Source organism: Passer montanus, unplaced genomic scaffold, assembly GCF_014805655.1.
Source record: "Passer montanus isolate IOZ18808 unplaced genomic scaffold, ASM1480565v1 scaffold54, whole genome shotgun sequence".
Classification (NCBI taxonomy): Eukaryota; Metazoa; Chordata; class Aves; order Passeriformes; family Passeridae; genus Passer; species Passer montanus.
In genome coordinates this window covers 6992069-7125129 of record NW_024370374.1, presented here as the reverse complement: position 1 = coordinate 7125129, position 133061 = coordinate 6992069, and the positions used below count along the sequence as shown (strand labels likewise).

Here is a 133061-nt window from a genome sequence, read left to right as displayed (position 1 = left end):
GCCGCGCTCGACGCCGCGGTCCCGCCGCTCCCGGCCCCGCTCGCCGCCTCCTCCCGCCGCTCCCGGCGCGCTCCGCGGCCCCGCATAAATCAGTGCGGCGCCCACAATGCACCGCGCGGGGCGGCGCGGCCGCTCCTGCCCCGCTCCCCGCCGCGGGGGACCCGAGTTCGAGACCCGCTCGGTGCCGCCTGCCCTGTGAGCGATACCGCCGCCCACGCTGCCCGCCCCGGGGGAAAGCACGGGAGAGCCACAGCGGAGCCCCGGCGCTCGCTGAGCGACTGGGAACAGGGCAGGGCAGGGCTGGAGTGGCCCCGCAGTCGCAGCCCGGGCTGGGCCTGCGTGTGGCGAGGCCGCAGCCCCAGCCCGGCCCCAGCGCCTCGGCGAGCCCAGAGGCTGGAGCTGCTCTGGGCGCCTCGGTTCGGAAGGGCACTGAGGGGCTGGAGCGAGTCCAGAGCAGGGAATGGAGCTGGGGGAGGATCTAAAGCACCAGGAGGGGCTGAGGGAGCTGGAGGGGCTCAGCCTGCACAAAAGCGGTGGACATTCTCACTCCATACAGCTCCCTGAGAGGAGGTTGTGGCCAAGTTGGTCTCTTTTCCCAGACGAGTGACAGGACAAGAGGGCATAGTCTTGAGCTTCTATGGGATGCTTAGGATGGACATTAGGAAGAATTTTCTCCCAGAAAGGGAGATCAGACGTTGGAATGAGCTCCCAGGCAGGTGCTGGAGTCACCATCCCTGGATGTGCTGAAGGAAAGACTGGATGTGGCACTCACTGCCCTGTCCTGGTTGACACCGTGGTGTTTGGTCATTGACTGGACTCAATGACCCCAGAGGTCTTTTCCAAACTAACCCATCCTGTGATTCTCTGGAGCAGAGCTGCCAGGTCCCCAGCACAGCAAGGGCCAACTTCTCTGACATAGCCTGCTCTCCACAGGAAACTGGGTTTGGCTACGTTGACTATTATTTTTCCAAAACACCATAGAAATATTTTTCCACTTGCATTTCTCTAGCTTTTTCTCTCTTTCTGGAGCCTTCACCGTGCCCGTGAGTTGAAAGTTGAAGCCTGCCAGGCAAAGCTTAGAAAACTCTTTTGTCTCTTCACATTTGTGCTACCACCCTCAATAAAGTATCTGCATTTTGGACCTTATTGTTGCTTTTACACTGGAAAGCTCTAAAAGGCATCAAGGGCCAGTTAGGCAGACAGAGGCAAGTCATGCCAAAAAGTGGCAATCCCTGCACAGAAGGTTTTGCAGATTTGTGGCTGGATTATGTGGATTCATTTGTAAACACTACGTCAACACCTAGCACTGGATAGAAGGGATCACTAATGAGTCAATCTTCCTTTTCCACATCTGAAATTCTTTAGAAGTTTACTACACTGTGCGCTTTCCCTTTGGTATTTGAGCCTTTAGAGTGAATTCAAGACACATTTTTTAAGTTTTCCCTGTACAGCCATGAGGTCTAGGTTACTTTTTTGTTTTCCCTCCTGAAGTTTCTAATGTGATCCTATCATTCTGGGAACTGGAACTTTGAGGAAAAAGTCAGATATGATGAGGCACATTCAAGTCATGAGTTCTGCCAAAAGCATATCAGCACAGATTTAATACTGAATGTCTGAATAACTGAGGTCTAACTTTTCAATGTAGGAAGAGTAGCAAAAAGATTCCAAAATGAGCTGTTATGAATTAACCTGTACATGGGTAAATGCTTTTATTTATAAGCTTTGATCCAGATTTTCAGTGGATGAAGAAGACTTCAGGCTAAGCAGCTGCCAAGGGCAGCATCTTCAAAATAGGAATAATAGCTCCAGGAATAGCAAAACAAGGCTGGAAAATAAAGGGGAGTTCATGGCTGTGTGAACAAACACCATTCCACTTCAGCTCATCACACATAAAAAATGAAAATTAATGTTAGTAGAAAGACTGATTTGATTTGTGTTTAACATGTGAGTCAAATGGAGACTTTGTGGATGAAAGGGCAAAAGGTTAAAGACTGTAATGGGCACGGAGTTGATAATCTCTCTCAAACTGGACACTGCAATATATCCAGTCAGATTAACTGATCTCAGAGCCAGGTCATGTGGCATAAATTAATGAACCTCAGTATACATGTAGATCCTAAAACATGGAATAACATTTTCCCTCAGCCTGGGATGCCTTGGAACATGTGCTTTTCTTTTGAAACTAAGTTTTGTTTTGTCCTTATATAGTTAAAACCAAAAAATGAAGATTTCTACCATACTATAATCCTGCTTCATTATGAAAGCAAAGACCCTGGCACGCAGTCCTGAATTGAGAGTAAAAATGGATGAACTCTGTGTAATTTTCATTTTGCCCAGTTTGTTAACAAGACACAGACACTCACATTCAGCTTGCTCATCTCTTCATATCCGTGTTTGGATTTCCCATCTGAGAGGCAGGAGGTTTTAGCTGCAGACCCTCCTCAGCCTCAAGGAGTTGTCACCTTTATCTCTGTCACCTTCAAATCACTCTGTACACAAGTTTCAGAGGAGGGTGGAAATGCCAGTGGTTAGGCACTTTCTTGAGAAATGGGTTTCAGCCTCAGGTGGGAACAGAGTTCCCACAGCATATAAATGTCTGCTACATGAGAAGGAGGCACTGTAAAGAGCCAGGTAAACATTTATTCATGCCCAAAAGGATGGCTTAGTCCAGGAGGGAACCTACATCCAGAATATCCTAGCTAAGGAATATGCCTCCCGTGTGTCATACTGCAAATACCTTCCTTAGGCACCACACTGTGAATGCCACACCGAGCCCAGACTGTGGACACAGCAGAGTTTCTTAGGTGCCCCAAAAATATTTGAAAGGCCTGACTTTAAAGCTGATTGTTACTCCCATGTGCATTCCACCAAAGCTGCTACCAGATCAGTGGGGAAGGCCGCGACTTGAAATTCTGGAGAAAAAAGTGAATAACCAGACCTTTGCATAATGCTCCGTGCACGAAATACACATGGAATGATAAAGTCAGAAATCCCAGGCTCTGTAAATACCAAAGTATTTCTCAGTCCTATTTACTTTGTAGTACAAGGAAAACAGTTTCTTTTTCTTCTTTCTCCTGGGCATGTAACCCAGGACATACCATCCGACATGAAGAGCACCAGCAGCTCAGATCTTTTTAATTAAATGAGTGTGATGTCTCTTTTGTAAGTTCAGCAAGAGGTCTGGCTCCCTGTCCATGTCATTGACTGAGATGTAACACTTGTGGATGTGTCTGCAAAGAGCCCCACATGCATCAGCTGACAGCAAAGCAATCAGTCCAGAGACCCAGGTTAAATCTCTCTCCACTCTTTACACCTCAAAAACCACACACTGAAATTCAAACAACGGCTGTTAAAAACGGGGCGGGGGGTGGGGGGAGGAAGGTTTCCTTTCCTGTCACATGATAGATTAGATCCTAATGTTTACCCAAGCTCAGCAAGGCGGGCAGCTCTTCCTGGCAGCCCGTGCTCGGGCCGGGGCCGCGCTGCCCGCGGCTCTCAGGACAAACACCTGCTGCCCGCCGGGGGCTTCACGCTTCGTTCGTGCCCAAATTCCCTTCGTGAGCCTCGGAGCCACCCCACGCTAGCACAAAACCTCTGCTGAAAATAGTCCAAGATCGCCTACGCAGTCTTTTTTTCCCCTCCCGAGTCGAGCTGATGGTACCTTATTTAATCCTTGTCCTTTACAGACGACTTAGTGACTTAGCAGCAAAGGGCATTCTGAACACATTTCAGGCATTTCATACCGAAATGAATAGATGCAAGAACAGGATTTTTGCCAGCAGCACTGATTATCCTTTTGTCAGTAGATAGACGTGACCTGGACCATTCTGTTGCCATACAAAAAAAGTCTCCAGAGGTTGCTAGACAGAGGAGACACTTTGCCTGAGGGAGAAGGAATGAGAGGGAAGAGGCTGGAAGGTGGCCTGTGGAGAAGAGGACAGAGGTAATTAATGGTTATGCCCATGTATAAAGATAAGTGCACCAGTAAATGTGTCAGCCCTTGGGCAATGCAAGCCACGACTTGTACAAACCCCGACACAGCACAGTCCTTTACATTGACATTTTATTTATACCATGTGGGTCTACGCGGATCTGTGCCGGATTCAGGCAGGTGTAAATCAAAAGGGAATTGGCTGCTCTGAAACTGAAGAGGGATTTTGAACTGGACTTAGGAAGAAAAGTCTCTACAAAGCAACTGGAGACCTGGAGAGGACTCTTAAAAGAACAGATGAACTCACACAATTTATTTTAGTGGGAATTATACCTATGTCAAGACCATAAATGTTTTTCAAATATAGCTGTCACTCCTGCAACCAAAACCACGCATTCTCACTCAAGTACAAACCTGCTGAACTCAAAAGGGCTTTCAGCTTAGTTTCAGCTTCAGTTGTGCAATTTGCAGTACAGAATTATTGCACCTGCTGTCTTTTCTGTATGGATTTACAGCAGTAGAAATCCCCTTGAGCTAGAAAGTATTTCTAAAGCCAAGTGTCATTTATTTCAATCAGAAATTAAATACACCCCTAATATCCAATTCAAACATAGTACATTCCCTCAGTGTAGACTGATTTCAGCACGTCTTCAGATAGTTTATAGCTATAATGAAAGGTATCGAGCTAAAAGTGCATTCAGTTGCAAGTTCAGGGCAATAGAGGTGCACATTATTTAGTTAAACATTTTTAAAATGATAACGTTTTTTGGAAAAGCCATATTCATGTGATGTAGCTGTGAATAATATTGGAAGAAGAAACTGAAGGATTCAGAACCAGCTGTGATAATGCAGCTCCTGCCTAACTAGAACAGGTCTGGATACATTCCACCTGGCTGACCACCTACAGCATGAACCCATTTACCCTGGCTTGCCTCTGTAATCAGTGGAGCGAGAGAGCCACTCCATGGGAGGAGTGATTCAGAGCTTTGGTGTGGTCCATGAATCACCTGCTCCAGGTGCCTGTCTGTTCCCATTGGCTCCAGAGGGAGCCCAGGGCAGCTGGACTCTTGCCGTGGGAGCTGTGCTCGGATGTCTAAAGCAGCATGAGATGAATCTGGGTGTTGGATACGTGTGGGATCAACACAGCTTGTTGCTGTAGGAAAGCAAGGGAAATGGATGTGGTTGTCCACAGAAATGAGCAGGGCTGTTCCTGGCTTCATTGCTGCAGATTTAGCAGCCCACGGTTTGTCTGTCTCAGTAATTTTAACTGGTCTGCAATTCAATTACTGTATTTGCAAGACTGAAGCCTAGAGCTTCAGAGCCATGGCAGCCTCTCAGGGTAGAGAATCATAGAAACACAGAATGGTTTGGGTCAGAAGGGACCTTAAAGATGATCCAGTTCCAACCCCCTGCCATGGGCAGGGACACCTTCCACCATCCCAGGCTGCTCCAAGCCTTGTCCAGCCTGGTCTTGAACACCTCCAGGGGTGGGGAGTCCATAACCTCTCTGGGCAACCCATGGCAGTGCCTTATCACCAATTTATTTCTTATATCTAACTTAAACCCACCCTCCTCCAGTGGCCATTCCCCCTTGCCGCTCCATGCCCTTGCCCAAAGTCCCTCTCCATCTCCCTTGAAGGCCTTTTAGGTACTGTAAGGGGCTCTAAGGTCTCCCCAGAGCCTTTTCTTCTCCAGGCTGAGCAGTCCCAAATCCCTCAGCCTGTCTTCATTCCAGGAGAAAGAATGCTGTTATTTTTATTCCAAACCCCCTGTATACAGACAGGTCGATTGCAGAATGAAGTCTACAGACACTGAGCCTCTCTCCTCTCCTCTCCTCTCCTCTCCTCTCCTCTCCTCTCCTCTCTCTCCTCTCCTCTCCTCTCCTCTCCTCTCCTCTCCTCTCCTCTTGTTCTACCTGGATCACTTCAATATTGAGGCTTCAGCTTTTAGAATGTTTTGAGACCTGGTAAGAGAAAAAATAAAAAGATTGTATTCTTTTAATAATATATTTAATAACTTTATAAATAGTCCAACTACAGGAAAACAAAAAGGATTTGCATGTGAAGTAACATTTCTGTTCCTGTAAATCAGTATTTGGAGGAAAAAAAAGGAATTATTTTTCTGCTTTTTCTGTTATGCAAAGGCTCTTGCTGTTTCAAGTGGCTTTGGAGTAGGCACTAAGTAAAGTGGATCACAATTTCTATGTCCTCTACTATTAGTCCTTCATGCTGTAGTAAAGTAGATAAAAGCATTTGAAAAAATAAAGAGACCTCAAATAGTACTTAAGTCTATTTTTAATCCTTACCTGACGAGATTTCAAGTGATAACATACCTTTCATTACATGCACATTGCCTGCACGAAATTGTTTGCAGCAATCACCACTTTCATTATTCAGATGCACACTGAATTGAAGCATTAACTCTTGTGTGTGAAGATAATGTTGGAAAGGTATTAGTTCCAAATCATATGTGTGTGACAAGGCTGAAGGATTTTTTGTGCAACCAGCTTCAGCTTACAGGCAAATGAAAATGTAAATAACACTTTCAGTGAATCACCAGTTTATGCATGAGTTAAAATGTTTATTTTCACCATTTTAGAACTCCCCACTGTCTTCACAGTATTTACTGGGAATATTAATTTGCTAAAATGAATTGGCTGAGATGGTGACTGAAAAGCAAGATGGACTCAAAATGAAGTCATAAAGCAAACTACAACAGATAAAGATTATAAAAACTGTGGACACTTGCAATGGCAACAGTGTGTTTGGCAAAAAACCATTTCCAGTTTCAAGTTGAGCCTAAGGCTCATATCAAACTGTTTGCCAATAATGGTGTATTAAACTGCTGTAAAAGTTCAGTTCCCAATATTACTTCTTGTTCTGACTAGTAGCAATTGTACCTAGACAACCAGGTGATTTCAGACTAAATCTCACCTTTGACATTTGGAGAAGAAGGTTACTAGGTCAGGATGTGACACAGAAAATGAGTATAGGTACAAGCCAGCTAATGGCAACCATTCAGACCACCTACCGGCAGCCTAAAGCAGCAGAGTGACATTTAAAAGCAATCAGAGTCAGAAGAAAACCTTCAGGGAAAACAGACAATACTTCAGAAAAAGCAGCTCTACATTCGCCAGAGGAAAAAAAACCCAGGACCTTTGGGAATAGTGCTCAAGCCGACTTGAAACAAATATCAAGAAAAATAATGGAAATATAGAAATTGGGGCTTCCTTTTAAGTAAATTCCTTTCCCACTTGCTTCTATATTGGCCTGTCCTTATCCAGTATTATCCCTGTGTTGTGAGTGGTCTCAGCTTTTGAAGAAAACACCATAACTTTAAGCAAATTCCCTGCAAATCCATAAACCCAGAGCACACAGCACATGGACTGGGTGAGGTGCTGTGGAGAGGAGATCCCCACGGAGAAGGCAAGATCCTCTCTAATGCCAACAGGAGCAGGAGCTGCCTTTGCACTGCCTTGCTCATATGGGTTATCCCTACTGCTGGACTCACAGTGCCCTAAAGTAAGGGAGTTTTAGGATTTCTGTCTGAAATTTTAATTTTTGTTCTGCCATGATATCCTAGTTTTGAGATTAACGGTTTAAAGATGCTTAAGTCCTTACAGAACCATCTGTTATTTTAATGATGAATAAAAGCACAGTGAAGCCTTGCATCCCTTCTTGGCTGGCAGAGTGTCTGATACTAATCTGGCCCAATTTACCTTCCCTCCACACAGAAACATCATCTGTAAAATTTATGGTCAGCTCATATACTGCCTCCTCCAGCTGGAGTCAGGCTTTGTGTGTGCAGTTTGTGCTGCTCAACCCATCCCCATGGGTCACTCTGAGTTCAGGCTCCTTACAGGAATGTCTTTATCTGCACCTGAGGTTTCATCCACTGTGTCCTCAGCTGCCATTGAGGTCTCCACGTGTTTTTGACTCAGCTCCCAACAAAAGGTTTGTCCCTGCCTTGTGTGAGATAACACTCTTAGTCACTGTAGTGTTCCTTTCCCCTTTTTCTGTTTGCCTGAATGCTTTGTTCCTTTGCACAGAGGTATTTACACAGCTTTTGTCAAATTACAATTAATTAAGGCTGGCTGTTACTAAATAAAAAGTCATTTACTATCTAGCTGCTGCAGGTAAGGTGACATGATGTGTAACAGAAAAAAAAACAAAAGACAAGAAAAAGCTCTGAAAGGTTGTCCTCTCCCTGCTCTTGGTTAGGAATCATCATTTCTAGGAAGGTGGACAGCAGCTGAACAAACCTTGTCGTTGTCTTACACTAATCCTAAACAAAGTGAGAATAACATGTGTAAGATATAAAAGGGAATAACTCAGAAGAAACCAGCAGCCCTGATATTATTCATCTGTACCATGACAAGCAGGGAAACTGATTTATTTTGAAGCTAAATTCCCTGTTCTCCTGAACACAGTTCATATTAAAGACCCTTTGACCACAGCATCTGTTTGCATTGTAATCCACATCTAAAAGAGTCAACAGAAATATTGACTCATAGCTGGTTCTAGCTTAGGCCTGCGAGTTAAGCTCCCACAACACACTTAAGCTTTTGCACAAAGAGCTACAAGAACACTCCTCACCTTTTCCTTTCGTGTTACAATCAATCATCCAGCACTCCAAACAAAGGTCAGGTCCTCCCTCAAATGCAAAAAATACCTTCCCTTTGTCTCTCAAACAACTTTAAATAACAATGCCTAAAACTTCCAGGAATCATTAGCATTTATTTATGCACAAATGGGAAATAATAAGTCTAGCCAAGGTGAGATTAATCTGGCAGTTTCAGCCTGGTGAAATGCCTGTCCTCACCACAAAAGCCATCGAGGAACTTGGCACTAACTTGCTCTTTGTACTTTTTACCTGTGAAACCAAAGACTGAAGTGGCAGGGACTCAGCTGCCTGGCACTGGAAAAACACAAGCAGAACTCCTTTTACTCTGGCCATGTAAAATTTCTAAATTTTTTTCTCTTAGATAATTTCCTTAGTGCTTGCAGCTGCTGCCTGCAAAAGCAGAAGCAACAGGGAAGAGTACAGAAGCTTAATTTCAGCATCATGGGTTTTGTATTGACTCAAAACACTAGACTGAAGGAAAATGCTGAAAATCATAGAAACTGCTCGAGTGTACACCAGGATTTAAGCCAATTCTTGCATTTAAACCTGTAAGAATAACATAATGGCTCAAAATCACTCCTGCTCTGGCTGACCCTGGAGATGCAGCAGATGACTCTGGATTTGTACTTTTTGTTAATGACTTGGTCCAGAAATACCACCTTTGTTTCTACCAGAATTAGGCTGCTCTTGGAGATTGCCACAGGGATATATTTCCTTACAGATGCAGTACAGAGCATATAAGGGACAGACAGAAGTTGGAGAAGGAGTATTGAGAAATAGCCCTGTCAAGAAAGTCTTGTTTTCCAGATTATATCAAATAACTTCACTGAGGGGGGGTGTGTGTGTGTATGCATATGGAAACACATACTATACACACACAAATATGTGGATACACACACACACAAGCACATCAGGATTTGGGCGACACGTAATTTTCACATCCAATACTTTCTTTCTCTCCTATAATTAAATGTGCAGTTTTCTTTCACCAAAATAACATGGCACCAGTTTGATTTTAATATATCTTTAAGCCATGTACAAACAGTGAGGTTCTTTGCATGAACGTTCAGCATTTAGCTGCCACATGCCCATGGATATTCAGCAAATAAAGGAATATGAAGGCATAAGTGATACAACCAATAATTCTGCAGTACCAGATTTTTGCTGTAAACAGAATAATCAAATTTTATGCCAACAAAGACAGTGATAATTTAAATTTTTATCTGTCAAATCCAATAATGCTTTGCTGGATTGGGTTGTTTTATCCTGTCAAGGTCAGAATGTTTAGCAACAGCTAACGGGGATGGTTCCTGGCTCCCAGTTTTCAAAGCTCATGGAGATAGCATGTCTCAGTTACAGCCAAAATGCTGCAGAAAAGCCTCTGTATCCAGACACCGGCTAAGTCATAGCAAGTGCACAAAGGAAGGGTTTTTCAGCTTCCAGGGTTCACTTTGGTTGCATGATTTAGAGGCTTTTTTTGTCTGCCTTTAATAATGCCACCTTTGTAGTACAAAAATACACGACTGGGAGAAGCTGGCAGCTCCCTCTGGCCTGCAGCTCCCCCATTCCTTCTCTTTGCATGGGGAAAAAATCCCCAATAACCAAACCAGGAAGCTGCCCCTGCTGCTGTGACATCTGACGTGATAATGCTGCAGAACCAGGCTACTCCCTGACCTGCTTACAGGCACCATGGCAATTCCATCCATGCCCATTTTTCCCTAGCTGAGGGTGTTGTGTCCTGTTTGAATGCATGAAAAACCACTGGAACACGCTGTCTGAATAACCAGGGGTGATTCAAGAACTGTCAGAGTCCTCTTCAAACCACCAAGAAAATGAGGGTTTGTCCTCCCTCAGGCCTGAGTGTTGGAATTATTCAGCATTTAATGATGAGTTGGGGGATGAGTTTGTGGGAATGAGATAAGGGATGAAAGTAACCTTCTAAAGGAGAAAATAGGACAAGCCTATGGGGCACTCCAAGTACTCTTTAAATAAAAGAAACTGGGATCTGATTTCTCTGTAATTCCTTCTCTAATTCCTCTGAATTAGCCCGTGGGAACTTCTCAGCCCTCACAAAACAAATTGAGCTCCCCACAAGTCAGACCCGAGGAGCAGACATCAGACTTGCTGGTGAGGCCCCTTCTGGCAGAAGACCTACCTCAAGCCTATTTGAATCACCCATTAGTAAAGAAATCATCTTCAAAAAAAAGTCAGCTCAACCTAAATTCCATCAGCCCTGAAAGTAATAAGCCATAAACCAGTGAAAATACTAATCTAGGAAATAGACAAACATTGTGTGTAAAGCAAACTCTGGATTTTCAAAGGTGTTTGTTGACATTACATTTGGTTAAGTAGCTATGTGATGGCACTTTCCCTGAGACTGTTGGTCTAGACACCTCTGTAAACCTTAATTCACAGGAGTCAAATCTGCCTTTGGCTGACAAGCTGCAAAATGATCTGGTCCTTTCACACCACTCAGCATCTTACCCAGTGGAAGTGATTAGGGAAGAATCAGGAATTTCTAGAGCTGAGGATTTCCATCTCTGATGAGGATTCCCACCTCCATTCCCACTTAAGGCAAATTAGGTGGAAGGAGGAGCTATTCCTTGGGAGAAAATGATGATCAGGGTACCTTATGCCATGTTCCAGCTGCTTTTAGTTACCCCCAGAGGCTGGAGGGGGCACAGTTCCATATCCTGAGGAGCCCAGGGATTGTTTGGAACCTTGGCTAAGCACCTTTATTCCCCAGCATATTTATTTACTGGATGCAGGGTGGGGAAAAAAAGGGTCCCACCCACAGAATTACTGTTACAATCAAAGGCCAGGGTGTGGGGTTGCCTCTTGCTCAGCTCTGATGTGAAAATAAAGGGTTTAAATTCTTCCTTAGCCACTGAGTCATGTGAGAAAAAGTTCAGTCAGTCAGGGGCTGGAGACCTTTAACCATGACATTTCAGGAATTAAGGGAAAAGAATACTGCATGAGGTGAAGTGCCTTATAAACACAGTCCTCTAAAAGACAGTTCAACATTTAATACCCCTGAAAATTCACAGGCCAGATGTGGAATTTGACATTCTGATTTAAAGATTCAGACATAAGTTTTTTCACATGAAGATGGTTTTTTGGTTTTTTTTCTTCTTTTTTGTAAAAAGTAGAACATGGTTTACAGAAAATTGGATGAGCAGGTCCACAGTGAATAACTTAATGAGGTGCTGTGTAACAGAGCTGCACGGAGCCGTTAGCTAGAAATGTGCACTTTGCTGGCTTTAGCTCTAATTAGTTTTAATTCATCTGCATATATATTAGCTGCTTCATGCACAAACATGCAGTGACACGCACAAGCTGGAGCTTTAACATTCCGGCTGGAAACAGAAATGGAAGCACCATATGCTAAACCGGTGCTGAGGACAAAATTTAAAAAAATACATATTTTTTAATATTTAGCCCTGCTCTCTCTGGAACCCTGCTCTCTCATGTCTTGTTGCAGGGAGAAGTGGAGCTGAGAGAATTCCTCAAGAAGTTTCATTTCCATTCCTGCCCTCGGATATTGGATTCCTGACATGGTCGGAGTGGAGAGTGCAGCAAATCCCAGAATTAGTGAGAGCTCCCCAGCATGTGGGCTGGCCGGAGGCAGCGTGCTGCAGCCATGCCCCTGGACTGCCTGCACTCGCATTGCCATGGCAACCCTGGCTTTGGGGGGAATTCAGGCTATCCCGGCTTTCCCACGTTAGGGATTTCACAGCCAAGAAGCTGTGAATAAATTCTGCTTACGCTGAGCAGAACATAAATTAAACAATGTGCGATGTGAGGCACAGACCAGTGCTGCACCCTTTTAATTCACATTTTCTCGGCAATTTCTGTTCAAAATTTGGCAATATGCCTGGCAGCGACAGAAAGCACCTCTCAGGAGATGACTGGGAGGGAAACAAAGATAAGATTTAGCTCGGTTGTTCACATACAGACATTAATGGCAAGAACAGTTTTATAGTTTCATTTTTATGTCAAACCTTTCTCACACTTTATATGCTCACTGTCAATAAAATCTAGTACCAGGTTTGCATACAGAAATCACCAGCTTCTGTAAAGAAATTTAAACTTTGTACTTCCCTCTTGCCACAGGTGGTGTGTATGCTTGCAGAAAAGCTGCTACAACCCTTTTAGAAGTTAGATAAATAAAAATAAAAATAATAAAAATAAAAATAAAAATTCACAATAAAAACTGCTCAGATTAAATTCTGCAAATAATTTTTTACAAGTTAATATTCCTGCTGCGATCTGGGATTAATGGGATTAGCAGAATTAAGAAAAAGAGAAGAAATAATATTAGAAATTGTGAGGATTTTTAATGGCTAGATGGTTGCTTTCTGTAGAAATTCTCCAAAGCCAGGCTCACCTGTAAATGAAACCTACAGAAAATCCCATGTGGATGTTTTTTATATCTCCCATGACAATGATCCAGTTTTATGTCTGTGCAACTTCACGCAGCACCAGCGCCTGCTCTGAAGGATTGAACATTACGTAGTAAATAAAAAATACCAGTCTGGCAGCTTTTTGAAGCACTCAGCAGAGATACAAAGTTGACATTAAGCTGCTTTCCGTAGCAAAGGCACTTTTTTATTACATTGTATGGAGAGCCTCAAGACCTCCCTTGGAGTTGTTATTTTTTATCGAGTACAGAACACACACAAACCCCTCCACTCTGCTACAAGAGCTGGTTACTGCGAGAGCTGCCTGCAGTTCTGTGACCTGCACCAACACAGCACAGGAAACCAAAGGAAAGGAGAGCTCAGCTGCCATCCAGGCAGCAACTGGACAAGCACACAGAGCACTTGGAAAAGGCTTTCAGCTTCCAAACCCATCAGGTCAGGGAAACACTGAATTCCAACTCAACTAGGATGGCCAGCTCCAGGGGTTTTAATGGTGTCTGTTACATCATGTTGCACAAGAACGAGCCTGTTGTTTTCACTTCAGCCTGCTTTAAGAGAGGCATGTGTAATGCTTTCAGGAATGAGGCAGGAGCAGGAATGGTTCTGTGGACGGGACTATTTAATGATTAAGAGTTGGTTCCACGCAGATTCCCACGAGAGAGCTGCATGACTCTGCCTTTCCCAGCAGCTGAGTGAAGCCCTGCTTCCTTCTCTCCCTGAACCTACAGCACCCATTGCAACACACCCCTGTGAAGCAATCCTCAGCTGCGACAGTTTTTATTGAAACACAGATTCTCCAAAAGATCCTGAATCTGCGACAGTTTTTATTGAAACACAGATTCTCCAAAAGATCCTCAATCTGCGAGTTTTTATTGAAACACAGATTCTCCAAAAGATCCTCAATCTGCGAGTTTTTATTGAAACACAGATTCTCCAAAAGATCCTGAATCTCTCCTCACAACTCCTTCCCCTACCCTCAGCTCCCCACTATGATTCCTACTTTTATGGTAGAAACAGTGAGCTAATTTCTCTCAATTCCACCAGAGCACCAAAACACTGGCAGAGAAAAGCAATAAATCAAAGAGGAAAGACAACCTAGAAAAATATTTGTGCTAGAACACATTTTTAAGGATACAGGTGATTCATGCAGAAGAAGGGCACAAGGCATGATTGGAAATAAATTTGAATTGAAAAATACTCAGCCAAAAAGCCTGAATTAAGAACATGCTGAGCGCCAGAGAGAGCTCAGAGACACAGTCTGTTATTAAGCTTTCTTCATTAAACAATTAAATGAAGCAATTCGATTTCAGAAAGGAGATAATTATTTTAGGAATGAAACAAAGGCTGGAGGAAATGCAGCTGCCTGAGCGTGGAGAATGGAGAAAAGGAAACCAAAGCATTGTTTTTGAAATGTTCACAATAACCAATTTGTGTAAGAGGATTTTTAATTAATAGTCTACAAAACTTCTTTTAACTCAGTAATAAAAATAATGCAATTCAAAAAAAGATAACCACCTCAAAATGTGATTATAATTGATATCTTCAAAAATCATAGGTAACAGCAAGCAAGTGCTGAAAGGGACTGAGAAATGACATGGAAAAACAATCCTCCAAGATGAGAATTCTCACGAGATGGCACTTTTAACTCTCCACATGTTTTGATGTGCTGTTTTCTCAAGGCTGTGAGGAAAGATTACTCTCAGGAGACCAAAAGAAAAAAGGTTTGAGTAATTCCTCACAGGCAGATACTCTTGCAGGGCATCCTAAAGGATTTGATAAAATGGGCAATTAAGTTATTTGTCTTACTCACTCACAGCTTTAAGTGCAGGCTGAGACTCCACAGAGCACCCGACCCTCTGTCAATTCGTTCTGAGCACGTTCTCTAAAAGCCTGACCAAGCTTAGACTAAACCAGAAGCCAGGCTTTTAATTAATTATAGAACAAATATAATGTCCTTAGCACAGCACTTCTCCTAGCAGAGGAATAGAGAAGGAAGCCTGTCTCCCAGGCACACTGAGACTCGAGTTTGGGCTCCTGAGGGCTGGCAGGAAATCTTTTTTTGCTTACACCTCCCTGAGTGACAGCATTCAAACGCTGCTGCTGCTGGCAAACTGCAGCCTGTTTAGCACTTCTGAGAAGCTCAATGACAAAACACTTTGCTTTTTGTCTTTAATGTCCCAAGAAGGGCACAGGTAACACAATGCCTGTTTAGCACCACTCCTTAATTAAGTGTGTCCTTAATATCCACTTTCTCCCAGTCAGAGATCTTACTGCAGACAGCAATCCCATCAAACAAGAAAAAAAACCCATTCCATTTATTTTGGTTTTTTAAAGAATTATTTTAAATTAAATGTACACAGAATTATACAATATAAAATTTTAATTCAAGTTATAAAAAATATGCATATGAGTTTAAGGTGTTTAATTTGAAAAGATTGTCAACTGGATCAGAAAATATTCCCTTAAAAACTGCACTCTTTATCCCTCCTCCCAATAAAAAGATTTTGTTCCCTTCCTTTCAGTTGATTTTGCTTTCGCATAAACAACATTTTAATATCTCATAACAATAATCTTAATTGGCCCTAAGGTATGGCACAGATCGATGCAGTTTAGGTCACTGCTTTCAGACACAGTAAAAGGATGTATAAAATCCTTAGAGAAACAAGAGGTTTTACCTCCTGAGGCAGAATATTTCTTGTAGCTCATGAGTGCTTGGCTACAACCAACAGGTTATTCCAACTGGTTCCTAAAATATCCTGGCTGGATGCAGTGGGCAGTATTCCTATTCCACATAAATCTCCTCGGTGACACAGAAGACTCATTAAAAGTGGATAAGAAAAGCACTTCAGCAGAGATTGGACTTGGAGCTGTTTGAGCACTCACATAACATCCCGCTCACTTCCACTCCTCACCTCCCAGGGATTGCTCAGAGGGAGGAAGGAAGAGCTGTTGGAGCAAACCTTTTCTTTAGACACTGCAGAATGGATACTCCTGATGTCTAGGAAACAAAAATCTCCAAAACAACTGAGCTTGTCATTCAGCTGAAGCTCAGCATCTCCTCCAGGGAGCCTGGAATTGACAACTGATACAAGTAAAGGGAATAAGAACGCTGAGAACTCTGCCTGCCCAAAAGGCAGACAGGTGGCAACTCCTTTGCTTGGATACAACCAGTAATACTAAACATACCAAACTGGAAAGATACTGCAAATCAGCACACAATGGTTTGGGCAGGGGGGACCAAAAAGATCATCCAGTTCCAACTCCTTCCACTAGACCAGGTTGCTGCAAGTCCCATCCAGCCTGGCCTTGAGAACTTCTAGGAATGTGGACAGGAATCATTGAAGGGGAAAAACCTCTAACTGAAATGATTTTTCTATCACGTGAACTTACAGCAGTTTCCACTTACTACAATAAAGTATTCAAGCCTCACTGTTTGAGCAAGAGGCACCACATGCAATGAAAACTTGAAAATCATCAGTGTCATGATGTTTCTGCAGAGCAGTGACAAGTTATATACTAACACTTGGTCTTCACAGCAATGGCACCACATAAAAACAACTTGGAAAGAGCTGAAGTCCCACAGGTGCAGCAGCAATAAAACCTCTTCCAGTGTCTAGCCAGGCACCTGGGAGATGTTTGCAGAAACACAGGATCCCACGGCTGTTCAAGCAGTAATGATGTCATGGGATTCTTCCCCCTGAGGCCTCTACAGCCCTGCATGTCCTAGACTGTGCAACTGTGCAATTTCTCCAGCTGCAGGTGAGGTGTGAAGGCCACAGACTGAAGGCTGTTCCAGATGAAAGCTGAGAACTGCATGTGACACAGGCTCACGAATCCTGCTCCCTCTGTGAGTGGCTCACACCTTCCAGCACACACGAGCAGCCTCTGTGACAGAGGCCACAGGAGGATGCCCAGCACAGAGCCCCAAAGGAAAGAGGCTGCTGTAAACATCTGTGTGATCTTGGATAGTTTCAGGAGAACTTCAGGATGCTGAAGGCACTTGGTGCAGACATTTGACTTCGATTTCAAATCCAGGCACGTTTTTTCCAAGAAAGCCACCACAATATTTAATGTCCCTCTTGCACTGCAGTCTGAGGTTACAGTTGTCTTAATATACTTCAATGGAGAGCAAATATGTTTGACAAATTACCTAAGATACTATTTTTTGCTACTCCAAAAGAAAAGCCAGCACCCAGCTGAAAACTTTACTCCTTCTCCCTTTCACACTGTATTTATAACAGGCCATAAAAAAAAAACCAACGACCCCATGAAATTGTAAATTCCAGTTGTCTCAGAAGCGTCCCATGGATGTATTTCCAGTGGAGATGCACCTGAAAAGTGCCTGCAGCAAAGCAAATCTTTTCAGGTGAGTGGCAGAACAAAAGCGTGAAAATTTCTTCTATTAAAATATCTTGAAATAAGCATCAAACTACAGAGTGCTCTCTGAAAGGAATCTGTTTCCATGTCAATTTTCACCTGAGCACAAATTAACTTATTAAGGCACATAAATAAATGGCATGATAAGCAGCCAGTGATAATTATTTTGGTCCAGAAGAAAAGAAGGCACTCTGACTTTTCTCATTCATAGTTTTACACTGTTTTCATCTGGTTCCACTGTTCACCTGGGAGATCTTCTCTTCAACCCTGTCTGCCACCAATTTCAGGTTGCAGTCCTGGAGGGCTTTTATTAAGTCAGCCACCTTTGCATCCTTCCCCCTCCACTTCTGCCACTCCCGAAGTGCCTGAAAAACCTCTTCCTCCAAATCAAATCGGTAGGCTGCCTCTACCTTATCCAGCTTCACCTCTGGCAGCCCAAGTTCTCGCATCAGCTTCTTCCACTCTCTCCCAACATGGGCACGGATGACATCAAAGGCTGCCTTCAGGAGTCCTGAAACAGCAGAAACAGATCAAGTTAGCCACGCATTTATAAATTTATTCCTTATAAATGCATGGAACTCAAGAAAACGTTTGGAAGTTGTTGGTTTTATTTCAGCAAAATGCCAGTACTCCTGTTGCACTGTACACACTGAGAGTTCTACAGAAGCCACAGGACAGACTTGGAATCCCAAAAGATAAAAGAAAAGTAAGATAAAAAAGAGGGGGGGGGGAATTTCCACCCCGAAAGACGTTTGTGTACACATTTACTGGGGTTGCTGGGGAGCGATACAACTATATTAAAAAACCTCTCTCTGTATAAGAACCCACGTACGTTTTTCATGCTCATCCGGCTGATCATCGGGGGCACGAAGCTCTCCCTGCTCGAACTGCTCCACCAGTGACAGCAAATCGCTCCTACTGATGTGCCGCAGCAGCTCTCTCAGGAACCCCAGCTCGTCGTGCGCCACCACCTGCTGCTCCATCAGGATGCTGAAGAGCTCCAGGCCGCTCCGCACCGTCTCCAGCTTTCGCTTCCGAATTTTGTCGCGGCAGAGGAACTTCATGGCCTCGAGCTCCGCGGCCGACAGGCCCGAGGAGATGGAATGCTGCAGGCTCAGGAAGCGATCCACGGCGCCGGGGCCCGCGCCCGGCACGGGCCGCGCGTCCTGTCCCAACCCTCCGGTGAGGGAATGCATTCCTGTTTGCGCAGAGCGACTTCCCGGGAGCACGGAGGGACAGCGGACGGGGACACCGGGACGATTCCGGGACGGCACCGGCCCGAGCCGCGCCGGAACTGACGTGAGCCCGCGCCTTTCCCGCCCCGCGCCTTTCCCGCCCCGCGCCTGCCCGCCCCAAGATGGCGGCGCGCCGCCGCCCCTGAGGGGAGGGGTTGTTGTGTCGCTGCCGCCGCCGCCGCCGCCGCCTAACCGGGGCCTGGGGACCCTCTGCCCCGAACCCATCCCGAGGCGAACCGGCTTCTTTGGTGCTGCTGAATGCAGAGCGTGTGCTGGAGCTGAGCTCGGCGCGGCCGGTGTCCTGCTTCAGGAGAAGCCGCGGTGCCTCAGCGCCTCAGCCGTGGCCGGGTCACAGAATCACAGAATCAATCACAGAATCACGGAATCACAGAGTCACTTCGCTTGGGAAAAACCTCGGGGCTTATCGAGTCCAATCTGTCACCGGACACCACCACGTCAACCAGAGCATGGCACTGAGAGCCACATCCAGGCTTTTGTTAAACACTTCCAGGAACAGACTCCACCACCTCTCTGGGCAGGCCATTCCAATGTCTGATCACCCTTTCTGCGAAGGAATTCTTCCTAATATCCAGCCTAAACCTCTCCCGGTGCAGCTTAGACTATGTCTTCTTATCCTGTCACTTGTTCCCTGGAAGCAGAGCCTGGCCTTCCCTGGCTGCCCTCTCCTGCCAGGGAATTGTGCAGGGCCAGAAGATCCCAGCCAAGCCTCCTTTTCTCCAGGCTGAGCCCCTTTCCCAGCTCCCTCAGTCTCTCCCGGTACTCCCGACCCCTCCCCAGCTCCATTCCCTTCTCTGGACATGCTCCAGCCCCTCAATGGCCTTCCTGAATTGAGGATCCCAGACCAGGACACAAGACTCAAGGTGTGACCTCACCAGTCTAAGCCTGAAGTTGGGAGAACTGGAGATTTCCTGTTTAATATTGAATCATTGGACTTCTAGTGAACACCTACCCCTATAAGAGTTAATCCCAGTGTTTTTTTTTCCAAAAGGTGGAAGGAAAAGCAGCACAAGGATGAAAGGTTCAGCCTGGGGAGGTGGAGGCTCAGGGGGTTCCTTCTGGCTTGCCACAGCTCACTGAGCATGGAGACAGGAGAGGCTTGGTCTCTTTTCCCAAGGAAAAGGGGCTGGACAAGAAGAAAATCACCAGAAGAGGTTTAGATGGGATATTAGGAGACATTTCTTCACTGAAAGGTTGGACAGGCATTGGAACAGGCTGCCATGGGGAAGTCGTGGAGTCACCATCCCTGGGGAGATTTAAAAGATGTACAGATGTGGTGGACTTGGCAGTGATGGGTTAATGGCTGGACTCAATGATCTTAGCGGTCTTTTCCAACCTTAATTGTTCCATGATTCTATGATTCTATCAATGCCTTTCTCCACCAAGAGCAAGAAAGGCCCCAACAGAGCCCTGCTCCCAAAGAGATGCCATTCCCATGGCTTCCCTGCCTGACAGCTCCCAGGGAAGCAGGCTCTGCCCTCCCCGTGTGGCCCCTGCTGCCCCCAGAGACCCCCAGCCTTTCCCTGGAAGCACAGGGCATGCAGCCTGGCCTTTGTTCCTCACGAAGATTAATTGTGACACAAAGCACCTCCTGACCTTTAAAAGGCAAGAAATAGGGCAAATGTTAAGTCCCTGTATTTTAGAGGTGACCCTTACACAAGGTGGAAGGTTGTGAACTTTTCTTAAATGGGAAAGATCAAGTTCATCCCATTGTTTTGTAGGTGCCTTTTGGCTTTTCTTCTCAGAAAAGAAGAAAAGATAGTTCATGTAGATAGTTCAGAGATTTCCTTGTTCCTTCTGTGAGCACTGGCATGTTGATTCCCCAAGTTACCCCTTTCCTAAGTTGTTTCCAGCATACTTTCATTTATTATTCTTACAACACACTCACAGACCTATGTTCTCTCATCATAGAAAGGTTTCTGACTGCTAAATGGACTTAAACACTATCATCTTCCTTATCTCCATCTTCACTCTCACATTCCAACGTGAAGACCAACCCCCCAAAACATTTCTAAAACTCCCACAGGCACAAGCCCTCCTTAGATAAACCTACTAGATATTTTTGTTTATTCCCTAAATGCTGCATACTGGAGGGAATTAACTTGTTACAGGATCTAGTGGTAAAGAAAAGAGTGAGAAGAATTGCCACTGTGAATCTGAGCTGGGACAAGATGTGCCTGATTTAAGAGATGTAATTTTTTTTTTTTTGCAGCCCTGAATATACCTGGGACAAGATGTGCCTGATTTAAGAGGTGTATTTTTTTTTTTTTTTAGCCCTGAATATACTTTAAACTCAATGAAAGACATTAACAAAAAGGGTAGCATAGGAGAAATATATTTGCTCTGTGTGCATTAATTTAGGAAGCAGGAGTAAGCCTTGTAATGGTATCAGAAGTATAAAATCCAGTTAAATAAAATTTCTTTTAAATTTTGCCAGCGAAGGTGACTCTACAAAACAGCAGGGACCAAATCACATGGCGCCTGGTGGTGGCAACCAGCCAAATTCAGAGACAAATCCATGTGAGAGAAGTCCAAATCAGCACAATTTACACCTTTATTCTCTATACCCTGACATGCAATTGAAAACATAAATTTTAATCTGTTCATACAAACCTGGTGGCCAGATTCAGTGCTGAGGTACGAGGGGCGTGAAAGTGATGCTACACATTTATGTAATTCCAAAGGTGTCTAAATTAGTAGCAAATGTGAAACTGAAAGACACAAATCAATATTTAATTAAGATTCTTAAATGCTTTTAAACTCACTCCTATTGGAAGGCAGAGTGATTGAGCAGGGTCTTTTATTCTGTCTGAACCTGACTTGGATGCATCCACTGATGAAAATACCCCAAGCAATAAATTGCTTCATTCCAGTGATTTCCTTTGGAAGCAATTTGTGGGGCTTTGGCAAAGAAAGCATTAGGCGAGCCTAACAGATTGTAAGCGCTTCTGTGTCAGAATAAAACTTAATAGAAATTATTTATTGGAGTAGCTGAGATTTCAGTGGAAGTTTCCCAGAAGTTTAAGTGCTGTGAATGATCCGGTTCCTAACCAAATAATCCTCCGGTTTCCCGAGGCAAGATGAATCCTTGCAAAATACTGCAGAGGGAGCTCGAAGCCTGGGAGTGCCTCAGACTCAGCTTTGACCTCACGGTCCCTGCTGGAGGAGCAGGGCAAGGAGAGCGTGAAAAGATTAATTTCGGCAGAGCCCTCGGGGAGGTGTCAGTCACCAGGACATTCGGGCAAAACCACTCATTTGGGGACTGCAAAAATGGCAAAGTGTGGGGCTGTCCTGAGCTGTGGGTGACTGAGGTGTGTTTGTGTGGAAACTCGGCAAGATCCTTCATTATTTCCAGCCAAGGCAAGCGACATTCTGCTGGTGCAGAGAAACTGGAGTGTTGAGGAGCTGCCGTGTTTTTAAGTGAAGCAGCTTTGATAATTTCTTTAATTTCCCATGCAATTCAATAGCACATATCCCAGGTGGGATTTAAAATCCTTATCCTGACAGTTCTGACAGACAGCTTGGGCAAACACCTTGGCACAGACAGTGCTGAGGAACTGTTTCTCTTTTGAGGCCCAGGTGATTGCACACTTCTTTTAACAGTACTCTTGTCTTCCCAGGGAATTAATGACATCTCCTTTTATTTTTTTTCTGTCTTCAAGATAAGAGGAGATTTTGCATAAAAAACTCCCACCCTCTCCCTAGCAGAATTAGGCTGCAAGAGGTTTTTGCTTTGCTTGCTTGTTTTTTACTCCTACACTGAATAAACTGATTTCCATAACATTTCTTAATGTACTTATCCAATGCCTCTCACCCATTTTTTGCAAAACCCTAAAAGGCACATTTTCAGCAAAGAGAAGACTGTTTCTGTATTTTCTTTTGTGAATTAATTATCTGTAGATGTTTATTTTGTCACCCCAGCTATCACCCCTCTGTTGCTATAACATCCAGTCTAGAAAGAAGTGCTCTGGTAAAGAAACTCATTTGTGAAGAGACTGAGGACCTTAGGAGAAAATTGTCCCTGACAAAAGGGCCCATAAGAAATGTCAAATTATTGTGGGTTGAGAGAGAAAATTAGAAGCAGAGTGTGGGAAAAGTAAATAAGTACTGAAAAGAGAGTGAACTCTGGCATGACTAGGTTGTATACAGATAAAAGATCTGGCCAAGTAGCAACAACAACAAGCAATAAGTTGTTAGCAGATGCTTGAACTTCATATTGAAACAGCAGAAGTGTTGATATAATTCTGTTGATACAGTTCTGTTGTGTTATTGTTGGCAGAAGTTAGTTTAACTTTAGGGAAAGGGTAAATTGTAGACTTTTGTTTATTTGCTCCGGCTAAAAACCTCTGACTTGACTTTTTACCTATTTTTGTAATGAATTTTCATCATACCATGGAAGTATGAAATCATTCAAACAAACATTTCACATGTCAATAAAGCTGTGTGTATATATTAGCCCAGCACACCTCATTCCTCTAAACCATATTTATTACTTAAGCTCTGCAACATCAATTTTGCACTTGGAAAAACAGAAGAACAGAGAAGACAGAGAGCAAGGGTTGTTTGTAGAGGAATGTCATTGTGAAATGACAAAATGTCCCTGAATAACAGTGTATGATCATTAGATCTCTTTTGGGGCCCTTTCTATTTCTATTCAGTTCAGTTCCTGCTCTGTGACTGGCTGAGGGCAAAGCAAAGCAAGTTGAGATCCAAACTGGAAGTTGCTATTCATGCAGGGAAACAATCCAGCAGCTCTGATTGCCAGGCTTGGAAGCTAATGCTAATTAATTTCTGCAGAGTATGTATAATTTATTCTTTATTTTCCTGAGCTGCTGTATTGCCAGTTCCTAAACCAGATAAAACCATGGAAAGGTAAATGCTTATTACAATAACATTTATTTTCTGTAAATTGAGGTGGTTTTCTTCATACAATATTCCGAGCAGCTAAAAAATAAAGATAACAAAAATAATTGTTTTGCAAAAAATTGGTCCATTTTGCACCGTTTTGGAGTTTTTCCTACAAGCATGTAGTTAGTTCTGCACCAGAGGACTTCATCCTCCCACCCAAGGAAATTCTTACCCTTTCCTTACTGAGGAGCAGCACCACATTGCCTGCTGCAGAGCATTGCAGTTGAAATAATGGCAGCAGGGATTTATCCCTTTTTTATTTTTTTGGTGTCTGTGCATATTCAGCTCTTAACTCTTCTGCACCAACAGACTCTGCTTTGGACCTGGTGAAAAGTGGAAACTTTTTCCCAACTGTGTCCCTGCATCCAGCCTGCAGAGTGGCCTCTTCAAAGATGAGAAAACATCTAAATGTCTCTCAGCGGTACTGAAATTTTGCTTTAATAAATAAAAATGAGTGAGCCTGGTCACACTTACTTGATTTTTGAGTTAAACTCAGGTATTGTGAATTCAGTGCTGTGACTGGAGATGGTGACAAGCCAAGAAGTGGAGGTTATTTCCTAGAAACAAGCATTGCCTTAGATTTCTGTGATTTCCATTCTTTTCTGGACATGCCAATGCAGTATTTTCCATCTGAGTCACTGTCCTGGAGGTTGGAAGGTGCAAGTTTTTTACTCAGTTCTGATTAGAGAGGGAGTGCCTCATCTGCTCAGACACAGTGCAGTTATTATCCAGTTATTTCCTTTTAAACCATGAATAGTTTTACGTGGTCACTAAGTGACACAGGATATGACTGGGTGAATTACTCACAGGGATTTAGATATAATAAATAAGAAAGCAAATCTGATTTCATCATCCCTCTCCCTTGATTCTTTGGGGAGGAAGTATTATTTTCTGCTTTCTGAAGAAATGCTGTAATTTGAGCTAGTCCCCAGTGCTGTGGTCAGAACCAGATACAAACTAGTCCTAAACCACAATTTGGAGTCCATTTTCATACACAAACATGTGGGAAACTTGTTACATTTGTTCCCAGAGATGAAAAGTCTAGGAAGGGAGCGTGACTTCCTGAGAGAAGGCTGGATTAATCTAATACAATATATAGCATTTATTTATTTTCCTTACTGTCTGTATACTTCAAAGAAGTGAGGAAGTTACAAACGCCACAGCTTGGTGCCTGAAAAGCTGCAGGGTTTTCTTTTTTTTTTTTTCCTCGTGTAGATACAAGTCAAAATTAAATGACTTGTAGCACAGGATTAGCCCCAAGCTCCCCCTCCCTGATCACTCACATCTAACCATACTTTGCTGTTCTTCACCAGTTTTGGAGTGAGGCTTTTGAAAAGGAGCCTGTACCACATCTTTGCCAAGCACCTAAACTGGGCAGTGGTTAATTAATTGACACTTCTTATCCCCAAAAAGTCCCAGAGCCAATTATTAGCTTAGCTCAGCAGCTCTAAAAGGCAAGCCTTGTAAAGAGGTGGAGGAACTTGGTTTCAGAAGCCAAAGGCAGAGAGGCAAAAGGGAAGAGGTTCAGTAGAAGCTCAGAACTGCCTCCCACTTTTACTTCTTTCTCTCTTTGAAGACAGGATGAAGATGGAGCTGAAGTTCATATTGATTTGCCTGCAGGAGTGTCACTGTTCCTTCCCGCTCACAACTCCCCTTTTCCACTCCCAGCAGTGCCTGAGGAGAGCAAAATGCCCAAACAGTTCCAGGAGTCAGAGCCCACCAGCCTGCAGACACACAGGGCACACACACCACCTCTTGCAGGAAAGCCAGAGCAGTCTGGCCTGCTGGGATTTATTGCTTCCCCACTTGCTGGCTAATTACCTGCAATTACCTTCCTTCTTTACCTGGAGATGTATTTCAGAGATTAATACGTTGAGAAATGTGAGCTGCCCCTGTAATTACACACTGCTGCCAGGACAGATGGGAATTCCAGGCTTATGAACTCCATTCTTCCCACAGGACCAAACCTTCCAGCTTCCATCTCCACATGAGACCCATGTCTGGCTTGGTGTGGTTGGGATGGCACGTGGGAACACTGGCAAAGGCTGGCCCATCACCCACCTACAAGGGGAATCTATCCTTTTTCCAGAAAAAAACACTCCGTGGCTGTCAGTTAACTTGGGTCTGGAAACAGCAGGCAAAAGCTTTTTCTTCCTCTCTTCCCTGCTTTGCATCTTTTCCTCAGCTCCATCTTGTAGTTCAGCTGGAGAAGATAACCACTGTGCTCTCATTTAGCAGTAAAAATAGGGAATAACCTTTTGTTCTCTTTTAAGATTGCTTAACCACACTTAGCCTCTTGCCCTGAAAAATGGACTTTATTACACTTAAGCTTGTTCAGCACAAACACTCTGCTAAATATTTTATATTTTGATTCTTGCTTCTCATGGCCATCTGAACAGATACGTTTCCTGTTTTGGCATGAATTTTTTTCCAGAGATGGTATTAAACCCGATGAAAGCTATGGCCTCAAAATCTTCAATTTTCTTGGATTTTTCAAGGCCTCTGCCTATGGCAACCAGCACAATGGGGCACCCAGCTCTTTACTTCTCTCACAATGCATCTGCATCAATTTATTTTGGCTTTAGCTGATGCTGAGGGTTAGAAAAGTAACCTACAAAAACTGTCAGGAGTTTTTATTTTAACCAAAATGAAACCTATCACTCAATAAGTACTGCTTAACCTCATGCAAAGCACATTGAAGGGAATCAATGGGAATATTTTCTTTGGCTTCAGGTGGCCAACACAGCCTTAAAAGTTAGGATAGAGTTAAAATTCAAAACAAGCCACATTCATAGTTAGTTTTTTCTTTAGAAAGGCCTGTTGGGCTAAAAAAAGAAGGTTAAAAAAAGAACTTTGGTTTTTCTCTGCTATACTAAAAATGGCATGTTGTGTTTTGTTATGGAATAAATAGTGCTCGAATGTGCAAAGAATTGAACCAGAGTTTGAATGGAATTCATATAAATTTTGAGACGGGCTTTTTTCAGTGGTAAGAGGAAGAGAACTTGTGTACTCTGAAAGCCTCATAGGAAAATAGAAATGCACTCAAGTGATGTACGGAACTCTGGGAGAGGTCAGACTCCGGAGGTATGAGGATGAAAACTAAATTATTATTGCTTATTGGAAATCACAACAGCCAAAAAGATCATTAACAGCTCGGGTCCAGAGAGCGTAGGGGGGTTAAAAATAGAAATGTGTCTGTGCCTTGGTGTGAGACTTATTCACCCTTAAGCTATTTAAGACTGCAAAATATTTGTAGGACAGTATCTTGGAAACACAATGACATGGAAATCCAGGAGATTCAGACTCACACTGGCAGCACTTGGGGTGGGAACAGCTTCCTCCTCAGATGCACCGACTGGTGTCATCTTTTTGCTACCAACCTCGCATGGCAAACAGCAAACAGTGGCTCAGAAATGGTTCAGAAATGGCCCCTGCAGCCACTTCCAGCAGGAATCTTCCCCATGGTCTGCATTTTCTCTTGGACCAAGCAAATGGATGCCATGACTTTCCTCTTCAATACATTAAGATGTTGGGTTGGAGACTTTTTTTTTCTTTGATCAAATCTGGGCTGGGAAATGGTTTTGTGCTTATGGTTTTGGGGCAGAAGCACGCCAAGAATGGGGTGACTGCATGTCATGGACATGGTGTCATACCAACACAGAATTCAGCTCTGTACTTGCACAGATGAAGTATTTGGTTTGCTATCTTTCATCAAACCTGGTCACTGTAAGTCACATCAAGGCATGTGCAGGTATTCTTTGATCACTTCCAGATCCCTGCTTCCCTCTTCTAAGTTTCTTTTTCCCCCCCCTCTATTCCAGGAAATCCTTTCTAGCACAATCCTGCCTCAAATTTGCTATTGTTAAAAGCAAACTTTTTTTTTTTTTTTTTTGTAACCCAAATATGAAAAAGCTTTAAGGAAAAGTACCACAGTACCACAACTGCAGTGCAAATGGTTTTTTTGGAAGGCATTATCTTACATCTAATGAGCTCATATGTACTATTTTATCTTTAATAACTGACAACCCCACATGGTTACCAGCTAGACTGTGGTTTACCTGCTTCTGGTGTCCATATTAATTCTCCCAGGACACAATTCCCACCTTCTAAACTAAATTTCCTGACTTGGAGCATTAATATTTTCCATCAAGGAAAGGAGGGCTGGTGTGAAGCCTTGTGCTTTGCCTTCTCACATGACAGTTAAGTGGGAAAGGGGAAAAAAATTGCAATCAGCAAGTGAGGTGCTGAGGGCAGCTCTGCTCGGGCAGGTCCCTCAGGGCAGTGGAAGTGTGACAGCCACAGTGGAGCCATTCTGAACCCAAAACCTCCCTTTGTACTCCTGGAGATTTCAGGTGGGATTCACTCATCTCCAAGTGGGTCTCTAAAGTAGCTGAAACACCAGACCTACCTGGGATATTTTTAGGGAGATGTCTGTACACTCAGAGCACAAGGAGGGTTGGGAACAGAACCTGTCCCACAGGAGAAACTCTTGGATATTTAAGTTTATTTCAAATAAGTGTTCAAAGAAAAAGAAAAAAAAAAGCCAAAATAAAACAGATTTAGTATATATTTGCTTTTCTTAAAAAATGATTCCATGAAAGAATTTTATAGATATCTAAGTAGTAATACAGATTTTTATATACAAAATTCCATTTGAAACAATTTACTGTAGAAAAGAAAGTATAAGCAACTGTTACTATTCCATGATTTCAGCAAATAATGAAAAATTCAGATAAGTATGTGTTCAGGATATAGTTCCACCATTTACAGGAATGTCAGTATTAAGCTGGGAACACTTTCAGGTCAGTATTTACAGATTAAATCCCCTTCGAGGACGATCCCTAAGATTTCTCCTCAGAATAGGTAGTTTGGCTTTCTCCTGGATCTTTTGGGCTACCAAGGAATGAGAGGAAAAATAGGTTTTCAACAAAATGTGTGGACAGAATTCTACTTGATTTCTCCCCAGTCCTATTGCAGTCAGTGGGCCTGATCTGGTAAACATTTACTAACCAGGCATTACATTTATGTGGGAATAAATCAGGCAGGATTTGGCCCTACAGCAACAAGCTATCATAAGTTACAAATTTTAAAAATAGTGACATTCCTGCAAGTCAAAATACAACAGAAACAAGAGTTAACAAAATATAAGCCCTTTATTAATAAAAATCTTTGGTTGGATCAATATTTTAAATAAGCTTCAAGAATATTTGGTTAATACCATTTTCTTTCTTCCACATAATTTCTCTTTTGGTACCTTCTTTGGACAGACTACAGAAAAATATCAAGTTTATCACATACTTTAAAACAAATAAATATATCAAAAGCTATATATGGCATTCTTTATAGAGTTCTAGCATTAATCTTTAAATTAGTTTGGCAAAGAAAAAATGAAAGAAAAAAAGAAATAACTAACCTCTTCAAAATAGTTTGGTTTTGTAACAAACCATACAGTAGTTAGACTTTAAAGAAATCTTTCTTTTTTATTTTCTTTTTCAATTTCATAATGCAAGTGCCATGGACAAGACAAAGCAATAAAAGAGATAAGGTTAATTGCACCAATATTATTTGGAAGTGCAGTTTATCGGTCGACAAAGCAAAACAAAAACGTATTATGCTTAAAAAGAGCTGTATTGATGGGGTTTAGCTAGTCATGGTAAGTAAGGATTTCAGACTTATACTTCAGGGAAAAGCTTCTTGTACAAAAGACAGAGGATTTTAAGACAAAAGAAAAGTCCTGTAACTAGCTGAAGGTCTGGTCCTGTAGCCCCAGCGCAGGCAAAGCTTCCACTGAAGACAGTAAGTGGGATGCATTTGGGATTTACTCCTCTGGCACAGCCTCTGGGAAGTGCCAGCCAACAGCAGAAAGTCTGTGGGAAAAGCTGGCTGTGAAACACACTCCCTTCTGTGCAAGCATCCCTTCTCCTGCTCCAGAGGGCTACAGGGAAAAGCCAGGCTGGGACAGGGATGTGCTGAAACATCTGGGAAAAGGGAATTTCCTCGGTGGCAGCAGCAGCGTGTGAGTGCTTGGCAGGGCAGTGAGAGTCACTGGAGTTCTCTGTGTGCTCATTAACTCAGGGCATTTAACAAATGCTCCATGACCATGGACCTGCTGGGAGGATCTCTGGAATTGTGCTGCTGCTGCTGCTGCTTTTGCTGCTGCCAAGAAAGCACTGCCCAGAATCCCTGTGCTGATGTTTCCAGAGGCAGTGGTGCCCCGGGGAGGGTCTGAGGGACACAGCAGGTTGCAACAAGTCCCCCCCACACCTTTGAGACTCCAAAGATCAGACTCATAGAGCTAAACTCAGTCTTGGGAAGCAAGTCAGTCTGGCAGGCTTAATGGAATACTAGGGAATACCGATTTTGCATATCATTTAGCGAATTACCCCCTGGACCTTCAAACCCGGCTTTCCAAAAATAGTTGAAATTATTATTATCATTATTATTACTTCAAATTTACCTTTATTTCATTAGCTGACTGATAAGCTAAGATCAGATTCTCAGAGAATATCTCTAGCAAGATTGTCCTAAGTACCTGCATTTCTTAATGCACCTCAGCGTCGATAGTGCTACCTAAGGATGAAGTATAAAAACTCCCTGCATTACTGCTTGTGCAAAAGAAAAGAAAAGAAAACAAAACGCCAACATTGTCAGAAATAGAACGTGGTCCTCCATGCTTGCAAGAAGGGCATTTCTCACAAAGATGGGAGCGAAATGGCAGCACAACCTTCAACATGCACCGGGGTGTCCGTTACCGGAGTCCTGCCCTTGGCGCCATGGCTTTTGTCTCTGGAATGCCCTGACAGACTCAGCTCCCTCCTCTCCTAAACGTCCAGAGGATAGGAATGGCAGGAGGACAAGCTCCCACTGCGGCTCCTCGAGAGCCTGGGGCTGTGGTTGTTACAGTTTTCCCCTTTTCTCTTGTCCTTGTCTTTCCATGTTTCCAGCATCTGCAGCTTTCCTTGCTCCTCCCTCATGAAGACCTCCACCATGAGAACTTTCTCCTTGTGAATCTGCTGACTAATGTCCTTGGGAATGTCTGGGATAATCCAGTCAACAAATTCACTCATGAACATGACCAAGTTCTGAAAATGAAGTTGTGAGAAAGTGTCAGCGGGGCCAAATCAAAGGGTGGCTGTAGGGAAAGGAGAGGGCACTTAGGAAGGAAAATGAAGAGAGGACAATATTTGAGTTGGACTACGGAACCAAATTCCCCTCAGCTGCTTTGTGCATGCTAGAAGTAGAGAAATACATCTATGATTAATGTACCAATCCTGACACTGTAGCCACTTAGAAATCCAAAGGAATTTGCAGTTGGTGAGTGGCTGATGAGATTTACATCAGGAAGGCAGAAGTAAATACAAGAGGTAAAATGGTAGAAGTTGGTAAAATACATTCCAATTGAATTTTTCTCGTTGAAACCCTTGATTCAAGGAAGGGGTGGTCTTACCCATAAAGATAATTTTTAGTCAAAAAACCCACTAGAAGTTTTGAAACAAGTTATTCAGATAAGGCAGACTTAAAACATTTGTGTCACAATAAGTAGCATCACTGTTGTGATTAAATAATATCTTTTAAGGACAAATTACAAGATTTTACCTTCTTGTTCAGAGGCAAATTAAACTTGAACTTGGAAAATTTTGAAAATTTAATTTCTTGGCTAGCTCTAAAAATGATTTTGGGTTAAATTTATGCTGCTTCAGTGAAATTGTTGATGTGCTATGGGAGAAATTGGTGGGACCTAATTGGTAGCAGCCTTGTGCTTTGCTGGTCTCTAAGATCATTAAGTTAAGTTTGCTCTGCATCAAACCAATTCAGGGAATCCCTGAGGATGAATTTTTGAGGATATACCAATGCCTGGGTGGGGGGGACAAAGGGGGTGATGAAGATGGGCAAATTTCTCTGGCTTTTCTATGAAACTACTGAGAAAGAAGATATTTCTTTGGCCCAATAACTTATTTCCAAGTGCCTGCAGTGTCACCTACCTGGAAAACTATCACAAATGCCAATCGTGCTGCTAGGACAGCCCAGAAATCCTTTGAAATGTCATATTTGTTTTCAGACCAGGGGGGTTCTCTATAATCTTTGTACCTGCAAAACAAGACTCAGTAAATAAGGGGTGCAATTCAGAAATGTTGGCACCAGAAGGAGTTATTAACAAACAGTCAAACAATAAATGGAAATGTTTAAAAGAAAGTTCACTGTATTAATCTCTCAGAAACAAGACATAGCTAAAACTCTCCCATAGCCTTCAAGTTAGCCTTAAAATTTAAGGTTAATTCATCTTAATACCCTCTGATTACTACATATAATATCAATTCTGCATAAGACTGAGTAAACGACGCAGCTCAGGTGATTTATTTTAGGATAGGTAAAAAGGCAACATATATTTTTTAAACTAATTTTAAAGACAAAAATACTGATCTCAGATTCATAGAACATGTTTGACATGTGATTAGCAAAAGGTTGAAGCTAAATTTTGCCATGTGGAGAGAAGAGAATTTTTCCTTAGCTATGGCTTACAGAATCTGTGTGTTGATAAACAGGACCAAGAAAAATACATACAATTCAAAACCACAGCATCCTGTCAATATTTTGAAAGAATTAGGGCTCTGCATTTTCAAATGATTTTAAAATCCTTGGGATAAGGATGGGATTGAAAGAAGACAGAGGCTGGGAGTGGAAAGCAAATAAATCTGGCATTTTGCTTTTGGACCACGATGCCAACACTTCCATTCTGTGCTGAAACATGTTTGCCAACCTTGCTTAACCTCTGCCCAGAGAGCAGCAGGAGGAAACCAGGAGAAAGTAAAAGCAAGCAAAGCTACTGCAAATGCAGTTTGGGTTGGTTTTGCTTTCATCTCTGAGCGAATTTTTTGTTTAGAGGTAATTTCACCATATTAACTTGCACTATTCAAATGCATAAAGAATATAATACAAAATAATATGATCCAAAGGCAAGGTTTTTTATTTGGTCAGTTAGTGTGATTTTTTTAGTATGTGTGTATCAGAGTAATCTTTGTTTCTTTCTGCTCTGGAATATTTCTTCCTTCCTTACTCCCCTCTCCCTCTTCCTCCCTCTGTCGTCCCCTTTCCAGCTTTGCTGGTCTAAATGCTTTCACTGTCAGATTTGGATTTGATCCCCAGTTCTAAGAATATATTAGCTGAAATAGGTAACCGCAATTTTCCTTTAAACATGAGAAGAATAGACATGAATTGTCACAGGCATGCAAATTTCTCCCGTGTGAGGACTACAAATAAGTCCTGAGTTCCAGTGTAGATAAGGATGCTACTGCTTTCATCAGGAATTGGGAACTGGACAAAAAAAGAGGTCATGGTCATTATATCATGACATGACATCAGAGTGACATAATTTTCTTCCCTTAAAGTGTCATTGTGCTGTTTATCATTATTTGTCTCCTTTCCTGGAAAAGGGAATCTATAATAATAAAAGTCTTTGCATGGACAAGCACTGAATTTAACTAACAATAATCTCCATTTCCCAAAATAAGCAGTAAATCATATTCAGGTATGTGATTACTTAATATGCAAGCAAGATGTTTAATGCAATGGATCCATCTGATATAAAAGGCTAGCAAGGTGCTAAAGAGGTATTGAAAATACAAAGAATCTGCCCCAGGAATGTAAGAATTTGCCATGTTCTTAGCCAGCTGTGAAAACACTTGGCATTAGTGATCATTCGAGAGAGTACCTGCATATCTGAACCTCGTAGCCAAGATCCAGGGGGTCGTTGGGAGCTGTTCCTGCTTGGAAATCGCTGACATTAAAAGAGGATAGTGTATGGTTGACGAAGCCATGCATGGTGCCATTCTCACTGTACATGTACAGGTACACGAGGCGTGGAATGAAGTCGGATGTGAATGAGATCACAAATGCCTGAGCCACAAGAGTAAAGAGTGAGCGCGGTACCCAGGCAGAGCTTAACTTCATCACATCCTCAACCATGACTTGCCCAACCTACTCACACCACTCAGGGGAGCCTGAGAGCCCTGAAAGTGGAGCATTCACTGCACCAGCAAGGGATTGTTCACAGCCCACTCCTGAGGTGCGGTGTATTCCCTGGAGCAGTGCCACACCAGCTGAGGCGTCTGTGTGGGTGACAACCTGGGCCCCCAAAAATGAAGCAGCTGTACCCCCAGCATCAGAAGAGAGCTACCACAGCTCTGCTTCCCTGTGTCCCTGTCACAGCTTCTCCCTGTTGCCTTGAACAAGGTCCAATTGATTGATTTCCAGCTGCTTTTCCATCCTGCAAACAACGCACGGTGATTTGACTCTTCAAAGTCTCATTGCATTGCAAAAGAACGTTAATTGTGTGTGGTTCTCAACTTCATCAGGATAAAAGGATGAGGAGACTGAGCCCAGTTTTATTTTTATGGTCACAAAAGTTGCATTTCATCCAGTTATTTAAAATTTTCTGAAAAAACCGTGGGGAAAAGGCACGACAGTCAGTTGGGCTGAGTTCCTCATGGCTTTAGCCTTCCTCATTTATCCTCATTATGAAACATTGCTACTGGCATAAATCTCATGTACATGTGGAACAAACGGTACAAAATGTTTTACTTATTTTATGGTAAAGAGGAGCAGTACATTGATCAAAGAGGGAAAACTAACACTGGGTATTGATGAGGAAAGACTACACAGAACAAAAGACAAAAACAGAGAAATTATTTCCAAAGGAAAAGAGGAGAAATAGGAAAGACAAACGAAGGCAGTACACCAAAAGAAGGGGTTTGCCATAGCACAACAGAACCCTGGGGACAAAATGAAGGAAGTTCAAGTCTGGATAATATAAAAAAACCCAAGGGAGTCCATGGCCATGTGGCCATAAGCCCTACAGAGCCCCTGCTTTGCTGCCCTGCAAACATGTTGAATTTCAGCTGGCCTTTGTTTTCATCTTCCCCTCAGCTGGGGTGCAAGGAGGATGATCATTGTGGATATCTATTCATATAGAATAGTGCATGCGCTAATATATTAAGGCCTGCTAAATTTTTGTGAAATGCTAAAAGAAACTTTTTTTTTCAGGATTGTCCAAGCTCTCTGAGTGGGGGCAACACAGCTCAAGGGCAGATTTTCAATGGACGGATTCTGCACTCTGAGGAGCTGAACTGGATCTCATCTTTCCCAAAATAGTACTGAAATTAAAAAATACATCTTATGCTACTGATAGTATTTCAAAAGAGTAAAAGCAAGCAGCTGTGGTCATATTTGTTTGAAGGACAGAACTGTTTTACAAAAACATTATGGAAAAAAGTAGCAGTGACTACTTACTATTTTATATTATTGCTACTGCTATCACAGCTTGAAAATAAACACAGCAACTCATCCTCAAATATTTCCTAAAATTTCTCAATCATAGACTTTCACTTGATTGAAGGGATTTTGTACTGAAATAAAACTAATGGAGCAGAATGGAAAAGCCAGCCTATTGAATTCAAATTAATTCATGCTGATTTACTTACGTTTATGATGACAGCAAGCTTTCCAATACCTCTGAGGATATTATACCAGATTCCTGGGGAAGGAGACAAACATGTAAATGCTGTTCTAGTCCTTAATGTGAGATCAATTACATCTTCAGTTAACAGAGTTAGGAGCATGTATGATTATGCTGAGCTAGTTATATTTTAAATAGAAAAAGAATAAAATTATAAAAAATTAATTTAATGACTTATAAGCAAAAGGAGCCCAACTATGTTTTGGCATCTATTTTTTTTTTGAGGTTTTGAAGAATGGGATTGAACTGCAATGAATTGCAATTAACACATTCTCAGAAACAAACAAAAAAATAATCAAACCCCAGCACAATCAAAAAAATCAACATCACCCTCCCAGTCATCTCCACCAGCAACCTGAACCTGCAGCAACAAATCAGGGAGTCACAAAACACCCCCAAAGCAAAGTCATGACACAACATGATGTGTTCTTCAAGTCTAGGATGATCCTAGGGCACAAGGATGAGGCCAAGAAAAAACTCTGCCTGCACTGCAGTAGAATGAACTTCAAGTTTAATAACAGATGAACTTCTCTGCTCTTGCTGCTTGGCTCTGTAACAAGGACAGTTATTTTATTTCTACTTTTATTTTTATTTTAATGAGCTTTTAATTCACAAGTAATCAGCATTTGGGAGAAGCAGCTCCCTCATCACAAAGGTGTGAGCCCCTCTGTAAGGGCAGGACTGGGCTCTTGTCCCCACAGAGCCCAGCTCCAGCTCCATCCAATGGAGTTTTCACCCTTCCTGCTGAGTAAGGACAAAGGAATACATCTACCCACAGACTTTTGAGACTCCTCTCATTCCCAAGGGTATTTCTGAGGCCAGTGCAGAGTTATTAAATGCGGAAATTTTTGCTTCTGCATGAAAACTGCATTGCCAGGAAGGGCTGTTGATGTCAGAACCATGTGAGATATTTTGCTATTGCATTGATCACGTTGATTTAAAAAGTGATAATATTTACTTAATGAAATATTCATCTGAATTTAAAGCTTTGTTCTTCCTATTTTAAAGGTAAAGCCTCAATAAAATATGACAATTCACAGGTAAGCCACAGCTGAATGTTTTGACTTTTCCTATAAATATCTCCCTGTTATTGAAACTAGCTCAGCATAATAATATCCTGCCATCAATCCAGGAATAAACAAACAGGGATACAATGACAATATCCACTTACCTATATCCTTTGCTCTCACTGCTACCGGTCTCCTCAGCTCAGTTACAAATTTTTTGGCATCCAGACGGATTTCAATGATGTTGTTCAATAAAGCAAACAAAGGTGCCAGCGGGAAGGAGGCAACAAACAAAGTTACAAACCCGAACTGGATAACTGAAAGAAAAAGAAAACATTTCAGTGCCTGTTGGCAGTATCTACCAAATGGACCCATCACCACATCAGTGCCAGCCCCTCAATTCTGGGAGACTCAATCCCATTTTCTGTGTCAGGCACAGTTTGCTGCTCTGTTTGGGTATGGAAGGGCCAGTTGTCACCTTGCAAAAGGCAAGGAAATAGTAACCAGAAGGATGGGGAAGCTCGTAAAACAATTTTTCCGTGGGCAAAGCTGGCACAGGAGTCACCTGAAGGAGTGGGATTATGACAGTGACCATGTTGGCTCTACCTAAGCTTGCCATGTTCCTCCTGGCAGGTTTTTGGCCTTCCCTGGAAGCTTTGGAAGGGACATGGCTGATTCCTGCCTCTGCCAGGAATACTTTGCTTCCTATAACCTGGGATCATATTTGCTTTTTGTATGGATGTCATGCTCATCCTGGTACTGCCAGTGGCCATCTTTCTCTTGTTACTTCCAAATGCTGATCTCAGTAACAGCATCTTATTTTTAGGAACTGGCAGCATGGCCATTCAGTTTGTACCACTAAATTCCCATCTGCTTCAAGTACTCTGAACATCAAGGTCACCAGATATTCTAATTTATCTCACTCAACATAAGATACTGCTTGAAAAAAAAATTCTATGTGATCTGTCAAGTACAACCAGGTCTACAGATATGCACTGCTCTCAGAAAATTTAGTTCAGATATTAGATAAAAGACTCTAGTGTGGAAATAATCAAATCTGAACTAACTTACTTCCAGTGAAGGGTTCAACTGATGGTAAAATATGCCTCACAATCTCAAGTAGATGCCACTTAATCATTTGCATTTGAAACTTGACAGTGATGTGTTACATGGCTTGAAAGAAAATATCTAAAATATCATTCTAAAGTAAGGGCTTGCAAACAACAGAAAGCACAATTCAGCCCTCCAGCAGCCAGGGTTGGCTGAAACACTCTCCAGTCCAAGACTGAACATGTTAATAATTCAGTTATCTCATATCCACTGTCTGCTGAATGTACAGTTCAAAAAATTCAGCTCTCCATCCCAATTAGTCACAATAATTACAGTTTAAAATGCCTTCTTTCCACCTCACTCACTCATTTCCATGTACTCAGGGGTGAGTCCAGCGAAGGGCTCCAGGTTATAGTCCACTTCATAGCGCTGCTTTTTCTTCATGTGCTCTTCATGGTCTAGAGAACGCCGACGCTTCAATTTCAAGTATCGTATAAACTTCTTCATTTTTCTGAGGGAAATGGAGACAATTTGCTGAGCAGTCCATTCTGCTCACTCAGTGCTCATTTATCAGTTGTTTCACATTACCAGGCACAATAATTAAAATAAGAAAGCACAGAAGTTGCTACTTACGGGATGCCAATCTCAAACAAATTGTTCTGGATCAGCTGCTTGCCCAACATGATAATACTGAGCTGGATACACAACTCCATTAGGCATCCTCCTGGAGCACACTAGGGTGGACAGAGGAGAGGTCAGTCAGAACATCTCCTCCACCCCATCCATCCAATACGATCCCAGACAGAATAGAAATTAAATTACCTCTTCCATTCGGAAGGAATGGAAAATGTAGACGTAGTCGCCTGGACGTCCAACAAATCTAGGGCACAATGAGTTAAAAACATCAGACGGATTTTATACTTTCAATATTTGATTCCTAAAGTAATTTATGTCATACTCCATGCCTCTGAGGGGGACCACCTAATGTTTAGTCCTGAAAAGGCCTCCAAGAAGCTGAAACCCTGAACAGCCCTTCCACCACTCACCGGCCTTTGAAGAAAGCCACGTAGAAAATGGGGGTGTAGGCGTTGACAAATTTCAGCAGGAAAGCCTTGAAAATCAGCCGCTCCTCAAAGTTCTTGTCGGTCTTTGGTACCTCTGGAACCAATGGGACATGGATGAGAAACGTTAAGGAATTACCCTCCCTGGAAACATTTCAAGATCTTGTAAATGTGGGTTTTGGAGAACATCATCATCCACTTTTTAAACAAAGGGATATGTGTAGTGCTATATACATATATATATATATATATAAGTAGTGTGGCTGTACTGAGGTCAGTGGTCAATCTACTGAGGATCCCACCAGTCAGACACGTTACCATGGCAATTCCAATTTAGTTCCACACCTGCCTGACCTTCAGGACAATCATTTGTAGGTGCGCAAAAACTTGACCCGAAAAGATTTCTGGACCTATTTTTACTGACAATTTCTTGGAAATAATAAAAATAATTTTAAAAAAAAGTTCCACAGTGGAACTTTAGGCACAAATGTGACTGTCCTTGGCTTTGCTCACGAGCCCCAGTGATCTGGGTGCTCAGATTTAACCCCTTGCGGCGAGCTGAGGGCTCCGACGCACCGATCTGGGTGAGCCACCTGGCGATGCAGCCGTACACCTCGTCCAGGATGATGATGACCACCAGGTTGATGATGACGGCGGTGGCGGTGACGGTGACGCGGACGCTGGAGCGCCCCGAGGGCGTGGAGCTGATGGCCAGGGCAGCGGCCGTGGAGATCCTGTAGATGATCACCCCGAACACAATGGCGAACGTCAGCCCGACCTGCAAGCGAGAATCGCCCAAAACCTTACCAAAGGTTTGCCTTCAGATGCTGTGTTTGGGATTTAGAAATAACCTTAAAAATGGGACCTCTGGGCCACACCCCATGTCCACCCACTACTGCATTAAGGCCTTGATGAACTATGGGAAGGTTTGTTTTTTTTTTTACTTTTTTTTTTTTTTTTTTACTTGAAAATCACAATTAAAGAGAAAGAATGGCACCATGATGCTGCAATTGCAGGCAAAAGGCTTTTTTTTTTAAAGGCATCTAAATGTAAACTCCATGCTTCACAGCATTAAAAAATACTAAATATTACTAATAAATAAATTATAAAATATTAATTACTAATTAATATAAATAATAGTAGTAATTAACATAAATACTAATATGAAAAGTATTAGTGGGCTTGCTTTCAGCCATGACACCAGCAGTATAAACACATGGTGTTTCCTCTGTGATAAAAAACCCCCCAAATTTGAAACAAATAGGAGTATTTCAGCTTCACTCTACACACCAGCCTTCAAATCCCTTAGACAGGCTCACTGTGCTCTCATAATCACAAACTGAAATTAAATCTGATTAAATCAACACACTTCCTGGCACAGTAAAATCTCTCTCAATTTTTCATTGCTTAAATAGAGGAATGATTTTAAAACATGATTCTCAAAAGGTACTGATTTTTCAGCTGAGCATATGAGATTTGTTGCATTTCTGTTCTCTGAAAATAGAAATTTTAAAAAAACTCAACCTTAAATCAAAATCTCTACACCAAAAAACCAAATTAATTGACTTAGTCTGGGAAATTTTACCTTTGGAAAGGGTTTAAGCTTTTTTCAATATACCTACCAATCTGTTCCATGACTTGAATTATTCTTATTTCTGTCAACATTTGTTTTAAACACTGATGCTTTATCAGCAATTGGAAGAAGGCTGTTCTCATCATTATTTTACCTTTTCTTTAAGTGCTCTGTTTGCAATTCTCCTGTTAGATGGTATAGCTCCAAATTTGACTGATTTATTAAAAATCATTGCTATTATGATTGCAACTGGCAACGTCAGTTCTTTCCTGAAGTTTGATTATAAAAATGATGTTGGTCTCTCCTTCCTGAACACCTTCTGAGAGGGCTCTCTGTACTTTTTAAGATTCATCCCATCAGTAGTGTGGGAATTTCCATTTCTGTGCCCTCACTTTCCCCTCCCCTAGTTTAGTGTTCTTTTGTCTTTATTGTAAAAAGACAGCAAAGGAGAAATTCAAGCTCTTGAAAATATTTCAGATCATAAACCAATAAAATGCTTGACTTTTTTCATTGGAAAAAAGACATTTTGAACTACACCCACCCGATAAGGTTTCCTATCACTTCTTTTCCATACAATGATTCAGTAACAAAAAATTTCAGGTTTTGCCAGGTGATGCTTACCATGAAGATGATGCCAACAAAATTGGTTAAATAGGCTGGAAAACGGTCCTTCCATGTCAGCTTCTCTTTGTCTGTCTAAATTTTTTTGGTGGGAAAAAAAGGTACATTTGATAAAGAAGGAGAATGTGATTTTGCCGTGATGAAAACAACGAGAGGGAAGAAAAGGCTGGGAAAACCACAACCAGTTAGAAGATGCAGACACAGTGTTTACAGTCACAATTCCACACAGGCAAATTGTTTACTCCGTATCCAGGTTCAAACTGGTCAAGCGCCTGTGCTGGGAGTATAAATAAACCAGATTTTTCTGTGTACTTTTTGAAGGAAACATGCAAATAGGCTGTCATAAACCATGAAGTAAGGTCTCTCTTGCTGTTAAATATTTTCTTTTGCTTTCCCTACAAAAATCCCCCTCCTTCCTCTCCCCTTCCACAGTTGATATTTGCAGCTCTGCTGTTGCACCACTGGCTCCACTGAAATACAGATTTAAGTATTAAATTAATTCACGCTACGGAGTAGCTCCAAGGTGAACACCCACTTGACAGGAAAGATTAAGTTTTGGTGTGTGGCAAGACTTAAAATTCCTTTGATATGAGTGATTTTTAATTTAACCTGGGCACTCCTATGGTATTCAAAAGACTACAGTAATAGGAATTATAGAAGGGGGGCTGGAACGAGGTGGTCTTTAAGGTCCCTTCCGACCCAAACCATTTTGTTATTTTCAATATAACAACTCTGTATATTCTCTGAATTCCCTAAACCCAGTCAATCAGCCACTGCTTGAATTTTGGCTGCAAAATATTCATTTAGAAGAGCATTGCTCCTCTGGAGTCCTTCACAAACTTGGATGCCCGGAATTGTTTTGAAACACCAGAAAATCAACAGCAAAAGGAACATCTCAGAGGATGATGCACATGTAATGCACATAAAAATATTGCTCAACTTCTATTTTTATGACATGCACGTTGTCCCAGGGAAGTGCAAGCAGCTCTTTCAACAGAAGGCCCATGCTCCTCTGCAAAACATAGCGTCCAGGATGGGAAATCTAAGATTAGCCATGCAGTGCCATTCCCAACTCATAGAGCATTGTCCCAAAAAGTGCTGAAGGAATGAGGCGAGGAAGGGGAAGAAACCCAGAACTGAATGTGAATATTAAACAAAGGTTTAACAGCCAAAACCAAATTGATTTGTGTCTTCCATAATTACTCATAATTTGAGTTTCTTCATAAGTTTGTATAAAAAGAACCAATTTCACCCCAGCCATGACTTTCTTAACTCTTTGTCTCCATTTGTTTGCTGTCTCTTCTGGAAAATATCGGTGCTTCTGATCGGCAGTCAAAGGAAACAGAAAAGGGTCGGGAAATATGGCATTACAAAGCACTGCTCAATTAATTCCAGTAATTAATTCCATATTCTCTACTGACACAGCATTTTAGCACAAGTGAATGCTCTGCTAGTTTGGTTAAGGCTTTGTGTTTCAGCTTTAAGTTAATAAAATATAACAGCAACAAAAGAGAAATGCTTGCCCCAAATCCTAGGGAACATCAGGCAATCCTGCAAATGATATTCCCTTTTTAATATAGAATTGTGCTCTGCTTTCAATTTTATGAGGTGTAAAGAATGTGGAATTTTTTTTTCCCTTTATTTTTTTTTTTTTTTTTTAATTTTAAATTAGACTTCTCTTGAAAAAGCTATAAGCAATTTTGGCTTAGCTTTAGATATTTTTTCTTTAAGAAGGTTTCCAAGTGTTACAACTGTTGAATTTGAACTTTAACACACTAGATCCCAGTGAAAGATAATTACCAAGTCTTTCAGAAAAAACCTCTTTTTCTCACGTTTCCCAAATTAGTAACATCCAAATTGAACACAGCCCAAAAACTTATAAATAGTCTGGTTAAAAAAAAAAAAAGAATCCTTTCTTAATTGCTCAACTTCCATTCTCCAATATTAGAGGGCCACCATTCATTAATTGTCTGATTAGTCTTCCACATTTAAGACCCAAATTTTGATTATACTCAAAAGTAGAGCAAGTTACAGGTTTTTAGTGGAATACAGTAAAGTCTGTATCCAAAATCGTTTACCCAGCCTATCATAGTGCAGCTCTTCTGCAAGGGATTTAAAAAGGGATTTGATTTGCTTATGACACTGAACCACTTACATACAGCATCCTATGGATTAATGGGAACACACCACCAGCAGCTCTGTAGCGTCTGTTAAGAGGGGCCCGGGGGTACTCAAGTATAAATTCACTTTAACATTCATCTATATGTGCTGCCCCTAAAGAGTGTAAATGTTACTGCAGCTGTATTTTCACAGGGTTGTCATAAAATCCCAATTTAGGGAAAGGTCCCATGTTGTCATGCCACTGGCAACAGACACAAAAGGGGAAATTCTGCCCATTTTTATGTTGGAGTTTTTACTTTTCTCAATAAAACCACGGCACACAAATGGCTCACTTCTTGCAGTGAAGGGGGAATAACCTCAGGTAGGATGGGGGCATCAGTGTGCAGGGGAGAAAAGGAGTTTTCCCAAATCGCTCTGCTGCTGACAGGAAAGGAATTCCAGCTCCAGTGAAAGGGCAGGGAAGCTGCTTGTGGAGATTGCACAATCCCTTGGCAAGAGGCAGGTGCTCCTCGGGTGACAGGCAGCACCTTTCTCACAGTGATATAAAGAGCAAGTTCAGAGCATAAGTGAGCAGCGCCCTGTTCAGTGGAATAAAAGAGGAAGCTGCATTTTTAAAAGGCCGAAAGTTATTGCCAAGGCTGGAATTTGGCATGGAAATTGGAGTTAGTACTCTTAGTTAATATTTTTATTTGCAGAGAAAGTCCAGCAAGACAGAGAAGTTCTCCTGAGAGGCTTTAGGTAATTTTACTGCAGAACAAGATGGTTTATTACAGTTTTCTGAAACTTGATTTATTACAGTTTTCTCAAACTTGATTTATTAGTGTTAGAGGAGCACCTCTTTGATGAGGCTCTGTTAATTTCCCTGAGCCACACTCCTGAATCTAATTAGTCAAGTAATTTCTAGATTTAATCAGGTCTTGTGCCTGGCAGACCCCAAGCATCTCATGTGTGGATGAGGACACCTGGAACTTAAACACAGCGAAAATTGACTACTTTTTACCTATTTATCAGTTTCGGGTCACTGCCTGCTGTAACAACCTTCTTTTTCATGAGAGAAACAAATGAAAATTTTTACCATACCTCTTTATGTTTGTGTTCTTTTCTCAATGATTTTTCTAAAACTTTCGCTTCATATTCTGCTCTTGGATGATCCTGTGAAAGAAGTAATATTTTTTTAAAAAGCAAGATTTCTTATTTTCTCCATCAGCTTACAGATGAACTCTCTGCAGGTTGATTTCCTGATAATTTCTGAGTTTTCTAACTGAATTCCAATTCACTTGGTGTGTCATTCATATCAATTGATAGTTGACTATAATTTAAAAATGTTAAGTCCTGTGAATACAGGAGCAGCTGCAGAACGACTTGGACAGCAATGTGCAATCCTGTGTAGATTACATTTAATATATGAGATAAGCAGCACAACCTGCAGACAGCACAGCTCATGATGCTTGGATTTTAGTTACCTCTATTTTTGAGAAAAGTTAAATGTCATTAACTAATTTCAGTGATCCTCAGCTCATGAGGGGATTAATTTTCTGCTGTAAATATGCAAAATACTTGTCTTTGGGATCCCAGAAAATTGTCAGTTGGGGCGTTCCCCTAATTCTGTCCTGGACAACATCCACAGATTCTCTGTCTGCATTGCAGGAAAAGGTGTAGGTAACACTTGGAAGTAAGAGACAGCTAAAAGACTGAGGAAGATTCATGGGTTCAGAATTCCCGATAATTACGCATTCATAAAAGAGTCAGAATTCAAAATTATGCATTGGATGGGAAACAGAACGGAGCTGAAAAAAGTCTGAACAAGTGGAGAGGGGAAAGGTGTAAAGCCAAAGCAATCAGTGGGAGTTCCAAAGAAAATCTGATGCTCGAAAAAGGAGAAATGGAGATCAAAAGATGGCATTCATCAGTAGACATGGAATAAAAAAGGTAGGAGCGATTTAAAAAAAAAAAAATGTTTTCCAAACCTTGACTGCCTCCTTCAGGAAACCAGAAAAAAACCACGAAAAACAAGAAAAAACAAAAAACAAATAAACAAAAATTTGATTACTGAACTGTTCCAGGTCATATTGTATTTATATATTAAAAGTTACATGAAACAAACACAGGTACAGTGGATGGTTAGACACTACTGGAGAAAACCCAGTCTATTCATGTTCTATATTAATTAACATTACTGCAAGTATTGTGTGAACCTGGCATCTCTAAAAACACCAGAAAATGAGATACTTTGTGCTTTAACATTTCACTTGAAACCCCAACTGTTCAACATGATTCTATCTTAAGTCTCCCCTAGATCATCAACAGGAGAACCTTAAATCCTGTGAAAAACCCATGACTGTATTATTTATCACTGACCACCAAACACACAATTAAATACACAGAATTGACAGCTGCTGGTTTGGCTGTGCAGAGCCCTGAACTCAGACATGAAGCTGCCATTGAAAAGATACACTTAATCCTCTTCACTTTCATGGATGCTAACAAGTTACCAAAAATAAAAGAGCATATAGTGTCCAGGAAATAAATCCCTATATTCTCCCCCAGTAAATAGGTATGGATCAGTGCAAAGGGTGCTGGCACAGGGTACCTAAATATATTATGGAGGAGATAAACATATTAAGGGGAGATAATTCCTACAGAAAGGCTCTGGGGGCAAGGGGAGAAATGGCTGCGCCAGGCTCAGCGAGCTGCAGGGTGTCAGAGCCAGGAAGGGCTGCTGAGGTTTGTGTTTCACGTGAGCAGTATTTGTTGTGAATCTATTTAGGACATCTAGAGACGTGACAAGGGAGGTCATACTTCTTTTAGTAACAATAGCAGGGAAGGCTGGGGGCTGGGACTGTGCTCTGCTCTGGGAAGGTGTCTCCTTTATTTTCTGTAAAGAGGCCAAATTAAAATCAAAAAGGTGGGAAACAGTTTCTCAGCTAACTGAGGATTTTCCTTCCTCTCTTTCTAAAACTTCATTGATGTTGAAGATCTTTTCTTCATACAGATTTGGGCCTTTTCTCCTTTATGCTCTTCAGCAGATTTAGAATAAACCTGGCCAGAAGTATTACTTTTTTTTCAGCCACTGCAAAAAACTCCACCACCTCACACCATGTCCTTCCCCATGCCTCAAACCCACGTCTGGCAATGCTTTCTGAAGTATTTTCCAAGTCAGGGCTTGATCCTGCATCGTTAAAGTTAATAGGAATTTTTCAGTGCTTTTTTTACAGCACTGTAACTTTATCAGCTTCAGTGCACTCATTTCTGATTTACAGCAGTGTGTGATGAATGAGGTCCTTGGCTCTTGGCACCCTGACTTCAACCCAGCAGAAGGTCTGAGCTGTATATTCCATGCCTACACTGCTAGGTGTGACCCCACTCTTCAAAAAGTAAAAAAAAACCCAACACATTTTGTGGCTATACAATTATGTTCCCATGGCAACAGGACTGGATTAGTCATGCCTTTGCTACAAAAACCTCAAACAGTTCATATACAGGGATTTTCCTTCCTCCTATAGGATGGAACCCTCCCAGGAGCACGAGGCAACCCTGTAAGGTCAGGGCAACAGCAGGGTGGAAAGCAAAGAGTCAGAACTGAAGGGACAAACCTCCTCCTCTTCAAACCCAGTCAGGTCCCACCTGTAGTTGAGGCGCATCTGTTTTCTCTTCCAGTGCTCCATAAAGGTGGCAGCTGAAACAACAGTTTAACACGTAACACAGATTACCACATCACTTCATTTCTGTTTCCTTTTATTCAACAGTCAGGTCTGGCTGGGAAACACTGATGTTCCAGGAGCCAAATGTTTTATCCAGGTGAGCTGAAAAAAGGGCATTTGCTACATCCACAGCTTCAAGAAGGAAGATGCCTGCAATTTTTAAGGGCTCTAATAAAGCCAGGCAGCCAAACTTATTTAAATATTTGTATGTGGGACTAATAATATTATTGGTCTTCAACTGTGTATCATTTCATCTGTGAATCCAAAAAACTTGAATCACATCTGTACAAAATAGGAATGATTTCACTTGTACTGATGGCAGAGTTACTCCCTCAAAGATATCAAGATAAAGCATTTTGATACCATTATAATTACATCCACCTAGTGGTCACAATAGAGCAGCTGGCTCTAATCATCACACTCAAACCCAAACACTCTTGTGAAAGTGTGAAAGAGGAAGCCTTTAAGAGTTTTAATCATTAGAAACCCAACCATTTTCTTTTTGATGGAGAAGGCTCAGAGAAAAAAACCTGGTTAAAGCAATTCTTGAGTCCCCATGAATGATCCCAGTCTATATCAGTCTATCTGCCCCTGAGACCGAGCGAGTTCTCAGAGGACATATTTAGATGCTGGGAATACACCAGTGTTGTACAATAAATAAGTGATTATGAAAGAGGCAAGTCTACCAAGAAATGGTGTTCCCAGGGGAGCTTCCCACAGTGAGTATTAACAGATGTGCTCAGAAACATTTGTATCCAGAAAAAACAGAGGCAGGGAGAGGGTAACAAAGTTGAACAGAGAGGAGAGGACACCCTCTTGACTGCAGCCAGGCTGGGGCCATGGCATTCAGTCGCCTTCCAAGTGAAACTCTCATGTGGAAAAGCTACAGCTGAGCCCCTTCACAAGCCACAGGCTTCCTGTGAATCAGGGTGGCCAGAGCTGTGTCTTGAGAGGGTTCCTGTCTCAGGGACCTGGAATTGCCTCTCCTCTCCTCACAGCTCTCATGCTGGCTGGGGGCTGCAGCTTCCATTTGCAGCCAGAGATATGGAACATGAATGAGATGCTGCTGGAAATCCTCCCGTGGCACTGACTTACAGCAGGGCAAAAGGAGAGGACAGTGCCTGGAATGCTGGCATGTTTCGGGAGCCCCAGGGGAAGGTGCCAGGCAGCTGCATCCCTGCTCTGCCATGAGCACCTGCACTTTCCTATTTCAACCATACATGAATTTAACAACACGAATTCAAAACTATGTGGAGAAAGTTCTTAGTTTTCCAGTTGAAAAAGACCTTTTTGAAACAATGTTTGGTTTATCTGGGATTGTACCAGAATAAAACTTTGTGTTGACTCCAAAGAGCTTGAGAAGTTTGACATCCCACTTCAAAACCCTCTCAGATTTTGTGCAGGGCCCAGAACCTGGCTTCCGCCAATCTGCCTTACTTTGCACAAGAGTGTAAAAACTGGATGAAGAGACCCATAGTTGCTTGCTGTGTAAAGGGAGGCAAACTTTTACTTTTTGGACAAGAGGATAACATGCCAAGATCCACGTGGGGCTCCCAGTAATGGTAAATGAGGGAGACCAAAGCTGACACTTGACTTTCCTTGTGCTACCTGACAATAACCTCACAGTGCTGCATCTAAAACAATGTTATCCCAAATACAGATCCTGGCCAAAATTAAAATTAAATTATGCTGAGTTGTACTTAAATCAGTTCAGATGAATGGTAATGTACAAACAGTTCCCCATGTACTCGAAGAGATAAAAACTCTAGGTGTATTATTAGGATGAAATATAATCCAGAACAGGTTAGGTTAATTCACAACGAGCTGTACAGGAGGGCTTGTGCTGCTCTCACTGCTGCTGGAAACATGTGGCCATCAAAGCTCCTCTTCTCCAGAGCCCATTCCTGGAGCAAGGAGGTTCCCCATCCCTCCCAGCAGGGAGGGGAGAAGCCCTCCATAACCATTCCTGAAGACATCCTCACAAAGATGTCATGAGAGGGTTCATATTTTGACCCAAGTGCCAGAGACATGTCCAGAAAGGGCTCAAACCATGAGGGCAGCATCAGGATAAATCCCTCTCCAGTATTGTTCCCTCTTCCCAGCCTCCTTGCATGATGTCTGCCTGCAGATAAACCTAATTGCATCTCGGAGCACACTCAGGAATCAATGTTGGTTTGTCCTGAAGACGCTAAAGGCCATTACACTTCCCCCCAGAGCCCTCCCCTCAACCTCAGAGTACATTAATACATTTCTTCTGTAATGTTCTAAAGTGGAAGCTGGCTCTGCAAAGAGATTTTTTTTTTCTTTTGGCAAGCTGTGCAATCCCGTTAATGAAATTTTGACATACCACGCAGCAGTTTTATGACAGATGCTTAACAATTTCATTTGCTATTCAGCTTCAGCAACTTTTTGAATTTTAGCCTCCAGTCCAGAGTATAAATTTGGGTGTGACAGTTTCATGGGAAAGAAAAAAAAAAAAGGAAGAAGGAAAAAAAATAAGATAAATTCTTTCTGTCATTTACTGCCTGTGTATAAATATACTGCTTTATCTCCTCTGTTTCTTCCTGTTGTATTTTCAATAATTAAAATCTTAACATCAAGGCATGGATCTTCTTACCCCAGAGAGCCATGAAGACTGAGAAGAAGACAGTTGCAGGGTTATCAAACAGATGACTCGCACGGGCAGTGGCACAAGCAGAGCTCATCTTCCAGTAACTGCACGTTTTGTCACACAAGGGACACATGGTGATGTTGTTTCTCTGGTCACACATCTCCATACTGCAACAAGAGAAGGGAAAAGCATGGTCAGGATGGCTCCAGCTTTGTGCTCTGGTGATCTTTTCTCCTGTGGACAGCAGCTGCTTCTGTAGGGTCACTGGATACAATCCTACATCACTGCAGGAGCTGAAATCCTCATGTAAGGCTGTCTTCCCTCCCCCCTTCCTGCCCCAGAGCCATAAGGCTCTATGCTTTCTACTCTAAGATCCTAGAGAATAAAATAAATAAAAATACAATAAAACACTCTTGTTTTGAAATACAAACTACAGTGATAGATAAGGTACAAGGGAAGTGCTGAACATCAAGAGACTGGAGTTCAACCAATTTATCTGCTCTGCGCTCCATCTGTGAAATAGCAACAGTGACCCTCCCTTTGACTTTCTTCAACTGTTGGAAGCACTACAAAGCAATCTTAATCAACAAAAAAAAAAAATTAAATCTATTTTTTGGTACCCATTATCTGCTTCGTTATTCAGGGCTGGTGCTTGTTGTACAAACCATGTAATTTGCATCTCCAACAGATGATGCATACAGGGCAAAAAATGCAAAATCAGAGGGGTTTAAAAATGTTTTAATACAAAACTTGCTGAAAGATTAAAAGTAGGAGGACATCCAGATTTTGTTGATGTGATCACAGTAGCTTATTTGAGGGATGTATATTCTTGATACATCTCTCTGTCACACAATGCTCTCCTCAGCACTCTGTGCTGGGAAGCACCAAACCCCCTCATTAGCAGAATTTTGCTGGTTTGTTTCAACATAATGATCTGAGTTTGGGAAAAAACCCAACCACCTGAGCAACTGGCCAAGAATTATTTTTAGGACACCAATGCAAACTGCCCAAGTAATAGTAACAATGAATGCTAATGAGATAGAAATGGGCTGCTCTGTGCCCTTGGGAGAGCTCTGTGCCTTACTGGAAGCTGAGATCAGGGGGCCTGTGGAGGTGGATTAATTTTGAGCACAGCTTCCAAAAGATGAAGCGTGAGGATGGAGAGTTTTAGGAGCATACCATCCTCCTGCGACAGCCAGATGGCACAGATGGGAATGGGGACAGGGGTGAGGGGGTGTGGGGGGCACAGGACAAGACCCAGGAACAAGAAACCCCAATTTCAGCTGTGCTTGGCCTAGATATTACTGACAAAAGATTTCTAAAGTGAGACAGCTTTGAGCTTGAAGTGCCCTCCAACAGCAAAATCTATTTATTCATCCATTTTACCTGGGTATATTCTCATCCACAGTTGCACAGCCATAGAGGAAAACGATAATCCCTACAATTGAAGCTGGAATGAGCATTTGTGTATAAACTCCCAGCCAGGCAAAATATAGCCCAATCTTCTCTCCAAAGTATTTTCTGAAATACATTTAGAAAAAAAGAGAAAGAAATGAGAGAGACATGTTTCCTATTTCTTAAAATATAACGTGGCTAAAATTATGAATCACATCTGGATTAGGCATGGAGAAAGTAAGATCTGATGACCTGTGGGAATTTTTTTCTTCTCAGAGAACTCTCTTTCTCATGATGCTTGAGATTCAGGCACCCTGAAAACAAGTTTGTCCCACTGCTCATTTTTTCCCTCCACTGTGTTTCTGCTGTGCAAATTGGTATCTTTGGACCTTCTGTGAGTGAATCCTCTTAGAAAGGCACCTCATTTTCTTCAGAGAGTCTTATCATGAGCAAAAAAAAATATATCCCCCGCAAGCTTTCACTCTATGTGGGATATATCAGCATGTTCTAAACTCACAGAAAACTCCTTTTCTCCCAGTGAATTTCCCATTCTCTGGAATCCCCCAGGGTGAGGGCAGGAACCCCCCCAGGGGCACAGGGCACGAGCATCCCTGCAGAGCTTCATCTCTGCCCCGTGGAAACTCCATGCCCAGGGCTGAACTCTCACCTCACCAGGTCGATGGGCTGGTATTTATAAAACACTCCGTAGCTCGCCCACTCCTCACACAGGAGCTGGAAAACAGAAAGGCAGGAGAAAGGTGAGCGCTGAAGCAGCGCTGGGTTCTCCTCTGGCCGCCGCAGGTTTCAACCCACATCCTGCCAACACACGCAGCCTGAATTAAATATTAAAAGTAAATGCCATGGTTTGGCACGCTCCAACAGGGAGATGAATTCCAGCACGTTGAAAGGCTCTTCAGCAGCTGGACTGATGGACACCTACAGCAGAGACAGGGACAGCAGTGCTGGTTTTGTGATCCATAGGCCCAGCCACCCTCTGGGGGAAGAACCTTCTCCTGACATCCAGCCTCAGCCCATTTCACTGTAATCCAGCATCCAGAAAGAGGTGCTGGGCTGAGGTGCCTTAAAGGCTGCATTTAAAATTTTTCTTCAGCTTTAAACCACAAGAAGCCAACGATTTCCACTCTTCCTCTTTGTCAGGATGTGGGCCAAAGAAAACAATGATCCCCGTTACTGATTTGCAAAACTGAATGCCTCACAAAAATAGGTTCCTCTAAGACCTTCAGCTTATCCTCTATTTTGTAAAATATATAAGTAGTGGTTCTCAAACCTCACTTTCGTCCCTCATTCAATTCAGACAACGGAGTGAACAAGAAATGAAACTCAGTGGGGAACCAGTATCAGTACAGGGAGGGCAACAGGATGAATCTTGTTCCTAGACAAAACAGGATGTTATTCCCTAAACTCCAGGCTATTTTATCATGGGAAACTTGACAGATGTCAAACTCCTACATGTCTCCAGTGAAATGCAGCAAAAAGAAAAGGGCAGACCAGAGCCTGGCCACTACCCATGCCCATTCCTCCTGCTCACACTTGATCACAGAGAAGTCCCAGAGCAAACCACGTTTCTACAGCAATTTTGGAATTCTCCTGCCAAACCATTAACGGAGAATTTCCAAGCTGAACTGCTGTACTTATACAAATGGCATGACTCATTAAAAAACCCAAAAAAACCCAACAAAGCAACTTCTCAGCTTTTACAGAAATATGACGTCAAAAATGTAAATGGAACGTAGGTTTTCCCCTCTGCAACCCAAAATCATTAATCATTATTAATTTCCTTACAAAGTAAGGGCAGGAACTGAAACTTAACAGCAGGCCTTTGTTAAACAGCAACATTCTTGCAAATTTTATTTTTATTCTGCTTTAAGTTTCTTTCAACCACATTTTCCAAAGGTTCAAGGCCAACTGCCTGTGTCTGGGAAGCAATGATTTGGGACACCTCAACATCCACATGCAGCCCTAGCTGAGCCCCTTCCTTCTCTATACATATATTTAAATTTAATCTTTAGAACAAAGTGCATGCTGGAAATTAGATTCCTTTTCTGTGATCCAAGCTGGTCAGGCATATCAGGAAAACACTAAGCTGAGGAGATTTTGCATCAGTGCCATGTTTTAGTTTTGTGCAACTTGAAACCAGATTTGTGTCTAAAGTACAAATGAATTATCTCATTTATCCTGACATTTATCAGCCTGATATTCAAAGCACAGCTTCAAAGACATGATTAGAGGAGATCAGCACACTAGACCTAAATATTTACTTCATTTCTAGGCCTCAAATCTTCAATTTTCTTGTTAAAAAAGGCACAGGCCTGGCCTAGTGCTGGATAAGATTAAAGAAAGCTTCAAGAAACCAGAAGAGACATGCCAAAACACACCAAAAGATTATTTGATGGAACTGAAAGTCAAAAGCCAAAGTAAACACTTCCAAACACACAATGAACTTCTGAAATTAGCGAATTTGTGAGGTTTGAGGTGTTAGTAATGCACAAGATAAGCTGGACACTTTCAGAAAGCATGGACTTTCATCCTATTTTTAGTTGAGTGATGCGTTGCTTAATAATGAAAAGACAGATGTGTGGTATTTTTAACACAAATCAATAGAGGGAGGGAAATAATATTCACTGCCTTTTGATGAGCCATTTGCACCTGAAGGACTAGCACAGTGTCAATTTTTGGAACCTATTTTTATATATAAAGCCTCAAAGTCTTTAAATCTGCTTTTCCTATGACCTGAATGTTCAGAGCATTTCTTTGGAGGGGCAAAAATAATTATAAAACAAACAGGAAAGGCAAAGTTTCAGGACTGAAACCCCAGCATATACAACACCCAAATTTAGTAGCTCCTCCTGAGAGAACTGGTGGTCACCTCTTCAGTTTTTGTCTGATGCACAGCCAAAAGCCACCCTTCTTTGGGGAAGAGTGATGGGGAACACGAAGTCACTGAGCTTTGCACTTAAGAAATCAGCATTTCCACTAAGGGTGCAAAATTTGTTTTTTTGTTCATGCTTCCTTACTATAAAGTACTACTTCCTACTTCCTTAAGAAAAGTACTTCCTTAGGATAATTCCTAGTTGTTTTACCACAGTGAACAAATGTCTTTCACTATACAGACAATAAAACCACAATTTAAAGCATTAACTTCAGCAAAAAGCCATGCATTGCCTCAGTGTACACCCATAGGACAGGTTCTGGCTGCAGAGCACACACTAAAACATTGTTGAGGACCCCTTTTTCCTAAATAACATTCAATATTTTTCTTTCCCAATCACTTTTATGCCTATGTGCATAAACTGCCTTTGCCTCCCACTCCTCCAATTCTGATCCTCATGGCATGGAATGAAGCAGGATTTATGCCCAATACAGACAGCAGAATATGACTGAGCATACTCTCATCAGAGCTGGCCTGAAATGACATTATCTGAACATATGTCGATATTCTTATCAATGTGGCATGAAATGTATCATTGCTGAGCTGGGTACTTCATGCATATTCACACTACATTCCACATTTGGGCAAATTTTTTTTAAATGCTGCAAAGCACTTTTTTTCTTAAACTGCTTCGCATTTAGTGCCTTTTTGCAGCATTTTCTGTGGGATTTTGGCAAAAAAACATCCAGATTCCAACAGGTGACTCTTCAGACTGGGATTCTTGTGTGTATGTCAAACCCCCCTGCTCATCAACTTACTTTTCTGTCATTGGGCTCCACGTTTTCACCTTCATAGTCACCCTTTAAAGAGAGAGAAAATCTGCGTCATCCAGCAGGTTGTGCCAAGAACTGCTCTGATCCTGCATACCCATGTCTCCCACTCACTTAATGCATCAAAACCAGAAAAAGCAATCTGTAAAATAATGCTGTATTTTAGGAGCCCATTTGTCACGGCACACTTTGTCTTCTGTCGTCGGGCACATTAGGAAAGAGCAATAGGGTCTGTCATGGGGGGAAAAGGAATGAATAAGTGATAAAGATGGCCTAAAAATGTCGAGGGAAAGGATGCGGTATTGCCATGGCATTTGGGGTTCAGCTCAGTCCACTGGAAAGAGAAGGAACCAGCTGAGAGAGCTGCTCCCTCTCCAGACTCTCCAAACACTCAGGGCTGATTAGATTTGAGGTTTTAATTTGGAGCTATTTTTTGAGCAAACTAAGACAATAAATAACTTCTATACAAGACTATCAGCAGCTGTCCAAAGATGTGAGGCTAGAACAGGAAGAGAAGTTTATTTAATCTTACTTTCTCGATTTCTACACAGCACTGCTGTACTCTGAGAGCCCTGACATGTATGACAAACATCAGGCAGACAAGGAGGCTGCTATGCTCTTGGGTGCTCCAAGATAAAGCTCTCACAGTCCCATGTAAAACCAGTGAGAGTGTGGGGAGCAGAAAACCAGGAAGACACATTTCAGCCTCAAATGCCAGGCCAGAAAACCAGCACTGGGCTCCACAGCCCTTGGGCACTCGCACTCAGCTCAGGCATCAGCAGTGTGACAGCCAGTCCCTGTGACATCTGCCAAGCTGTTCTGCAGGCTGAGAGCGTGTGTTTGTCAGTTCTAGTTGCACCCTGAACCTCTAAATCAGAAGGACACCAGCACCCAGCTCTGTGCACCTCTGACAGGATGGGGGACCCTGGCTTGCCTTGAGTGCCACCAGAATTCCTGAGCTCTCACTGACCCTCTCGAAGAGCACCACAGCTGAACACATTCTTGACATCTCACTGAGCTGCTCAGAAGCAGATTTCATCAGCAGGAAGGTCTCCAGTCACATCCAGCCCATGGAATATGTGACATCAGATCCTTGCTTATGGTTTTTCCTGGTTGCATGGACACACAGCTACTGATGCCTCCACAGGGACACGTGGCCAAGGGAACCAGCTGCTTGATGCCCTGGTAATAAATGTGTTTCCTGGCAGTGGTGCCAGAGATCTTGGGGGCAGAAGGTCAGGAAACAACAGAAGAATTTCATTTGCTAAAACACTGTAACAACTCTTCTATTGTTGCGTTCAAATTTGTGGTCATCGGAGGTAGAACCAAGGTGGGGAATTCCTTAAAAGGGAGCAGAGGGAGGGAAACAACATGCAGAAGTTACTGCAGTCATGACACAAGTGAGAAGAAAGTCAGTCATGTTTGGGATGATGCCACCAACACGTCACACATGAGGGATTTCTTGGTGACAGACAGCAGATGTGTAAAATATATTGCAAGACCACTTACGTCATGCAGAGGATATGCAGCACTGTAAACTCCATTGGCAAGAAGGCTGGTGATCCCTTGAAAAATAAAAACATAATAGTTATTTATAATTTCAAGATTAGACAGCCTCACTTCATCATCCTTCCAGGAGATTTCCCTCAAAATAACAGCCATTTGATCAGATAATGATTTTGCTGCCATCTTATTCCTTTCCATGTAGTTTCATTTTTAATCATATAGGTTATTATACATGACTCATTTTATTAAATGGAAAACTGCAGAGAGCAAGAGGAAGTCATATATATTTGAGAATCAAGAATTAGAAGCCAATGACTTGGAATTAGTCATTAAAATAAATTACATTTTCTGAAAAGTCAGTTTGATTTAAGGGCAAGCCTGAAGATTTGAAAGTGTAGCAGAAGGCTGGATCACAAGGAGAATATGGCTGGAATTGCTGGCATAGGGAAACCCACATTCACACGCATCACCCACACAAAGTTTTGAATTCAGGTTTTAGATTGATCAGAGAAATTGTAGGGAAAGCCTTTGCGAAGACCTTGGCGTAATACTTACCATATTTACCACATTTTCGTCTTTTATTTAAAAGGGCAGTTTCCTTCTTTCTTCCCTCTCCTTTCCCTGTTTACACAGCCGTTTATTAGTGACATGCATGAGGCTGAAAGCAATTAGTGCTTCATCTATTAAATGTCTGTGGCACGAGGGACTGGGAGGAGTCCTGCCTTTCCCAGGGGTGGTGTCACTCCTCCGCTGGGGGCCAGAGGGAGGAGTTGGTGTGGAAGTTTGGAGGAGTGCTGCACCATCCCCAAGAGTGGCTGGACCTGGGCCTTTGGAGGGTTGTAGCTCATTAATTCCCTAATGTTCTTTCCTCCTGCAGCTGCTGGCTTTAATAGAGCTGCTTCCAATTCTGTGCACCACGTCTGGAGGCGTCACGTTGCCCGTGAACATACATTTGGGGATTGAATGAACCACTTTTGGGTGCTGAGTCAGAGCTAAGTCAAGCACTTGTCTTTGTTCAGGGCAACGGTGATTAATGCCAACTGAAAAAAAAATAATAGATATAAATCTGGCCACTGGCATTGGGAAGGATTTGAAAAGACTCAAAAAAAGAAAAGAAAAATGAGGTGTTCTGGTGCGCTCCATGCTGCCTGTCAGCTCATGGCTAAGAAAAGAGTGTGGGACTGGTTGTGAAGGAACAGGACTATGAAATAGGAACCAGCTCACTGCAGAGTAATTTTTGATTGCTCTTGAAATGAGGATTGTTCAAGTTCATTAACGTTTTCAAGATACTAATCACCTGCTGGAGGAGCAGCTCCAGGAGTGCTCAGTATCTTGCAGATACTGATATTAATTTTCAAAGACCTATTTAAGATTATACAGGTCTATGAATTGTCTGCAAATGTTTCCACACTCCTGGCAGGAACAACTGGTGAGCTGATAAATTATTTTTCTAGGGCTGTGAGAAGAGCTACATAGTCCCCTTCTATTACAGATCTGGATTTAACAGTGAAGCCAAATTCACATTTTCAGAACATTTTCCCAATAAATAACAAAGGCTGCAGTGTTCCCCTGGGCAGCTGCTTTTTTTCCTGCAGCATTATCTGTGTTTGTTTAAATCTGTTTGCCACCTCTGCTGGGTTGTAACCCAGCATTCCAGCACTGGAACACAAAGGAGCTAATTGAGTTGATGGCATTTTTATTAGCAATATTGTGTGGCCTTGCCAGTCTCAGGTAGAAGAACCATCCAGGAATCCTAACACTCTACCATACATGAGTGTCTTCCCTATTCAACTAATCCCTACTGTGCTTCCCATTTACTGGACCAAAAAAGAAAAAAAAAAAATCAACTGAGAAACCAACTCCAAGGCAAGAATTTAAACTGAGCTGTGTGACCTTCCCCTTTCAAGAGTCCAAAGATGTAATTTCCAGTGAAAATGATCCAGCACCAGACTCAGAAGGGGTCTCGAAAGTCACAGAATAATTTGAATTTCCCATGCTACAGAGAACAGCAGTTCTGTTAATACTGGCTGGACACCAAATTTTAGTGTATATTAGGAGTCAACAATTGTGCATTGTGTGTTGTTACTTCAACACAAAAGTCAAAGCATGGAAATAATTTGTGGCGTAATTGTTCTTCTGTTATTTGATGTCTTTTTAAGCAGCTGATGGGTCAATATTGAACAGAACTACCTGTAATTCAAGTTCCTATCGTTTTATTTAACTTCTCGTAGGCAAATACATGCCATAACAGATTTCAACAGTTACCAAATATTTTCTTCCATGTTTACGTACTTTTCTCACTTTGTTTGAGAATTCACCCTTCCACCTTATTTGTTTGGATTTACCATTAACTATCTGTTAACTTTGGTCCCACAGTCAAGTGTATCTGTGTATCATGTATAAAATAAAGTATATAGCAGCTGAGCAGGATCAGCTGCCAACAAATCTTTAAGGTGGCCTGATTTGCAATTCATTTTTATTATGAATTTAATTCTTATAGCACAAACCCTAGGGCTGAAATCCTAAGACTTTTGGTCATGGTAGTACAAATTTCACATCCCCTAAGTTGCAGCACCTTCTCTGAGGGCTGAGGTGCCCAGTTCTAGTGCAAGCCTTGGCCCCTGGCTGCTCCAGGGGGCTCATCTCAGTTCCACTCAGGACAGTCACCAGTTAAGACCATTCCCCTCAAGTCACTGGAAAACCATCCCACTATAAAATGTGGGGTTCCTGCTTGAACGAAATGGACCAAGCCACAGACTTTCACTGCAGGTACTGGATTTTACAGAAACACCCTCAATCCATTTCAGGGAGTGTAGAACACAGAGCACATCTCATCTGCTGGTTTATGTCACCATCCATCCTAAGTCACATCTGCAGGGGCCACATGCTCACTTACCATTTAATTTAATCTATAAATTCACATTTGAGAAAATGTCAAACAGCTGAATAAATTGAATCAGATTTCCAAATAAAACAATTACATCCACATACATTGAATTAGAAAGCAGGGGGAAAACCTAAACTCCACAGCCATTTACAACATACAATTATTTTCAATATCTGAAAAAGATATTGATCTTAAAGCTAAATAAAGTTCCTTACCCATGCTATATTTTGCTTTGGTACACGTTGTTCTTTTCAATATTTCATAAACCTACAGAAGCAGAAGAAAAGACAGGGTTACTTCACACACCACCAGTGAAGAGCACAATCTTTTTTGTGTACAGCTCAAATATTGGCCGAACCAAGATGCGGATGAAGTCATCACTCTTTAATAAAAGTCATGGTGTTCAGGAGAGCAGGGCTCAGAGCTCTGTGTGCCGTGCTTTCTGTGCAGGAGAGAAAAGCTTAGCTAAATAGTCAGCTACCAGGAGAACTGATGGGGGCAACCAGGGTTACATCTACCCCCTGGCATAACAGAAACGCAATTTTTGCTCATGTTAGCCATTGATTAGAGCTCAGAGGTGTTCTTCCACCCGGAGCAGCTCTACCCTGACCTCCAAGGGCACGGGCTGGCTCCATCCCAAGGAGCTGCGGAGAGCTCCGGGCTCACGGCGTGTACGCGGCACGCAGCCGTTTATCAAACTGGACTAACACAGGCTGACCTTAACATCTCTGAGCCTGCCTGACCTCAGCGGCAAAACAGATGTATTTATTTTGGGATTTACTGCATTTATTGTCGAGTAACCTTTGCACAGCTCAGCAGGCTGCCTGCGAGGTTCAGCTTTTGGCCACTCCCGTGCAGCGGTGCTCTCTGGCAGGGCAAGCAGGCAGCACAGGGAAACCTGGAGCAAAGGCACCTCCTGCCCACTGCCTGGCCTGTCGGGGGAGCTGGGGACTGCTTTCCAGCTCCCTTATCTGTGTGCTAACTTGACTCTTGCCCAATTCACTGGAGGAAGCAAGTGAGGGCATCCGGGGCAAGTCCCACAGCTCATCCCCAGTCTGTCGTCTTGTAACCCCGGTGAATTAAAGGGCTGTCACAGAGAGATTTCCAGTTATATAATACATTTTTTTTTATTTTCTTTTTTTAATAACTAAAAGGTCTTTGGCTTACTTTCTATTCATCAAAGACTCATGGGTAGTGACTAGATTCCTGTTCATTTTGCAGTAGGTGGAAGGGTCAATATTTGCACTGTGGTTCAAAAATACATTTGAGAAAGGCAGGGGAGAACTTTAAGAAAGAAGAATACAAACAGCAATGCACACAGAATAAAATTATGTTGGGAAACATTCAATATGTTCTTCATTACTGAGTGATTTGCAGGGATTTCACAGAAAGAAGCACCAGCATTATTCTTATACGCCCAGTGTTCCTTCAGTTGTTCAAAAAACCCTTGTGCCTCCCTTCCCTCTCAGCCTCTGCTCTGAGCTCCTGCTTCAGTCCATTTTCCAGTCAGTCTTGCTCACCCTCTTGTTCCATGGAGCCATTTTGTCTTGCTGCCTTGCTCATGAATTTGAACTCTTCATTTGTTGAGTTCCTTGTACTTACAAGGTTTTTGCCCTATACATCTGGACATATAAAAGAAAGCCTACAAACAAAAGCCAGGCTTCCCCTCGCCCCCTCCCCCCAACCTCAAGTTAAATGTTTCATTTGCAAATAAACCAAATCAGTATTTGTCTTTTTCTTCCCCATTTCTGTGCTCCAGCATCTGCCTCCACCTTGCCCCCATAAGCAGTGCTCACATCAAACCCCTGATCTTCAGGCTGGTGGGGAGCTACACTGTGGAATAAGCTGGAATTTCAGAGCAGGAAAGGGAAGTTGGGTATCTTACAGCCCTTATCACCACAGCAATGAAAGGCAGCTCTGATTGGGATATAAGCTCTTTAGGAAACCACTTGGCGTCCCAAAAGGCTGAAGTTAAATATAAGATAAAAGCATGCTGGCAGTCACATTCCAAGGCACCAGTTAGGAGCAGTGGAATGGGGCAAAGAGTCCCTGTTATCCTCTGAAATGTGCTGCAGCCAGGGCTGCTTGGCACGGCCCCTTCCAGCTGCCCTGGATATCACACGGGCTGGCCTTTCAATTCCTCCTTTGGTGGCTATAAATGAAGTGACACCTTCTTCCTCACCTCTATTTTATGTTCTGTAAGTCAGATAAAAGCCATCAACCTTAATACTTTCAATACCACCACTACAGAGAATTTTCCCCAAAAACTACATATATAATATTCCCTGTAAATACCTGGCTGTTTTGTTGGAATTTGTCTCAGGATAATCAGAAGCATTTTGCAAAAAGAACAATGCATAGTTACAAAAAATTCAATCCCTCGTGGGTGCAGGCAGCTGGTGGGCAGAACGAGTGGTAAAATCTAAACATTCCCAGATGGTGATATCTCTACTAAGAAAATTACCCATGAACTAGAAAGAAGATACAAATTATTTTCCAAAAGGCATCAAACACTACTCAGCACTAAATCTGGAATTTATAATTTCAGTACCTGATGGCACAGGAGATCCTTGGCATTTGGTTAAGAAAGATAAACTTGAACAGGCATTGCAGTAAAGCTGTTAACACCACGACCGAGACAACATCCACCATAAATTATTTACAGGCAGTACTTACTATAGTGCTTCTGGTTTTACTGTCGAAGAAGGAATCTTTGTCAGACAAATCAAATCTGTCAAAAGATTAGAAGGAAGCCCATTAGATAAAAAAAAAAAGTCAGTAATTTCCTGTTCTTGTTGACCCCTTCAATATTTTCATTTCTCCTGGGGATCTCTCAGAGCTCAAATTAAAGAACAGCTTGTAGAAACCCTGTCAAAAAGCAAGTCCAACCCAACTCCCACATTTTAAAGAGGCTGCTTATACATTTCACTGAGTTTATGTCTTTATAGGTTTTTCAGCACAAAAGAGAGTGTTGACACTCATTTAAGTTGAATTCCTGACCACTGCTGGCCTTGAATTTCCCCTTGTAATCTTTAATTTTCCCTGTGAGGCCTCTGTTTCCTCCCTCATTCAGCAGAGACACAGGTGCTGTTCCTGGAAACGCCACCTGCAAACAGTGTGAGGCCCATCCATGTCTGCACTCAGGAGCATATTTTGGACCTTCCCTGAACCTCCAGGATGTCACACACATCTTGGGCTTGGCCTGGCCCAAGCCCATCAGTGCTCTGCATCTCTGGATGGAACACTGGGGGTGCAGGGAAGAGATCCTGCCCTAGGACTGCTGTTTGTTCCAGCTGGCACATCCATAAACACAGCCTTCAAAGTGAGTCCTTTGGGATGCTGGCCAGGGGAGAGCAGCAGCAGAGCAATCCAAGGCAGGAGAAGCTTTGGCTGGGCTCTACCTCGTGATTTTTTCCCTACACCCACATTTACAGCTGTTCTTGCTGATCCGGGATTGATGGCAAAGCCACCTCTGACTTTACAGCACTTCAAAGGCAAGGCCTGGTTGGCACTACCTGTGTCAGCTGCCCACACCAGATATATGAAATTATTCTGAAATTTGTCAACCCACATCCCTGGCTACAAGTTTTACTGAGCATTTTATTTAATGTGGAGAAGAGACTGTCATAAATCACATTATAAATCCCCTTTTGGCAGCCTAACAGGTGAAGTGTACAGTTATACACACCCACATTATGTGCCACAACAGCAGCTAAAACACACTAAAGAGATTTCTCTGCAGAGACTCATTCCTCAACAGCAAGCCAAAAAATCCCCCCAAAAGTAAATTTACTGAAAAATGGAAATATTCTTTGCAGCAATGCCCGCCAAAATGTTGGTGTTCATGTTCCCATTCACCCTCTGGTGCCTGAGCTGCTGTCAGAGAGGCAGGAACCTGTGCACATGGATATTCAGGGAAGGCTTTCACTTACAAGTGCTGCTTCTCTCTGGAGAAGGGGTAGGAGAGGCGCTTCACCGTCTGAGGTTTGTGTTCTGCTACTTTGGGCTGGATGGGCTCCGTTATTTTTTGAATCACAGAATTAATCTTTTTCAGGAGGCCATGGGTCTGGTTTATCTGATACACCTGAAGGGGCAAAGAGAAAAAAAAAAAAAAAAAACAGTGAAACTTTACTGCTTTTTGGTAATCCATAGGTCAGAGTGAACTGTAAGGGATCAACCAGAATTAGATAAATATATCACAATAAACTATCGAGGAGTATGGTTTACATTCTTGAAATCATCCAGAAAGAAAGGGATGGGAAAGTCAAACCAAGGGTTAGGGAACCACAGAATCACAACAGACTTTTTAATATAATTGTGCTTCTGATTAAAATCCCTGGTAAGTGAGGCAATAATGGGGATTAATATGAAATCCAAACCAAAAGTGTGGTTTTAGTGCTGTAATAAATGATGCTGGGCTTGGAGACTGTCTCTGGCTCCATTATGGACTTCTCTCTGCAGTCTGGGACCTGCATTTAGTCTGTGTTTAAATATTAATCCATCTCTGAGCTGTGCTCACTGAGCAGGTAGCTATCTATCACAGGTGATTTAGAATTGATGAAAATACACTGTCATTCCCTTAATGATATTTCAAATATTCTGGAAGGTAATTTATTTTGTGGTTGAGTGGCCCCAGCTCCTGCAAACATGACTGACTGTGTATATGAATAGTCACTAAACCCAGCGAGACAAATTCTTATCCTTGTGTTCAGATTTAGCAGTCTTCAAGTGAGAAAAAAAATGTCCAAAAGGCACACAGAAATTTCACCATCAGCTGAAACCTCTTTTAAAACATAATGGGTATGAAATCACTCTCATCGTGTACAGACTGTGGTAGCAGCCAGAAATTTTTAATTTCCATTCTTCCTTCCACTTTTTCCCTCTGTTGCCTCAAGCAAGTACGTTTGTGACTTTCATTTCTGGTGCATTTCAGTTAATTGTTTTGAAAATGCTTGTGGAAAGAGAAGTCTGCATTTCTAAAGTGTTCTGAGAGGAACATATGTTTAAACTATGCCTTCATGAGGAAAACAAGAAAATCAAGACTCACCTTTTTTGTGGGCATCTTGAGCTTAAGGAATTCTGCCTCTCGACACAATACATTCCATGGTGCATGTATTTTTACAAATCCAATCCCATGGATTTTAGTCTTAAAAAAAAAAAAAGGCAAAAAAAAAAAAAGCAGGGGAAAATTTTACTGATGAGAGGAAATTAAATGCATTATCCCATGTGATTCATGCATATTTAAGGAACAAACAGTCCATTAGGGCCAACATGATACATCTCATTTGTTTGAGAGAGTTGGTTTCTAACAACAGGACAAATACTGAACACCTCACTGTGCTGAGCTGCTATAGAATGTGACTCAAAAAATGCTATTGTCTCCCTAAGCAATTACCACAAGGTTAAACAGATAAAAACTGTTTGGGAAATAAAAGCTAATGACTGTGGACACAAACACAGGCTGAGCCAGTTAAATTTGAAGCAGAGGCATCCAGCCAAAATGGTGTGATTTGGTGTGTTGTAATTTCTGGGGCTGAGAGAGTCGCTGCTGCTCATACCTCAGAGGAGCAGCCTCAGAATCAAATGTGAATATCTCCATTAAAGCATCATGGTTAGGAAAGCCAGTAGGAAGAACTCCACCAAACAAAGCAAAAGGAGGACAGAAGTCAGTGGCAATATTAGTGGTTTGCTTGCAGCCCAGTAATTCTCTGAGCTGTGTTCTAGAGGGCAGGACATGGATGTTTGCTCCTGGCACTCCCACATACACCCATGTTTGCTCCTCCTGGAGCAGCCATTCCAAAGGCACTGGACAAACGATATCCAACTAGGAGGCATTCAGCAAACAGAAAAGAAATGAACTGCAATTAATCTTTCTAATCCTATTGCTGCACCAACTCAGTTATTACAGTAACACACAACTTTCACACAGCTGTATTCTCACTCGCTTTCTAGAAACTGGCTACTCACAAGACCATGGAATGGTTTGGGTTGGAAGGGAGCTCAGGGGCCATCTAGTTCCAACACTCCTGCCGTGGACAGGCCAGGCTGCCCCAAGCCCTGTCCAACCTGGCCTTGTTTTAATCAATTATTTGTGGACATTGAGGCAGTGGCCACAACTCTTTGTGTGTGACCATCCAGCCATTTCACTGAAGACAGCTTAAGTGGTTTATTAAACACCATCTGTTTAAGAAGCCTTTGCTCTTTTGGAATCAGTGAGGTCTCCAATGCAGCTTTGTGGCTTTTCAGGCCCAAGTGATTGGAGATCTTTTCCCTCTACATGGACGAGCTGGCTGTGGAAGCTGATGTAAATCCCCAAATCTTGCTTTCATCTCTACACTTCCATCTCATGTGGTTTGGTGTTTTGCACCGAAAGGACAGGGTTCCTTCTCTTTTACAGTGTTCTGGCTTGACCCCTGAGTCCTGCATCATTTGAAATCATATTACATGTCATAGGTGGAACCTCCCATCTGGCAAAGGATTTCAATGTCTATGACTTGGCACAGGCAAACTCCATGTTTGTTACAGGAACCTGCAAGCTGGACAGAAAGCAAGTCTGATTTTCACTGTTAGACAGACAGGGGAAACATTTTGGGCTTTGCTTGCATCGCACCATGTTAAGTATATATATTACATATACATAATATGTAAAAGATATAAATGTCTGTAATTTGTGAGTAATAGGTGACAGATTTATTTTTTTGCAGTCTGTTCCCAGGTCGAAATGTTTATCTCAACTTTTAGATCCTGTAAATAAAACCAGCATAAATGTTTACCCTCTCTCTCGGGAGTCTGGGGCACATTGGTTGGGTCAGATAATTGTAGCAGCTTTCTTTGAAATTAATACTGCTGTGTCTATTTCTACTAATCACACACTGGCAGCACTTCACATACATCATTTTTTACACAGTTCTAATGGGTTTTTAATAGAATATCCTGTTTTCAGGGTGCAGGTGGAAGATGTTACATGCTGTACTGTTCACGTCTAAGAATGGAAAGAGCAAATTGTAACACAGACCCATGTGCTCCAGCAGGAGCGTGGACCAGAGCCTCCTGAACTAATTTAATTCTCCTCAAGCCTATATTGAGGAATAAAGATGACACTGCCTGTACCTGATTTTTTTTTTCCCCTCATAGCTGGAATTACCAGAGGATTCAAACAACTGCATACTGTAAACCCACCAGACCAGGATTAGTGTTCAGAGAGGGTTTAAGCCTCACCTGCAGACAGCACAACACAGACGTGTTGCAATGGTGGGTGTGCCACAAATCCTGGCCAAGAAAAGCCAGGAAACTTCACCTCATCAGGACATTTACAACACCATCGTACACTCCTGTGCAAGTCAACCAAATCAGTGGGTGAGGACGGCACTGACTGCCAGAACTGCAATCAATTCCTGTGAAAGCTGAGACTGTGCAACCTTGATCAGAGCCAGGCTCGCAGGGACAGCTCAGCATCCCCCAGGACCTGGCCACCAGGCACCCTCTCTAACCCTTTTAAATGGATCCTTACATCTTCATCACGTTCCAGCTCCAGCCCAGCCTCCACGAGGTTCCCCTCATACTCCTCCCTGCGGAACCTCTTGTCGTCCTCGTGGTAATCCATGTGAGGCTCACTGTCCCCCATCTCCAGCTGCACCCCCTTCCCCGGCAGTGGCTGGTCCTGCTTGGTGCTGCGGACACTGGCATCGTTCTGCTGAGGTCTCCTGGCCAGAGTCTTCCCGGCCGAGGACTTCTTGTAGTGGTAAACCAGGATGTAGTCCACCTTCCTCTTGCCATCCCTGAAGTACAGCCCGTATTTGCAGTCAGCATCCGGGTTTTTGGAGAGGGAATTTAATAACTGGAAGTGGGGAGTGGGTGTGTGGAGAGAAGAAGAGAGAAGGCTAATGAATGCACAGCCCAACACAAGCACCAAATAGATCATCCTTTCCTTTCAAGGCTCCTTTTGCCTGGAGCAAACGATGCCCTCTCTCCAGACAGACAGCAGATGGGAGGAGTCCCCCCATGCTACTTACTCCAAAAATTTTTGCAAGTTAACACCTTTAATTTTACTGATAGCCAGCTGAGATTTTATTGGCCAGAAATAAATAGATTGCATGACTGGGATTTAATCTAATCACCAGCACACTGGTTCATAAGTCAGCTACTTGCTGGGTTTGGTTTTCTCCTTTGGGGGTTAATTGCCGCTAAGATCGTCTGTCCTTTTCCACCCATGACATCTGCAATGCTGCAATTCTGACAAATAGATTAATATCGTGGGGAAACATTTCTCACTTCTCTTATCTATCATTGCAAGTCCATATCATCTGAGAAAGAGATCATCTTAGATACAGACTGAAGGGAGCCAGCTGCTCCTGCGGCGTGGCCAAAAACGCCATGGAAAGTGGCCAGGGAAGTGGGGTCACTGCTTATTGAGTTCACCACTTTTTTTTCCCCACTTATAAAACCTATGTCACTATGCAATCTGATGGTGGCAATGGCTTTATTCCCAGCCCGGGTTAATGCTGGGTAAGTGTTCCAAGACACATGAAAGGTACGACTCAAAACACAATTTCATGTCCAAGCATTTATCTGAAAACTGCACAGGGCGACTGTAGAAACAAACAAACAAACAAAAAGTACTGACATTTAATTTATTACTACTTTTATAACAGTTCTCATGCATAATCCACAATTCTACCCTTGGAGATTTACACATAATATTAAAATAAATAAAAAAATTTAAAAAAGGAAGAGATTTCACTAGTAACTGGCATGTGTTTTCACAAAAAATACCCAACACAGGAGTTTCTTTTCAGTGACCAGGGAACTTTTCTGGCTTCTAAGTTTATAGAAGAATGCCCATTCTCCATGGAGGGAAAAGGAATTGTGCTCCAAAAGAGAGCAATTGGTCATCAGTTGCAAAATGCTAAAATCTATTTGGGATGTGCACACCTGCTTATTTCATACATAAAGCACTAGATGTAAATTATTTTAGATAGCCTTTGCTATCCGCTTCCCTTTCCTTTAGTATCTAACTTCTCTTTCCCATTTAAACTAAACCCTTTACACCAAGTTAATAAATATATAATAAGATAATACAGCATTTGGAGCCACCACAGAGTTCACTCATTTTCCTCTTGCCTCTATTCCCCATTCCATGAAAACAGGGGAGGTTATTTAGCCATGTCAAACTCTTCAGGGCAGTCTGTTAATGCTTATGCCCTACCTAGATATTCTCATTTAGTTCATAAGCATAGTTTTGATATAAAAGACCATTAATAACTATTACTTTTCAATTGCTTTATGACTAATGGCATGCACCTGTGAATTCAGAACATTTTTTTAAAGCAAGCTGACAGTCTGCTTGTGGCAGGCAACTCATGCAAATTTCAACAGAAACAAAATATTAACAAATGGCAACTAACTGGACTGTGTTTAATTTTTTAAAGGTGTATTTATCTTACTAATTAATTAAACAGCAGTTTCTGAAAAACTAGGCTAAGCCACCACTGTGGCTACTAAAGCCTCAACAAATTCACTTATATGTGAGAACAGCTATATCCCACAGCAAACAGGAAGCAGCCAAAAAACTTGGTTCTGTTTTAAAGAAATTAATGGTCAGATTATTTTAAGGGTGGGGTATAAATGCTGAAAGATACTCATGGGCCAGATATTCTCTTGCAGTGCTCCTGTGCTTAAATTGAGTTGGTTGCATTGACTTAGACCATGTAAAACTTATGTCTCCTCAGCTGTGAACGAGACAGAAAAAAGACATTTCAGTTTCACCACAGCAGGAGGATTTTAACACCCTGACAGAACTATTCCTCCATGCTCCATCCTAATTTTAAGCACAATAAATCACATGTTGCTTTTTCTGGTACCTCTTTCCCCAGTGAATCTGTTGTATAGCCCACTCCACCTTAATAAACTTCTTTTTTGTTCAAATTACATAACCAAGTCGTTATCACGCCGGGTATTCATATTACTAACTCCCTTTAAAATCTGTGTTAAAGAATTTAACTGAGGAGCAATTAATGACCCTGGAAATCTAATTTCTATTGTGTGCTGGAGAAGATTGGCTTAATGTTTTCTATGTTAACAAAGGCTTTTGAATGAAATTTGAGGCATTCTCTTTTGTTCTCTGCACTGGCAGGAAGATGTAAAGGTTGGCACAGCCTTATTGCCAGATTCCTTACTCTGAGAAGAGGCAGCCCCTTTTTATGCTACAGGTTAAACCAGCTTCCCTTTCTCACACATCCAAGAACACCCCCCACCACACCAGCATGGGCTGTGCCTGGTGGCAACCCTTCCCAGCACCCTGGGAAAACAGAGGGAGAGGATTTCAGAGCATCCTGGGAGTGGAAAGGATGAGAACTAAGCCGAGGGGCAGCGTGCCTGTTGTGACCCAGCAGGTCACTCACCGTGCTCTCGTGCTGGTCGTAGCCGATGTCCTCGATGGCTCGGATGTTGATGATGTGGATGCCCTTCTCCTCAGCAGGCAGACAGGAGTACTTCTTGTTCACCCTCATTCCTGTCTCCTCTGGAGCCTCACTGAGATCTTCTGGCAGAAAATCCACCCCATGAAACTCGCTGTCTGCGTCTGAGAAGGAAGGGAACAATTGTACCAAGACACTTTAATCCAAACTTGCTCCTCCCAGAGCCACCCAAAAGCTGAAACGTATCCTGTTCCTGCCCTCTCCTGCCAATGAGCCCTTGGGCAGGCTCCCACCCCTTCTCCCTTCCTCCCTTCTCAGCTTTCCCCAGCCCTCTTCAGCCCTACCTGGGTCTCCTCCTCCTCCAGAGGAAGAGAGCTCAGTTAACTTTTATCCTGCATGGGTGTCTCAGGGTGTTTTTACTCTGTGGGCTTGTGGAATGACTGTATTTCTTGGCAAGAGAAGGAAAACGGGGGGTGGAAAGGGAAAAAACTGCTGGTGAGGATAGGTGCCATGGTGCCTTTCCCTTTTCAGGAGGCGTTTTCTCCTTTAACTTGTTCATGATGAAAAACTAAGTCAAGGGTTTTCCCTCAAGTACCTACATCCTGCATCTGATTTACTGAACCATTCTTAAATAAGTAGTCTTGAAAATCTGGGGGTTTCTCTGTCTCAGCCTGCTTCTGATGGAGGCATCAGAATGGTTTCCATTTCCTGTTTAAGTATATAGATAGTCGAAAGGATTTTAAATAAAAATTTCACTACAAACTGAGGAACCACATAAGTTACAGAATGCAAACTGGGGTTTGCATATGGGCACTTATACAAGCCATAGAAGGCAAAGTGTTCCAAGATTTTATTAATTTTGTCACTGAAATAAAATACTGCAGCATTTTTATTTTTTTTTTGAAATCACATAGGAGGAGAGCTGGCTTGTCTAAAGAGTGAAGATAAAGCAAGAATTGTAGAATTTATGGATCCTAAATTAGCTTTCCCAAACAACAAAAAAACATGATACTGAATTACCCTGTCTGGGTCTGGTTGAACTTCAGGGATAATGTTGAGGGAAGAGACAAAGAAAATACCACTCCCCAAAAAATTTACAGATGATGTGAAACTGAGGAGCAGGATTGATAAGCTGGAGGGTAAGGCTGCCACTTCAAGGGGTCTCGACAGGTGGGAAAAATGGAAACCCAAAAAAGTCCCTCACTTATGCAGCCCAAAGGAGGGAAGACAAATGATGGGGGTCCTATTCCTGCCTTCAACCACCAACTGAGTAGGTACAGACAGAGCTGGGCCAGATTCTTCTCACTGGTGAAGAATGTAGAAAAGGGCGAGAGACTACAGACACAAGTTGCAACAAAGGAAATTACAACCAAACATTTAAAAAAAAATCTCAATTCTCTAACAAGAGTGATCACACACTGGGGAAGGAACCAGTGAAGTTAAAAATCTCCATCCATCCCTGGAGGAGGCCAGAGCTTGACCACACCTGGCCCAATCTGAATGTTGGGAGAGCACTGCAATAATCACTACACTTCTGATCAGGCTCTTCCTGGGAACAAGGCAGGAGCCAGCAAGGACAACAACCTGCAACAGGCAGAAGAGGATGCAACTGAAGCCTTGGCACCTGTCCTGAGCTTATCAGAGAAAGGTAAACATTACTGTTATGAAAGCCATGCTTCTGTGGAATTTGCAGTTGTGCTCCTCTGGAGCTTGCCAACACCATGAGTCTGTTGATGTTCATTTCAGTTCTGGGCAATCTGCTGCCCCAAGATGCTTTCCCAGGAACACCAGTGCTCATTAATATCGTCATAGTACCTGGGCAGCAATCACCCTCTACATATTCATGTGCACAGCCTGGAACACCCACACCTTTGCAGATCTGGGCTGCTGCTCTTGCCTCTTCTCTAACACTCCCCTGTGCCAGAACAGACAGCACAGATGAGATCTCAGGGCAGCATCACCAAACTCAGCAAGCCACTTGAACAGCAGTTTGTAACAACTCAAGGAGCTTTTTTTGATGGCGGTAATGTAGAGGTGCAGCCAGAAATCTGCTGGCTCGTGGGAACAGCTGGAATGTTTGTACCAATTCCCTACATGTGTATGGTCTCTTTTTCCCAACACTCACAGGCACATATGGGCAGGCTCCCTGAACAATGGGAATTGAAACAAGTGTGGGCAGCTGCAGAATCCTGTGTACTCAAGCCTTTATTCTGTGGCTGCAAAATACTCATAAAATAATAAAACTTTTGGAACTTGATAACTGCAACAACCTGCATTTTTATGTGGAAGGATGCTGGAAACAACCTTGCAAAAACAGTGGATTAAGTGCAGTAAAAGTCCTCTCTTCTTTTCCCTCCTTTTCACACTTGTACTAAGTAAAACCCAGTTATTTCAGAATTTTGCAGAGGGTATTAGAAGAGAAGCACCTTTTACTGACTGTGAATCCGAATAATGGAGCTGTGAACTGAAAAGTGCTAGTTTAGGAATCACCACTGGGACAGAATAGGCTCAGAGGAGAAAATCACAAGCTTCATTGAGCCCAAATGACGTCCCTGTGCTCTGAAGCTGCACTTCCAAGCAGAGTTTGTTAAGCCCCAGCACGGAGCAAGGAGACCTGCTCAGATGATTCAGCACCATTGTGCAAGCCCAAACAATCCCCCCGACACAAGGAGATATTTACATTCCTGTTTACACATCAGTAGCCTGGCAATATTGGAAAGAACAAGTGCTTCAGGTAGGCAATGAATCATGGAATTTTGGTTTATTATGACTACTGGAAAATATGTGAACTGTGAGAGCTTTCTTAATACAATCTTAATTACAACAAGTTTGATTTCTGCACTGAAGGATGATGTCAGGATTTAATTCTAAGTAAAGCCATCCAAACCACTTTGGTAATTACAAACACCCAGGGATTATGAGCACTTCACTTGTGCTGATTTGGCAGAGGTCAAAGCCTTCTGTTGCAGAACACAAAACCTTTTTTTTTTTACATGGAGTAGAGCATTTCAAAGATTTAAAACCATGAATATTTCATGATAATCACATTACACAAGGACAATAATTTAATCTCAAAATAAATTCATGCTCAGAATTATTTATGGCAAGATAGAAGAGGACAGGTAAGGAGTGAAAAGAACAATAATGTCCTAATTCAGCTAGACTGACATTGTAATCTCTTTGTTGGGAGCTGAAAGAGGTGAGCATTATGAAAACTGCTGGCTTTGCTGCCTTCTAATGCTGACTAACCCACTCTCTTCTATTTATTAAGCAGAAAACACTACAACAAAGACTTGAAGAAGCACTCAATGTATTTCAACACAGCCACAAAACCAATCTCAAAGCTCCATGGATTCTGAGTCAGCAGAAGTCCCCAAATATTCTGGGAGACAAACTCATGCCTGAGTGTCTCACTCTGAGCCGTATGGGAAACAAGACTGAACTAATAAAACAATCCCTCAAACTCAAAACCACTTCCTCCTCTGTTCAAATTTCAGTTGCAGCTGTTAAAATTCCCAACCTCATCATGCAAAAATTAACACTAATTAATTAATGGCCACTTTTCCACCACTGAAATTTGGCACACTGTGCTGTAATCTTTCCTCATTCAGACAATGCTTCTTCACTGAACGTTGCTGACCAGGTGAACCAGGACCAAAAACCTGTTGTAGAAACCAATGTATTTTCTCCATGATTCAATCAACCATTAACATTATAGTCATAACCATGCACAGACACTGAATATTCCCTGGCAAAAAGTATTTTTGTCATTAAAATGAATTTAAAAATTGCATTCATGCAATGCAACTCTTAAAGAAATACCCTGCACTAGTTCTAAAATTAGTATCATTAAGTCAGCATGAGTACATCTAAACAAATATAATATTTCCCTGCTCAGCCTGAAACCAATAATGTCACTGAAGCTGACTTTCCTTCTATTATTTTTCTTTTTTTCCTGGTCTCCTCTTGTTTTCACTTCTAGAGAGTATGTTTAAGAAAGTGGTAGAACAAAATAAAGTCACAAAGACCTCTGGGTTAAAAAGGTGAAGCAGCAGGAGAGTTACAAGACCACTTCAAGCTTCAAGCTTTTAAATGTCCATGTCCTTATTTTTTTGCTTTATATAAACTATGATACAATTCAGAATGAAAAATTAAGAATCATGCAGGTAGCAAGGAAGCATTTTAAGAAAGTCATGCACACACACATGCACACACATATATACATATGGTAAAAGAAACAAACACAACCTGTAAGTAAATGTTGAATATTTGTTTATCGTATACTCTTTCTACGGGGAAAAAAATGTTTGCTTGTGCAATACATTGGATGACTTTTGGATTTAAGTTATTTTCTTGAAGAAAAGATAAGATATTGAGATAAAGCTCCTTTAGTGGGGTTTTGCTTGCTACATATTGCCCCCTAGCAGCAGGATCCTCCTTCAGCATGTCCTCACCCAGTTCTCTACCGCCTGTATCTCCTAAATTCCAAGTCAGAGGTTAATCCTAAGAAGACAAAAACATCATCCTCACAAGTGATTCGCCTGCCTCTTCTCCTTTCCCTTCCCCCCCCTCCTGATACGCTCCAAGGCTGTCAGATTTGGAGGCCAAAGCCCTGGAAGAGCAAGGCCAGGCAGGCTCAGAGTGCCACCCCAGCCCAGCCCAGCCCAGCCGGGCTCGCTCCGACCCGCGGGTCAGCCCTGCAGCCCCAGGAGCCGTGCCCGGGAATGCCAGCCAGCAGGCTGGAATGCCAGCGAGGATACCCGCTGCTGGCAGGGAGGGCAGTTCTTTTTTTGGGATGCTGACACCTGTTTACGAGGCACTGGCCCTGGACCAACAGAGCTGCCGTGCTCTCCCAGGAACACCCGCACATGTCCTGAACTTCTGCTCTGCTCAAAGTCCTGACATCAGGAGCTCATTAGCTCCACATCACAATTTGATGCAAATTCTCCCTCGCCCCTCCAGCTGTCAGCAGCCAGATGTTGCCCCCAACTGTGCTGCTGGTGGAGAGGCAGCAGATTTCACTGGTACCCCGACTGGCCCGGCAGGAAAAGGGAGCCCACCTCCCCTGGGGCAAAGTTAATGTTGATACCTCCTCTCCATCCTTTCAGGGATGTTGCTACCTCCTGTCCATCCTTTCAGGGATGTTGCTACCTCTTGTCCATCCTTTCATGTTGATATCTCCTGTCTAACCTTTCACGTTGATACCTCCTGCCCTTCCATCTGCAGAAAGGTGAACCCTGCCTCTTTCATCTTCTCTAAGTAGGACACTTTGGAACTCGCCCATCTCCTTTGCTTTTCCATTTATTTTAAAACTTGTAGCCTACATCTGCGCTGGTTATTACCTTAATGAATCAAGTATGATGTTATGACCCAATCCATTAAAAAAAAAAAGCTCAAACAGTGAAATAAATCCTGGATTCCGTGGACAGTTTCCTTTGCAGAGGAGAAACAGCAGAACGTCCAAAGCAGAACGACCTTGATGTGCCTGATGCTGACAACCCACACTGAAGGGCAGAGCCCATTCAGACACTTTGTGCCCAGTGCTTAGGAGTCACAGGGGTGGAAAAACTTCAGCTCCTGGCAGGATTGTCTGGATGATCAGCTGGCTTAGCTCTGTTCCTCACTACTGAGAATGGTGGGGCTCTGGAGTGGGGCTGCAGCTTTCCTGGAAGGCTGTCTGCAGCTTTAAAGTTATTGATCTATTATTATCAGCAACATATTCAAAGCAGGTTAGAAGGACACACAGCTATGACATAATTTTTTATTTATGCCTGTCTATTTTTGTTTTTAAAGATTTATGTACCCTGTTTGCAGGATGCAGTCCTGGGCTTGAACACACGCCTGATCTGACAGAAGCCTTGTGAAATGTAAAAACAAAGAGCAAAACCACCTAAAGCCTCTAAAGATAATGAACATTTTGCCATTTCAACAGCACGTAAATGACAAGAAAACACAAATTCTACCGTAACAATACTGCCTGTTTCTTCAGACCCCATAAAATCTCACATTTTATGAAAAAACATAAAGCTTCTTCCCATCCCATGACAAATTTCACTTTTTTCTCTACAACTACCAACAACTACTTAATGGTCTATTTAGTAAATCTGTTTTCAGACATATTTCTAATACACCTAAGTTAAGGACTCTTCTTCTGCCAGGAACCAGAAAAATATTATTTGCTTCTGTTGCTATTGCACAAAGATCAGCACTAAAACTATGCTCAGTGTTATGGTGAAAAGAAAGCCAGATATAGGAGAGCCACTGAATCCATGTTTTGTGAATCCTATTAAATATATTTTGCAGGGTTATGATTCTCATTATTTTTGTTTGTATGTTCCAAGGGAAGGCAGTTTTTATCAATGGGAGCAGTGAGATGAAAGGAAAAAAATACTAAAAAGCAGATTATGGTGAGAGAATTGGTATTTACTGGGACAGTGGATACCACCAGAACTCTCACCAGAGTCTAAATATAAAAGATATCTAGATACATTTAAAATATGATGTATATTTTCCTTTACCAGGCTGTAACAAAAGCCTCTTTATACCAAACATGTGGAAATGAGGATCCAAAAATTACCAGTTTTACTCTAAAAAATCTCAGTCATGGACTGCAGCCTGGGGCTGAAGCCATGGCTCATGTGCTGACTGGCAGAGCTGCTCTTTATCCCTCAGGTTTCCCATTTAAAGTCCTAATCTTGAGACATTTGCACTGGTGTTTACATTTCCATGCAAAGTCACGAGGACTTCTGGGCTGCATAAACCCAGTCATGGATGCCTTGGAAGGCTTTGCTCACCTGATAAAGAGGGTTTGGGCCACAGGCACCACATTCAGGAGTTGCTTTGCCACATTTGAGCTGAGAGAGGCAGTCGCTGGGGCTGGGGTTTACAGGGCACAGCCCCACCTTATTTATATACATTTTTTGGGTGTGCCCAGGCAGGTGGAGCTGATGTGGTAAGGTGATGGGGGTGGGAGATATCCAGCTGAGATCCCAGCTCTGGGTTTCACTCTCCTGAGTTTTCCTCACGGCCCTGCAGTTTTAACTCGGAACACCACCAATGTGAGAGAATAAAGGGGCAAGTTCCACCAGCAGTTGGAAGAATCTCCCTCCCTGAGCAAGAGAATGCAAATCAGTGATGGGAAAAGCTCTATTAGCTCCTGTCTATCCATGGGAATGCCATTCCCTGTGTTCCCCGGTTCTCAGGAACCAAGCTGAGGCACACCAGGGGCAGAAGCCCTAAGAAGTGTCCATGAAAGCAAGCACTCTGCTCCCTGGCTTTTAGAAAAGAGCTGAGATCTGGGAGGGTGCCACATCCCTGCCAGGCAGCTCTCCCTGTGCCAGGGGATGCTGTAGGAAAAGAGGACACTCCTGTTTAGGATTCCCCGAGTGGCAGAATTCTTGGAGCAGGAAAGGTGATCAGCAAAGACAGCTCTGCTTTGGGGCCAGCAAGGAAGGAGTGGGCCAGTGCATTGTAAGGGTTCTTGACAGCCCCCAGGTGAAAGGCATACTTGGAATGGTGAGGATGGGCATTCTTTGCAGTTTAGCTCAGCAGGGAAGCTGAGAAGGACAGCAGGGCTGAGCCCAGGTTCACCAAACCTCCTCCTTAAGGAGCTTTGGACAATAATTATTATCTAACACACCTAGGTATCCAAGGAGCAGTCAAGATCCAGTCTAAGTATAAACAGCTGCCCTGCGGGTTTTGTAACAGGGGACAGGCTTACTAATAAACCTGGATTACCCAAAGGTACACTGGTACATTTCCTGCCCAAAAACAAAGGAGAGGCAATTGCCATGAAATTGCTGTCACCTGTACAATGGAAAGAAGCAGAGCGTGGAGGGCTCTGTGGTTGCTGCAGGTGCTCACAGGCAGCTGGGCCAAAATCTCTATCCAAATATCTCCATTTCATTCCTAACTTGTTCCTGTTTGTTCTGCAGCAGCACTTTTCCAAAAGGAGCTCAGAATCCATCCCAAAGGCGTGGTCCTTAAAGAGGCAGATTTCTACATCAGGGTGTAGGTGCCTAACACTGCTCCCCCCAAAAAACAAACAACAAACCCAAGGAGTTCATATCACAAGAACCTAAGACAGACTTTTTTTGAAAGATGACTGTGCTCAACCTGTGTATGAAGGAGGACATCTTGGCAAACTCAAAGAGATGTCCTAAAAAAAAAACCAACAAAAAACCCAACCAAATCTAAAGATTTTTTTTTTTTGTAATTATGATGACCATGTAAAACACTAATGAAAACAGAAATAATAAAGGGCAACTCTAGTCCAGTATTTTGTTTCCAAAAGTGTGAGATAGGATTCTCCTGTTCTCTCCATCTTTCTGGTCACTATTCTTTGAGAAATCATTCCCAGAAAGAGCATCACCAAACAATCACAAGTGTCACCAGAAGGGCATCATTCTTCCCATGACAAACCCTCAGCACTCTCTCCTTACTACTAGAAATGAATCCTCCTCCACTGAGGAAACACCTCTGAGCACCACAAAAGTATGGCCCAAATAAGCAAAACTAGAAATTATAGATTTTTAAACAGCATATATTTTCTGTAGCCAAATCTTTAAATTCCCAAACTGCAGCTGCTCCACCATGAAAGAGCCCAAAATTCATCACAGGCACATGGTCAGTGATGGGCTGCCCAAAGATATTCTGGCTAAGAAAGGAAACAGCAGCTCCTCCCAAGAGCAAGCATTTGACATCAACCCAGAGAGAAAGAGAGAAAACATTATTTGTTTTCATATTTCCTGAGAAAGACATTGAGGATGTAACCTTGTTATTTATGCAGGGTCAAGGTTTCATCCTAGAATTTAGGAAAGGAATTTATTTTCCCCTAAACTGTGATTAAGTTTATAAGCCTAAGACAAGTTTTGATTTTGGTTTTTGTCTGTTTTGGTTAGCAGAATAATATTTCACTTTCTGTCTTCTCTTTTTTGAAAGAGGAAAATGTTCTGCTCATTTATCTGGCAAATGTTTATCCATTCTGTGTTAAAAACCCCTAAACAATAAATAAAATGGAATTAAACTTTAATATATTGCTTATCTACAAGCACTAAAACACTTAGAAAAACAATACTCTGCATGAAAAAAAGCCCCATGTTTTACCAATATGTTTTAGAAAGTACTAGTTTTGGATACACTAAAGGACAGTATCTTATTCCATAAACCTGTTCAAAATATGCTGTAAATGGCTATTTACAAAGTTGATTGCTTTTTAATAGCAAATACTCTATGCTGGTGGGTTTGTTAAACCAGTTTACAAAACACATTTTTGTCAGCTAGCTTTTTAGTCCCATGAAGAGTCTCTACAATTTTAGGTTTGGGGGTTTTTTTAATATTCAAGCTCTTTGGAAATTATCTTGAAGTGGTTGCTTTTAAACATGCAATAAAATGTATTGCTGATGGAGAGAAAGGAAAGTTCTGACTGCAGTAATAATGTCAATATTGGTATTTTTAAGGAAGAGAGGGCAACTAGCTTAATAAAAAAAAGGTATTGCAGTTCTGATTGATTTCAGATCTGAGTGAGACAACAATGCTAGCAACATCCTTGGGCCATTTGCTTTACTGACCTTTTGGATGTCTGTGGCCTGTAGCAGTTCCTGGCTTTTTGTTATGATACTTCATTTGTTTGTGTTTGAGGGAATATTTAAAATATTTGTACCAGTTGCAGAGAGTGGAAAAAAAAGATGTTTGATGGGGTAAAATTTTGTTTTCACGCTGTCAGGCTCCAGCCCAACTCAGGATCAAGGCACCTTTCCATGAGGGTAAGGATGAACAGAGGGGTGGGCACCTCACCCCGGCATCCCCCTGAGCCAACACACACTCGTGATGTTTCTGTGTCTACTTGTTTTCTTTGCCTGATTTCAACACAATTTTTCATGTAGGTGAAACTAACCCTTCTTCTTCCCTGAAAACTCTCATCTCTTAACTGTATTCCTTCAGGAAATATTTGTAACTCAGACCAGCAGTTTGAGTTCTTTATGCCTTTTCTCCTTGCAGGCTGTTTTTTGCCTGTCCTTGGGACCAGAGACGGGCAGGACAGTGAATGCCACCACAGGACACTTCCAGGCAGTCCAACGAGATCCTGCAAGGAAATTTCAGAGCACAAAGCCAAGTCTTCTTGATAAACATCCCACAGTGGTACAGCACAGAACTGTGTTTTCTGAAAGGATGGATGCTCCAATGGTACTGAAAACTGGAGCAAGTGTAAATGTAGGAATGAGTTGACTCCACCCAAAGCTTTTGGAGCACCAGTTCTCACCGGAGGAAATACAGACCCAGGTTATCACATGAACATGATGTTCCAGTGGGAAAAACATCATCACACCTAATCCAGCCATGTAACAATTCCCACGGCCTCCATCGGGATCTCCCCAGGCTGCAAAACATCGAGTGCTTTCTCTGCTAATCTTTACACTTGCTAATCAGCCATCAGGCTTTTAGAAAGGACTCAGCCCACGACCGTTTAATCAAGATTTAAGAAGCCAGGCCACAAAAATCAGCCATTTGCAGAAAAGTCTGTGTCTGAAATGCTACTTTTCATGGTTAAACAATGTCTTGCTGGTTTGACTGAAAGACACACTTCTTGCTGATTGTGAGTCTTTAGAGCACCTATATCCTGTTTGGCTTCTCTCCTTTATGCCAATTTATTTGGGAAATTCATGGTGAGATTCCCAGAGGTTTGGATGCTGTATTGCTTATCCACGTCAACAAACAATCTGGAGCACTGTTTAAATATGGAAACACTTTGTAGCAGCACAACCAAAGGCACTGGCTGTGTTGCTGCTGTGCCTGAGGGAAAAAGGGTGTGTGTGGGGGAAAGGGATCTTTTGGTGAAGACAGCCATTTATCTTTCATTAATCCACCAGCACCACTGGGGCACACCACACAGCTGGAAGATTTACAAATTCTGCCCAACATGCCCTTGAGATGGAGCCTGTTCTGGTTTGGGTTAGGATATAATTGGTTGCGCCATTTACTGACAGTTCTGCTCTCTCCTTAATTTTTAGATGCCAAAACTAAATCTGTTTCTGCTGATGTCACAGTGCCTTGGTTTTGGGAGACACTTGGTGTTGAGAACTTCCAGCCAGCACTGGTGGCAGAGGAGCTCTCAGAGCAGAGCTGCAGAAAGCAGTGTCCAACCAACTGGAAGCCAAAACCTTAAGGTCAAACTGCACACCCACTGCCTGTGCACCCTGTGCCCAAACACAGCGTGGCTCCTCCTTTTCAAGGAACACCCACAAGAATATCTTTCTCATGACTGCAGAGCCTCTAGGAGCCCATCAGACCTCCCAGCATGGTGTAAAGTGTTCTGCTGGAAGACAGGCTGCTCCTAATCTTCTCCAGAACTGTCACCTGCCAGCACCGTCTGGCATTGCAGGTGCCTCAGGATTCCTTCATTCTGTGTCAGTCCAGCTGTCCCTCTGTGAGAAACAGCTCAGAAAAAGGAAAATCACTATTTAGGGTATGTCCAGTGAAGATGAACAAGCAACAGCAGCTTTTTTCTGGGATATTGCCTGCAGCACACATCACCCGCTGTGTCAGACACGGGAACTCAAATTTAAACAGATGCAAAATGACAGAGGGGGTTGTGGCAGTGATGGAGGGAGGAGCTTCTCTACCCAGGACACAATAAAAGAACTAAAAATCTGCCCCTCATCACCTACTTTCCATATCCTACATTGGATAGTCAAGAAGACAAAGGGTAATGAAGGACAAATAAAGTGCACAAGTGATTAATTAACATTTAAAACAGTCAAAAGCAGTAATTAGAGATGAGGTTCCAAAGCCGAGGTTCATGCCAGGGCAATAGTGGCAAAAAAATAAAAAAAATAAAAAATATATATAAATAAAGTATAACAAACCTATTTTTGTAATGGTACTTGAGAATTTATGAATGGGATTCTGTGATGTGGTTGCCCGAAATAGCAAAGATTTGGACATGGTGACCCCAGGAGTTCCTGAGAGCAGCTGGCACAGAGGCCACGCGTGAACAGAGGGTGTGCCCTCCCCTCTCCTGCCAGGGTGGGCTTTCCCTTCTGAGTTACAAACAAAATTCACATCAGCATAAGGCACCTCACAGGAGGACAAGGATGATAAATATTGCCCCCAAACCAACTACTCTGTCCAGAAACTCAAAGGGATTTTTGCAAACCCCACTGACCAGATACCTCTCTTCCTCTACTTTCTTCCAAGACATATTTCCCTGGATTTCTTTTCAATTTTGTTGCTTTAGGCTGTATGCTACACATTTTTCTTGTGAAAAGATGTTTGAAACAGGATAAAGTATTCCAGGTCAGGCTTTTCCAGCCCTGAGCAGCGTTACTACATGTTCCCCACACAGAGATATTGTGGATTTATGTTTAGTTTATTAGTCCTAGACCATTCTCTGAGGAACTGCCATTTAATTGGCTAATTATCCCTGCCCAGATGGAGGATTTTGCACTTGTCTGGTTCTCATCTCCAGTCCTGGGAGCACATCCTTTTCCAGGAAGATAAGCAACAACAAGTCTGCTTTAACAATGCAAGATTTAAGGCTGCTGGTATCAGATCCAAACCTCCAGACACAAAAAGCTGAAGGGGGAGGCACTGACTTCACTGGTTCAAGTTTCAAGAAAGTTTTGGTAGGGCAGTCTGTCATCAGCAGGCTTTATTTTAGATCTATTATCAACTGTCTTGCCATGTCCAGCCTAAAGCTGGCATAGAGGAACAGAGCTGCCATTAACCCCTCTGGGTGCTTTTTTTTGAGGAATTTGATGGAAATACAAACCATATGTGACCCTACTCAAAGCAAATGAAACCAGTACTTTTGAGCAGCCTGACACTACACAGATCCAATACCTAAAACTGTATTGGAATCAGAGCAGAAGTTGGGGTTTTACACAGTAAAACTTAGGAGGAGTAAACCTGGAGGAGATTCTTCTCTGTAAACATGAGAGCACATCTGACATGGAGATCAAAAGGAGAACTTACACTAATTGTACTGAAAAACAATCAGTGCTCCAGAACAGATAATAATGAGAAATGAACACGGCAGGAAACTTTGATGTACTTCTTAGATAACTGTGGTACTTTAAAACTGGATGCAGTTCAAACATTTAAAACATGTCAGTCTGAGATCTACATTTCAGATTGAGAATGTGTTGATGCACAAGTAGATTTTAAAATAAACACACGGTGGAGCAGAACACAAACATGGATTAAAATTAAAAAAAAAACAAACCCAAACCCCTGCTCTTCAGTTAAATCTCCCGTGTTGAAGAGGTTTTAAAACCACTTCTCCTTCACACAAGCTAAACCCTGATGCCAGATTTTACTGAAATCATTGTTAATAATTCAGTTTGCAGCCTGGATTGGTTGGGGTGCCTGTTGACTCAATGCAATTTGAGTCACAGGCAGCACAGCCTAGATCACACTGCCAGCTCCTGCTCCTGCCAGCAGGCACAACACTAAGGGCAAAACGTGTCAGTCCTGATGGAGGAGAACACAAACCTGTGGATATTTCAGCAGGCCATTTCTCTTGCTGATGCTGATGAAGATTTATCAGGATGGATAGGTCTGGTTCCTCACTGACTAAGCTGTGGGACCAAGCTGAAGAGGTGTTCCCAAAAGAATTAGTAGTGACAGCAATGAGGAACACAAAGCAAAAGGACAGAAATTTGGAGACTTTCTAGGTTTTCTAAACATACTTCCTTACGTTCCCGTTTAGCAGTAAAATATAACACCCTTCCCCAGAAAGTCATCTAAAACAAAATAAAGAACTAAAAAGACAGCTAAAGGCACAACTAACAAGACAGGTAAAGTTTTTCTAAGACCGCAGCTGAATGAAATATGTGAAGACAAAACCCACCACAGGACAGGAAAGAACCATTCCAACAGCACCATCCATCCATCCATCCATCCATCCATCCATCCATCCATCCATCCATCCATCCATCCATCCATCCATCCATCCATCCATCCATCCACGCAAGAAGTAATGTCCATGTGATACACTTCATTTTCACTCTCTGCAGCCAAGCCATGGGAAGTGGATTTTCTCAGTGTCATGGTGTGACTTTTGCTGGACATCAAAAAACACACGATAATCTTCAAAATACCATGAAAATTCAGAACTGTTATTAACAACAAAAAGTGTTTTCCCCCCGACATTTCCTATTTACATTTCCTGTGCTCTGAAGTTTAAAATTCCTATGAAAGTCCCATCTGGGGGCATGGAGAACACAACTGGAAGAGGTCCATGAGCTCCACCAAAAAATTAACAAAAAGATAAATTTTTAGAGCACTCTCTCTATATAAACTGCAAGACAGCACGTGCTGCCAGGATTACCCTTCAGGAACAATATGTGCCAGCACCTATTGGACTGTTTATGAAATTGGCCATTAAATTTAAACACTTTGGAGGATGGAGAAGAGCCTGTGGCCTGCTGGTTTTAATTATTTTGCTGAAGGGGGGCTAAGAGTGTGTGTGACAGCTCCAGGGATGAGCACAGCACACGGGAACAGCCTTGGACAAAGCTGCTCATGTTCCCCGTTACATCCACACTCCAGGAAGTACAGCTTTTCAAATTTAAGCAAATTAACCAGTGGTCCTCATTAACCTGGCCAACCTTAAGGACATTTGACCCAGGGCATCAAAGGGGACACGGGGCACTCTCAGTTGCAAGCATGCACAGGCTTGCTGCCACCAGAATGTCCTGACAAAACGTCCATCGTGTCATTTTCAAAACAGCTGCAGCCCATGGGCGCTGTTGGAGTGTTTAATTACATGGAATAAGCACTGAGGGCCCAGTGCTGTTCCAGCTCCCACGCTGGGTGCCTCTCACCCCAGGTGACAGAGCACAGCTGTCACCTGCAGGGTGGCTCCTTCCTGGTGCCCACACCATTTATTGCCTGCTGGAGTCCATCCCTGGAGTGCTTCTGGAGCCAACCAAACATGCAGCACATGAAATCTGAACATGCACCACCACAAACATTGGTTTCCTTTCCTTAAGAGGCAAAGGAAACAGCTCTGATTTAATTTTCAGAGTGCAACAGCAGCCAGCACCAAGGAAAACAGAGGCAGAAATACTCTTCTAAAGCCTTTTCCAAAAACATTTGCCATCTGCATGCTGGATGATGGACCGTGTCCACACACTGTGTGATTTCAGGAGCAGATTTCAGGGATTTCACATTTCTGAAGCAGTCGGGAGTCAAATATTTTTGCAGCCCGTTAATTCTTTCAATCAATTACTGCCTACTGGTTACAGAAATATTAGAAATCCTACAGTTCGTAATTCTTAAGACCCAAATTGATTATTTGAACACATAAATCTGCTGAGACAACATGCACCTTCTCCTCTACCCTAAAAAGGATTCCTGGAGCCCACGCAGCAAACTCCCAGGCAGCAAGCTCTGTTCACATGGAAATGTTAAAGAAGAGAAACAATATCAGAGTGCCCCCTATGTTTATAATTATAGCTTTAATAACATTCCACCTCCCTTCTAATTTTTCCTCCAGGTTCCATTTTTGGCCTGTTCTCAGTGACAGCCTCTCACAGGCATTTCCAAACTACAACACATACTTTGGTGAACTATCAGTTTCACTTACTCCACACTGATTTCTACTTGATGGCAGCATTTATTTTTTCCTGGTGGGGCTATGAGTTATTCCCTCATAAAGAATAAAGCATTTAAAGGATAAGTGCTTTCAGAAAGATTTAGCAGGTTTTAGTCATCTAGGTACACACACATCTGTTCACTTTTACCTGGAGTTTTTGATGGGTTAAAGTTTTACATTGATAGAGGAAGGAATGACAGGATTCAAGTTTTAAGGTGTATGGTTAAAGGGTGGAATGAAACAGCACTACCAAGTTCAAGGAAAGGTAAAGGCTGCATGAAGCAGACTCAATCAATAAGCGATTGATCAAGTGTTGAAGCAAGAGGATGCTGAGGAATGGGGCAAGATCTCCTAAAGAGCTAAAGCAGGTGTTGCTCTAAGGTCCCTGCTCCTGAAACCACACACAATGGAAAGAAAAGCACTTTGTTGATGTAAGGGCTCGGAAATGCTGCAGTTATAATCCTCATAGGCCAAGTTCATCATTTTACTGTATAAATTCAGTGAAGCAAGGTGGGTCTTATCCTCTTTTTTCCACAGAATTTCTTCACCCTATCTCTGCTGTGCACCACCACTAAAATACAGAAGATGCAAAGTAAAACCCTTGTTCACACAAATTTTGACAAACCCTCGCTGCAAGACACCAGCTGGAGCAGAGCAGGCTGGATTCAGAACACACTTTAGCCCACGTTTTACAAATCCAGCCTCTCAAACCGTACTTTACCAACCAGCGTGGAGCCCAGAAGTTATGAATACGAAAGAAAACTCTTCAGGGCTAGGTTATCCTCCCTCTGTCTGGGTCAGATTCCTTGCTCCCTCCTCAGATACACCTGGAGGCAGCCTGGAGATCCAGCCTGAGGGAATGCATCAGTTTCCCACAGCAAATTTCTGTGCCCTCCAAATAGGGTGAGTAAATATTGCCTAAGTAAAAATTATCTGTGGATCATGCCACAGATGTAAAACAAATCAGACTGTGTAAGACGAGAAGCTGGAAAAGAGGGATCACCCAGATTTGCCCTCTTTCAACAGCTTTTTAGAACGATCCTTTTCCCCCCAGGCACAGCCTCTCTGGACCACCCAGATGCTCCCACATGGGTCCCAAAGAGGATTCTTACATTCCTGGGCACAGCACATGGCAGAGGGATGGGAGCAGGGGGAACATCTCCTACATCCAAGGAACTGACACTCCAACAGCATCCAGCTGCTCTCTGCATCCATTGCTTCCTTCCCAAACATAACCAGCTACTTACCCCATATCCCCAAACTTCACAAATAACTGGAAAACTATTGATTTTTTTTATGAAAATGAGAAAGTATCAGGAAAAAAAAGTAAAAAAAAAAAGAAACCAAGAAAGAAAAAGAACACACACAAAATTAAACAATCTACCTTAAAATAAACTCTGCGGTATTATCTGTCTCTTGTCAAAAAGTTATTAGGGAATAAAAGTGACAGACTGTCTACTAAGATACATCCCATGACCAAGCGACACACCTAAAACTTGTCAAAGACTTCCCTCTGTTGATGTGTCTGCTTATCCTTAGTGCCCACACGTGTTACATTACTGTATACTCTTGGAGGGTGGAAGCTCGTGATTTATTTGTTGCAGGGAAAGAACACTTCTTTCCCCCACCTGATTTCACCCTTCTGATGTGACAGGTCTTTGTCTGTTCCTCACATAAACCAGAGAAGTCCTAGACTAAAACCAGACTCCATGTAATTATTTTCCCTTAAAAATAAAGTCAATAAAACTGGCAAATATGAACAAATCTGGAACTGATCTATCAAAGAACTGTAAACAAATTTTCCTCCAGTGCACATTCTTCACATTGAGGAATTACTACTGGTCAGTATTAAAACCAGACAGATGATGTGGTGCTTTGGTGAAAGAGGGGATGAAACAAGTCATGTGGACAAGTTACAGAAATGGGTAAACGAGATGGTGCCTCAGCCCAGACAGCAATTAGCTTTTGGGAACTCGGTGTCTGCTGTCCAGCCCTGCACGTAGGGCCCCTACAGAACATCTCACATCAGAACTGGAACACCAGGCTCGGCCAGCTCCACTTGAAAACTGGGCTTTGACCACAGCTTTGATGTGGCTGCCCACTGGGTATGTTCCCATGAAGTTTTAATTCTTGTTAAAACTGTGGGAGGGTGGAGCAAGGACACCAGGAGGGCTCAGGAGAAAAGTGCTGCCATGGGGGCAATCTGGAAAGGGTTTCCTCTGCAGTGTAATCAAAAACGTTCAGGGGGATTTAAAAACTGTTTGCAGATGAATATCTGCACCTTTTTTTCTGAGAAGAAACTTTAAATGAAAATTAAACTGAGCAAATAAAGCAAGCTAGAGCTATTGAAATAGAAAGTGTACGGATCATGGGAAGGGGAAAAGAGCAAGAGAAATGCTTCACACTGGAAGGTACACCCAGGAGGGCAAGTACACAAGAGTTTGAGTCTGAGCAAGAGCAAACTGTGTCAGAAACCAGCCTACACCACATCTGCTGGACAGGTGGAGAGAGAGATCTTACCTGTTAATATTGCTAGGATTCAGGTTCAGCACAAAGATTGATTTTATTTATTCATTATCTCTTCTTGGGGAGCAATTGAAACTCCCTTTTCCACACCATGAATATCTACTTTTATGTGCTTTCGTCTCAATGCAACCTGAGTGATGTCACGGTAGCCCAACAACAGCAAAATGTTTCTTTCCCAATGTGAGGAACCCATAGGCCAGGGTACCAGAATTCTCTGCCTTCCTGGACTGCTCCTCAGAGCATCCCAACACCAACACAGCACTGCTTCATGGGATTCTATCACCCAGTGGTACTGAGTTAACCAGAAAAGTGCCTTCAAACATGAAGTGAAGAAAAATCCCTGGCCTTCCCAGAAGGAAGTGCAGGGGGCAGGGCAAAGCTGAACCCTAAGAAAACCCAGGTCACAGAGGGTTTTGCCTTTTAATATGGTTTAGATTAAAATCTTATCTGTCCCCACAGCTTTGATGAAAGTCTTGTTTTCCATGTCAAACGAAAGCAATGAACTAAAACAAAGAACTTGACACATGTACATGTCTCCAATGTACAAACAACTGGCTGTTTCCATAGAAAAACCAGAGAACAAACTGAAATAACTCTAAAAAAATGAATTCCTGATCTTGTAATAAAGGCCACATGGTCTGCTCAAGTGAGCGCAGAACTGGGGAGGCAAAACTGATCGGTTTTACCCAAACACCAATACTGATTTCATCTCTTACTTCATCTCTTCTTCATCCCAGGGCACATTCCTGTGGAAACTGCAGGACTCACCTCTTACTCAGCAGAGCATGGGCAGAATTAATTATTGAGCATTTAATCAAATCAAACAGTGAATGAACATGCCCTGGAGTATGAGTGATGGAAAACACAAAGCAAACCCAACATCATCGGCTGAATTTTTGTGGTTGAATCCAAATCTCTTATCTGTACTCACTGGAACCATTCTGGTCTGGGCTGCACACAAACTTATTTTGTACACCAGAGTCAAACACAGTTCAACGAAGCAGAAAATCAACAGAAACACCATTTGGAAGCTGGATACTACAAACACCTCTTGCGAGATTTTAATACCACCAGACTCTAGATTTTGCCCTGATTTGGGAATAAACTGATATTCTGAACCCCATCTTACAAATCCCACAAGCCCAAACTCAACCTTGCCTCCACTGGGCGCCACTGTCAGCAAAAAGTCACTGATCAATAATGCTGGCACTGCAAGTTCAAACAAGGAGTAGTACTGGCAAAGGCCTTGGATTTGAGCTGAAAACCCATTTAGTTAAGAATATTTTATGGTGGAAAAGCGCGTGGAAACAGAAAATAAGTTAAAATGATAAAGAGACCTGAATAGAAAACCCGTGGTTATAAATGGAACAGTCGCTGTGAGCAGACAGTTCTGTACATCCACATCTGTTCCAGTTCAAAGCAGTTCATGTGAACCAGGGGAAGGAACTATTTTTTTCTTCAGTGCTGCAAACCTATCTACAGCCTGGCCAGGGCACAGGGTAGGAAGAGGGAGAAATCACCATCACTGGCTCAATCCAAGTTTCAATGAGATGGAGCTGCCACCAACATCTCTTCTTGCCTTTCCTTATTTTCCCTCCCATATTAAAATGCACTTAGAAGACAACAGCAACATTTGCAAACACTTGTGGCAATTAAAGCCTTTTGTTTTTGCAAAAACCAGGCTTAACAAAAACTCTGTTTTTGTTCCTCTGCTCACAGATAGTTTCTGTTTCACAACTGTCCCTTCTGGGGCTGCTTTGATGATAACGTGGGAAAAGCAGGCAGAACAGTTAAACAGGGAAATAAATATATAAAAATAACGGGGCTGCTCCAGGACTCACTCAGGTTCCAGAAGAGCTCAGATTTCATGCCAGTGGATAGCTGAAACATTTTATCTACCCAGTTTGGTCTTTGTTTCTCTTTTCCTCTTTTCTCCTTCCTTTGAATCTTAAAATTTATTTTTTTAAAAAGTAACAAAGAAAGCAGTGGCAAGAAAAATGTGGTGCGAAGAAATGGAAAGAGCACTCAAAAAAGGATGAAGGCTGGAATTAGATCCCTGTTTTGTTCTGACAGCAACACCATACTTCAGAGGAAAGACACTCCCCTGTAATAATCTGGTCATGAAAAGTATTTATTTGCCTACTCACATTATTAAATGACTACACACATACAATCCCTGGGATTTAAAAGCCCCCTTTTTTTTTTTTAACATCAGATCGTTCACATTGAGGTTGAAATATGTTCATAGGGTCCCTGAGTTAATTTACCACAGGAAAAACATGAAACTTCCCGCAAACAACCCTGCTCCTGATGGAAAACCCGTTCAAGTCAGTCAATACTGAGTAATTGCTGGACTGAAATCAATCACGAGCTCCCAGGAACTGCTTCATCTGGGTTTTGCTTTAAAGATTTAGCGCGGTGGCTGACGAGGAGCTGAAATCCTCAGCTACCATTAGACACTGCTTCCAAACTGGATGGCAAAGCCTCCGCTGGAGCAGAGCGCATGAGAACTCCCCGAAAGGCAGAGATCTTCAACTACAGAATCCTTAAAACCCCTTAGACAGATGCACAGTGAATGAAGGGGCAGGGCTGGGTTGTTCAATGCTGCCCGTGCCAGGTGGAGAAAGCACTGTGGAGGGTGGGAAGCTGCTGCAGATTTCCTTTGGACACGTGGAAGCTGTCAGAGCACATGGGAGGGTCGCCTGCTCACTTGCCACCAAAACCAGGGCTATTTGTACACTTAAGTGCTCCTCTCGATGAGGGCCAGAGGGCACAGGGAATTGCAGGACATAGCCCCCAGGAGCTATTCTGAGAAAATGTACTGAAGAGGGAGAAAAAGGAAAGCTTTAGTTAATTTATATTATCAAGACAACAAAGGTCTTGTTTTGGAAATGATAATCTGGTTCTTTTAACTGAGAGCTTCTTAGCAAGATGCTACAAAGAGAAGCTTTAAAAATTAAATTATTTCATCTGCCATTTAGGAACTATTAGCTTTAAAAGGCTTAGAGTTGATTGCTATGCCTCTGGTATGTAATGATGTTTAAAACCTAAACCAAAACCTGTTTCTGCTCTTCCTCTGATAATTAGTAGATGGTCTCTGGTTTTCATTATCCAACGATTCATTTATATTGTTAGATGGGCTTAAATGGTTAAGATTAATGAAAAATACTTTATCACAACCAACAAAAGACAAGTCATTATGGCACTGTAACAACAAAGCACAATTTCTCTTGCTGCCAATGACTTGTCATTATTTTCAGCATGTTTGAGAGACCAGATTCACTCTCAAAAGAAAAGGATCAGCTGCAAATTTACCAAAGAAGCGATTTAATTTTTACAGTGTGATGGCACTCCTCAGTTCCTTACAAAGTAAGAAGCAGAGTGAATAAGCACAGCCTGATAGTTCAAACTCCATTTCTGAAGCAAAGAGCATCTAGAGCAGTTTTACCCTGTGTGATCTGGGCCAGACACAGAGCACTCTGCTTCTTCCTCACCTACACAGTGCACAGGGTCTTACCCTGGACAAATGTTCTCTTCTCTCAGCTGGATGCATTTCAAGTGAACTAAAATGACAGTTCTTGTTCTCTGTTGCCTGTCAAACCCATACATTCAACATATTAATTCTTGTCATATGACAGAAGTCCTGCAACTTGAATGCAATGCAAATGGAGTGATGGGTTCTCATGATGTCTCCCTAAAGTTTGTGAAGTCCTCCAAGATCTGTGGATACAGAAATACATTCTAAAGCATATAAAAAAGGGCTGGGACACGATTTTGGTGTTCAGCCTCTTAACCTGGGAGTTAAGAGGAGGATCTCCTTTGTATCCTTGAGTACAATTGTTCAGAAACAGGATCAGTTCCTTTTCCAAAAGCCCAAACATAATCTAACACCTCAGGGCACATGAAGTCAAATATTTCTCCAAAGTGACTGAATGTGAATTCCATAGCACAGGAAGAGTTGTCTCTGTTAGCTGAAGTGTGTCCTGGCAAGGTACCTCAAGCTGCTCTCCTGTGCCTTCAGCTGGCCTCAGCTTTCTGGCAAATGGATTATTGACAGCAATAATGATTCAAAGATGAAATAACATTTCAAATCCATGTCCCTGTCAATGTCCATGCTGTACCCTAAAAGACAAATTGTGGGAGCCTGCAAACAAAACCCTGCTAGTACAGTGCTGATACCCAAAACCCCAGGAACCTTGAAATGAAAGTTAAGGATTACTCAATTCCCACCCTCTGTACAATCAGTTATGCTGATAAAAAAAAAAAAAAAGGGTATGTGGACACTCACTCTTCATTATTGTTTGCCACTGAGAGGTACTCCCAAGATATATCCTGGCAAAAGAAATGATGCTCAGCATGTTTTAACTTAGATTACTCATCATTTTTAATGAGTGAACAAAATTACAGCATCTTCTGCTACTGTTGTACAGAGGCAGCCTTAAATTTCACCCACAGGAGACCTCTATCTAAAATTCCTGATAACAGTAATTTCAGATCTGCTTAATCAAATTTATGGTTGGTTTGGGGCAGAAGCATGATGAACTGACTGTATGCCCTAGGAGAATAAATTTGTGAACATACATTGCTTGAGCTGATTAAAGAAAAGCAAGCGTTGCTTTGGATGTTGGTCTGACGAACCTTAGGGATAGTGTGAGAGGAATAATTGACTGGAATCTCACTTCGATTATTTTAGTGATCAATTAACCTTAAGAATTCCACCTCTAATGATTTTTTAAACTCTTTCCACAAGGGCTTTCCACAAGCTGGAGGGTCTTACCACACTGGAGGCAGATGCAGAAAGCAGCTTTCCCCTACATACTGCCCATGCCATGTGTGAGACCCCTGAGGCACAAGCCCAGAGCCAGCCCTTTCCCTCACTGACCCCGGAGCTGCAACTCCTACACCTGGCGAAAATCCTGGAAAAAGCCTGGCTCCACATCCTTACTTTGTGACTCAGGCTCATTTCTGTTTATACTCTTGTGAGCTGAAGAATGATGATGACTAGTAGCTATATAGATAAATAAAGTATATTAAGTCACAGGAAGTAAAAAGGGAAAACCATTAATTTATTTTTAGAAACCTGTTCTTGCCATTCATCAGAAGAAGAACATCCAAAAGTTTGCAGTGAGATACAAGCATCTGGATGGGGTTTGCTGACCACATACCAGCATTCAGACTACTCACAGAGAAGCATTTGCCTTCTTTAGACCAGTCCCAGACTCTATGCCAGGAACACAGGACACAGACAATAACAGAGTGGTTTCCACTAGCAGGGCAGGGTGCTGTCACCACAGAGGCTACAGCTGCTTGGTCTCCCCCTGCCAGTGGTCCTGCAGTAGATTCCTCCCTCCAGATGCACCTTGGCACCAGCTGGTACATCACAAACTAGGAAATTAATAGGAAAAGTGTGTGTTGTCCACACTCCTTCCATCCTCAGTGCCCACACCAGGTCAAACACCAGGGAAAATGTCCCAAGGTCCAGACAGACTTCTCCAGATGGACAGCCCAAGGTCCTGCACCCCGGCTGGGGCAATCCCCAGCTACAGAGAACAGACTGAGAGCAGCCCTGAGGAGGGGGACTCGGCTGAAGAGAAGCTCAGCTTGAGCTGTCAAAGTGCACTGGCAGCCCAAAGAGCCAAACTTGTCCTGGGGTGCCACGAAAGCAGCATGGCAAGCAGGGTGAGGGAGGGGATTCTGCCCCTCTGCTCTGGAGCACTGCATCCAGCTCTGGGGCCCCAGCCTGGAAAGGATGTGGATGTGCTGGAACCAGTCCAGAGGAGGCCGTGGAGATGCCCCCAAGGGCTGGAGCCATCTATGGAGCCAGGCTGGGAGAGCTGGGGCTGTTCAGCCTGGAGAAGAGAAGGCTTTGGAGAGACCTTAGAGCTTCTTCCACTACCTAAAGGGGCTTCAGGAGAGCTGGAGAGGGACTTTGGACAAGGGCCTGGAGTGCCAGGACAAGGGGGAATGGCTTCAAACAGGGAGGGCAGGTTCAGATGGGATATTGGGAAGGAATTGTTCTCTGTGAGGGTGGTGAGGCCCTGAAACAGATTCTCAGAGAATTTGTGGCTACTTCATCCCTGGAAGTGTCCAAGACCAGGCTGGACAGGGCTTGGAGCAACCTGGGGTAGTGGAAGATGTCCCTGCCCATGGCAGAGGGTGGAACAGGATGATCTTTAAGGCCCTTTCCAACCCAAACCACCCTGGGATTCTGTGACCATGGCTCTGCTAATCAAAACCAAAGAGATGATTAAATCTGGATCCGGTTGCTCAATTCCCAAACACTGAGCGAACTCAGGACACCCACATACCCCTTGCTTCCCCTCCTCTTGCTGGTTTGCCAAAACAGCACCAATCCAACAGTGGGAAACCTCTTGAGGCCACCAGCGCCGTGCCGCACTCATGATTGAATTTAACAGGATTTGCATAAAGTTTCCATCTCTTGTGGCCCACAGAAGTTATTTTTTTTTCTGGGCTGTCATACCACAAGCATAAAGTCACACCATATTTTGAATCTTTGCCTTCCAAAATCCAGGAAGAATTGCAAGGCAGGATCATTGACATGTCTTGTGATGTGTGGGCAGCCAGGATGCCAAAGTGCAAATGGTCAGACACAAATACACGAGAGGTTTTTCTCTGACTGTTAGTGCTGCTCTGGACAAGTGTCTTTAAATACCCTTACTACAAAGTAGTAAAAACCCTAAAACTTTGAATGATGCTTAGTCCTGAAACTTCTACCTTGGCTCCCTTTCCATTTCTTAAGAAAAATTATAGAACTCCTAAAGTACCATGTTGAAAAGTAGAGTTTTAAAATATATTCAGAGTTCATTATTTTACATCCATGATGTCACTGAAGTCACTATCTGCTCACTTTTCCTATTCAATTTTTAACAGTCTGTCCTGAATCTGCTCTGAAAATGTAATTTAGCTGCTAGACTTTTCCCCTTTTTCACTAATTGAATGTTGTGAAATGTATTTCTCTCTCCCTGGCACATTTTCTCTTAGTAAACCTTACTTATCAACACACAAATCCCTACTGCACATTGCAAGCTTAATCTGCAAGCAGGGTATCAGCTGACGTCAATGAAGATGTACAAGGGGCACCAAATATTTTGCAACGTGTTTAGAAAACAGAGATTTTTCTTGTTTTAGTCTGTACTCATCAGGATACAAATAGAGGGAGAGGTAAACCAGCAGGACTGGGAGCCAGGAATACATAAGTCAGATTGTTGTGTATCACTACTGTCACGACAGAAGTCAAATAATTTATAGGCTATGAAAAGAGCAGTTACTGCCTGCTAACCACTTAGGTTTTTCATAACAGGGTTCAGGTTTTAAAACTCCCTCAGAGCACTTCCAGTTGTGTGGAAAAAGTCATAGGTGCTTGTCAGTTTAAAAAAAGAAAAGGTTCTGCCTTTCAGAGCTGCAGTCTGAAAGGCCATCTCAGTAATTGTATACATTATTAATATACCACTGATAGGAATAAGAATGTACATCCAGGTCCTTGCATGGATAGAGAGCTGCCAAGAATAAATCAGATATGTAGATAAGGTAAGCAGGCAAAGATATTAAAGAGGAATGTCACTGGGTCTGGTGTTACTGCTATCTTTCCATCAGTTCAAATCTGGAAAGAGTTTCTGTAATGGCTGGAAGGACACACTGCCAGCAGAAGGTTCAAAAAATGTGAACTGTGGGAGCCTGAAGAAGACAGCAAACACTGGCATGTGGGCCAGCCACAGAGGAGAGGCAGGGACAAGCCACTGGAAAGAGCAGAGGAAGCTGGAACATGGAACACACAGAGCAGCACAAAGGGCAGAACAAAGGTGAGGTGAGGACGGAGCGGGGACACGGTTCAGCTGCTGCAGAGAAAGGCTGAAGGATGCAGGGAGGTTAGGGGGCAGGGAGAAGGGCTGGCCCTCCCACCAGGATGCAGTAGTACTTTCAGAAATAGAGGGATGAGGGATACAAATCAAAGGCTAAACCAAATAAATAAGAGTCTATTTCACTGAGGGCATGTGGGCTCGGCCGGGACGCAGCCTGGTGACTAATGCAGGCCAGCAGAGGAGCTCTGCTTCCTGTGCATTCCGAGCCTCCCGAGCCAGGCAGACATTGTGGTTGCTGCTAAAAGACCCACATTGACCATAAATTACTTTGCAGGAACAATGGAGACACCACTATCTCTGTGCTCTTCAAAGCACCAGAACAAAGTGGCGCAGTGCTAGTGGCATTGCTCAGATCTAACAGCTGGCACAAGATGACTTAGCACCACTGAAAATAACCCAGTGACACAGCCCCAGCAAAGCTGCCAACCCCTGAAAATTTGTCATTTGTAAAGCCCCCTCCCCTTGGGATTTGTACCTATGACAGAACTGCAAGTCTTGTCCTGATCTCCAGTTTGGCTGCAAACATGGGTGAGGTTGGGGAGGTGAATAACGCCCCGCCAGCTGAACACCTTCTGCAGTCTCAGAAATCATACAGAGCTCTTTCACCCCACTTTGCTGACTTGGTTTTGTAAGCAGAAGGGCTTTGTCAGAATCCCTGAAAACACTCACAAGGAATAAGGAGAGTGGTGACTTCCGTTCCTGGAGCTCACTGAACCAGTGGTGCACCTATGCCGTGACCCATCAATTCTATTTCTATATACTTGAAATGCAAGTTTTGATAGTGTAGATACTTCAAATTCCCAATCATCTTGCTTGAGGACACTGCTAAGGACTTCGGACAGGCTTTCCTCTGGAGCCTGCTGGGTGCCTTTGGCTTTCCCAGATCTCATCCCTGTGCTGACTGCCCTCTGTGGCAAATGAGGATATTAGCAAAGGAATTGGCAAAGATTCACAAGTACCTGGACAAGAGGAGCAGGCTGCTGAGATCTGTGTGGAGGCTAAGGGGATCTCTTTCCCCAAGAGTCACAGACCCTGCTGTACAGCATGATTGATACAAGCACCTTTTCAGCACTATGATCTCAGTGAGAACAGCTCCTTCCTGCTGGAGAGGTTTCTGGTCAGGGCTAAGATCCCAGGGGATCTCGCCCAGGACCCAGCTGTGTAAGATGCCAAACGTGCCCTGGTTAGTGCCAAGTATCCCCAATAAAATGGGAGTGGGGCCAAACTTGGCTTTCATCAGCCTTTCACAGAGTAAAGTCCTTAAGCTTCTCATGCCTATCACAGCCCCTTCCTTTCCTCCTCTCCCCATAGTGATCCTAATTAAAAGCGAGCCTTATTTTCCAACCACAGCACATCCCCAAGCATTTCCTTTTCTCAAAACTGCCAGAACTCAAAGGGTGCAATTCGAGTCAAAAGGGACATTTTTCCCTTCCCGATGCCAACAAACACTGCTACTTCCCAGGCTTACTCTGCCTTCTGTTTTGGCACATTGCTTTCCCCCATATTTCACATCACACACCCGTGCAACCTCGGCGTGTGGCCCCAGGGCTCCCCACCTTCCAACCAGCACCACACCTGACTCCACAATGCCCCGTTTCCCACCTTCCCTGATGCCCTGTCAGAGCTCCCAGTGACTGCCAGCCTGGGGCAGGACAGGGAATGCTTCCCGTGGCACATGCCTGCAGTCCAGCACCGAGTCAGAGCCGCTGCCCTGGCCGCGTGCACGCTCACCCCCAGGAATTAATAAGTTATTACGACAAATTAAAATATTAAGTTAATGATGTGCATGACTGCAAGTTACGGAACTGGAAAAGAAGTCTTAATTAAATCAATACAGTTATTAGTCCCTTGTCATCTCTGATTAATTATTAGCTTAATATGCTCCATCATTTTCACTCTTAATGGAAAGAGCTGCAGTGCTACCAGGGGAAGCTGGGCTGTACACACCAGAAACCTACAGAGACATGCTGGAACTCCCAGCTCTGGACTGAACAAGGCCTTTCAGAGAAGAGAGGAGGAAACACTTCATTTTTGGGGATGCTGGTCTGACAGTATTTAAGTTTGTTTTCAAAGGGGGCAGATGTTTGCTCAGGGGATTTGTGACTACTGAAAGGTTAAGGGGTAAAGACTTGACTCCTAAAGCTGGGCTCAGTCCCGGGAACTTTTCCCAGTGCCTCCAAGCTTTTCTCTGCAGTGACAGGGTATCACCACAGTCCTTTCAGGAGCCAACATACTCCTGCCTTGCCCCAGAGCCCACCCCAGTCGTGACCCTCACCCCATCCTCACCAGATGCACTTGTTACCCCATGCACAGAGAAGGAGTGGGCACCATAATAAGCTGGCAGGCATCAGCTGTGGTGCCTGGCTCCTCAGGGCACAGATGTAGCTCAGGACACCTGTCCTTTCATGCCACCGACAGGGCCAAAAATAACGTGCTGAGCTCACTTTTCTCCTTGGAAGTGATAACTGAAACAGTACTTTGGATTTAGGCAACAGATAGTGTCTACCCAGAGCTCAGGGGAGCACAGTTTCCCTTTTGCTTTGCTGTCTTCCATCATCCTTTCACTGCGCCCAACTTTTTCCTAACTCCTTGCAACAAGCAGGTTTCCTTTGCTGTCAGCAGGAGGATTTTTTTGAGCGCAAAAACTTCAAGGATGGGTCTTCACACATCTCTCCAGCAAGTCACAAATGAATTTGTACCACAAATGCTGCTATGTCATTAGACTGGAGCTTTGTTTTAGAAACAGCTTTTACAAACAAGATCTTTTGGATAGGTTATCAACAGAAATACAAGCACATGCTGCTGAGAACAAAACTGCTCCTTGAACTTATCAATGAAGCTGTTCGTGCTGCTAAGGGGTGATTCAGTAAATTAAATAATGTCACTGTAAAAGACTGTGCTTCCCAAAGATAAAAAGTCACTCTATTTCTCAGGACTCTCACCACCCTATCGCTGCGATTACCTCGTGATAAATTGCCACCTGCCCCATGAGTAATGGTAGTTCCCAGTGCCATTTTATCATTTAGTCCTCTTACTGATATCTCTGTTAATGTACTGCCACAACACTTCAGCTTCCCATGATCTACTTGCCTTCCACTGCAGTTGTGCAAATTTGGAGCTCCTTATTTCCAGGAAGAAGTTAAGGTGGGACAACCACTGTCATGCAGAAACCCTGTCCCCTGCTCCTTACATATACAGCCCACCTGTTTTGTGTCAGACATTACAGAAAAAGTTTAAATTCTGAGTGCTCAGCCTAGGTTTGATGAGTAAACAGCATTTCTTCTAGAAATGGGCCGACCTCCAGTGAAATATTTGGCTATTTAATGAGCAGGCTCTAGGATAACGGTTTTCGTGGGAATCCAAAAAGAGGGAGTAAAGGAAAGGGCTCCCTGCACTATTCTTAGCTGCAAACAGCTAGATTTGGAATTTTGATTGTAAAGCATGGAATTTATAAATGGTGCCATGCTAAATTTACTTCATTTGTATACAATTCAGCCGGATAATCAGAAGTGTTCCAGCATGTTCCTGGTTAGCATCTCGGTTCTGGTTTTATTGTCTCCAAGCTGGTAGAAGAAATGCATTCAGTAAATAGTGCTTGCAAAATTTGCGTCCCAGTGCGTGTGCATGAAGGTTTTTTAATACAGAGATTTTATATAAATATGCATGTGGGTGCACATGCATGCACACAGACACTGAGCCGTGATTTATTTAGAGAGGGAAGCCAAGGAAATTCCCACCCCCTACCATTTAAACGATCTGCTCTTTGGCTCCAAACATTCTGCAACTTCTCAGCCAAGGAATGTATTTTCCCCTTCCAATATATATAATTTATTTTGCTGAACACATTAGTTAATGATAGCGAGATACATGATTTTGTCAGTAATGTTTTTACAGAACTGACTCAGACAGATCCATTTCATTTAGCAAGTTGTTTTTTTTTTTTAGCTCGTCTTCCGCAGCACAGTGTGAATTAACAGCAATCATCAACTCAAGGATTTGTCACATATACTTCGTACTATCTCAGACAGATCCATTTCATTTAGCAAGTTGTTTTTTTTTTTTTTTAGCTCGTCTTCCGCAGCACGGTGTGAATTAACAGCAATCATCAACTCAAGGATTTGTCACATATACTTCGTACTCCGGCAATTTTTCATAATTAGATTGGCTTCCCACGGTTAGACGAGCTTTTAATTACGATATTAATATAGCTTTAAAAGGACTTTACACTGTTTCACGCTTCGGGGGGCGGGAGGGGGAAAAGCGGGAGGTGGGAGACGAGCTATTTCATTTCACTCCGCGGCGATTATTTCTGGATTTTTAAAAATAGTCGATGAAACGCTAATAATAAATCCCTTATCGGGGCGGCCGGGCGGACGGACGAGCCCGTCCCCGGCCGGGCAGGAGCGCTCCCCCATCCCGCACCTTCCCCAGCGCGGCGGCGGCGGCCGAGACTTACGCGGTCCCCAGGGCGCGGCGGCCGGCAGCCTGCGCAGGTGGATCTCATCCTTCTCCATCGCCCGTCCGAGCTCCGCAGCCCGCCTGCCACTTGGTACCAAAGTCAACTTGCCAGGATCCCTCCTCCCGCCGCCGCTCCTCCTCCTCCTCCTCCTCCTCCTCCCTCGTTTCCCCCTGCTCCGGGAGCGGCTCCGCGCAGCGCCCCGCCGCCCCCGGGCACACTTTAAATACGGGCGGCGGCCGGAGCGCGGCCCTCCGCGGGGAGCCGGCCCTCCTCCCGCCCTGCCCTTCCCTTGCCTTCCTTTCCTTTCCCTTGCCTTGCCTGGCCGGTGACGCCGCGGCTCTCCCCGCCCGGCCGCCCCCGCGCAATCCCCGCGTACCTGCGGCGGCGGGGCTGACCTTGGGCGCCTTGCCTGGCCGGTGACGCCCGGCTCTCCCCGCCCGGCCGCCCCCGCGCAATCCCCGCGTACCTGCGGCGGCGGGGCTGACCTTGGGCGCGGGGCGGCGGCGCCGGAGCGACGGCGGCAGCTGCGGGCGGGGACAGCGCGGCCGCGGAAGGTCAGCGCGCCCTGCGCTGCGGGACAGCGCGCCCGCCCGCGCCCCGCACCCGGCGGAACACCCCGCGCCGCTTTTTTTTTTTTTTTTCCCCCCCCCCCCCCAGTCCCGAAGTTCCCGCACCTTCCCGTTTTTCCCGAGGTGAAAAGGAAAAGCGCGGCTGGGTCTGCTGCTGAAGCCCAAGGATGGCTGTGCCTTGCCCAAAGTGCGGGCTGGACACTCGCCGTGTTTCTCACAGCCCCGGTGGGAAAGGTGACGAGATTCCCAGCTGGGAGAGCAGGGTTAAAGTTCTCCATCCCGCCGGCACAGGGGCAGCCGGGGCAGCCCGTCTCCCGAGAAAGCTCCTTCTCCCAGGTCTGTTCCTGGAGGGATGCTCTGAATGTAGCCATAGACACCAACAAACTCGGGCCCCCAAAGAACAGATTTTTTAAACTTTTTTTTTTTTTTTTTTTTTTTTAATTGGGGGGGTAAAAAAGGTGGCCAACAAAAAAAAATTTTTTTAAATTTTTTTTTTTTTTTTTTTTTTTTAATGTGAGGTGTAAAAAAGCTGGCACTCACTTTTTACACCTCCTGCTGTGTGGCTACAGTATTTGAGTAGCATTTCAGGCTATTCCCCTTTTCAGCACCCCACAAGGATTCCCTGGTCTTCTCCAAAGTTACAGCCTGAGCCCGTGCTGTGCTGCAGAAACCCACTCAGGCAAACCTGACACAGATTTATCTGCACCATTCTCGGTCTCCTCTCTCTTTCTCCCTCTCTCCCTTTTTTTTTTTTTTTTTTTTTTTTCTTATTGCAATCTCAGACCAGCACTTAACCCTCAAAAATGCAAAGCCAGGAGTGTGCGAGGGCTCTGCCAGAAGGAAAGAGGCTCAGCAGGTTTCCCGACTTCTGGCAGGCAGCCCCCAAGCGTCCCACATTTGCAAGTTCCTCTCACTGCCATGCTCCTGCTGTACCCAGGCCCTTCCTGGTCCCCTTGCCTCCAGGAAAACTGCAGGGACATTGCTGCGTGGCCTCTTGCTGGTGGCACTCACCCCTAGGCTACAGATCATGGCTCTAATTCCACTCTGAATTCCCCTTTGCTACTGAAAATGTCGTGGGTTATGGCTTGGGTATCCCTGTGGGGCTGTTTTTTGGAAAACTGTAAAGGCATCTTTCCTGGGTTCGTTGGAGATCTGAGAGCAGAGGCAGAAACACAGTGTGGTAAATACATGAACAAGAGAATTTATGCATATGGACTTTCCCTTCATGGACTATAAGCCCTAGAGAGCCTGAGTCAGGATGGTTTCAGGCTACATTTCCTATCTTTTTTTCCTCCATTTTAGCTTTTGGGCTGGTTTTGGGACAGTTTGGATGGGACTATTTATAAAGTGCACATCACTGGGTTTAATTTTAGCAGGGGAAGGGGCGAGCAGATTGTGTTGCACCGAAGCCTTGCTCACCAGCTCACTTAACCCCCAGATCAGAGGCACTTGGGAACGTGCTCTTTTGCCTTCGCCTGTAATTAATTTATTTTGGATGGAGATCTGCCACAGACCCAAATGTGGGCACGGGACCAACACATATATTTGTTTTACAAATGTGAGACACAAAGAGAGATCTGGGAATTGTGCTGGATTCCAGTATCCCATCTCGTCATGACCACAAGCTCCGTGAGCATCTGCTGGATAGAGCTGGGATGGGAATTCAGCCTGGATGTATGCACAGGGCCTTCATCATTGAAGTGCCACCTTTCCTGGTGGAAAGTAGGCTTTCAGTAGGCTTTCCTTACTCAAAGCCCAGCCAGAGGTAGATCAGTTGATTGATTACATCATTTTGTAGCAGGTTTTAGGAAGTTTTTGTCTGATAAGCTGGATTTTGAGAATTAAAATGTGTTTCCAGGTGTGTATTCCAGCTTCACACCTAAAAAAATTTAAAATTTAAAGCTGACATTACTGCCTCATTTGAGGTGTTTAAGTCTTAATGAGCAGTAATTTATCTTGGTGTCCTGAAAATTAAAATATATTAATTGTCTGGTATTATTTTAGAAGGTCCTGGGCTGACATGGCCCAGATTTGAGTGGAAATGGAAAAATCTCAGCGCAGTGTGGAACCTGTGCTCCACCCTGTAGTACTGAGAGGCAGGACAACAAATTCCCATCCCACAGCCCTAGATGAGCTCTGGCAGATCCTTTAGCTTCTCTGGAGAAGCCCACTGTTGGAAACTGCTGTAAAGATAGCAGGGAAACCATGAGTCTGGACAGAGCCAGCCTGACCTCCATCCCCCTCTGCTGCTTTCCCACACTATTCCTTTTACCTGCCAGCATTCCCTCCTCTGTGTGGGCATATGGGCCTTGTAGTTGGGCTAACAAGAGCTGGAGCACTCACCTGAGGTGACAGAGCTGCTCCGTGGGACTGCTCAGGCTCCAACAGGCACAGAGGATTTGTCTTCTCAAGAGCCCCACGAGCTAAAACAGGCTGCTGGGATGACAGGAAGCAGAGACTCCATTTTTCTTCCTCAGCCTGTGATAAACCCAGCACGCCATCTCAACACATACTTGTGAGAAGAATGGTGAGGGGATGGAGAACCCTCTGTCTGTGCAATAAAACAAAAATGCTCTCCAAGCAGTGAGGAAGGCGACAGCGGGGCTTGGCACCCACACCTACAGCGAGTGCTCTTGCTGGAAATATTTACAGTCTGTGAGATGAATTGTGTGCCTTCTGAACAATAATAGTGCAGCTCTGGGCTGCTCTGCTCTGGAGGGGAGGCTCTGTGTGCTCAGGGTGCTCTGAGGAAATGCCTGTGTGTGGCACCTGCCCCACCAACCACCAACTCTGCCTTGGAGCTGCCTCTGGACTATTTTTCTGAAGCCTTTTACACTTTTGAGGGGCTCTCAGAGTAGGCAGGGATCCACTGCAGCTCTGCTCTCAGCTGGGGCACCCAGAGATAAGAGCCCAAATCCCTGGCAGGCGCCCGGAGCAGCGTGAACACAATCACATGATGGTGAAACAAACCCTGGCTGTGACAGCAGCACAGCCCCTGCCCCTCACCTTCACTGCCACACACAGCACACTCCCTGGCTGTCACGGCTTCACAGGCAAAAATAAAAGAGGATATGTTGTATAGAATCGGGTTCCAGAGAGCCCTAAAACCGCAGGCAACGCGGGAAAGGTAAACAGAGAGTGGTAAGTCACAGTATAAAAGCTAAGGCATGCCCAGAGGAATTAGCAGGTGGCAAGATTAAAGAAATAGGATGAGTGTTTTGCCATGCAATGCACTGAAACCATAGGATTATTAAGTAAATTACTATATACTGGTAAGTAGAACAAAACTATACGCAGAATACAGAGCTTTGTTACATTGTCATGAGATACAAGTTAAGCCAGAAGCTTTTTTTTTTTTTTGAAAAGGGATGAGAAATATTTATGAAAAAATGCTCCAATGGCGTCTACTGTACAAAGGAGTCTTGCTGCAATTTTCAGCTTAGTAAGCTCTCAAAGCTCTGATGGTTGGAGATTGGGATTTCATTTGTGGGGATGTTCTATTTCTCATCTCCTTTCCTTGCTGCTTACCCCTGACAGACAGTGGGTCCTGGGTGAGATGGACCTCAGAGTTCTTTTGGCTCTGTAGCACTCAGCATTTATGTAGAGCTCAAGTACCTAAAGCACAGACGATTCTGTTTGTTTTGAACTCATTTAGGTCTGTTACTTCTGTGGGCAGTCTCTGCTTTTTTTTTTTTTTTAATTTTTTAAAAATTTATTTAACATTTTGCAAAGCTCAGTGAGAAAAATGTTTCTGCTTGTAAATAGCGATGTCCAGGAGGAGCAGGGCTATTCCCTTTCTTAGGTCCCTACTAAATACTTTCACCAGCTGCTGTCAGCCACGAATCTGGGAAACACCCCGGGTTTTCCCATCAATGCTGCCGAAGTTTCCGAGTGTCGTTTTACAGGAGCAGCTCGAGGCACCTCCCACTTCTCCCCTGTGCGGTTTGCAGCTGGAAGGAGCACCAGCCGAGAGAGAGCCCGGCAGCCTTTGGAATGAGGTTGGGAGATGCTGTGAGCGGCTTTGACTCAGCCCGGGTGAGTCACAGCTGCTCCCGCTGCTCGGGGAGGGAAAGTTTGACAGCCGAGCCACAGCTGCACCGGCCACAGGGAAACGGAGCCCACTCCCAGCTCTCCTAAACCCTCTGCTAGTGGATGCAGTCACCCTCTCAGTCCCAAAACTGATCGAACCAGAGCCAAACTACTGCTGAAGTGAGTTTCCTTTTGGTGACATCGCCATCGTCCTTCTCCATCTCCTGCGCTTCTGCTGCTGTGCTTAAAATTATTCATGCATTTAGAAAAGTTTTCCCTAATCCCAAGCACTTCTTGCTATAGGCAAAACAACTGGTGCATGGCCATTTCCATCAGACAAGGCAGTGTGTGTTTCCTGCTCTTTGATCTTTGTGACTAACAGCAGCACAAACTGATTACCTTCTTGAAATGAATCTTCAGGTAACCATGAGAGAAAAAATCAGAATGATTCTTAATGCCTTTCCTTTCCTTTCCTTTCCTTTCCTTTCCTTTCCTTTCCTTTCCTTTCCTTTCCTTTCCTTTCCTTTCCTTTCCTTTTTCCTTTCCTTTTGCAGTCCAAAGCAGAAATCAGCCCACAGTGTTTCCATCTTCCAGCATGCTACAACCTGCTTTGTGTCTTTGGTCTTCAGCAATGAAGGTTAAAAAAAATGATACAAAATCACTTAGCAGAAGTTACCTGTAGAGCTTCAGCCACTTGAATCACAAGGAGGAAGAAAGGGTGAAGCATTTACCTGTGACTTCACCTCCCACTCTTTGCATTTGTAGAAGGCATCACCTCCCTCAACACACATTTGGTTCAGGTGTGTACCGCAACTTCATTTTGAACCTGCAATGGTTTCACCATTTGTAATTGAGGCAGCAAAGCCTTTTGTTGTAAAATACAAAGAGGCACTAACAGTGAGTCAGGTTAATGCTTTAAGTGGCTTGGGTGCTGGGAGGCTGCAGCCCCATGTGCTACAGTAGTTCTGCAGCATATTTAGCATCCTGCATGCACTGGCAGCTCATTGAGAGACAAGGTTTTAACACTTCATTAACTGTGATGGGAGTTTTGCCATCAGCAGCAATGGCTTTCACATGCCAGGACCTAAATATTTCATATTCTCCTTCCTTATCAGGAGATATCCACTAAAACTGCTCAAGATCTGTTATCCACTGGAGATTAGAGTCTGTAAAGCTCAGAGTTTGATAGCACTTGCCAAAGGAGGTGCTGGTTCTTCAGCCCATCCATGAGGCCATCTGCTCACCAGGATAACAGAGATCACACCCAGAGACCAATCCATGGGGTTTTGCTCCTTGTCCATTGCACCTCCTAAGCAGCCAGGAGCCCAGACTGATCCCCCTTTCCTGAAAACATCACAAAAAGCAGCAGATTTGTACTTCTGTAAATGAGTGCAGACCTGAAGCTACAACAGCACCAGATTGTGGTAGAACAGCAAAGAACCTGTTGCTCTAATATTTGGATAATATTTCACTCATATATCTGCTTTTTCTAATTTGAATTACGGCACTGCAACTCTCAGTGGTCTGTATACAGCAATTGCCTACAAATATTTTAAGGCCTTTCCCTGAGACATCACTAATGAAATTCCACATAAGACTGAAATGTAGGTTTAAATTCTTTACTTTCATGTATTCAATTGCAACTGGTGGTTACATGTTTTTCTGTGTTTCATTGTTTGTTTTATTTTTAATTTCCACGGTTTATCTCCAAGGTGTTTGTGGTTTAAACATCTGAATCATGAATTGAGTTGGGATTTCAGTGAAGGCTCCCTGGAAACAAGAAGACAATGAGCTGAGACTCCAGTCCAGGTCTGAGTCAGAGGCAGGTTCAGAGACATTCACCAATATTTTCCAAAGCACAGATACCTATGGCCTGCATGAGAAACTGTGAGAGTGGTTAAAGGAACAGCTGTGTTCACTTTTCAGCCTCAGCCCTCTGTGTTTCTGCAGGACAGGTACTGAAAAGCAGAAACAGAGACAAAATTGAAGGATGTTTCAATATAAAATCACCCCCCTGAGACTGATCTTAGCAAGAGAGGGCATCACCTGCAGCAGCTGAGTCCTGGTGAGGTAATCAGGTATGGATGTGTCCTCACATGCACGTGTTTGAATATCAAATGGATCCAGGAAAGAATATAGACCTTTTTATATGGTGCTTTGGATCCATGTAAATAAAATAATGCAGCAGTGATTGTTTCCTGGTGTGGCTGAGCACTGCATACCTTCCTGCATTGTATCTGTAAATATAAGTAGCCTGTCTATATCCAGATGGGTAATCAGGATTAACAAAGCCAGGCCATTTGGTGCTGTACACAAAGGTGCCATAAAAATGCAGTGGTGGTTGAAAAACACTGGTTTGAAAAATAAGCAGCCAGCACTGGGTACTGTGTGATCCCAGCAGCTCCAGGAAAAATCAGGATGGGAAGCCAAGCAAAGCCAGAGGGGATGAAAAAACCAAGGTGACACAAAAGCCCAGAGCTGTGGCCTAGGTTTAGTAATAAGAGGGGAGGGCTGGACAAGAAGGGATAAAAAAATGTGATAAAAAAATTTTCAAAATCCTTGTGTCTTATTCAGTGTGGCTAATCCAAAGTCAAACTCTGATGAGCTGTTGGCTCCTGTCAGGGTAGCTGTGACATCCAGGCCATTCCTTCAGCTCTCATGCCACCTTCTCCATGGAATCTTACTAAATCTTTTTAATTGCACCACTTAGGAGTGAATCTGTCACAGGATAATTTTTTTGTAGCTCCCCTCCAGACTGTCAGGTCTGCCTGCAAGAAGAGAAGAAAGGTGCTCTGCTGCTGTTCCTGTCAGCACTGCGATCCAAGAGTCGCACAGAGGAGTTTTCTGTTTCAGAGGTGAACTCCCATCACAGCAGCCTCTTGCTGGCCACAGATGAAAACTGAATTTGAGTGGGTTCAGGCAGTTCTGTGTGCACCATTTATGTTGGTCAAAGTGGGAAATAGGCACCAAAAGTCACACAAATTTCTGGTGATTCTGGAGACTTCTTTTCAAGAGCAGCTCTTGAATGCTCTCTTTCAAAACACAGGATTTTCAACATATGTAATATTTCTTTGGCCTATATTATCAACTATTCCAATGATAAAAACCAAGTTCTTTTATATATATAATTTATATATATATAAATACAGAATTATTTTATCTTAGCAGCAGGTTGAATTCCCATGGGAAGATGCCAGCACATACCCTGAGGATGAGGATATCAGCAGTTATGAGGTGAGGGACTTGGCAGAAGGTCTGAAAGGGACCAGTGACACACGGGAATTTCCAGTGGCTCATTCCCTCCTTCTTCCCACATAAAACCTGCACACCCAACAATTCACACACCTTAAAATATTTTTACCTGAAAATAAGTCCTCAGATATCTTTCACCATCAGATCATGAAGAATATTATTTAGTGATTGAATATGGACAATAAATGTGAACAGAATAAAGAAATCTCAGTATTCTTTCTGAATATTTTAAAATACTTTTTAAAATGCACTTTTTATAAACTTATAAGTAACTAATTTATCCATGGCTCTGAGAACATCTGGACATACATAAAAACAATCCTGAAAAATGACAAGATAAAAGTCTGTTTTCAATTCTGAAAAAAAGCTTTTAAAGTATCTTTTTTTCCCTATGCCCTAATTCTCGCACCTTTCTCAGGCAGAGTTAACTTCTTCTCCATGAATCCTGCATCTTAAAAGACACACAGATGCAATTGATCTTTATCACATTCTTTTAAACACGAGGGGGCACCAAAAAGCCAGAGGAGCAAGATAAAAACGTTTCCCATACAATAAATCAGAAAAAAAAAACCTGTTACAACTCTTGATAGCCTTGTCAAGTGAGAGATTTTGAGGGAAAAAGAAAGGAAAGCAATGCAATGTTTTATCATCCCTTCATCTGAAAGGACTGGGAAAGTAATCCTTGCCATGTGCATCTCTTGCTGCCTCGTTTCTTTTATTAGCAAGTATCTGGATTATTTCCCACCACAGATGGTTCTCGAGAAAGGGGGAATCCTGTGTCCATGGTCTTATAAAGGAGGAATCCAGCCTTGAAGCTAAAAGATGCCAAATACCCCCTAAAATACAAAGTTGAGACAAAGGTGTGCTAGATTTTTTGATTTTTTTTTTACTATGGAAACATGAGTTATGCTTGTGTTACTAAAATTTCCAGCCCCTTTTCAATCAGTCTGTGTTTGCCTGATAAAGCTGACTAGAAAGGAAGTTTTGATATGTAGTAAGATATGAAAATTCTTAATGTATCATTATCCCATCTATTGAAGTCTGTGTGTCTGCACACCCAGACCAAGGGGATTTTCCCAGTGCAGGGCGTGAGCAGGAGCCCCAGCATGGTGCAAAGCCCAAGAGCAGAGCTGTGGTGTGAGCAAAGGGCCACCTGAGCACTGCTCCATCACCTTTTTGGCTGCTGAGGCTCTGCTGAGCTTTTCCAGCCCCACACAGGCTGCGGGGTCAGGCTGCGGGGTTCGCTGTGTGACAGCTCTCCGCTGTTTGTCCTCCCATGCTGCTCATAAAAGGGAGCAGAATTCAAAGGAATTGCCACGGTTAAGAGCAGTGAGTGAAAGCAAGGCTCCTCTGGGCTTCAGGGAATGGCTTTGGCAGAGTGTTTTTCTTTCTGACTTTTCCTAACTTTTCCTTTTTTTCTCCTCTTTGACTTCAGATACTGAAGGTTTCCTCCCAAGGAGTTTCCTGCTTTCTTAGGTGAACTCTCGTTCTCCCTGGAGTTTTTTATGTCCTCCTAACTATCAAGGCAATTATCCACCTAGCTCTTCCCTCTTCCCAGCCTAAACAAACATTGGTACAGTGAGTTGTCAAAGGAATTAACACTTTCTCCCTCAACATGAGGTCTTGAGGGAGACATCCCTAACTGAGAGCTCGTTTAGGTGCATTCCTTAAGTCAGCAGGTAACAATCACAAGGAGGAATTTTTCTTTTTTCTTTTTCTTTTTTTTTTTTTTTTTTGCAAGTGTTAAACTGTTTTAACTCATTTGAAATCCCAGGTGAGCGCAATCACAAGGAGGAATTTTTCCTTTTTTTTTTTTTTTTTTTTTTTTTTGCAAGTGTTAAACTGTTTTAACTCATTTGAAATCCCAGGTGAGCCCTGCATGGAGTTAAAATGCCTTTTCTGTGTAGTCAGACCACACATAGGTGGATTATTCCATCCATGAGATGATAGTCCAGGTATGAAGGTTTCAAGCTCCTGTTATTCTGCTTGGGAAAATGGTTCTGCAGTGACACAGATCTCATGGTTAAGATCTTCCTGATAACTGACTGTGTTTGGACCTGCACAGGGCTGCTTTTCCCATTCTCTGTGTTCATTTGCTTATGAACTTCCTGTTCACTGCTGTGTTTGTTACCTGCTTAATGTAGGTAAAAGTGTTTATCAGAGGTTTCCCAAATGAGAAAACTCTTTGGGATTTGTAAATATATATATATATATATATGTATCTGTTGAAGACATGATATGTTCTTTACATTCATCACAAACACAGCAGGATCCCCTGTCTCAAAAAATGGACTTCCTTAGGAGAAGGGAGTCATGGGGTGTGAATCCTTTTCACACCATTACCTTTCTTGTGAATATGAGTCAGTGAAGTTGACTGTGCTTTATTCACACGTGTGAATGTTTGCCTTGTGCATTACTGACAACAGAGCCAGCTCTGACAAACCCCATCACTTCTGCAAAATTGAGACCAAAGCCTGGCCTGTCCAACCTTGACATCAGGGCTTCCACTGCACTTACCAGCCCTTGGAATCAGGGGAGTCTGTAACTTAATGAAGTTTGTAGGCGTGTCAGGGGTTTTTTGTTCAATCACTGAGGTAGATGTTGGGATGGAGTAGAGGTGAGGAGCAGGCTAGTTCAGGAGTGTCCAACGGTTGCCTAATCCAAATTTTTCTCTCTTTTTGTTTAATTCTAAAAATACTAGAGGTTCTGCTTGCATTATGCCCCAAGCATTTCTCTGTGTGTGTGTGTTGGTTGCAGCATTAATTCCTGCATGTTCCAGAGCAGGAGTTTTGCTTGTGCTGAGCTGCACAACATCTCTTCAAGCAGACCTGCTCCTGTCTGACACTGCTGGGATATTCAACAAACAGCTCCCTCACTAAAACTCAGCGTCATCACCTGATGCTTTTGTTCAGCTCTTCAGTGTGCTTTGCTGACTTTTTTTGGGGTCATTATTCCTGCAATTGTGTTTGGGTTTGTCTTCTCTTTTCCCCTCACATAAATACATTTTATTCTTTTTGCCTTCCTTTCATTTGTCACATCTTTCAGCAGCAGATATTTGCCCAGTAGTGCTGGGATACCTTTGCTAGGTGTCTTACATTAACCATGACTTCAACATCCCTGCCTGCAGAATATCTAAACCAGACACAGCCCCAGGGAAGCTCTCCAAGGACACCAGAGCAGCCTCTGTCATTGCCAAAGCTGTCCTGGGATTTTTAACCTTCACACCAAATGTCTGTTTCTTATCCACCCAGAATACTTCATATGTCTCCCTCAGACATATGAATCAGCTCTCTGGGGATTTGGGATCATGGATTTAATGAAACAAGGTACTTGATAAGAAAATCAGACAGTGATTATGGCTCCACAGGAACAACTTTTGGTGCCAACTCTGGCTCAATCCATCTTTCTGCCTGTACCTGCTGGGCCATTTATTGCTGCACTCACTCCCTCCTCTGAACTATGGTTCTGGAAGCCTGTAGGAACAACACAGATAACTTATCTGAATAAAGAAAGAAAGAAAAAGAAGATTTGTGGTTTTGTTCAGCTGAGCCAGTTCCTCAAACAATCTCTCAATGACAGCACACACTTTAGTGATGGCCCAGAGCAGGAGGCAGCTCAGAAAAAGGCAAAAAGTTTCTTATAAAATCATAAATAACTGTGCTGCTGGATGTGGCACTACAGCCTGAACTGGAATCAGTCAGAAAAGTTAAACCATTACCCTTTATGAATACTGAAACTTCTAACATCATGAATGTCAAGTCTGATAAAATTTCCTTTCAGGCAGCAACAAAAACTTCCTGAACTTTATTTCATTCACTCTGTCAAATATGGCATATAGTGTTTCAATCAACCTGAAATAAATAGTTCTTTCCAAAGCACAGACCTTTCCTGCAGACAGGAAACTCTCTTACTAACCAACCAAGTAGAAATAAAGTCAAATGATGAATACAACCTGGCTTTCTTACTGTTACATTTAAATTTCCACCCAATATAATTTAAAAAAAAAAAGGGAAGAAATTGTTCCTTAGCCTTTCCAAACTGCAAAACTCAAGCTCAACAGTAAAGCTTTTGAGCCATGGTGCTATTTTTCTGTGCTGTGCAGGTGTGGTGCAGATTTCACCTTCATTTTGCAATACTCTATTTGTATTGAGGAGGAAAAGGAACTTTGATCTGCAAAGCTGGCTTTCATCCATCAGCTCTGGAGCTGTCCTTTAAAAGGAATTAGTGTTTCCTGAATGCATTCAATACATGCAAAACCCAGAAGCAGCTAGAAATCTTGGACATACTAGAGAATAAAATCCACCAGGGAGTTAGAAGTGTGGCTAACCTGAGTGGAGAAGTGCACAGAGCTCATGAAACTCCTCATTCCCACATTCATCCCTTCTCCCCACTTCCTGCCACTTGGCACCAGCACACAGAAGACCATTTCCAGTGACAGAGGGAAGAGCTGCCTCCTCCTGAAGTGGCCTTGCTGCTGTGGCACATGGTGCTAGAAACAAAACCAAGCACTGATAAACACACACTCCTTTTGGTGCTAGAAACAAAACCAAGCACTGATAAACACACACTCCTTTTGGTGCTAGAAACAAAACCAAGCACTGATAAACACACACTCCTTTTGGTGCTAGAAACAAAACCAAGCACTGATAAACACACGCTCCTTGCCTTAAAGGAACCTGGCTGTGAAAAAAGGGAGGTGCTACCAGTGGTTTCAGCTCTCTGGGAGTGTGTGGCTGTGCTGATTTTGAACATCAAACACTCAGCTGATGAGAAAAACCTCATCTGGCAGAGCTGTACCACCACCACCCTGAGCCTTGCAAAGCTGGAAAAATTAGGATAGCTCTCTTGATTTTGGTCAGGGTGGAGAAAGACATCCTTTCCTCCTACCTGCACGCCACTGCCCTCGCTTCTGGGCAGCGAGCACCTGCTGACTTAAAGTTTTGGTTCGATCCATAACCCAGACTGGAAGCAAGGAATAAAATCCTGGGGATGTATTTCAGCTGCTGTGGCCTGGGTCTGGTGCCAAGAAAGCCTCCAGCAGGATGAACGGGTAGTGAGCACTGGGTAGGAATGGCACCAGCAGCAGGAAAGCCCAGGCGAGCTCTGCTCAGCAGCTCCTGGGCTTGCAGGGGGATAAAAATGTAGGAAAGAGAGATATGTGATGAGGATTTTGTGGTTTGAATCTGCCTCCTTTCACTGGGGTGATCAAAAGGAACTCTGGCTAAGTCAAGAGTTTTAATGGTAAGAGGGGATGGTAACAAATCATTAAAAACTTTCGGATGCTGTCAGACAATCTAATGTTTAAGTTTTGGTAAGAGGCTAAAGCAGCAGTTTAAGAGTTGCCTAGAGTAGGGTTTAAGTATTTATATGTATTTTATTAACATTCATTTTATAATTACCAACATGTTATTGTGCCAGCTGTATGTTTATAAATACCACCAAAGTCACTGTAGCATCAGCTTCACTTGTGTGATAAATATTGACATGTTTGTCTTAGAAAATGATCTCTTTTGCTTTGGAGTCTTTAATTAGTTCCGTTTTCTGTCATTGCCTGGAATTGATTTTTGTGTGTTTACTCTTTGGGAACTGTGTGTACAATCCTGGCATAGCTGCAAGAACTTGGGTGATATGTTGTTCATTTCTGGAGCTTTGTTAAAGTGTTTTGAAAAGTGAAAAACTGAGGTTTCTATAAATCTGCCAGAGGGTTGTAGCCAGTTTTGGTGGTTTTTTAAATATTTTTTATTTTAGAAGCTGAAGAAACTTGGAAATGGGCAGGAAAAGTTTAAAAGTGTTTTCTTTAACAGTTTGAAACATCGTATTTCATGTTGCTATTATAAACAGTGAAATGCCCTGTTCCCTTATTTGGTTAAAAAAGCAGACAAGCTATATGCACGGGGTATTCTGCCTTTAGGACCCTTTTTAACAACAATTATTAATTACAATGCATGCTGGTTGGCATGCCAGATTGGTGCTACTGAGCTGAGAAGCCAAATATTGAAAGTTTCTGTTTGAAGGTTCAGTTCGTAACCCCTCTGTTTGGATTAAGAGCAGAATGTTTGTGTGAATTTTTTTGTAAAAAAAGTTGAGCTTCCAATGTTTAATGGAAGTGGTATTATAACACAGGCCATGTCTCCAAAGTCCTCTCAGAGTGAACAGCAAAACAGTTTTAAATGCAAACATATGTTTCATAAACTTTGGTTTATTTAACCTTTTTTTTTTTTAATGAGGAGATGAATTTCACAGCTGACAGAGTCAAAATTAGGCAGCATTATGTTCAACAAGCATTCCATCCTGAAGAGGTTTTTTTAAGCTTCACAACAAAGATTTCTATTTATCTCAGGTTGTGCAATATTCAATGACTGGAAGTTTAGTCTGTGTCAGAATTCGAACATTGCTCTGCAGCCCTTCTCCCAGGTTGGTTATCTGTTGCAATTTTAGCCTCAACTTAGCATTTAAAAGCTTTGTGCTGGCCCACAGTGCTCAGGCATTAATCACCACCTCACTTCCCCACACGTTAATGGCATATATTCAGGAGGAAGGAGTTGTCCTCACTCCACTTATGCCACTGCTTGCCCTGGAGTTGGGTTCTGCCTCCAAGAGGTGCTCAATTATCAAAAAGCACCAATGTCTTTAGATGAGGGTGTCCTAAATGTTTTAGATGTAAAAGTGGAACACAGAAAAAAGACTTGTGGAAGATTGAGGAGAGGTGACTTGCCCAAACAAACTCTGCTCACCCAGGTTCCATCCCAAGCAGTGTGCTGTGCCTCTGCTACAGCAGAGGTGCTGTAACAATCCACCAGGATTTTTGCAGCACAAAACAAGGCTGGAGGGTCTACCTGTGTAAATTCACTGTAAAAGGAGAAAATTCACAGTCTTCAGACCTTTGCAGAAAGGCACTGGTATTTATTTCCTTCGTTTTCCCTGACAGATGATCTGGGATCATCCCAAACAGAGACAATCTGGCATGCTCTGACCAAGTGAAAGGCTGTGTTTTCCCTTAAAAATCTCAGTTTTGGGTGTTTTTTGTGGGTATGGGATCAAATCTACCAAGAGGTTTTTAATACTAGACATTACCTGGCTCTGTAAGTGCATGACACTGCCAGGCAAGTAATTAAAGATTGTCATGAAAATAAACCAAAACAAAAAACCCCAAAACAAACCCCAAACAAACAAACAAATCCAACAACTTTAAAAATTAAATAAAAATCACCTTTAACCTTTTGAAAATTCAAAACTGAGCATTGTTTTTCCAAGTTCAACTACAGTAGGAAGGAGAGTTCGATGATTTTAACTTGTTTTAATTGTTCTTTACTACTCACAGGCATGAGAAAACACATCTGTAACATAAAAATCCAGACCACCTGTCCATTGGAATAAATTTGATCTCTAAATTCTGAGCTCCTAACCCACCCTTTATCACTCTGGAGAGAATTAAACTTCATATTTTAAAAGAGTCCTTTAATTTTTCTCTAGCTGGTACTGAATGCAACTAAAGAATCTGGTGGGGATTTTAACACCTCAACAAAACCTCACAATTGGGTGGGAGCTGGAGGACTTATGGGCCAAGTGGAGAACAAAATACAGCAAAATTTTAGGTTGTGCTTCTGTTTGGAATGTCTGGAAAAGTATCAGTGCGTGGAATCAGTCCACATAGGAGAGGCAGATTTTATCCTTTGTTGTTCCTGCCAAAAGGGAACAACCAGTAAAACGAAAATATTGATCTAAAATCTCTCCATACACTGTACATCATCAGCAGAATGGTCTAGTAGTGCATGAGTACACTTCACATTAATAGAGTTCCGGGGATTAATGAGATTAAGAAATATCACTGAGACACAGCAAACTGGCAAGTCTGCTCTTTCTCGTGAAGCTGTGCAATTAGAAATGAATCCAGGCTCATTCTTAGGCCTCAGACTGAGATTGCAACATCTGCAGAGGAAGGGAATAAAAACTCTATAACAAGAAGCTAAATGCTCCATAAGCCATTACAGCCATAGCTGAGATAAATTATGACTGAAATTTAGGGGAGTGAATAAAATCTTCTAGACACAAATCTAAGGTACCCCAAAAATAACACAATACATTCAGAATTATAGCCCTTAATTTTACAAGGTTTGTTCACCTGTCTCTAAGTCTTACCATGCAAAATACAAACATCATGAACTAGAAGTAGAATCAAGTTAAGCAGATACGTCTTTTCTTCTCTTAATTTGGATTATGCATGTCCAGCAACATGGTCTTAATTACTTTTATGTGCACCAAAACTGCTCCAGAATTAGCAGAGGAGGGAATAACTGAATGGAAAGAAAAGGGAGTAGAGCTGACAAGGACAGTTCTGAATTAGTTTTGTCAGCAGCATTTCTGGCTTCTGAGAATCTGAAGGGTCTTGTTTCTGAGATGTCAAGCCAGCAGTGTGGGAGTTGCCAAAAACAAAAGACAACTTAAGAATAAATATAAATCCCATCTAGTTTAGAAGAACTCGTCATAGGGTAAGAGTTTCCCACAGGACTGAGCACAGTCAGGGGAATGATCCTTCTGAGGACGTTTCCGTTCCGGAGGAATCCCCCTGCAAAACTCCAACATGTTGTCCCACAGCCACCATCTCCAGCTGCCAGAAAGAGTCCTGTGAGAAAATTACTACCCTGACATTTCCTTCTGAGGTCTCTTCTTTCTCATTTTCTGACTGCAGAGCCTCTGCCTGGGCGTGTGAGTCAGTGGCACGAGCGGGATTCATTTGGGGCAGACTCTGAGGTAGAAATACAGTTTTTCTGCCAATTCTTTGCTTCTTTTTTCTTTTTCCAAGGTCGGGATTAAATGCACGAGATGGTATTTCTTGTTCAGACTCAGAGGTTTGTTAGTTCTTATCTATATAAGTCTCACAAACCCTGAGTTCTACAGCACTTCACTCTAACAAATTAAAAATGGGGCCCCATCTCTCTCTCTACGAGGCCTTTTAAGAATAAAAGGCTCTGTAAGTGCCTGACACTGCCAGGCAAGTAATTAAAGATTGTCATTGTCCAATTAGAGAAATGATACCTCAATTATTTTTACTTTTAACCCAATGACCAACCACCTGTGCCCTGCAATGAGGACTTTTTTATCCAATCATACATTACCACCCAAACCCATGAAGAGGAAGGTGAAGAAGGACCAGCCTCCACCCTAAAACCTCCATCTTACCTTATATATATTACTGTATTCTAAACCCTTAAACTCTAAACTTCCACCATGTGATATCACACACTTCTATTCAAACTCCACACCCACAATCCCAGTTCTGTCATTCCATTTTGGAAGCCTTCTCCATGGCCTCAGGTCTATGCAGGGTTTTCTTTGGGATCAGAGCCTGTCAGCACAGAAAGTCTGAAATTCTCAGCATCCAGGGCTCCAACACTTTTCCATGGATTTCTATACCCCATTTACTACTGCTTTATCCAGATGCCTTCAGCAGTGTTTAACAACAGGACTGCCATGTGCCTGCTCCCTCCTCTCCTTGCCAGCGGGAGAAATGGGAACAGTGGAGTGTGTTTTATAACACACCCTCCCCCCCCAACATGTGCACAAAGGCAACCAGAGCTCTGCATATAAATTAGAGAAAGATCAACATCCCAGACATGCTCCCTGAACTTTGTCTGGAGGGTTGTGACATTTTGGATGGTCCCCAGCTGCTTGGGAGATCACCAGGAGATGTGGAGATGTGCAAGGAGGTGAATTTTATCCTCATTGTAGAGCTCCACCACACCAGGGGAGGACCCTGCATCCCCCTGCCTAAAGATGTTTCTTCTGTCATTAACAGCAGCTGGTGATTAAGGGTTGCTTTTGAAAGCCCAAGAGCATTTCTAAAGTCAAGGCAAGCTGTAGGCTTGACTCACCAGTTGTGAGATCTTTAACCAAGGGAGTTAAAATAAAAGCTTTTATGACTTCTGTCACGTAAGATGAGCTGTGCTTTGGAAACACTCACGTTCCAGGACACCGTGCATACAAAGGAGCTGCTTTACAGTATAAATGTGCTGAATTAAAGTAATTAGATCTATAGGAACTGGATATGAAATATGGTCAGTATTCAGAATGAAACTGTAAGAAACCCAGCCTTTTCTGAACTCAGGCTACTCAAGATTCTTATGGTCTCCTCAAAGTGATGGTCCATGGGAGTTTCCAGGTCTTGATTCTCCAAGGAATCCCAAAAGTACAGCAAAACCTGCAGGGAAAAAAAGGGACAGCAGGGTAGATGTACTCAGAGGACTTAATTCCTGTTATTCACGTAATGTATGATTCACTTTATTATCTCTCTGTGCCTGTATCTTTTTCTATTCTTGGTCTGCTTAGACCAAACCTTCTCAGAAACACCAATCATATTTGGGCATCACCACTGCCATCTTTCAATAAAACTGCTCTTAATTTTGAAAAAGGAGTTGGCCACTAGGTAGGTACTTGGGATAAGAGCTCAGGAAAATCAAGTTCACTTCTCGGGGGAGCACAAGGTTTCTGCATGATCTTCACCAGGTATTTAGCTGGACTTCCACATCCCATGTGTAAAACAAGGAGTTTTGCTTAATTTCTGTGTCTTGCCTGGTTGGATTTGAAGTTCTGTGGTGCATGGACCTCTAACAAAGTATATTTATCAACATGCAGGACAAGGAACAGGGGGAGCTCAGGCAGAGTGTCTGGCACGAGGCTGTTTTACATCTGCTGGTTAGGACTGAGTTTTGCCCAGGGCTGAAGGTTTGCACATTGATTTGCACCTGTTGTCCCAAGCCTGGAAGACAAGCCTGCTTTGGAATTCAAAACCTCATTCAGGTTCACCAATGCTTCTAAACTTCTTGTTTTGTATTTTCTTTTTTTGTAAGCCTGCCTCTAGAGAGTGAGAAAATGTGAAATTAGATGAACTTAATCACTTTTTGTATTTTGCTGTCAGAATCTTACACAGGTCAGATTTTCACTTTACGTCCATGACAGACAAAATTACCAGTCTGGATTCCTTACTGAAGTTAAAATGTTGCCAGAACTGTTGTCCAGGTATGGATTACTGGATTTAGTCCCTGCTGTTCACCCTTAAACATTGTTACACACATTCCAGTGGGGGCAGAAGGAGATTCTGGCATTGAGTCTGTTTTCAAATCACCCCATAAATACAGAAGTTTTTACCCCACAGGTAAGCCTTTTGTTCAAAAGGAGAAACTTGGGATTCAACAAATCAGCAAACTGCCACACAGGAAAATTCCATTTGAAGCTTAGGTGGCAGTTGTTATCCCCTCTTCTCCTTCTTCTGAGCCTTAGAAATTGCCCTTCTCTTCCCACTGCAAAGAGACCTCCTTTTAAGTGCATTTCCCTAAGGAAATGAGAATGTGTATCTACATAATTTAAAAGGACTGCACAGAACTGTGTTTTGGAAATTTTCTAATTTGATGATGAGCTGCAGTCCCTCTCACTGCGCTGCAGACACTCTCCCAAAACAAACTGAGTTTTTGCTGACAGTCTTTGCTCTCCAAGTGAATTCTCATTTTCAGAAAGGATCAACACATCTTCCACTACAGAAAGAGCAGTCAGGTCCCTCTGCCCCTCAGCAGATGTCTGAGTTTTGGTTTTTTTATTTGAATGGGAATTGGTATCACCAGAAACAGGGACACTTGTTTCAGCCATTTAGAGAAATGGGAGGATTCAGATTAAGATTTCACACATTTTAAACTAAAATAAATGTGCTGAGCAATTTTGGTAGAAGCAGAATGTCAGGTAAACAGAGCTGGGGGCTGGCATTTAGTAATTGCTGAGAGCAGCTAAATGGTAACAGCTGAAATGCACCTCTATTTGTCACGAGAGCTGAAGAAAACCCCAGGTTATTCCTCAATTTTTCATTCCTTACATCATGAAAAGTAGGACATTTATTTAAAAATAATAGGTACTGTGTGGGAATTAGCAGTGATGAAATATTTAGACTCCCTGAAAATCATAATCAGCATGATGTTATTATTGCCTCACTTCAATCTTTCAAAATACATCCTGTTCTCAAACTCTTCAAGTTAAATGATTTCATTAAAAAACTTTGGGCTTAGAAAATCATAGTTGTCTGTAATATTCTCAGCTAAAATTAGTTATGTGCTGTGTGAACTATGCTACAATAATGGTGGTGTCACGTGTACTGTTCAAACTGCTTTGCAAATGTGAACTGTTTTTCTATCTGAACTATAGTAAATATCTATTTTTATACTTAATTTTGCTGTCTATGATTTAATATTTTGCTTAAATACAGCAGTATGTATATTTTATCCAATCCTGCTACCACCTCACCAGAATTTTAGAGTTGAATCGAATTATAATAAATATCTATTTTTATACTTAATTTCACTGTGATTTAATATTTTGCTTAAATACAGTGGTATGTATATTTTATCCAATCCTGCTACCACCTCACCAGAATTTTAGAGTTGAATAGAAGAAAAATAGCTTTGTAGACCTGAGTGTGCTTCAGAGTTCCATTCTCATTCCTACTTATTTTTTAAAAGAAGTACTTCTTACTTAACTTTTTTGCAAATATATCAGTGATATAAATGCTAAATACATTTAGAGTGTTTTTCCTTTGATGAAATAATAAATAATTTCTCTCTTTTCACCCTTATTTCATTGCTGAAGGGGATCCTGTGCAGTGGCTTTAAAACCCAAATAATTCTGATTTACCAATCATTATTAGTCACATATTGTCAAAACATGGAAATAATTTTCTACACCTGACATTAAACTCAAAAACATATATTTTGATACAGGAATTTTTCTTCCTAGCTTGCTGTTGCATAGTTAAGAAAAAATCTTATGAAGATGTCTAATTCTTCTTCATAGCTCCCTTTGTCTAAAGAACAAATATAATGAATCCATTGTGTTATTTCTCAACCTTAAATCCAGTGCTGGATAAAACCAGGTTTACCATAGGTTCCATTTTGATTTTGTCAGGAAAATACTCTCTTTCATCCTTTCGATTTTTCAATGGTGGTCAAAACCCCCAAACCAGTAATGAATCAAACTGAAAATAGATTGCACAAAATCCACCTCGTGCTTGTTTGAATAACTTTTGCCTGGAATTCACACTGCAGATCTCCCGAGGCCTCCTCATCACATTGACATTTCCTCGCCCTGCTGGGTCAGAAACAGGGCACTGAATGTCCTGGTGCAGCTCAGGGACTTCTCTTCTGACCACCACCAAGAAATGCAAGAAAATAACATGAGCTGAAAGGCTTGCTAAGCTCCAAAAAATTTGGCTGGATTTTAGGCCTACAGTTTATATCCTGTACATTTAAACAAAGACCATTGTCACTGCTTTCTCTAACAAGGAACTGTAGCCGTAATTTGGAGGCTTTAACCTTCATTCAGTCCTTGTTCAAACAAAGAAAACAGGAATGAGGGAGGAACTAAAGGACCCTTAAAACAACACCTGAACAAGCAGCGAGGTCCAAACTCAGCATAGCAAAGTTGTGGCTTGCCTAGAGTTAAGTTAGACTGAAGTGATTTCCTGCAGATATTGAAAAAAAAAACCCAACGAAACCTAAAACACCTTGGGAACATCAAAGACAAGTCAAGCATAAATTATGTGTCTTAAAGAGAGAATAACTTCCTCTTTTTGTTATACGTACTCTAATAATGTTTAATTCTATCACAGGTTTTTCTAAGGTACCAGCAACAAGAGGGCCAGACAAGTTTTGCAACCAAATTTCTCTTTTACAGTGATGAACTTCATGTCTTTACTCCTCTGTTAAACACATCATTCTTAATAACCATCAGTGAAACAGAGGTATCAGTTTAACAGTCACTTCTAAACATAATTTTAGTGACAAAACCTATTTATTTTAAACATTTTTCCTGTTTCTGAGTCTGAAAGTCTCTCTGAGATGTGTCTGCAGTATGATCTCAAGCACTAAATTCAGTTAGGCACAGGTTTATTTACTACTGTAATCACTGCAGAAAAAATTCCTTGCAGGGAAGCTGACAGCAGAGTACAGAAATCTGCTCAAAGGCTGGGAGGGTTTTTTTTGTTTTTTTTTTTTTGATTGCTGCAAAGGAATCTGTTGAGAAAACAGGATATTATTTGCATAATGCATCAAAATGACTGTTAGTTTTCCTTTATGAAGGCACAACAAACTTCCTGACACAGATAATATCCTAGCAACTCCTTGTGGTAACAGAGACACCATTCCAGCAACAGAAATATTTACAGTATGTTTTTATGGCATATTAAGTTTCAGCTATTTAAAAAGCTGGAGGAATGGTTCTGTATTTCTAAAAATGGATGCTTGAGAGTAAGCTTTTAGAATTATGCATAGTTTAGAATCCAGTTGTTTCTTTTTTTGTGAGATACAGGTTGATTTTGGAGGAATATTTTTAAAAGACATGATATTCCTGTCATTCTATCTTGGTCAGTTTTCAACAAATTTGCAACAGAATAGTAATTTTTTGTTAGATGAAGATTGGAGAATTTGGAGTAAGAATAGATATGTGGCAAAATTCAAGTTTTATTAAATAAATTAAGTCATGAATATATATTAAAAATATCAATAGAAAACTGGTGTAAGGCATAGTTGAAAATCCGTATTTTAAGATCCAAATATTCAACTTCCATTTTATCTAAAACATTTTTTAAGAATAGTATAGCATATTAATCATAGTCTATGTATATAATTGATGGCATTAATCTTAACTTACATACGTAGTTTTAATCGTGACAATTTTTATACTATAGGAAATTTGCATGAATATGAAATTCTTAAATGAAAAACTAAAGAATTTTGATAGTAAAAGGCTGGTATCTGAGCTGGCTGTACACTCTGGGGTTGGTTACTCATTCATGTCTGCCCATTCCATTACAGTCAGCAGGAATTCATGGGTGAGGAACTTCCTGAGGCCCCTTCCTGAAGAAAGTTTTGGCTGCAGAAGGATGATTAGGTAAATGTGGACGTTTCTTCTGAGCAACATTTTTCCATTTACTTGCTGAAATGTCTTCCGTGGTGCCTTGCCTCAAAAAGTGAATATATAACCAGTCTAAAGCTGCATTAAATGGGTGTGGAAAACCAGCTTGAATGTCAAGATCCACTTGTATTTCATAAAAACCTTTTTCTTTAGTTGCAAATCTGGACACTTCGTTGTTTTTACGTTTCAAAACTGATCAGAGATATCAAATAAGTGAAGAAGGGCAGCCCTGTTTCCTGTGAATGAGCTCTGCTGTACACATTTCCCTGGCATCTCCAATGACCTGATGGTACCTCTTTGGAGGACACCACATTAATAACCCAGCATGGCAAACACTTGTATATTTATGCTTTTGCAGCCTTCTCGTTGAATTAATTGAGTGATTCGTTTGCCTGATGACCCAAGTCAGGAAAATGTGTGCTCAAAGTACCCTGTCATCAATCATTTTCTTAACTTTAAACACATGTCAGGTCCCCATGAAGCTGACCAATCCTTTGGGTCACTCTGAAAACTGATTTTGGAGCCTCTGAAAGAAGTGGGATGTAGTTTTAAAGAGTATTTTAACCTAATCCTTCATTCCTTAAGATAAAAAAAGTCAAGACTATGCCAGGCAGCTTAGGATTTTTTAGAAAATGGAAAATAAGGCTCGACATACTCAGCTACCACCACAACCAGGAGCTGCAAGAATTCTGCAAAGTTTTCTGTGAATGCAGGAATCTGTGTGGAGTTTTGCTTAATTTGTTTCATTAACTCTGTCAGGAAATATGATATAGTGCTCAGGAACGTAAACACTCTGACTTACAAGTTTGTTGCCATACAAGTAAAGGGCTTTTTCTCAAAGTCATGGCAGACATGAGTGTACACAAAGATATTCTGCATAGCAGGGGAGGCCACCCACAAAGTTACATGAATTCAATTTTTGATTTACATTCTTCCTCTCCCATAAAAGCCAAGGTGGGCCATGACTTTTTTCCCTTAAAATGCTGAGAACGCTCAACCCAAGTCATTTGGACCTTGAACAGAGAACAAACCCATCCCCCCCTAAAAAAAACCAAAACAAACCCAACCTATTTTGTACATCCAACAGGATAGCAGATTCCCCAGAGGAAACACTCAGGCTGAGGGAAGCGCTGCAAAGACGTTCTCCCTCTGCCTTTTCAAAGAAATTTCCTGGCTGATACCAGACTCGGCCCCTGATGCCAACCCAAGGCCCAGCCACAGAAGATGGCACTGCTGCAGAAAAAGCATTTTTGTTTTACAGCTGCTGAGGAGGCCCCGTGGGTGGTCGGAGCCTTTGGTTTCCTTTCTGCAGCCAACAGACAGAAGGGAGATAACAGCAAGGGAAAAGGGAGAGAGGAGTGACACAGAATGGACAATCTGAGATACGTGGAGCCAGATTTTCTGAGAGCTAAATTAACTTGTTCCTGGTTATGCCAATTTGTGATTTTGATGTCTTGTGAAAAGTGCATTTTACATTGCGAAAGTAACAAGGGAGGAAAATTAACCCCTAAACTCAAATTTCTACTGAGTACATTCTTCATCTTCCACTTTAGGACAAACATGAACCAAATCAAGAACAGCACTGGTGTGTTTTCTCCACATAGGCTAAAAACCTGTCCTGCTCCTTTATTGTCATTTGTTGCTGTGTTTACCTGGAATTTGAACAGATACTTCTGCGTTGTATGACCAGCAAGTGGCAGTTCCGAGGTGTGTGGAGCCTGCCACCTTCTTGTCTGAGTGGTTTGAAATCCATGAGAAGCAGTTTTTGGCATTCCAAATATGTGTATACATAGGCCTTGTCAGGGCATTTCTTTTTCAAGTTACTACTGAATGCAACAAAAATCCTGGGAAAAGGCTCACTATAATTCTCTGCAAGTATCATTACTTTAGGAAGATGAAACTGGAAACTGGGGTATTCCTCTCTTGGCATGGGTTGAAAAAAACTTCAGCTCAGCAGATCTGCTTTAATTCTGTCTACATTTTGTCCTGGAAGCAAAGAGAAAATATTCTTTCCCTTATAATCTTGACAGTGTTGGTCCTTGATCTGCATCAGACGGCAAATACAGAGATAAATTTTGTAATCTAGTGGAGGTAAAATTAATTTCTCCATTTCCCACTTACTTTATTGGGAAAAAAAAAATAGAGAGCTTTGAGGACAAACCCATGCTTCTAAAGAAGGGTGTGAGTTCATGCTCAATGCCTAATGACACTAAGGGTTACCTTTCCAGTGTCCTCTTCAGCTTTTCCCAGTGGCAGCTACGGAGAGAAAAAGCCCTGCTTCTGTTCTGTCCTGCCTGTGGGACACCCTGAGAGTCCCCAGGGGAGTCAGCCAAGGCCAGTCCTGCCCATGTGGGGCTCTGCAGCCTTTCTGAGAAAGGGCACCCCACCCAGCCCAGGTGACCCCTACTCCATGGTGCACGGACAAGTCTCAAAGCACCCTGGAAGGCAATGCCAGGTGGGATGTGCTGCTTTTCCTGCCCTGTCTCCTCAGGAGCTCCTGTCCTGGCAAGCCCTGTGGTGCTCTCACTCTGCACGCGAAGTTCAACCAGCACGTGGAGGTGGCAGACAGGCAACAACATGGAGCAAGCAGAAATCTTTTACACTATGTTTGCATGCAATAATTTCTGGTCATGCTTAACAGCCACATCTCTGTGGAATTCACTGACCAGAGGGGCCAAATAACAGAGGGGATCCAAAGGCAGCAGCTGTCCCCTTTCCCTGAGGGACAGGGATGAGCCTTCTGCCTCTGAGGGAGCAGCTCCACCCAGGACAATCCAGAGGGTGGCCCTGGGAGTCAATCCCATGCTGCGTAAGTTCAAAGAACCTCCTCCAGCAGCAGCCTTGTGGGCCTGAAGGTGCTGAGGGCTCTGTGCTATGCTGCAGAGCCCAGGAACAGCCTGACAGGTCCAAGGGGCCTGGGAGGGAATGGGTAGGGAGCCCAGGAATAGATGTCCTATCTACAGGCCACAAAACCCTTCCTATCCAGAAGTTTGCTGGTTAAGCACTGGCAGCGTGGGACAGATCTTGATTGATCCAGTGGTCACAAGTGATGGCTATCCAGACAAATTCTCTGAGTAGCGTGAAGCCAATGGATCCAGCACTGTTGTGAGCATCAAACCCTCAGAAGGAAAAAAGAAGGTACTAAAAATCACTCATCCCATCAAATGCTGCTGTGTCAGATTGTCCCTCAGAGGAGGCATACACAACCATATTATCATCATATTGCAAAAATTCAATACTGTTGTCTCCCTATTAAAAGTTTCATACCTTCTTGGTGTTTTCTCATGGGCAGCTCTTCAGAGCAGTGACTCTCTCTTCTTCACAAAGATGCCAACCCACTCTTCTCATTAGTTACAGCTGTGGCCTGTTCAAGTCAGGCCTGTTCCTAATCTTTGATAATTGGCCCAGCTGCAACTCCTTAGGGGTGAGATTACTTTCTGCACTCTCTTTATTTTCTTATATTCTATCCCCACACACAACCAAACCTTAAAGCAAAAATCACCATCTCTGTGCTACCCCGATTTGACAGAAATTCTCCAAACTGACCGAAACAGTAACCCCTTGGGTTGGTGGTCATTGCTCTGACTTGCTGAGGGTGAGGACCTGGTTCAGCTGCTCACACGCCTCTGTCTCATGCCCTGTGGGCCACCCCACCCTAGCTAAGATATCCATGTGCTGGAAGACATGCAGAACACACCTGAGGCTCCAGGCAGAAACCAGGCAGGATATTTTGGAGATCTCAGATGGGCTGTTTGCACTGACCTTCACTCAGAACTAAAAAATCCAGACAAAATCCACAGTGATGGGCACTGCGAGGGAAGCACAGACAGAGAGGAGGATCCTTCTTCATGTGCAGATCATTTTTCCCAGGCATGCTCATGATCAAGCCCAAACTTATCCTTATTCACCTTCTTAGAGCATCTTTTCATTCACTGCAGCAGGATCTAAAGCTTCCTTGTGGAACTTGAAGCTGGCTTCCCATGGGGATTTGTGTGATCTCCAGGAGTTAACATCCTAAAGCTGAATTAGCTTTAACACCTTTTTATTGAGTGGGTAAATATTTACATTGAATTGTCCAGACTTTAGCATAACAACTTCAATTCCTCCTGGCAAGAAAGCCAGAACAGGTCACTTTTTCAATGACAAGGCTTCCAGATAATTAAACAACACTCACTGGCCACTAATTTATATACATTATAACTCAGACTTAAGAACCCAAATAGAATAAACTTCACAGACACTAAACACTTATTTGCTGTGACACTATTTACATTTGGGTCTACAGAAAGCAGTAAATCAAAAGAGGACTTTAGAAGAAGAAGAAGTGAGAACAGCCTTCCTTTTCCCAATATTAATATTTAATAACCTTTCAGGCATATGCACTTTTGGATGCAATTCCTAGAAATAGGAATTTTACATAAGGACTTGAATGAGGCAAAGAATTAATGGCTAAAAATGCTACATCTGCTTTTTCTGGCATAGTGGCAGGGCCTACTGTGAGATTTTAGGACCTGGTGTGAAAAGAATCAAAGAAAGATGCGTAAAAACATATTAGAAGTGATTACTCACGTGGCAAAATTTGCAAATTGAATGTTGCAACATTATTTCCAGAAGTGCTATGAATTCTTCGTTGTGGGAAATAAGTAAAAGATAATAAGGAATATAAATAATAATAAATCAAAAGGGCACACTCCCCAAAACTAGGCTAGAAAAAATATCCGCAAAATCAAAAAGTTTGGGGGCTTGAATTGTTGGTTTGTTTTTGGTTTTTTTTGGTAAAACTAAAAGTGAGTCTTGAAAACAAGGAAGCTGAACACGCAAGAAGTACAGCTGCAATTCCAGGAGTAATTAATCTCTGCCACGGGGAAATAAATAAATACATTTCTGTTAATGTTCCTGGGTTTTAGTGTCTGGTGCTCAAATTTGGTCACCATCTTTAATTTTCATCATATGATTTTAGTGAAATGATTTTAAATTATGCAATTTATAAACGTGTATGGAAAAATAATTTCCCATTCCTTTTTCTCCATGTAGCAATATCCAAACAAATGTACAAGCTGTTTGGTTTTTTTTACTTTGAGCCTGGTGCTTCTGTATTTCCCAAGGTGTTTTATTTCAGGAAAATGTTCATGAAGATAGGTTGCATTCTTGATTGTTTTTGTGTTTCCTTAGTTGTTGTATCTTTTATTACTCTTGGCAACAAAGCAAAACCAGCAGAGGTGTCTTTTCACTTGCAAGCAGAGAGTATTATATACAGCTTATCATTTCATTAAATCAATTGTTGTAGTGATTTCTCAGCTTTTCTTGGCTGTTCTTCCAGTGCTTTTGAGTTTTCCCAAACATCACAGGGTACAATTAGTGCTAATAGTCAGCCATTATCTACATCATTTTTCAAAAGGGAAGTGTTTGATACATTTTGCAGTGCAGGAGATCTGTCAGTTAATAAAGGAGCCGGAAATGCAGACATTTTTTCTTCGTTTTAAGTGTTATTATTTCACATCCTGTTTGGTGTTGAGAGAATGCACTGCTTAAATGAGGAGTATATTTTTTAGATGAGCACACAAGAAGGGAAGGTACGAGCCCAGACAGATATCTCACGGTAACAGACTCAGCAGATGTTTGTATTTAATCCCTCTCAGGGCATTGAGAGAGACCTCGATGCCTTTCAGGGCAGATGCCGAGGTGCTTCCTCTGGATGCCAGAGTTTTCACTCTCATAAATAAGAGGCCTTATCTCCAACACTGAAAATGAAGGATATTTTCAACGCAGCCCTATCAGCTGGGATGCAGCAGGAGGGAGGCTCTCAGTTTGCCCCATGGGTGTCAGCATCCCTGGTGCTCTATCACACAGCCCAAGGCTCCAGCCAGTCTTGGTGCCTCCTTCCAAGTGCTGCTCTTGCTCACTGCTTCCCATTTTAGGCAGAGCAGCCACGAGAAGCTGTCCTGCTCTGGAGCTATTATTGCAGAGACAGTGTCCTGACATTTTTTTTCAGCTCTGTATTGCTACTGGATTTGTGTACTTGTGTTTATATACATTTTAGATTCAAAGGGCTCCCCTAGGCTGGAGTACATCCAGGCTCACAGGCAAGGTCACATTAGGGAGAGTTTTCCTTGACAGCTTCTTGGGGAAAGGCATTTTCTGCACTTTCTGCACTGAGCCCAGGGCTACAATTCATCACCAGAGGAATCTTTGATGGGGATGGCCAGAATCTCCAAAAGATGCAAATTGAAGCAAATATTTTGGAATTATTATGGTGTTAGAAAATGTCCTCATCTAATACTCTTTCATCCTGGGAGCTGCAGAGATAAGAAGTCACTCTTCTACCCCAGTCCAGAAAAATTGCCTCTGACAGGGGGCTTATAATCAAAATAGAAAAGAAAAGGCAATGCTAAAATACTGACCATTCAGTGTGAAAATGGAGAAATATAGGGCCAATCTTAATCACAGGGTCCTGACCCCACTCTCAGACACCTTGACATTTTTAGGCTCTCTAAGTGATGTGAAAATGAAGATCAAGTGAAACCTGATGTTGAGAATGTCTCCAGCATGAAGAGCAAAGCCAGTGGCAAGCCCCATTCAGCTGGAAGGAGGAAAGCAGGCTCTTCTCAGGGACATGCTGAAGGATTGCATAGAGGTACAGCAGGAGGGATGGAATAAAAAAGCATTTTTCACTGGTAAAAGCTAAAGGAGGCCGGGATTTCTAAACCAACACTAATCACCTCCCTGAAGGCTGACAGACTAAGGAAAATAAAATTGTAGGAAATAATCACTGGCTACAGTAACATCAATACAAACATTGCATATCACTGGAACAGTCTCCTCATTCAAGTGATGATTCCACAAGAAAATAGATCTTATAGCTACCAATCTCATCAGGTGATTGAAGCATTGAAGCTTTCCCTGAGGACTCTGATGGACACTGTAATGCTCAGGTCAAATATCTGTATTCAAACACCTTTATTCTGCCTGGGAACGTACACTGCGCTCACTGCCTGGCAGTGTCCTGCAGACTGAGAGAGACTGCAGGAACAAAGGAATTGCAAACTCACTGGATATTGCTGTCCCCCTAAGCTGTACTGTACTGAGCCATGGGTGTTTCATTCTCTCCAATAAAATATGGATTTGAAGGCATAGCTTTGCTACTTTAGTGTCATAAACAGTCCACACAAACTGAGCCTAAGAATGTTTCCAGGTAATTGAATTCCCACTGAAGAAATATTGAGGCTGCCCATTTTCCATGTGAACTGGGTAATCATTTTCTTTCCTCTGCTAGGGACCCTGAAGTCACCAAAACAACTAAAAATCCTATCCTGCTAATAGACAAGCTGGCATTTATACAGGTGCAATTGCAATTTACCTCTCAAAAGCTCACTAGTAGATGAAAAGGTTGATAACACTCTTTAGAATATGAATCATATATTTGTCTTTTCCTCTCTAGTGAAGCCTTTAGTGAAACAATATGTGCAGAAAAATGAATGCTTCCCCTCAAGATGGGAGGTGCATGAAAGTGCTGGAGCTGGTTTCCTCTGTGTTGGGCTAAATCAGGGGTTGTTGCATGTATCCATGCATGTACCCTCATGTTAAAATATGATCTCTACAATGCAAGAACAAGTGCCTTGATTGCACTATTTTATTTCAGAGTGGTGGTTCTCAGCACTTCTGTCATAATAGCCTGGGGTAGATCCCAGTACTGCCCATTTTTTTTTCTGTGCTAGCTCATGTTTTTCTTTGCTCAGGTTTTCCTGACCAAGCCAGATTAGGATTTAATATCTTTAGTTTTTCAAAGGTTGCTTAATAAACACCAGCCTGGAATAACTTTAGTTAATATTTTCTAAGACCTTCAGATTTGTCACTGGAAGGCCAAGCAGTGGAATGACCATGTTATGTTCCAAACATCTCTAAAGCTAAAACAAAAGCAGCAATACAAATACATATGTCAAGGACTTGTGCTTTTTCACCATTCCTTTCACCATCCCACACACATTTGGGATGCTTTTCCAGCCCTTCTGAAACATTCTCTCAACATTTATGCAATGCAAGTAATTCCAGTTTCTGCCTTCCGTGGGATTGCCTCTGTACCTCAAGTCACTACATGTTTGAGTCTTAGTGCTTTGAATTAGTTGCATGTGAACTCATCAATTGAGAAAGCAGTTTTAAAAACCTGTGTTGTTTAATGAGGGGATTACAGAATCAGACCAAGAAAAGGACTCTATGAAAACTGGAATAATTTGTGAGTTGGAAGAAAAGGTCACATGAATTGTGTTTGTCTTTCAAGACTGTTTGGTGATGGCAATTTTAGGCACTTGAAGTCCACCTACCCAAGGAGCACCGAAGGGCATTGTCACATAGATCCACTGACAGGAAAAAAACTGGCTGGGGCTCAAAGGAAACAAGTGTCTCTCATGTGTCTCGAGACTAGGAATAAATAAAAATATTCAAATAAAAGAGGTGTTTTTAAGACACATGCTTCAAATCTCATCATAAAGAACATCTGGTGATGAGCAACCACAGAGACAAACATCAGGTATTTGTACCTCTGCCTATACAGCTGCACGATTTCTCTACTTTTCTATGACTCTGCAACTTTCTTTTACGACATTGGAGAAATTAATTTGATAACAATACATGCTCTGACAATGAGCACTTGGTTTCAAATGTCAAATGCCACAAAAAGAGAGGCTTATTTTAACAATTTATTGCCAGTGGAAATGGGTGAAGACCAAAAGGTCTGGCAGGATATTTATAGGTCTATCAGGCAATCTGAAAGTACATGAGTACAAGCACAATCTCAGATTCTATTGTTGTTTCCAGTAGGACATATAAACCACTATCCACATTTTCCAAAACAAAGAGGGCAATAACCTTCTTCCTGAATTTCCTATAACTGAAAGAAGCAGATTTCAGCTGCTCTCAGCTTCACCAGGCTGAACTGAAACAGAGCAGTCTATGTGTAATTAGAAATTCGTAAATCACTCATCCAGATTGTGTATTTTTTGTAATTCAAGGTAGGCAGGATGTGTTATGCTAACTTTTAAATCCAATCCATGACCTCCTGTGTTTTGAGAACAGGGCCAAAGATGGAGCTGGGAAATGAGTGTCTTGGTGTTACAAGACACACTGTGCATTTGTGAAATACAGTTTGGAAAGCGTTGCAGAGTGGCAGGCATGCACGGGAAATTTGATATGTAACAGATTTAGAACAGTTATAAGGAACAACTTCCTTTATGATGACGTCTAGGAAGTAATTTATCATCTCACAGAGGAGTCTGGCACCTTAAAGTGTTTATCTAAGGAAAGGAAATGAACCCCTGTCATCTAATAGAAACAGTATTTGATCCATCTCACAAAGAAGTACACTGGTCAAAGGAATTTTAAATAATCCTCAGCTCCAGCATTTGGCTATACCTGCTTCTTGTCTCCAGGAAGCTCTCAATCCATTACTTTCCTGGTGTTTTCCTTTCTTTTCAATCCTTTCCTTATTTAGACAATCTCCGTGTTTGAACAATATCCAAGATTTATTCCTTTTCAGATTAAATTAACAAACACATCCAGTTACATTGAGTTAAATAGCAGGTGTACTTTAAACACACCAAAAATTTAGTTTTCAGGAAGAAAACTAACTTGGATTCACTAAATATTCCTGAAGTTTATTCCTCAGACTGGAACACAAAGGCACCACTTTTTAATGCATGATCCAAAGTCCATGAAAACCTTTCCACAGTCTTCAATGGGGCTTTGATTAAGGCATGTGGGTGGGACCATCATTTGCTGAAAGTGTGTTACAGGGAGAAATTTTTTTAAAACAAGCAGAGAATGGGGAGGGAAACCTGGAAAAGAAGCAAAATGGGGGACAGGATGGGAACAGGTTTGATGGGAAATATAAAATGGAGTGAAAATAGCAAGAAAGCCCATGAGGAGAAATGAGAGCCAGAATGCACAAAATAGTAGATTTATTGGTCCTTTGAGGTGGAGATTTAAAATTGATTTGTGGGCTGAGAAATCTAACCATGAATCCGAATAAGACACCAAGAACAGCAAGAAATAATGATGACTCTTCCCATACTACTTAGACATGGATGAGAAAATAAGTAGGGAGGAGATCTGTGAAAAAACAGAACCCTGGAGCTTCAAGTTTTATTTGCTATGTCTTGGTAGTGAGAGTTTTAACTGGAAAAGGAGCAGCCTATGCAATACCCAGCCTACTGTCCCAAGTTTCCATGAGGGTAAAACTAAAAGAAAAGTGTGAAATTTGGTATCTCAGAGAATATTTGCACCTTTTATGGCTTCTTCTGCACCAAACAACCAGATTGACATAGAAATGTCCATTTCACAGGACAAGTGTGAAGAAGGTCATAAGCTCAAAGTGATCAGTACTGAAGGTTGCAGTTTATTCCCCAAAAGAATGAAATACAAGCTGAAAAATTTGTCCTGGTCTGCAGTCCAGAAAATCAGAAGAAAGAAGACTGTAGGGAGATTAAAGGATATGATTGTTTTCTCTGTGTGGGGGGAAAATTATGAAGTGAAAATTAAAATTGAGCAAAAGCTATTGTCAAATATCAGCTTCTGGTCACGGGGCAGTATGGAATCAGCTCTTTAGGGTTTATTTACAGATGACTGCTCTCTAGGGCTTCAGACACAGAATATTCCTGTGAAGTGACCAATAATAACTGAAACAGGTTGAATTTGTAATTTGGGGACAGTGTTGATTGCCTCATCAGGTAATGCAGGTGAGTTCTAGAACCCTTCAGTTTTCCCTATTACTAGGGAACCACTGCAACTTTCCCTAAAAAACAAAAATAAGCAAATAAAAAGAAAAGAAAGGAAGTTATTTTTCTGTTCCATTTGACCTAAATCTCTCTTTTCATGACGGCTTATCACGACCACCACTGAATTTCCCACCTTTAGGGATCTGCAGAGTTCAAAGCTCATGATACCTGCCTTGTCCTGACTGTCAGGTTCATCAGCTTCCTTCAGCACTGCTCTTGGCTTCCCCACAGGATTTACACCTCCCTGGGCTCTTTGCCTTTCTCCATGGCACAGAGAGCTGCTGGGACAGACTTTGATGCTTTGTTCTTGGTGCTCAATTCAACATATTCCCACACAATA

The 133061-nt window shown here is 42.6% G+C and overlaps 2 protein-coding genes across 9 annotated transcripts; both read right to left on the bottom strand.

Annotated features, from left to right (window-relative positions):
* Nucleotides 1–12903: 12903 nt before the first annotated feature.
* FADD (Fas associated via death domain) lies at nucleotides 12904–19016 on the bottom strand. The gene is made up of 2 exons (XM_039725121.1): nucleotides 18185–19016; nucleotides 12904–17863 (listed from the first exon to the last, which is right to left on the bottom strand). Exons 1-2 carry the CDS (start codon nucleotides 18810–18812, stop codon nucleotides 17577–17579), a joined length of 915 nt encoding a protein of 304 aa, XP_039581055.1. The 5' UTR covers nucleotides 18813–19016; the 3' UTR covers nucleotides 12904–17576.
* An 8993-nt stretch (nucleotides 19017–28009) lies between these two features.
* Nucleotides 28010–99319, bottom strand: ANO1 (anoctamin 1). Of its 8 annotated transcripts, XM_039725084.1 has the most exons (28): nucleotides 99154–99318; nucleotides 68679–68857; nucleotides 65789–66115; nucleotides 63326–63424; nucleotides 62211–62362; nucleotides 60955–61009; nucleotides 58494–58545; nucleotides 55947–56012; nucleotides 55395–55450; nucleotides 53874–53915; nucleotides 50833–50897; nucleotides 50157–50291; nucleotides 48777–48937; nucleotides 46052–46134; nucleotides 44426–44437; nucleotides 43539–43610; nucleotides 41611–41658; nucleotides 40338–40412; nucleotides 38720–38921; nucleotides 38129–38240; nucleotides 37905–37962; nucleotides 37716–37816; nucleotides 37448–37593; nucleotides 36197–36349; nucleotides 34991–35043; nucleotides 33223–33407; nucleotides 31496–31601; nucleotides 28011–30595 (listed from the first exon to the last, which is right to left on the bottom strand). In XM_039725084.1, exons 1-28 carry the CDS (start codon nucleotides 99209–99211, stop codon nucleotides 30335–30337), a joined length of 3114 nt encoding a protein of 1037 aa, XP_039581018.1. In that variant the 5' UTR covers nucleotides 99212–99318; the 3' UTR covers nucleotides 28011–30334. The 8 variants fall into 8 exon arrangements, with proteins under 8 accessions (XP_039581023.1, XP_039581018.1, XP_039581019.1 ...); XM_039725085.1 differs by lacking the exon at nucleotides 44426–44437; XM_039725088.1 differs by lacking the exon at nucleotides 55947–56012.
* Nucleotides 99320–133061: the final 33742 nt, after the last annotated feature.

Coding starts and splice junctions, on each gene's coding strand:
- ANO1 (XM_039725084.1), bottom strand. CDS start 99,211: ATGGAGAAGGATGAGATCCACCTGCGCAGGCTGCCGGCCGCCGCGCCC. Junction 63,425..65,788: donor AGCTGGAACGTGATGAAGAT/GTAAGGATCCAT, acceptor TTTTTTTTTAAG/ACTAAAATCCATGGGATTGG. Junction 41,659..43,538: donor AAGAACACAAACATAAAGAG/GTATGGTAAAAA, acceptor ACTGCCGATCAG/AAGCACCGATATTTTCCAGA.
- FADD (XM_039725121.1), bottom strand. CDS start 18,812: ATGGGTTCGGGGCAGAGGGTCCCCAGGCCCCGGTTAGGCGGCGGCGGC. Junction 17,864..18,184: donor GCCGGATGAGCATGAAAAAC/GTACGTGGGTTC, acceptor CTGCTGTTTCAG/GACTCCTGAAGGCAGCCTTT.